At 38.6% G+C, this 129,815-nt stretch overlaps 1 protein-coding gene across 6 annotated transcripts; it reads right to left on the bottom strand.

Moving 5' to 3' along the window:
* Nucleotides 1-56,349: 56,349 nt before the first annotated feature.
* On the bottom strand, nucleotides 56,350-129,027 carry KLHL13 (kelch like family member 13). Of its 6 annotated transcripts, XM_084534393.1 has the most exons (9): nucleotides 128,933-129,005; nucleotides 119,587-119,651; nucleotides 111,905-111,963; nucleotides 75,395-75,536; nucleotides 72,482-72,614; nucleotides 72,054-72,250; nucleotides 66,409-67,204; nucleotides 59,180-59,293; nucleotides 56,350-57,889 (listed from the first exon to the last, which is right to left on the bottom strand). In XM_084534393.1, exons 3-9 carry the CDS (start codon nucleotides 111,922-111,924, stop codon nucleotides 57,402-57,404), a joined length of 1,890 nt encoding a protein of 629 aa, XP_084390519.1. In that variant the 5' UTR covers nucleotides 111,925-111,963; nucleotides 119,587-119,651; nucleotides 128,933-129,005; the 3' UTR covers nucleotides 56,350-57,401. The 6 variants fall into 6 exon arrangements, with proteins under 6 accessions (XP_084390519.1, XP_084390517.1, XP_084390520.1 ...); XM_084534391.1 differs by lacking the exon at nucleotides 111,905-111,963 and having other exon boundaries at nucleotides 128,933-129,027; XM_084534394.1 differs by lacking the exon at nucleotides 119,587-119,651 and having other exon boundaries at nucleotides 128,933-128,994.
* Between the last annotated feature and the right edge of the window lie 788 nt (nucleotides 129,028-129,815).

The raw sequence follows: 129,815 nt of genomic DNA, 5'->3' as shown, positions 1-129,815 counted from the left end.
TACTTTGTATTTGGAAAGTAGAGAACTATGACTGTTGATCATCTAATTAAATTTCAGGCTAAGTTTGCTGTAATTTGATTTACTGATGTGTTCTGAGTGAATCACAAACATTTTGAAATAAGAGGCTAGTATGACAACTGTGCACAATGATACAGAAAATAAAGGACTTCTCTATGCCAATTGGAAATAAATCCACAGTTATTTAAATAAAGGCATGAATTATTTATGGAACTTCTGTAGCACAAAGATGCTGATGCAAACACTATCATAACAGAGAATATAAAAGCAAAACTAAATATGTGACTTAACTGCCAATAATTCTGTAATGTGTCTAAAGGAATAGTACTTTGTTTACTACATAGAGCTGTTTCCCCCACACATACAGTGGACAAGGGTTTTCCTGTATTACATTCATGCAATCCACTAGACTACATTAATATCCTTGTACTAAATAATTTCTTCCTGGAGCTGAATCAATATTAGTGTTATTATACAGGGAATATATCTGTTGAAAACTTCCAGACAGCCTTGCCCTTTTCTACCATAAGATCCATTTATAACAGTTTTAATGTCTTCCACCAACAGTCCACATTTTGTAGGATTAAAAAAAAAAAAAAAAAAAAAAAGTTGAAAACAATTCAAAAACACAACTTTCAAAGCCTTTCAAAGCCATTTTCTATAGGAACAAATTCATCTGTAGTGAGGGTAATTGCTCCTTTTAAAGCACTTTTTCCACTGTTCTGTTGGGAATTATGCTTAAGTAGGGACTGAACTCATCATTTCCTCATTTAAACGTCTGTAAACAGTGTAAGTGCAGGACATTAGGTCTTGATCAGAAATCTCTGCAAAAATGTTCATTGATATTTTGTGCAAATTAAACCAAGTTCCATTTTGTGTAAAACAGCATTTGAACTCTTTGCTCCTCACAAATGACCTGGAACGGTAGACATTTCTGCTAAATGGTGGTGTTTTGGCTGCCTTGAGCTAGAGTTTAGGGATCATGGTTCATGCAAGGTGTAGTTAAATAATGGTTAAAATCAGTAAATAGGCCTTGGTAGATTCAAAACAGAATCCATGGAAAGGGGCATGAACCACACTATGCTGTCTCAGAGTCCCACTACTAGGATTGTATTATATCAATTATAAGCTGCCCTGCAGCTATCATTAAAAGAAATAAAATGATAGCCTAGAGGTGTTGCACTTGATGCATTTGTAGCATTAAGTGATGGTCTCAGCCCATTTGTAACAGGGCATAATTTAAACAATATCCTTATAAAACACAACTTGATTCTGCTTTTAAGAGAAAGAACCAGTCCCTCCAGTCCTCACACAAAGGCAAAGCTTCACAGGAGCACATCAGATAAACATAATTTCCAGAGGAGCTCTTAATTGACTGCACTTGTGAAAGATGCATCAAAATGTCCCCAAATGACACATTGTTGCTTTTTCAATTTGCTGACAGTTTGCCTGCAGGTAAACCTCCAGCACACTAATAGTTTTTCTTGGCCAACATAACCAATATAGATTTAGTATCTTTCTTTGCTAAATAAGAGGAACATTAACGATAGCTGCTGGCTAGAAAATTAACCAAGTGAACTCTTCAATTTCTCTGTCCTGTCTGTCTCTCTCATTAATTTTTTATGGAAATCAAAGACTAATTCTGTCTCTCTGCTTGTAATCACATTCAAAACATGCTCATGACTCAGTAATCTGCTTATGAGCATTGCCGTTCTCTGCAGTAACTCTGCAGACATTCACATTTGGGGCGGTCTGAATGCTCACACAGCTTGCAGTTGCCAACATGATTTTTTTTTCCTTGCTGTTTTTGTCATTTTAGACTCTCCCTCCATTATGAAAGCTAACAGCATGAACAGGAAACCCATCAAGCCAAAGTTAGAAGTCATAAGAAGCTATTCACCATGCTGCAAAACTCTGGTAAGCAATTTCTGATGGCTTTATTCAAAAAGTGAAATTGCTGCTGGTGCCTTAACAAAACGGAGCCCAGTCTGAAAGGCCAGATGTGAAATCCCACACTCATTATCTCAATGCAAGGGAAGTCTGATCCAAATTTGATATTTTGGCTTGAGAAAATGCAAATAGCAGAGTTGCTCTGCATACAGAACATACCGTGAATGAGGTTTTATTTTAAAATTAAACCTGATGCCAACATGTTAACTTTCTGAGCTGTGTTCAGCATCATAATTACCTGCTTCGATCAGTAATAGGTTGCCATCGTACAACAGAACTATCCAGTTTGTGGTAGCTCTGCCTGTTTTTATTATTCCTCATTCTGTCCAAACAAAGAGCCTCTGGGGAGAAACTGTGAGCAGATATCCATATGATCTTTTCACCAGCTACTAGAATAAAAAGTGAGCAAGGTGAATTCACATTTAACAGCAATAGAATGACTTGTGTGCTCCTCAGTAAGAAGAGAAAAAAGGCAATGACAAACAAAGGACAAGGAACTGCTCTACGGGATCACAAGGCACACAGATGGGCTTACCATGCTTATCCTTTCAGATACATTTTCATGGCTCAACAACCCAGCTAATTTTACCTAAGAGAGAAATGGTGAAGCAAAGAGATAATAATTCTCTATAAAGCAAATACACTTTTAGTTATAGCCAGATTTTATATCACAAAAATATAAGAGAACAGCACAGAACTTCTTTTCTATTTTTGCATATAATCCATATAAATAATTTTCCACATTCAAATTATGCACCAAAATCAACTCTTGCAGACGAAATGCATTTATTTATTTATTGTGAATCTGTAGAGAGCACAAAGACATTGCTAGCAGAGTTTGCAGTAAAAACAATTGGAATGTTTCTACTTAAACCTTTACTCTGTACACAATAAACATGCACATATGTATTGCACAGAGCTCTGGTAATGTATTCTAATATTCTCTCATGTTTCCTGCGATCACAGTTCCCAAAGCATAATATTTTGGAAGAAGCTAATTTGTTATATCATCTAAAGAAAACAAGCACAGCCTTCCTGCTCTGCTCACACAACACATAAAAGCAGAAAGGATTTCTCTATCCTAAAGAATGGTCTTTGAGTTGCCTAAAAATAAGCTTTGAGAAGCATGTGGAAATAAACACCACAAATATGAATGAGAGGGAATTCGAAATGAGACACTTATTAGATCCAGAAAGGAAAAAAAAAAAAAAGCAACATGTGCCTTCTCTTCAAAACTAGTTCTGTTTGATTTGACACGTTCATTTTTGTGTGTTTAGAGCTAGGCAGGGATTTGTTGGAAAGAGGTGGTCATGGGGACATGCAAGTGGGTCAGAATGACATGTTTCTGCAAGCTGAATCAAATAATTTTTTTAATAATTGCCTCATGGAGAATGTATAAGGACAAAAACACTCTGCTGCCAGCTAAGCAAAACTTCTCCTGAAAGTTCTTGTGCAGAATGTACTGTACTTTTGCTTATTTACCCCGTTTATTTGTTTTATTTTGCCAACTACAGTATTTCCATTTTAATCTAGAGCATCCTCATTTTAGGCTTTAAAACTGGGTCAACACACCCAGAAAATTCGCATCAAACTGCAGTTCCTGAACATAGATAGGCAGAGTTGTCAAAATATTCTCATCACTGAGTAAATTTGTGCTTAGAGCAAAACCAACAGCCTGGAAAACACAAGTGCCCTGCAAGCTATCAATTAGCCCTTACATCAGGATAAACTTGTGTCAAAAGAAAATTACTTCCATTTTACATGAAGAAATTCAACTCTGCTCTGATTTACAGAAATGGACAGGAAAAACTATTTGCATGAAGAAAGGCTTTGCCATTTGGTGAGCTCCTACAGGGAAGCTCCTATACCCTCAGTGGGTACAATTTTGGGCTGAAGATCTGAGATTTCAAAGATTTTCCATTTCTCATCAAGATCAAACAAAAGTACTTTCAGATGTTTTCACAAAAAACAAAGTCTCCACAGAGCAGCAATTTGGATGTTTGACCTTCCACTCAAACTCTTGGTGTAAGTCAAATGCAGCAGGGTGATAAAGCAGTTCTCCCAGACCCTGTGCAATTGCCTGACCAAGGCTATTTGCAATTCAGGGGAAAAATACTGTCTTTTAGAAAATGTGTATTTTACAAAGAAAGTGTGCCTCTGCAAATCCCCCAACATAATACTGCATAAGGTGCTAGCAACATCTTTAGATGAACCAGGAACAGTACCTCTTCCCAGTGTGTCTTTGTGGCAGCTGGGTGCAATGTCATGGTTGCTGGTTCAGGTTTTCTGAAAGTATAGAGGGGTTTCTGCTCATACTGCCTGTGCTGTACAGAAGCTTGCAGTTCCAGCAGGAAAATTTAATTTGCTATGTACTGTTAATCTTAGTAACCCTGCTTAAGCAACATGACCAGGGACTCATTTTTTTGTAACTGTGAATGACATATAGGAGACCAAAGAGCAGCCCTAAGAGAAGCTTCAGTATTGGATGTAGTGTGAAATCTGGCCCTTTTGGGGTTGTTCAGCTGAGACCACCCAGAAAAAAATGTTCAAGACCTCCAGCTCCCAGTTGTACATTTGCTCTTCACCCCAAAGCCCACTGATTTCAGCATGGGCCACCTCTCCAGAGACCCTGCACTCTTTACCAGGGAGAAATTACAAACCAAAAAGGGCTCTGCAATACTAGTGCAAACTATAGATTAACTTCCTTTTCAGAAACCAATTCTCCTGAATGTCAGAGAAACCCATGTTTCCACAAGTACTCTGGACAGATCTTGTTTTCTCTGGTGGGTCTCTCCTTGTTTACAACATTCCAGATCTATGAGCCCTTTGATTCAGAGTAACAAGATGAATAAAAAAATAGTGTGGTATAACATAATTGAAGTTGCATGAAGAATACAAAATTTTTTTCATTTGCAATGGCTCAAACTGGACTTTTGGTCTTTTTTGAGCTTCTCTTACTGCCTGTAATTAAAGAATTCATTTTATTTAGCTAACACATATAGAGACATATGACTTAAAACTGTACCTGCAACACAGTTTTTCATTAACTTTAACAAAATTGACATCTGGTTTTGTTTTGTTTTGTTGTTGTTGTTCTCATAGGCACTGAAAATTTGGAACAGATCTAAGATAACAAAATATTTGAAGCACTTTTATCCCAATTTATGCTTACCAATCATGCTTCCCAACTCTGTATCAAACAGAACCAGATGGTAGTAAACAACTGAGTTTTTCCCCTCAGTAGGTTTTCTTACAGGTCTATATAGGTGGTACTGTTACAGCCCATGAATGCAACATTCAGTTGGTTGTTCAGATGCAAAGATCAAACCTTTGAAGTGAAGGGATAGGCAGAAAAGAATTAAAGATTATTTCATTACCTCCACTTATGAGAGGAGTGGTACTAGTTTCTGCAAGTTATGCTTAGGTGAAAAAAGCATCTCGATTATGATTCAGAACATGACACCACAAGCTAAAAGAATAAATTTCCAGGCAGAAATGTTAACTCCACAGAAGTCCAAAGAAAAATTCACAGAAACCTGGGTGAAACCAAAGCTTCCTCCCAAACCACATCTCTGCCTTCCTGCACTGACATTTTCCTGCTCTAGTCTCACTGTTCACTCCTCTTTTACATGACTTCCTCCTAACATAACCCTTCCTCCATTTACAGTGACAACATCTTATTCCAATATGGCTCTATCTGCTTCTCTTCATTTTCTTTTGTTTTTGCATCTCTGCCTTTGGGGCCACCGGGGAAATAAATAAACAAATAAAATGGTAACCTTTACTGTGCAGAGTTTTCCCAGCCAAATGAGGCAAGAGAAATCAAAAAATACCACCCTTTTCCCAGCCAAGGACCTTTCAAGGGTTTCAGTCCTTTGAGGAGACTGAACTCACAGACCTGAAATTTGCTCAGATGTATTTTCCTACTCTGGCCCTAATTTAATGTTATTGACTCTTCATGGCTCCCAGGCCCCATTCCTGCTGTCCAGTCTCCAAATAACACTGCAACACATTTCTGGTGGAATGTCTTACAAGCTCTCCATCTTAGACTCCAGTGGGATTTAATGAACAGGAAAATAGGCATTTGAAGCATGGAATGGATCTCAGGCTACTGAATGTGATAAATGTAAATTGAATGCTCAAGACTAATTGATTTTTTTTTAAAAGTGTGATGGATAAACTAATTTTTACCAAGATACATTTTCAAATAAGACATATATTCCCCCTGCAGTTTCAGTACTGTCAATACAGTGCCACATCTATTGGTATGGCACACAGGATGTGTGGGTCAGAAGAGTTCAGTCTTAAATTTGTAGGAAAAATGAGGCTGTATGTATTTTCCAGTTCTCATCTGTGTTAAACTCTCCACCTTGAGGTATGCAACATTTACCAGCTTACACGTTTGACATTTCCCGCAGTCCTTGCTTTGACTGAATGCCCATTCTCCTTCTGCTTTGGACTATTTCAGAGCCTGTTAACAAGGAAAAATAGAACTGGCCAGGAAACTAAATTACTTTTTGAAAAAGATCACTGTAGTTCAGACATGTTTCTGAGTAACTGGGCTGAGGAAGGGGATAGCAATTGCAAACCACAGGCTCAGAAGTACCTAGACATAGTGACCATGCATTAGAAATTAGGCTTTATGTTTCTTCAAAGGCATCAATTTGTCTTGTGTTAATGGTTAATTCAAGTCACCTATTTAATGTTTAAAGGACCAGTATAACTTGTTTGCAAGAATACAACACTGATAAGCTATGGCAACATCACTGTACTCTCAGAAAAGCATATGCACCAAAGCTAGAAAACTGCTCACTAGGAATTCATTGGGAAGATTCAAAAACCTTCCTAACCCAGAGGCTGTACCCTGCCTTCAATTGCTATGCAACCCTTTCCATCAACATCAGTGAGAATTTCAGCTTTAAAATGCTCCTGAATCAGTCACTGCTAGAAATAATGAACCTTCTGCTGCTGATGCTGTGAAGACCAAGAGCAAGCCACAAAACTGAGCTCTGTGGTCACTGTGAAGAAGTAAATGCACTGGGGCTGAGGGCTGCCAAATACCCTCTGTTGATAGGTAAAGTGTTCAATACGGAGGTCTGTTTTTTAGAGAAATGTTGGCTGGGTAAGAGCAAACCTGACACTGGCATTATATCATAGTCTCCTTGTGGCTTTGTCAGAGCTTTGCAAAAGATAGGACCAGGACATGCTTACAAAATATCCCCTATTAAGAAGGGGCTTGCCCCATTCAAATGGATTGGGTCTTCTCAGCTCCACTGAAGAAAGCTTATGTGCTGCCTTCAAGTGTTTGAGGTTGTAGCTGCACATAGGCTTAATTAAAAAACAAAACTAATTTCTTAATTTTACACCGTTACCCCACAAAACAAGAATGCACTGTCCAAGAGAGTACTAATCTGATTTTAAGGAAACTTTCAGCAATTGCTCAAGTCACCCACCTGTCTCTTGTACTTGGCTCAGCAACAATAACAACAAAAATAGAGAGAAACTGCCTCTTGTTGAAGAAAAATTTGCAAGAAGGAAGAGATTAATGTGGAACAGCTGTGCTATGGAGTTTATGAATAATTTGCTGAAAATAAACCTTAATGGCAAATTAAGAACAGAGATTAGCTCTGCAGATCTGTGCTCTCAGTGGGTAACTAGGTTGCACAAAAGTGCACCACAGAACTCAGCATCAGGAGCAGCTCTGCTGGCAGCGTCTCCTCAGGAGCCAGGCAGCAGTGGCCAGTTAGCGGGCAGTGGGGGGGGGGGGGTGGGGAGCTGCTTTGCAACTATCTGCTTGGCTCCAGTCAGGCTTTTGCTTTTGGAAAACCTGACTGTGATGAGTCCATTCAGGAAGGAATAAAAAGGAGAAAACAGCCAAATGTAACAGCTCAGATATTTCCCCTCTGCATTGTTTCCAACAGGTAATAAAATTTTGGGGCAGATATTGAATGCTATCACTCATGTCAGGAAAGTTGTGGACTCTGCCCAGTTCAGCTCTCTAAGACAGATATAGTTTCCCCCATTGTATTCAGGATGGCATTAACCTGTTCAGAGCCCCAGACGAACCAATGGCAGGACTCTGAGGTCTCTTCAGTGACTTAGAGACCCACCCCAGGTGCCCCAGAGAGCTAACAGCTGGCTGGTAACATGCATCCCATGGGTCTATTTGAATGAATCTTCAGAGTTCACCAAGAACCCGAGATTGCATTTCCTAAATATTCAGCAGCACAAAACCCCTGCTTTGTTTCCTGCTTCCTGCTCCTATCCCATGTGAGGCTGTTCACATGCCATGCTCTGCCCTGCACGTGGCATCTCTGCTACCTCCAGTGATCTCCATGCTTAGGGCTGCACCTGGCTCTATTTGCAGAGCAAACCTCTTCCTGATGGTGCCCACCACTTTGGGTTCAGCTCCATGGATGTAGAGCATGTCAGCTCCCCTCCTGCTAACAGGGCCAGAGCCCACAAGGGGTGCAACCCCAAAGAGCTCAGGGGTGCTCAGGTCCCCGGCCTAGGGGTTTCTCTGCTGTGTGCCTGATCAAGCAGGATCTGTGAATTAAAACCTTTGGCTCCATGATCAGTTTCTCCCATAATGGCTGGGTACCAACAGGGAGAGAGATGAAAATACCAAGCTATTCCCTCTCTGAAAGGATAAAGGCCAATAAAAAATGGATGTTGGCAGTCTGACATGAATTACCACATGGGCTGGCATTCCGAAATGTCCCAGATTTGCCAACATGCCTGACTGCTTTGTGGACATTGAATAACATGACCCTAAACACAACAGGAACCACTTGTGCCTGCAGAAATGATTGCAATTCATTTTGTGGTTCATTCAGCCAGCTCTGATCACTGCTTTTGCTTCAGTTGAGAAAAGACATTAATCTGCCTAATTTTTCTCTCTGTAATTCAAATCAGACAATCTCCATTTGCTAAATGTGATTGATAAATTAATTGCACAACATTAATTCCTGACACTAGTTCAGAACATGTAAAGTAGAAATAAGTCACTAAGAACCTCTATATCTGGAAAATAAATTATGGGTGATTCAGGAAATGTTCAAGCTCAGTATCAGGATATTTTCAGTACCAGTGGAGGATTGAAAGTTCATTTAACCTAGTACAGTTCAATTCTTTCTCTTCTAACACCCTCAGCAATCGTAAGAGATCACTGGAGTTGGTTGCATGGCCAAACATGAAGGCCTATTTGGATGGACATACTGCATCTGGCAGAAGAAATTTCCCGTTTGCTTCTTGTTTTTCTGAATTGTAATGTCACTCCAAAAAAGAACAAAAGTATCTCTTCAGTATCAAATATTCATAGCTTTTTATGTTTGCTTGCTTGTTAGAAGAGAGAATTTGAAAAATTACACAGTATATAACAGAAGAAATCATCACTGGCAAAAGGCAATGGTGAAAGGCTGCTAGCCTGGCTGCCAGCAAACCCAGGCTCACAAGGAAATGGCATTTGCTCCTTTACTAAACCACACAGACACATGGGACAGGTTGCACTGAGATGCACCCTTATTAACGGAAAATTGTTCCTCAAAGCCAATGAATCACTCATTATGAAACATGAAGCACATCCAGTTCTTTCCAAACCAGAGGACATTTACTAGCTGCTCAATAAGCTTTATTACGGTATCTCCTACGAGTTTTATGCATGCAATCAAAGCATCTACATTGAGTTCTGCAAATTTTAAGCACCTCCATAAAGCAATGAAATGACCTTCACACACACACACACAAAAAGTTAATAAAGGCCAATAATAATCAAGTTTTACATCAGAGAGGCACAAATATTAACCATATGTAAATTGCACTGATAAATCTGAAAGGAGCAAGAAGCAGCCAATGCTTTGTATAATCACTGGATATACTGGGACCAGAAACAGCATCAAGAATTTGCTAGTCCTGCAAGATAAACCATGGGGTAGACACATACGAATGAGGAAATTAAAAGCAAATGTGTTCATAGGCCTCTGTAAAAATGAAAGGAGCAAAGCTGTAATTCAAATGCCACTTAATTTTTATGACTTTAACAGCCAAACAAATGCCCTTTCCCATGATTGGTTAAAACACCTCTAATGGCATACAATTAGGAAAGGTATTTAATAAATTAATGCCACCCCCTGCTTGCCTCAGGCTGACTGGCACCTCTGTGCAGGTCCTTGCAAGCCATCCTGCTGGGACATGGAGCTCTGGTCGGTCAGGGTATGCAGAAAGAATTGTCAGGGCAAGGAGAGCAGAGCAGCCACAGAAGCTTTCTGCAGCACTGCCTCTGCCTTACTGCACATTCCTGGTGAACAGCTGCTCTTGCCCAGAGCCCACACTATTGATCACTGGTAAGAAAGCCCAGTAATGTGCCCCCCCTCCTTTTTTTTTTTTCCCCCCTCCAAGCAATCATATCAAGATGTACAGCTAATCCCACTGTTCTTCTACCAAAACAGGGTTTGATGTATCACTGCATTCACTAGCTGTCTGCCACTACCTAGCAAAGGGCCTTTACTCTCTTGTTCTCATGCATTAAATACAGAGTGCATCAAACAACATTTCAGCTGGTTTTCTTTGCACTGCGCTACAAGCTTTACAAACAGAATAAGTAGACTTACTTCTTTTGTAAATACTGATAAACTGGAAAAAAAATAATACTGTGATTGCATTATTATGCCTTTCTTTGCCTGTCTCCTTCCCCCTCCCCCCCCAGCAGATCTTGCATGCAGGTTAGGGGGCTGTAGCAGCAACCCAGCAGCATCAAGCCTATAATTTAGATAACCCATTTCCCAGCCTGGCTCTGATTCTAGTCCTTGCTCCACTTCAGAGTCACAGACTGAAAATCAGTGCTTCCAGAGGCCACAACGCCTGCAAATGCAGTACACCCATGATTGATTTTCCTTAGGGGTATTCCATGCTGCTATTCTGGGCCTGTAATTACATCTCAAAAAAAAAGTTGTCTGTCAAGATGAAGTCTACTTTCCTGATGATGCTGATTTTCTCTTCCTTTCATATTGCAAAATAATACAAATAGGATGAGAGAGACTTTTTTCAGCTCTCTCTCTTTCTTTTTCTTTTTCTTTTTTCTTTTTTTTTTTTCTTTTTCCATCTAGGATGCATAATTTTAACCTCCAAACTAGGTCAGCTCAGAGAAGGAGCATTTAATTTAATCTGTTACACTGATTAACAAAGCTGTTGTATTGTTAAAGATTAAATGTGAAGTGTTTACAGAAATATTAGTCCTTTGGTATAAATAGTTGTTTGATGATGCTAAGAAAAAGCAGCCAGGATAGAGGAAGAATAAAGAAAAGAACCTGACAGAAGCCTGTCAGTCAGGAAGCTCTGACATTCTGGTCATTTCAGATCCTTGGGTCTGAGGATCTGAAATGATGTTATCCCATTCATTGGGAAATTCAGCACACTCACAGCACACATAATCCTGATGCACAACAAAGATAATAAGTCAAGGATAAGGAAAGCCTTATAGACTCCTAGATTATATACATTAGGTCTTATATCTTCTGTTGCTAACTTACAACTTTATAAAATTAATCATTAAATATATCATCAAGCCCTTTAATATAAATAAAATCGGAAACAAAACCCTCTTTTCCCTCCCTCTCTTCCTGATTGTCACATCTGAAGATACAGACCTGAGTGTGAGTGGTTTAGGGGTGTTTCTGATCAAATCTTTATGTTGGCTGTGAAGCTGTAAGCCTCAAGTAAAAGACCACTGGCTGCAGACGTTTAAGCAGACCCACTCACTGCTGCAGCCTGCTGTAATTTTGCTTTGACATCACTTCCTCTTGGTTTGGCAGTCCTTGCTCTATGGGTTTTTGTCCTTTTTAATTAACCCTTTTGTTATCCTTGTTAAGAGTCTCAGGAGCAGAATCGGGCATTCCTCTGAAAAGCCTCATTTCTGTGCCAAAAGCTTGTAGCATCAGACTTCAGTAAGTATACATCCATGCTACGTTCTCTGTGAGTGAGTTGCATACTTGCTGCCTTTTCTCACTTGCTCTTCTGGCTTTCCTCATTGCCTCAACATTTCCAAAATGCTGGAACAACTGTGCTGAGAAAAACCTGGAGCTCAGTCCACCTACCTGCAAAACACAAGCCTCCATCTATTTCAACAAGAGAAGGAGCTGACCTTTAAATTTTGTATTGCATTGGGCTTGGAATAACTCAGAACCCTTTTCATACAAACTTTAAATTATATATATCATATACAACAGTTCATAGAGTCTTTGTGTTAGTTCACTGCCTTCTTATTTCCCCCAGCTTCTCATAAATAATCTCCAACACATCTGTTCCTGTCTGGGGTACGGATGCACTTTCAGGCCTAGTGCTTATTTTTTAGCCATGTTTTACACCTTGCGATCAAGGATTTTGCTGCCTTTGTAGATTTGTTCTGAAAAATCCTTGGCTCCTTTTAGGACTAAAATTAAGCCTCCTTCATTGTGCATTTAATTAACTTTTATTTGCTTGACATTTCATTTTTATTATTTTTAAGCAATCTGAGGTTCTTGGCATTAAAAGCACATGTAAACTAATCCAACTGAAAGAATATCTTCATAAAGACTTTTTTTTTTTTTTTTTTATCATGCCACTAGGAATATTTTTCTGGGAAAAGAAGACGGCTGCAACAATTCACCTTGATTACCTCAGTACCTCAGTAGAACAGACACCATGCAAGGCAATAACAGGATGAGAGAAAGTATCTGCTGAGAACTTGCAGATGCTAAATCAGGTAACTTGTGCTTCTGGTTTAGCTCCTACAGGTACCAGTAAGAGAGTGGAGCAACTGCAGAATACTTATTTCACTGGAAATAATACATTTATTTCTTAAGTGTTTCAAAAGTTGATTTTGGCCTGGCTCCCTAAAGGATTGAAGAGAAAGTAGTGTGTGAACTCCTCAGCCTGGTTACTTCTATGTTTCTCCTCCCTTCCTTCCCATTTTGGCACATATGAGGAATGATCTGGTGCTCCTGAGATGTGGCCTGAGTGGAAATCAGTGGCCACACAGGAGCATGAGCCCATCCTCACTGTTAGCACTGTAGAAAGGGAGCAGCTGTGTTTCCCCAAAAATCCTCCATGCCACCCAGAGCTCACTGGATAGGGAATCTCTTGCTACAACAACTCCTCCCCATGCTCCCACCAGCTCCTAGCCAGAGCACAACTGACCCAGCAGAAATACATGTAAAACAAACAAACAAACAAAAAGAGTAATTAATCAACATATACAGCAATTCTTAGGTGAGCACAAAATGCCCTGCTTCCCACAGATAACTTGTTTTGATTATAACCAGCATATATATATATATATATATACACTTAATGCATCTGAGAAGTAGTGGGATAGTTTAGAAGAAATGTCGTGTATCACATAAAAATCAAATCAATTAATATTCCGTACGTTAATCAAAACAACAGCTCAATGAAGTGCCCTCATGAGAATCAAGAAACGTGACAGATCTTTTGCTTTACAGGTAATCTCAACCCACAGTGTTCCCCCTATCCATTTTAAAGAACTCATAATTCAGCAAAAAGGGGAAACCTGACACTTATTGAATGAGATATTTTTGTAATGGCATGGTTAGTGTATTGATTACATTACTCTTTTTAAATATTGTAACACAGTCTTTGGCTAATGGACTATTTAATTAAAGAAAAATAAACATTAGTTTTCAATTTATGGTAAGGAATGCCCTTATCAGGATGGGTTGCAGGATGTGATCCTCACTGTCTTTGCAGATTTATCACTTGTACCAGACACATAGGATATAAATAACATCAGCCTTAGACTGGTGGCACCCACTCAGTCTTCAGCACTTCATAATGTTCTGCTGAAAAATCAATGTTCTCTGAAAGCCTAGTCCTGAATAGCAGGCATCATTTTCTCAGCTGAAATTAAAAATGGTTGGGAGATGAGCAATGAGGTGCAGTTGTCATTATTTAGCCATATAGGCTACATAGTCTATTTGGATGATACTAAAACTGGCATGCTGTTTCCTGATAATAGAAATTAATGTTTAATAAACATTGGGTTTGCAAGCATCCATTTTATTCCTGACTTTTAAATTCATTTTTGCTTCCATTTCCTATAATCTGGTGGATTCAAAGTGACAAATTTAATTTGTAAATTCCACACCCTTACTGAAAATTGATATTCTAATCTGCATGGATGCAAGAAGGAATACAATAAAATTCATTGCTGTGGACACACTTGCCAAATAGGCTCTTTGAAGCCTCTGCTTCCCACACTCCCACTGAAACCAATCTAATAGGTTTGCCCAATCAATTTTTTGCCCAAAAAAATTGCCCAAAAAAATTGCCCAGCAATTTTTTTCTACACTAGCTTTAGACCTCACCAAATGCATAGCAGAGACCTCAGAGATCAGGGATGTCTCCTCCCCAACCCAGGGCATGTGGTGAAAAACAGAGCTGAGCTTTTCAGAGAAAAGAGAGGCTTCAAAGAGCATGTCTGGGTAAGAGAGAAAATTGAGGATAATAGGCCATAAAGGAACCATCCTGGTGACTAACAGGTACTTGAATGTAAGCAAATATTTACAGATGGTTTACACCATGTGACAAGGCTGACACAGGGAAGGGATCTCAGGGGCCTAAGGTAGCTCACTTATCCCCATGTGGACTGTAGGAAGGGGCGTGAGCCATTGCAGAGCTTCAGCCCTGCTTTTGCCATTGAGCCATTCCCATAAGTCAGCACCTCTGTGCCAGGGCTGGGCTGATCACTCTGGAAGATGGAGAAAGTGGAGAACTACATAAGGTCAAGCCAGAAGTTTTCACCTAACAGGCATAGGTGAGGTGGGGAGAAAAAATACAGCAGGAGCCTGCATAGGTTTTGCTAAGACTTTTTGACCTTTGACTGTGCATCTGGAAACACAGGGAAATGCCCCATTGCCCAACCTGCTACACTCAAGGGACAAATAACCATAGCCTTAAACACCCTCTGCAGCACTCCCTGGGAGGTGGCTTTCCCAAAGCAGTTTTGTGTATGGGTACCATGTGGGGACCAAGTGTCACCATCTGCTCCTGGGAAGCGAGAGAAGAGGAAGGGGTCCCCGCAAAAGTGTTTTCTTTGTGTCCTTCAAGGAGCACAATTTTGCTCTGCTCTGGTCCCCAAAACCAGCAGGTTGTACAGATTGTTCGCTCCGAGGTTTTTTGCCAAACAGTGGGAGCAGAAACCTCCCCTGAGGCACCCCCAAGCTTCAGGCATGATATTTGATGGTGTCATGGTAACATTTTGAGGACTGCCACCTGCCCCTTGACTCACACTATGACATTTCTACTTCTGCACTTTGTGCAGTGGTTTTCTTCCAGCTGCTGGTAGCATGGCTCAGGTGTCTGCAAATAATCTGGGGCTCTGTGTCTGCAATTCAAATTATTCCTCTCCTTGTGCAGCACCTTGCAATTGTCAACATTGATTTTCAAAGCTTGCAGCACAGCGTTAACCAGGAACTGCTCTTTCTAAGGGATTTCTGCTGGCTGTTTTTCTTCTCCATCTATTTTTCTCCCCTCTAACAGAACCACTGGGAGAGAGTGCCTCAGCACAGAAACACTTTGTTTGGGTGCCAAATCCTCATTGCAGTGGGGTGTAGCCAGGAGGCTCACATCCCTCTGCCAGGAAAACTCTTTGCTTTTCAGTAGCTCTCAACCCCCAGTATCCCTCTGGCAGCTGAAGGCAGGAAGGAGCGACCTGATTCCTGTCCCAAAGCTTTCCCCTCACTCCTCTGCAGGCTGCAAATCCACAAGACTCTTACCAGCTCAGAGATTTTACAGTGATCCAGGTCTCTCCCCACAGAATCTGCATACAACTTGCCTCCAACTTGCCACCTTGGCTCTGAGTATAGTATTTAAAATCAAAAAGAAAGCCAGCGCATGGAGGGAGAATGAACAACCCAGGCAGTGCAGCCAGCCTGCCTATTCCTCAGCACCATACCACAGAGGATGAGGGTCCCTCCATCCCTGCTAGCTTGCTGCACTCCTTCAGAGCAGATTATGTATCCAGAAACAGAAGAGACTTTTTATTTGCTACTTCTCTGGAGAGCTCTTGAGTTGCTCTCTGAGCAGCACTCATTAAAAAGCCATCCGTGGCAGCCATTCGATTTCATTTTAAGCAATCAGTAGTTGAGGCAATTTTAGAAAAGGGATGTAATTCTTGTAAGAGCAATTTCTGCCTGGACAAATGCTGCTGATGGGAGAGGCACAAAGAAAATTGGGAAAATAAACTGCCTGTGGGGAGGGGTGGGAAAAGCAGAGGCTGCACCTCTGCTGTGCCCCATGCCTTGCACTGTGCCCAAAATGGCAGCCATGCCTGAGGGGCCAGTGAGCAGCCCTGAGACATGAAGGAGACTTCTCATCCAGCAGACCCCATTGAATGTCCCATGGGTCAGTCCCCTCTCAGGAAGACATGTCTTCATTTACCTTTATTTCCTCCCTTTCTTTCATTGTCACTTTTTTCCTGCTTTTCTTTCCCCAGCAAGGGAGAAAGGCCATCACAGAAGCATGGCAACATCACAGCAGAATGAAGGGTTTTATCCCTTGCACAAGGGTTGATATTCAGTCATGCTGACTGCATGAATATCCTGGGAAATGGCTGGCCTGCAGAGTCCCTAGGTTCCCTCCAAAACACTCCTCTCAGAAACAAGAATTGCACAGGGTAATACAGCAGCATTTCTGCTCTCTAGTAGCACTTTCCCAATTTGAGTTAAACCTGTCATTCCCTGTTTCCCAACTCTCTCATTCATTTACAATGTGCAGTTGGCTTAGAGTCCAGCAGAACAGCTTGCTTGTGGAGAAGGTCTGGATGTAGAAAATCAACAGGATTTTAGATGATAAAATTATTGGGGTGCTGGAAGGGAATATACATGTATATAGTTATAGTAATCCAGCTTACTCATTCTTTTATATCATTTTAGAAGAACACCCATAGAATGTTGAAAGATCAGGAGAAGTAGGGAAAAAATGAAAACTGCAGGAAAAGATGCATACAGGACTCATGAAACAAGACAGAACCATACCACAGGGCACTGAGGAGAGACGAAGAGAAACAGAGTAGCACAAAGCCCTGCAAGCTCTTCCACTAGCCTCCCACAACCCCATGCACGAGCCGCCACAACAGCCACCACCTGCAGAGCCGGAGTCAGTACTGCAGCTTCTGGAGAGATGTTAATCAAACTGCTGCAGTTATTTTCTAGCAGAAACAATGCAAAGACATCTTTAATCAGCACATCTACCTGGGAAGGAACAGGGCAGGAAAGAAAAATTGCCCCTGCTTAATAGACATTGACGCCAAACCTGGGCCTAACCCTAGTGAAGCCACAGGCTGAAGCAGCCCAAGGGACTGGGCAGAGCCCAAGTGCTGCTCTTTCCAGCTGAGCCCAGCACAGCTGCCCTGGCTCTGGGGGTTGCTGCATCTTTCATCTTTCTCTGCCCATGCACACTGCCTGGCTTCAGCTCAGCGCAGGCTGATAGCTGCTCCCCTTCACCTCTTGGGGTCAGCAGAAGTCCTGGGGAAGCCCTGAGGGCATGGCCCTGGGGTCTGGCCAGACCCTTCTTACACTTTCTGGAGTTTCACTGCACAAGTAACCTGATGCTATTTTTCTTTGTTTGGTGGTTTGCGAAGCTAATGGAGGCACCAGCCTCATGCAGACTGCAGTGACCACTAGGTTCTGGCCCCTGCTTTGGCGTATTGGCTGGTTGTGGAGATCTTACGCCTGTGACACCTGTGACACCTGTGTTTAGCAGATATACTACTAAAACCACATTGGAGTTTGGACAGTGTTTCCTTTTCCAGGTGTCTGTGGAAATGCTTCCACAGGAAGTCTGAGGGGCTTTGCCTCTACTTAATGTTCTCATTACTTTTATCGGTCAGTCCAGGAAAGATCTGGTGTTTGCTTCAGTCCTTCCCTTAACACTCTGTGGTCCAGGAGAATTGGCTTCTTACGCCAGGTTTGAACTAGGCTCTGCCAAGCTCTACTAGTGATGGAATTTTTTAAAAACATACCTCTTTCTGCCACATGTCTCTGCTGGCAAAATACATGGCAGAGATGTGTAGTGCCAGCATAAATTGCATTTGCCAGTTGGGCTTATTTTGCTCACAGAAACAGCTTTGAAGCTGCATTTGTGTTTTGCTAGAGCAGCCAAATTTCTCAGCACAGACAAAGCTGACTTTCCAGCTCATAGCTCTGCTCTGGCAGAGGAGCTGATCTGACTCTGCAGACCCTGGGGCAGCCTGGGAAGCTGTCCAGGTCCTGCCTCCAGCACAGCTCCTCTGCTCCCCAGCTTCCCTACTCCTGCCAAAGATAGGAACTGACTTCCAGTGGGTCCAGCTGAGAAATGTTTTTTTCACACTATGTATTTCATCCTGCTGTTTGAATCAGCTAAAATTTGCCCTTTCATTCTTTCTCTTTTAAGAACAAAAATATTACACAGCAAATACAAACATGACTCTGTGTTAAGACGATCTAAAACACATTATCTTTTTACAGAAGGCTTCAAAGTAAAAAAGGATTTTAGTTATACCAGCAAGGAGATTTTTAATCAATGTTGAACAGTTCAGCTTCTCCTCTAGCCCTTGATTAATGAATATGAAATACCATTTACCTTATAACTACTCCAAAATATGTTAAGCATATAACCACACCTAAATACGCTGAACAGCTTTTTGATTCTCTCTTTCTTTTTGAGGATGCGTGAAGATTCAGCTGAATATAATTTGTGCCATCAGCAACTGGAGTTATTCCATAGTTGTCACTGTTAACATTACATTTCTCTTAACGATAATGAGGTGACACTGAATTATGGAAGTCTTTATACTGTTTTAATGCTGTGATCATTCAGGTGTTATGAGTCCGTAGGAATGTTAAGGTAGTTTAGCTATATATATATATATATATAACCCAGATTAAAAGGCAATATTATTTCCAGGGATTTTTTGACCAGGCAAATTTAATCAACAATTTAAGACACAAATAGCTCTCCTGCACCTCCCCTGCAAGTAGTCAGGGCTGTCTTCTGAGGCACTTGCTAAAACTTCTCAAATCAATCGCAGCTATCAGTGAGGGCATGAAGGACATCTGGAAGGGACGGGGACACAGGTGTAGTGAAGTCATTCTTTCAGAGAGTGGCTGATGTCACTTCTCTGACAAATTTAACCACTCTTTTAAGTGGTTTGTGGGGACAGGACAAGGGGCAATGGCCACAAAATGGAGCACAGGAAGTTCCCCACCAATATGAGAAAGAACTTCTTCGCAGTGAGGGTGATGAAGCACTGGAATGGGCTGCCCAGGGAGGCTGTGGAGTCTCCTTCTCTGGAGATATTCAAGGCCCATCTGGATGCCTACCTGGGCAACCTGCTCTAGGGAACCTGCTTTGGCAGGGGGGTTGGACCTGATGATCTTTCAAGGTCCCTTCCAACCCCTACAATTCTGTGAATCTATGAATTCTGTGAATCTGTGACAGATGTTCTCTGACAGCTGAGAGATGTAGACCTGTTCCAGGATTGAGTTAGACTGAACTAGTGGACAGGCAAGAGCATATGCGTCAACCTCCAGCAACAAGCACATCAAACACATTTGCACATGAATGGGGCCACTTTTAAACTTGATGCCAAGAAGGAATCTGAGCTGTCTTCTTATGTAGAGGGGGATGTAAATATTCATGATGAAGCATGACCGAAAAAAAGCTACTAAATATTTTAATCAACTCAGCCATCATGTGAAACAGAAGTAATTTTCCCCTCTTAGGGCCACATGGATGGGTGCACATGTGCTGCCTGATGTAGCAGAGATCATCTATTTAGGCTGCTTTAACTTAATAGCTAAAATTCAGCTCTTTGACTGCCTATGTTTAGGAAATAATTTGATATACAATTTTAAGGTCTTGAAATAGAAAGAAGCTAGTAATAGCTGTAAAGAGGGGGAAAAAATGCAGAGAAAAGCACAGCCTAGAATAATACAAAATTAGTTTAAGAGCATTCCCCCTTATCCTACCCATTTCTTTATCTCATTTTAAATCTCTCTTTGAAAATCCCAACAGTCCTTCCTAAGTCTTTATGTCATGTACAGGATGGTTTTGTTATTCCTTTCCAGATCATTAAAACAGGTGTTGAGCAGTGTAGTACCTAGGGCAGGAACTCAAGCTCCTGGCTGTCAACCTTTGCCATGAAGAAAACCAGCTATTTCACCTCAACTTTTGTTTGCAATTTCCTTCTGATTTCTTTCTGTGCCTCTTTCACCCTGTGGGCTCTTCATTTCTCCAAGCACTCCCTTGCAAGCAGAGCTAAACACCAACCTCTGCCATAGTCCTTGTCCAACAGCAAAGTGTGCACAAATTTTCATCATCTTGTTTTGCTAAGAATAGGAAAAAATAAAATGTGATGGGATATATTTGAGTTACATACAACCAGAGATCATGTATGTCTTACCATTATTAATAATTTAGATTTTCAGAATTATAATTTAAATTATAAGAGTCAATTTGACTGGTAAGTACTTCTGGGGTACTCTAGTCCAACCCCTCTTTAGGGCCAAACTCAGTGCTGGACTAGGTTTCTCTGAGTCGCACGCTCCTACAGAACATTTCAACTGAAAATCCTATTTTGGGCAGTATTTAGGCAACCATTTACAAATTTCAGATCTAGTAGATGTACTTCCAGTCCAAGCAGTTTTCCCACTTCACTACACTGTTCTTAGCTAGTTTTCATACAGACTGAATAACAGAGCAGGGAGAAATACATAACTTTAATCAACTGAGACAATTTTTGAAGAGAAAAGGGATATGAGAACTATGAGAATTACTTGAAATGTATCTTGCCAGAATTCCTTTGGAAAGAAGTCCAAAAGAAACTTAGGTACCATTGGGGGCCAGACTTAATACCCATCTCCATAAAGATAAGTGAACCTGAAGGTACAGGTAATTAATTTCCAGGCAAATGAGACATAACAGTAACAAATTTTGGCTCAATTTGTCTTCTGAAATCTGTCGGCACCTTGCCATTGGCTTCATTGGCAGCAGAACCCGGTTCACCATTCAACACAAAGCTCATTTTTGTTCCCCAAAATGGGCTGTGCCATGAGCTGGTGGCCTGGAACAGCCTCATGCACCTGGGCTCCAAAGCAGCACACCAGGCAGTCTCCCATAGGGACAGCGGATGGTTCCACATGTAAATGAACATCATAGATCACTGGCCCTTTGCCAGAGAAGCTCAGCATCATATGCAGTTCAGCCCCCTCCTTTCATGTGGTCTCCTTAGGGACTTAGAGAGCCTCATATGGGGGCCACAGGGCCCCTGCAATCCCCTGGCTGGGAGTACAATAGTTTTGGCACCTGCATTACAAATACCAAAATGTGCTAGTACACAAACCAAAGCAAAACAGTGTCTGATTTCAGAAGTGAATTTAGACCTTTAGAGTCTTATTGCAGGTCTCTGGCCAAAATCCTGCCATCCTTCAGACTGAAAATGAGGTATGTCAAAATAAATAAATAAATAAATAAATCACAAAATCACTTTTCCTGTATTTGTTTCCCATTTATTTTGTACTCTTCTTCTTTGCCAGTGTCTTGCCAATGTCTTTCCCTCTCAGGTTTTTTGGCAATCCCAGTTCCCTCTAACAGCAGCCAGACTGGCAGCCCACGAGGGAGGTGGAACTGAGCAAACTTTTCAGATAAATGTGGATCATTTTACTGAGATTTTGGGTTTGTTAGGATACAGAATTAATAAAGTTAATTAAATTAATTACATCACATTTCGGGCTGTTCCTAAAACTGGATGTTTCCCTGGCAACACACAGAACTTAGTCAATCTGATGAACAGCAGTGCGCACAGATTTCCTCACTGTAGTATCAGCCCATGGAGCTGCAGGAAAATGGCTGGGAACAGCAAGTCCTCCAGCTGCTGTGAGCCACCAAGCACCTCCAGCCCAGCATGGAGCACAGCTCACTGCTGTGAACTAAGCATCTTTTGGGGACACAGACAAAGCTTCCTACATTGCCTGTGTCCGGCACAAATGACAATGCAAAATACCTGTAATGCCCAGCAATGCCATAAAATAAAGAAACTGCAGCAGCAAAGTGCAGCTTTAATTCTTTTCCATTTAGGGGAGAAAAAAAAAAAAAAAGAAAAAAAAAAAAAAAGAGAGTAGTTTTACTCAGAGGACTTTGAAGTCACCAAGCTCCTTGGCTTTTAACAGAGCAATGCCTGTGAGAAACATAGACCCCAAAGCATTAAACTGTGCAAGTAGAAAACTCAAACATATCCTCTAGGTAATTTGCCTCAGTTCCCATAGTGCAGCTGAAAGGGGAACCAGTCTTCTGACCCAAGAAAACTTGCACAGATGACTTGACCTTGGTTAATGAGCCAAGGCTTCCCAAACCATACTGTCAGAAGCAGTGACAGTAAGTATTCAGAATCAGTGTTTGCAGGGAAGAACGCATGCAGTGCAACCAGATTAATTAGAAAACATAAAAACTGACATGATGTATAAGAAATGAACAAAAAGAAATCCAAAATCATCTCCTTTGCTTCTTCTTACTGAAAATGTTTTAGTGTATTGTTCTTCAATACAATTCATGTTATCAGCTGGTAGAACAATTATCTAAGTAAAAGATTTAACCATAATTGAAGACTAAACAATATTCTGAGAAAACACATAGTCTTGCTTGAACTGAATTTCAATTCCCCACATATTTGGTGGTTTATCTACAGATTTTCCAAATAACCAGTCTAGGAGGGTGCTAGGCAGCATTTCATAACCTCTCACACACAACTTACAATCCGTCAAGTCAATACCAGAAGGACCAGCACATTCATTGCATGAGTTTCTTTGGCCTGTCCCAGTCCATGCAATTAGCTCATACCATATTTTGGATTCTCAGCTGAATGAAGTTTATTTCTCTTCCAGCATAAAATCCAGGGAAGCCTAAAACCATGTCTGTATGTGCACAACACATCAACTGCAACAAAGCAGTAGGACACACTGGCTATTTCTCTTAGAGGTACTGCAAAATTCCCACCAACACCTTTGCAACAGGTGTCTTTGTCTTTTTAAAAATAAGTTAATATCACAGAAAATAGGGAGGCAGAAGAGGGTGGATGGGGGGAAGGTGCTTTTAGTTTGCTTTTAGTTTCTCACTGCTCTAGTCTGCTAGTGATGGGCAATTAATTATATTAATCTCCCTACGTTAAGTCTGTTTTGCCCATGACAGTAATTGGTGAGTGATCTTCCTGTCCTTAACTCAACCCTTGAGCACTTTTTCAACATATCTTCTCCCCCTCTTTCCTATGAGGTGGTGGAATGAGAGAGTGGTTGTGATGCAGTTTAGCTGCCCATCAGGGTGAAACCATCACAATAAGAAACAGCATTCTAATGACTGATAGCACAAGAAGATAAGAGACAGTGTTCTCCTTGCCACACACCAGCCTCTCCCAGTTAGGCAGCTGCAGCTGACCTTTCAGTGAACAACAGGCGACTGAACCCATCAACTTGTCCACAACAAATGATGAGTGCATTAAATTAAGAGTTTTACAGCAGTGAAATGTCAATATGCCAATGGTTCCTGATGGCTTTCTATATGACTAAGCAACAAATTCATATCCAGAAAATGTCAGCATCTTGTGGCAAGAGCTGACAGACGTTCAAAGCATGTTTGGCTTAGTGACCTATGCAGCCACACATCACCATTGTCAGCATTGCTTGCTGCCATGCGTGGTTCAGCCTAGAAAGACCCCAATAAAGGACAGGGATAATACACAGAAATGCAACCTGGAGTTACTGCAGTATTGAGCTAACTTCAAAGCACTTTAGAAAATGCTCAGGTGTACATACCAATCCAAGGTTGTGCCATGGTGTATCAGCTGAGAACAGAGGAGATTAAACTGACAGTCTATATTTTGATTTATCACATAAAAATGACAGGGTTTTTATTCATTTGGCTTGATAAACAGCTCTTCTACTTGACTTTTTAATTAAATTGTGAAGACTATTTATTATATAACCATAAATTGTTTGTGTAACTAGTTGTGTTATTGAGGGATCTGAGAGCAAAGGCCAAATAAAATAAAAACTAATAAAAATGTATGTTTTTCTCCAAAAAAAAATCAATAGTAATTTAAGCATGCTACAATTCTATTTGAGAAAGATTGATTATCTCACAGAAAGAATTTTTAAACATTTGGCTGGTTCCTTCCATTTTCCTAGAATTGCTTTCTTTTAGAAAACTGACAGCAAAATGTTAAGACACGTTGACTTTAAAATACCGGGCTTTGAAAATCACCTATGTTTGTGCATATCAGGTGAGTGATGGGGAATATATATTTTAATAAAACTGCCCGTAATCTTGATAAAAAAGTGAAACACAGCCTGACATAACGCTTATTCACATGCAGCAATAAAAGTAATCTGCAATAACTATTTCCCCACATATGAATTCAATGCCACATAATAACAATCAATATACAATAGAAGAGAAACTATAGGTACAATTACAGATCTGATATTTTTACCACTTATACAAAAAGTCTGTTAACATACAGTGATGTTGACGAGCTTTATGCTAGTTGGATGACAGAAAACTGCAAGGAAAACTACAGCTGAAGGAAACTAATTATGGAAAATCCTGCAGAACATAACACTAAATACAGAACTGAGTATAATAATTTCCACACTTTTCTCTTCTACATTACAGATGTACAGATTTGTTTAGGTAGATTTCTATACCTATACTTGCATTATATTGTACCTTTCTCCTCCTTACAAGCATAATAGTACCAATTAGGCTTAAAAAGCTGTGCAAGCTGGGTTGGTGAGGCTTGAAAATGCTTTGGTTGACTGGACTTGGAAAGATGCCTTGCATTTAACATATTTTCCTGGTCTATGTCCACAGAGGTGAAGGTGACTTCCACTTCACAGGATTTCCAATGGATCTCCGGATAAGTGGCCTGAACTCCTCAAGAAGATCACATTCAGAGCATAGCTTCCTTTCATCCAAGTAACAGTTTTACCTTCCTTACATATGCTAAGTCATTTTTGGCCATGAACAAATCCCCACTGAGGGATTTTTCATCACGTGATTTGCAGAATTTGCCCTTTACCACCTGCTACAGACATTTAAAAGGACATGTGCCAAGCCAGGAAGCAAGGAAGGCTTGTGTGCCTTGGTGAAAGTTCTGTGAAACATTTCATTTTCAGTGAATTAACATTTCTGGAGGAAGAAGTGCTGCATCAGAATATTGCCCTTTAGCTCCAACATGAAGGTACATAACAGTAGTTTGATTTGCAACAAATCCTTCAATAGAAAGAGCTGAGCTAGAATGGGCTGCTTGCCTGGAAGGTTGTATGAAAAATTTGTACAACCACCATCAAAGATGAAACGAAGCGTTAACTTCTGGATTATAACCAATCCCTCTGGAAATAATCACTTATTCAATCAACAAAATAAGACCAGTCACATTAACCTTGAAAGATCTACTAATAGCAACTCTTCAAGCTTCACATACACAAATGATGAGGTTTAGCACCAACAGTTCCTTGAATCTGTTTTCTCACTCTAGTTTTCACCATAAAACAGTAAAAAATATCCTCAGGCCTTTTTACTCTTTCACTTACATAAAATGTAATAATTCAGGAGCTAATTTTCTTCTCACATGACCATGTTTATTTCAGACCTTACTTCCCAAAGTTGCACTAATGCATGTAAACACAGCGAAAGCACACAGGGAGGTGCTTTCTCCATACAGCACTATGGAATTTTTTAACACCTAACTCAAAGTGCCTGTGGGAGTTGGGTCCTGACCTAAGACCATCCCAAACTCAGAACATCTCCAGTCGGACAACTGGCACAAGTTTTGAACTCTCTCTAAAAACCACCATGAGCTGGAATTACCTGGGATATGGTCACTGAAATTCGGGTCCATGGAAGGGTTTCTGTGCTGTACTCCATTTCAAGCATGGTACCAGGGGACATCACGATTCCCCAGGGTGGTTTCCACAACTGCCATAAGGTTACATAAGGAAGCTGCCAGTAAAGATGTGGAAGAAAAGGAGGTGTCTCCTCTTGGCCAAAACTTGTTCAGTTGCTACTGTAAATACTGAAAAATATTGTGTCTGCTGTCTGGCAGTGCCCCTGGAGATGGGCAGCAACTGAGCAGAGAGCTGAACTTCAGCACTGAAGTCCTACAAAACCCAAAAGCTCAGTTCTTGGGTGCTCAATCCAGCTCTGAATGCAGAAAGCTTATTCTAATGAACTAAGGAGCAAACTTTACTGGAACTTATATTTATAAAAAATATAGCTAATATTTCTGCAATATTCATTCTGGGAGCTCTTGGAGGACAGCAACTTCAGAAGAAAACAAACTTGAAAAGAGAAAAGAGTTTGAGTCAATAACAAAGTGTCTTTATCATTCATATATTTAACAACTGCATCTTTCTGTGCAGTTTTTAAAAGAAATCACCTTCATTTGCTAGCTGTGCATTTGTGAAACACCTTTAGCCTTCAATTCTCTGGAAAAAATAATTAAATTTAATAGAATCCACCCACGTTCTAAAGCTGAGATGGAAAGTACTTATATTTAATAGAATCTACAGCTTCTAAATGATTATAGCATTTAATTTGCATTCTCTTTGCTATTTTAACTGGAGCTTTATTAGAACTGCATTGCTGGTTGCTGTGTTTATCTTTTACTGCCATTGTCATGATAAAAAAAAATATACATGGAAAGCAGATAAAAAACAGAGAAAATATAAAAAGACAGCGCACAAGCAGAGTATGCTGAATATTTGTGTTTTGGGAAAAAACATCTCAGATTTCTAAAAAGCTCAAATCCCCATTTGCTCTCCTTGTGAGCTTCCAGGAAGAGGAAAGAAAATATAAGATGTTGCTGGCTCATTTCCATACCAATTAAACAGAGAGAGGCAGACTGTCAATGGGTGAATGTGCAGCACTCCAGAAAACTGTGCCCATTGACACTGGTGGAAGAGCCTTCTCACAGCCTGCTTTTTTCTCTCTGTTCTCTCCCTCTGAGGTCCAGCCAGGCATTGTGAGTTGGACCAGAAGCTCAAGTTTTGCCAGTTCAAATCCCCAGCTGAAGATTACGCATTTGCACTCAGATGTGAATCTCTGTTAATAAAATGATCACAAACATCAAGAAACAAGGTTGTAACACTGGGCCTAGTGTGCCCAGAACATTTGGCAGAGATGAATAAGGGTTGGGTGGGAACAGAGGTATCCAATGGAGTGGGTGAGCTGGGACCAGGTGGGTACCCAGAGCCCCACAGCCCTCCTGAGCCCACAGCCCTCCTGCTCCAGCCCCAACAGTCCCAGCCATGGAGGAGGGACAAGGTAAAGAGTCAGAAGGTAAATGGCAGAGGGGGGAAAGTAAACACAAAAGCCAATTTGGTGGATAATCATACAGGATGATAATGATGCTATACAGTCTGATCTGTAGTCACAGTATCCATGTTGTCCTCTGCTACTGGCTCAATAACATTGCCCAAATATTTTACAGAGAAGTCATAATGCCCAAGTAGCATGTTTCCACAGGGTCACAGTCTTGCCACACCACCCTGAGTTTCTGGTGGTGACTGACTGGTGGAGAAGGGACCAGGCTGAAGGATGCCTTGAGTTACCCATGTCCAAGAGGCAGCTGAGTAGATCTGCCAGCTCCCCTGCATGCTGCTCCTCCCTGTCTTGAGTGCAGGAGCACATCCATAGAACCAGACCTGTGCAATGCCTGAAGAGATGTTATGTGCTCAAGTGCATTGTCATGACTCTGTCTTGGCAGGAATTTCAAGACAAAAAGGTTACTGGATCATTTATGCAGAGACACATGAGCTTGCAACTATTAAACACAAACCTTGCAAAGTCCTTACTAGATGGGAAAATAGAGGTTCAAAGAGGAATTAGCCTATATTACCAATGATTTCTTCAGTGGTTTCTCTGTGCCCAAGCTAGAAGGTCTTCAGCCTTTCTTGAACCATATTCCATGTTATCTTGGGAGAAACATTGTAAAGGAAAAAGCCCATCAGTGCTTGCACTCTTTCTTGTGAAAGGCTGCTACCTCCTCCACCTCCCTTAGATCTGCAACACAGAGTGGATCTGCTGAGGAGTTTTGCAGAGGAAAAACTTCTTAAGATAATGATGCCAGACCATGGAGCACAGCGGGCGCACCCCCAGATTTCACTTCATAACAAGAGAAAGAAAACTGCCTTCAGCATTTGAAATCTTCTTTTAAGCAGGTCAGATCACCTGATTAGAAGTAGTCTGGCTACTTGGAAGAAGATTTCGTAGGAATTCATAATGGCAGAAAAATAAAATTTATATACCCCATTACAATTTAATGAATTAGTTTGTTATTATCCAGCCTAATTCATCAACAGTTGTGCCAGGATGAAACAGTATATACATCAGCACACCAGATTGGCACATGTGGCCTTAGGGTTGCCCACACTGGTCCCAGTCAGCACCAGGAGCTGAGCTGGAACCCAAACCAGTCAGAACACAAATGCTGGGGAAAAGCAAAGGGGTTCAAATCCTCATCTGGGCTTCTTCCCAACATGAAAAGTTTGAACATCACAAGATGTTCCCAAGGGGTATGAATAGGTCATGTCAGGTCCTCCAGCCCATCTCTGACCTCTGGAAATGAACCAAATTGCTCTGCAGGCCACTAGCACAGATGGACAAGGCAAGCCATAGGTCACTATATGTGAAGATGATGTCTGGAAATGGTGTTACAATGCAAAAAAAAACCAAACATGTCCTGTTGCACACTATTGCTTTAGAACCTCGCCAAGTCCTCAGATTGTGGCTGAATCTACCAGGCTCCAGCTGCACTTTGCTCCTTTCTAGCAGTGCTCAATAGTTTGTGTTCACTTCAAGGTGAGCTCTTCCTTCAATTTTAATTCAACTGTGTCGGCATGTTTTTGTGCTCACATTCAAGTGAAGCTAATTTTACATGGCAATATGCCAGTTCAGGAAACCAATACGCAAATTCATAATTATTCATGCATAATTCAGGAATTATTTGCATACAGTAAACAGGCCATCATCCTGATGAAGTGTCAAATGATATAAAGTGCTAATGAAAGAAAGGAGAATAGACAAGAAGATATCATGAGACCAAGGGAGAGAGAAAGTGGAAGTATATACGTATCCTCTAATGAACTTTTGAAAGTCTCTCCAGGCTCTTGTGCCTGAAAAATGCACTCCCAAGACACCTTTAAGCCCAGCTCCAGGAGCCATCCCCTCTCCCACATTTGTGTTCAGGACAGCACAAATAGTCCCAGGGAGCAAAGATACAATTTCAGTCTGGCCTAGGGGTTATCTGGGTATAAATCATATCTTTCAAATCAAACCAGAAATTAGTTCTTCCAAGACCTAGTAATTCAAAAGACCCATCGTTGTCAGAGGTGAAGTGTTTCATTATTAAAGGGCTCTTTGGCTGTCTCAGGAGGGTGCCTACACTTTCCTGGAACCCTGTTATGTATTATGTATGGTGAAATTATTTTAATCATTTCACTGCAAGAGCAAACATTTCCCAGACTCATTCAAGTCTCTCTTTTGTTCTTATCCTGGGGTTTGTGAGACAGAGTCCCCAGATCTGGCAACTGTGAAAATACTCTATATTGCTAAGAGTGCTCGTTAACAACATGGTATTCACTGAGGAAGAAAGGCAGAAGTGGATTTACACTGAGATTCTGGCATTGAATTAATTCACATTGTTTTACAGTGAGAGTTATATTCAGTGGAGCGACCTGACTCTTACAGAAAACATGTTATTCACAAGGAAAAAACAATCAAGTTTGCAGCCAACAGTAAATTCTTCCTTTTTAAAATTTGCAGATTTAAAGTTTCAAAGTTTAATATTTCAGAAAATGTCTTTTAGCTTTCAGAATTCAGAATAAACCTCTTATTTTTAATGTGATTTTATGTAGATATGTAGATAAATATTTCTACCAAACTGTAGACCCACGTTATTTCAATATTAATCTTAATAAAAGCCTCAGAGTAAAATGTTGATTTTTTTTTTTTATGAGAAAAATGCTTTTCAAAGTCATTTTAAAATGTTTTATTTTGAAAACTTCTTCTTTTTAATCATAGTTATTAATGAACAATTTGTCAGAGCAAGGAACAGTGGAAAAACGAATTAGAAAGCACAGTTTCTGTGCTGACTTATAATGTATGACCCTGTTGCTTTATGTATATTATACTTTGCATAAAATTAAATAGACGTGGTAATGGATTACACCTGGTACTAACTCCTGCTAGACTGGATGAAGCCCAACAAGGCTATTTTAGGTGTGCAGGGCTCACAGGGCCTATTGGAGCTTATAGTTCTTTTTTGTGTGCATGCATTATTGGTTGGTTTATCACTGATTAAGGTTCATAAAAGACCTGACTTTGATGGCTGCTTCTATTGAAGTGGAAATCGGTGATATCTACCCAGCCTTGCGATAGATTTATTATACCTGCACTGCAGTGAAAACATACCTATTATTAACGTAGGGGCAGTTGACATCATCACTAAATACAGGTACCAAAACATTCATTATCTCTAAGCATTTTGATTATATTACAGTTTGCTCGCTTATACTCTCATATCAAGAGCAGCAAGGCTGCATTCAGAGGACAAATGGAGAGACAGGCTTTCATTGTGTGCTTTTTTGTTTGTTTGCTCACTTTCTTTTTAAGAACATAGGTTTTGTGGAAAGGCAATATTATTTACAATCGGCACTTCAATTTTGCTTGCTGTTGGTTTGCTGTTTTGTTTTTTCCCCCCCCCCTTTTTTTTTTCTATGAATTGACTGCCAGGGGAAGCTGAGATTGGGAGATAAATACATGGGCTGCAGTAACTCTTGAGAAGAGCTGGTGATCTCTGTATCCTTCTGTTTCATGCTGTTGTATGCATGATAAAAATTATATTTTATGGGGAAGATGGGTTAGGAGAAAGCGTTCTAAGCACCATGCATGGCACAGAGAGAAAGAAGGAAACAAAGTCTGGAAAAGGCAGGAGCACTTTGTGCCATAAGAAAATATTTCAGCTTATCAGAATGAAAGACAGGCATTTTCAAAGTGCATAATTTCCACAGAATTACATGGATGTGGGTGGCTTCAAGGTTACAGCTTCTGCTCTGCCACAGATAGGTTTCAAGGCCAGAACATAATTTTATCCTGTGATATAACTGTCTGTATTATTAAGTTGCTGTGGCATGTCTGAATGCCTGTTGCCCAAAGCCATTAGCACCTCTGTTTCCTTGTTTCTCTGAAGCTGTGGACAGCGGGAGAACAGGGCAATTTGGTATCACTCTGTGACTTTTCTCACCTTGGCCTTGTGAAGTGTGTGGGTGACATAGTCACAGTCACAAACATTGCTTTGAGCAGCAGCACAGAAATCAGCAGTGGCTTTTAAGACATGGTGAAGGAGAAAGAAGGAAAGCAGAAACTCCTGCAGCAGACATGAGCTAGGGAAGATGATGGTTTTTTTGGTCATCCCAAAGAAAATTCAGCTTTAACCACTTCAGGGAAGGAAGCAGAAGTTCTAGAAAGGACAGTATTTTGTACTTGTGAATTCACAAAGGTTGACTTCACCTACTCTCAAATGAGTTTGGAATCACCCTTGGAGAGGCATTGGTTTGAAATTTGATTTCAAGCAAATTCCCCCAAAATAAAGCAAAGAAAACACAAATTACGTGCCAACAAGACAGACCTCGAGCAGGTTGACAAGGATGAATGCTTTTTGATGTCTTTTCCTGATACATGCTTGTAGGGTTTGGAGAGGACTGCATGGTTGTGACTTCCAGGAATTGCTCCGTCAGGGCTCCCAGGATGATCTCTCTGTCTAGGGCAGGCAAACGTCTTCACATCCATGGTTCCTGCCTTAGGGCAAGAACTAGGCAAAATGACCTCCTGCAGTCCTTGTCAGTCCTGCTAATAAAAGATGTCTTATTATCTATGAACTCCCCCTAATTTCTCTGTTGGCATCTGTGATGAATTCCAAAGAGACATAAGGAACCCTTGTGAAAGAAATTTTGGGAATATTTTTTGGTGTTCAGAAGGCTTTGCCTGATCCTCTGTAGTGTCTCATGAGATACATCATGCTATAGTTAACATGGTTTCTAACAATGCATTAATAAATACTACCAATTCCTTGAGAGATGCTGATCCTTCCAGCCCTCAGAATTAAAAACAAAACCAACAACAAACAAAAACAAACAAAACAAAACAAAACAAACAAACAAACAAAATTAAAACCAGCTTGATTCTGGGAGACTTTCTGGGCACCAGTGGAGAATCAACAAGGTGTTTGTCTTCACACAGATTATGAATAGACCAACTGAAAATAATTAATATTCACTCACATCAAAATATCTGCTATTAGCTAGGAGAGCTGTGTGGAGCAATCAGAAAAGGAAAAGAAAAGAAAATGAAAAAAAGTACTCCTCCCTTTGTTACTTTACTCATAAATAACAGACAGAGAAATGTGCCAAAATGTTAATAAATATGTTTTTTTCAACACAAAACCAAACCTACTTATCACAAGAGCCATGCAGGGCTGTGCAGCAAATGCTGACGGGTTGAATACACAGTTGCTGCCTGGGGCCACTGCAGAAAATTTCAGGTTTTGCTGTCACTGCTGTGTTCCAAGGACAGCTCAAAACAAGGTTAAATAGCAAGGTAAATACTGGGAAGGGGGGGGAGGGGGATCCTGGTGAAACACATGGCAGGATTTTCGTACCTTGCAAGCCCTTTCTCTCCTGTTTGCTAGCTTACCCATAGTACTATTAAAACAGCTTTCTGATGACAAGCTCAGAGTCGTATTTTCCCTGCCTACATAAGATCGCTGCCAATTCCACCCACCAAAAATATTGACCACTGCTTGGATGGGGTCATGCCTAGAGCAGCCAGGAAACAGAGAGCTGCACATTGTAAAACACAAATTAAGTCTCCACTGACAGTGGTGAGTGCTAGCACCAAGACAACTTCTCCTCCCAGCATAAGGCTTTGTAAGAGGTTGCAAGACTGAAAAGAAAAACAAGTGGGGAACATGACCTTCGGGCAAAGGAAGAGCCTAGGATTAAGCAGTTGCATCTGTTATGGCCTGAGGAGGTGCAGGAGGGTGCTGTGGCAGTGGCAATGTTGCTGAGGGCCACCTCTCACTTGTGCAGCATGGACAAGACAGATTAACTCATTTTTTTGTCCTAACTGAGCTGACACCAACCATCAGCCCTCTCAAGTTAGATACCCAGGGCCAGCACAAGCACTAAAACAGGTGGCAACCATAAACCATAAATTCCCTTCTGAAACTCTGCATTAAAGCAAAGATTACACCATCTTCACAACACAGCCTGTATTTATTTTGCCTTGTACCTTACCTTGTATTTAGCTTCATTAAAATCAGCTTATTCTACACCAGTGCAGAGCTGCGTATAAATTATGCTGCTGGTGATTATAAATTCATGTTGTTATTTTCAAAGTAGGAAACCTTCTCAAGGTGGGAGAATCTCTCCTATAATCCTTTTACTTTAATCAACCAAGCTTGTAAACTTATAAAGTAAACAATCAGAAAACTGGTATCAAATTTGTCTGACAAGGTTATCTTGCCCTCCTTTAATATTTTACTGGTTATGAAGTAGGATTTAAAATAAATGCCTTCAAGGTACCTTCAACCCTGGCAGATGGCATAAGTAGCAAAGCAAGAGCTGTAATTGAAAAATCAATAGCAAACTCATAATTTACTGCCTCCCACATCAGTGTTGTAAAGAAGGAGAGGGGTGTCTGTCTATGGATGCTGAGAGTGTCCTTTTTCTGGGCTGATAAAGCTGATGAACTCCAAATCCTGCCTGAGAGTTCTCTGGCTAAGATGGCCACATCCCCCTGCGGTGGTTTTAGAAATCTCCAGACTGCTCAGTTGTTTCCAGGACTGAAGCCAGGGGAAGATACACCACTTTGCCTGCTAACAAATCCCCAGTCAATTTTCTTTAATGACTGTGGAGCAGATTCATGGGAATTGGCAGGGGAAGAGCAATTAGGCTGGGACTGTGCCTTTCACATCCCCATGACAAGTGACCAGGCACAACCCTGAATTTCACCGACACCTGGCAAGAATATGCAGAAAACCTGTGCTCCAAGAAAAGCTCCATGTAGGTACGGATTAGGGCAGCTCTACTTACATGTTTGCATGGTATTTTTCCTGATTCCCAGTTTCACAGAGGACTGGCAGAAGGGCTGACTCATGATCCATGCATTTAGAAGGAGCTGTATTCATAAACCATAAAGATGAACCCTGCATTCTCCAGGCCTGCTTCCCAAAATATCAACATGGACAGCTAGGGAATGAGTAGTACATTGCCAAGGTTTTCAGCAAGGGCTGAAAATGACTGGCATGGCCTGAAAAAAAAATAAAATAAAATAAAAAATACCTGAAATATTGGCTGTGCTTTGGCTGCAATGCATTCAAATGTTCATGCATCTCTGCTTCTGTAACCAAGTCTTATATACTGGCAGGCCTCCAGCACATCACACAGCAGGCTGGAGTGGTAGGGAAGCAATCCCAGAAAAGAGATGCAGGCAAGTTACAGAGTGTCATGTGGTAAGTAACTGGGCAAGTGGTGCAAGGGAACAGGCAGCATTCAGGTGCGAGTAATTCTGGAAACATCCGCAGAGCAGGTAAATTCCAGGAAAGATCATTTTCCTTTACTGGCCCCTTCATTCTGCTCTTTATTGCACATTTCAGATGCAGTAAAAGAAAAAAAATAAAACTGGGGCAATAAAACAGCCACAAAGAAACAGCCAGGCATCTTCTGAAATACTCTGCAGGGCAGGACCCATACAGTTTTGGGAAGGAGCAGGATATTATTAATGAAGGAACAGAATTGATGAGCCAGTGCTGGACCAGCCCGAAGACATTCATCTGAATGAAAATCACACACTGTTTACCCTTTGTCACTTTCCCTTTTTCAGGACACTTGCCCACAGGCCCCCACAGTGGGGATCACAGTGATGCCTGGGGAAGTGGAGCTGGATGACAGATCCTTTGAGTGCCAGCTGTACGACAGCCCCGGAGCACTCCCGTGTGATTCAGGTGCCAGATGTGATGAGAGGAGATGGTACAGGACAGGGTCTGTGGCACCATGATGCTGCATCAGGAACCAAACCAAGAAAATTCCACCCCCATATCCCAGTCATGTCAGAGTAGCCCTAATTGTACTGCACCTCACTAGAGAAAATTTGGCCTCACATATTAAATACCCAGGAAAACTTTTTTTTTTTTCTCTTTCTTTTTAGAAACTATTAAAATATCAACAACTTAAATTGTGCAGGAATGCTACAGAGCCCAGCTAGGGAGTTAAGATGCTTGCCCCAAGCAGTACCTGAAGCAGAGCTGCAGGATGGGGGCATGTTGTAGCTTAGTGGGACAAAAAGTCTCAAAAAGGTTTCAGATGAGACTCTCAGTTTCAGAAAGAGCTTCACTGTGCACTCAGTAACTACTTGCAGCAACCTAATTTATGTGAAAAAAATGATAATTTCTCTGCCTATGCACATGGGACTTTGCTGCATGTAAGGCATACCTGTGAGCAGATACACCTTCTGCACAGATCATACACACTGCAGAGCTACAAAAAGCTTTTGATTTTGGAAAATTAAAGTTTGGCTCCACTGTGCTAATGAGCTGTCATTACTTGAAGATGCCAGCATCAAAGTCATGTGAGAGAGATTCTGAAGCAGAGTAAAAGGAGGAAGAGGTATTAGAAAGAAGCACAATCACCTTTCCTGCAGAAAGGCTCTCACCCAAAGATGCTGTGTTGTGTCCTGGAATGCATCTAAAATGAAAGAAGGTATCAGACAAGATAAAAACAAAGTGGCTGAGCTGGAGATGGAGCTGGTTTGGAGGCTCAGCTCTGCCTTAAGCACAGAAGATGCTCGCCAGCTCCAGGATGGCGTAGTGGCTGCAGACAGCTTGACTGAGCATTGGGATTTGATCAGGATGACCCTGCTGTCTGGAAAGTTTGATCCTCTTCTTCCTTTTAGCTGTACTTTCCCCTCATCTAGTCCACATAGGCTCCTGCTGCCAGATTTTCCGTTTCCAGCAGCACTTTCAACAGGCAAATATCTGTTGCCCAGACTTCCTTTTCCCTCCTACCATATATGCCAGGGGCTAGGGAAATAATGAGAAAATCCACCCACAACTAGCCAAAATGGAGCTAAAATCCCTGTTTAGAAGCATGGGCTCTGTACCATGTGCTCAGGTGGGATAGCTTCTGGCTCTTGCAGAGCAAAGCCGGCAAGGAAGGGAAGGCAGGAGAAGAGCCCTGGGGGCAGCAGGAGGGGTGGCAGAGTATGGAAGGGGCTGCACAGGGGTTGGGTACCTGCACTGGCAGTGGCCATGCAGAGGGCAGGTCACTCACTGGGGTTCTCTGGGAGAGCTCATCCACCTGGGTTATTCAATTCTACCTATTTTTGCAGCTAAAAGAGCTTAATAAATCCAATACAGGAGCAAGCAACATAATTAGTAAGCAAATTACACATCACAACATGATGAGGAGTGAATAGAGGAGAGGTAACTCATTGAAATGATCTATCTGCAAGTCTCCTGTTGGAGCAGGCTACATAAACAATTTCTGAGAAACTTATTACATCTGCATGAGTCAGAACTATTTTGAAAGCAGCAAAAAAGTAAAAGTTCAAAAAATTATAATTGGTAACAAATATTTGATCAACCCCAGAACTAGTATCTTAACATAGTGACATAAACAATGCTGACTTCCTATTAATTGTGTAGAAAGACATTAAATAACATCTACTGCCATTTCTAATTTAGTCAGATAGTGTAAAATAATGCCAGGAAAAAAGAAAAAAAAAAAAATCTCAAAATACTGATTTCCAATAACCAAGTGTCGGTAACTAAGGACATGAAAGAATTTAATAATAATATTTAGTGCAGGCACATATTTTGCTACTGTTTGTCCAGCCAGCAACACCTAATCGAACTAAAATTATTCACTCTGTATATGCAATTAGAAGGCACAATCTCAGGGCCATGATATTGTCAGTCACTTAATGTCAAGCTTTTATATGAGACACAGTTGATGACACTCACTTGTGCATGACACGGAGGAAATGCCAAGTGCTGGAATTGCAGTTTTCATTTCCAGCAGATATTACTGTTTATGATAGCCCTGATCTTTTGTCATAAATTTACAGATCCTACTGCTGTGCACAGATATCACACACTAAATCCATCAGAAAACATTATCCAGTATAGCTCTTGGCAACACCAATTCCACTACATCAACCAGCCAAAACAGGGCTCTAAATGAGGAGAACAACTTGGATCATATGTTTTACTAATTATGCACAAGAAGAAGATGTAAACAAGCTCCATTAAGATTATTACGCATGAGTTCATGTTTCCACACAATTCACAAATTACCTATAACTGTGTTTCTCAGATAAATAATGTTGGAACAATAAAGCTGACATTTTATCCCAAAGAATATGACTTCATTGTGGCTTTCAGGAAAATTACCCTTAGATTTACAGTCTTATTAACCTATGACCCTGAAAAATGTCTGATGAGACTTGTTTATCATCCTAGTCTGGTGGCTGAAAACAGTCTTTATCCTTAATCCAGATGACTCAGTGCAGAAGCACAATGGATCTGGACTGAATCCATGACAAGGTGGTCTGAAAAAAGCAGCTTCAACCCCTGTGGATGCCCTTGTTTTGCCTAGGAGAAAAGCTGTGTCAGGAGGAGGAACAAATAGGATATATTTCTTTTTCTGATTGAAGTAAATCCTATACAAAAACATTTAGGTGTGTTCAAAAAGACAAACTTTTTAGAAAGCATTTATCCAGCAGTGTCCCCGGATCACACCAAGCTTGTGATCATCCTGCAGAGTGATGGATATTGAGCTTGTGGAGTTGGGACAAAGACACAGGGCTCCTGCCACTAGCATCTCTATGTCTTAGACAAAAAGCTCCAAATGCATTAAACTATGGCCTCTTCTTCAGGCTCAGATCGCTCTGAGCATCTTGCTTTGCAATATTATCCCCTTTATAGAGTCCTCCAACTCCAGCATTTCTGGCCTCACTCCTAACTTTTGTTTGTGTGAGGCTTTCTGTTGAAAATGTTGTGAAGTGGCTGCACTCATTTTATTTTAACAGTGCACAATCACATCAGGGCAGACTTGTGACTTTTTATTAATCATATTATAATTTTGATACTATTCTCTTCTGGTCTGTTAGGTAACAGGAACAACTATCTAACCACTGTACTCTGCAAATTGCTCTAATTTGTTCCTACCAAGCACTGACCCACTGTCTAACACTGGGAAGGATAAATTTGACTTCAAGAGATTTTCTGTTTTCCTGTAGTATCTCCTGCCAGAGCTAGAAGAGAGAACCAACTTTCCTGGAATGAGAACAACAACACAGGACAGGTACGTGTTCTCAGGCACCACTGCAAACTGAACTACGCTTGCTTTGTGGGAGGACAGCAGCGCTCACTAGGCTTCTTCCCTCAGCTGGACTTGTACACATGGAACAAGCATTAACTAACATTTCTTAGATTTGTAAGTCCCTAAATGACCTTCTGGTATCTCTTTGTAATAGTTTTGAAGCATTGCAAAGTTCACCAACCTTGTGTCATTTCTAAAATGATACTGAGAACCTTTTCTTAAATTGGTAGTGGAGTAAAGAGTGGCTTGAGTAAAGAGTGGCTTGTCCCAGCTGCTCTCTTCACACCTGAAGGGCTTTAAAAAGATGACCTGAGGATTTCTGGAGAAACCTCATCCATCTTCCCAAGCTGGTTATCATAAGACATACAGCTGCTGTAATACTGAGTGCCCAGTGGACAGGAGGGCAGATGGACAAGTCCATCAGGCAAGTGTTCAGGCATTTATCTTTCAAATTTAGGCTGCTCAGGGGCTCCTGCTCTATGTAAAACTGTGCCCAGACCCTGAACATAACATTTGCAAGTGGCATCCATGTTCTCCTTGACCATGACATAGCTTTTAACTACAGGTATTTTAGAATTATATTAATGTCTCTATACTATGTAAGGTGGATTAGAGTTCTGTTCCATTTAGTCTTGCTCATCTATCATTTATTTAACTTTGCACATTGTCATTCAAAGCAAGTATGTTAAAATCAAGGCTCCATTAAACCTATTCAATTATCTGTTGTTATGGGTAACTGTTATCACTGGCTGCAATAACTTTTAATAACTGAAATAGAACACTATGAAAATAAAAATACAATTGTTAACCTTGGAGTATCCCTAGGCCCCCATTTTAAAGCAGCTCAGGCATTAATTCTGTAGCTTATAAATAAATGATTATTAAAAAAAGACTAGGAAAAGTTGAAGAAACAGACAACTAAGCAATGTCTTCAATCATTGATTTTGCTTTTTTAAGCAGGTAGGTCTTTTTTTCCATGCAGCACACAGAATGGCTTTGATGTTTTATGTAATGCTGTCACTCACTGAAAGGCAACTTGGAGTTCAGCATAAAATTCAGACTGCAGTCTAACCTCACAGCTTCTGCATTCCTATTTATGAAATATTTTACACTTGAGTATTAATATTGCTTGAAAACTGTGTTCAGAAGAGACACAATTGTGGTGACTCACTCTTAATCACTTTGTAATTAGATGTGGTTTTAGTAACTTCAAAGTGAGGGGAAATATTCGTCTATTTCCTTATTATTCTTACTCGAAGTCATGCTTGTAAAAACTTCAAAGTGTTTTAAAAACAGTCTGATTTCATACACAATTAGCTGTGGAACTGGTACTTCCAAACAGAAGCCTAAAACAATAGCAACCTACTTGCAACCATGTGTCAAGAAACAAAATGAGGCAGAGATGACAGCGAGAATTAGTTGATACCAGAAATCACCTCCCAGTTTCCTGACTGGGAATGCTTGGGATCAGACAAACTGCATGGCCATGCTTCTTTAGGCTTATCATTTGTGCCAGGAGGTTAGAGAAGAAATCTTATGGATTTAAGCACAGGAAAAGGTCACAAGATAAGTGGCTAGACACAAGAACATTTTAAACAGGGAGGTGCAGAAGAGAAACGAGCTCTATAGGAAAATGCACTTAGCCCAACTCCCAAGGGGCCAAGGGGACCTGGTACAGCATCATACAAAGTAGCTAATTACAAAACAAACTTGCAAGACTGACTCTGCAATTTCACAGTGCTTAGACACAATAGTTAGTTTTGCATGGGGAGCTATGCTAAAGTAGGACTCCTAGTTAGCTTTCTTTTTCCTCATCCTGGTCCATGCTACCTCACCCAAACAGCCCAGACTGCTCTTCCACAGCTGGCAGTGGTTTCACAGCATAGCCAACACTATCTCAGCAGCTCTCTGGTGTAAGAATCAATGCAAACTTCTGTTAAAGCATATTCTTCTGCTGTTTCTCCATCACAATGAAGAGGAAAAACAAACAAACAAACAAAAACTTTAAGAGATGTACATACGAGATTAGACAAATTACAGGCAATATGAGCAAGGGATGCTTTCAGGTATTGACTAACCTTCTTGCTCAAAGTAATTATTGCAGTCTGCAGCAAAGAAGCTGCAGTCCCCTAAATACCTTCAATCATATCTCATTGGCCTCCAGCCAGATCAGCCTGTAAGAATCTTTTCAATCACACAATCCTATAAAAAACAATTTGGTTTCACAATGGTGATGAATCTGTCCTCTGACTAACCTTATTATTTGCTTGGTCACCATGAGAATACCTGATTAGACAGCTTCAGATTTATCCATATGTTTTCAGTATTTGTTAATCACTGTATTGCTTTATTGATGTACCCATATTGGACAATTATCTTCATCCAAAGAACACTTTTTAATTGTCAATACCTGGGAGGCTGGGCATTTGTGATAAATCTAATTAGGGGTACAGCATCTCTGTTGATCTACCTGAACATAATAAGCATCTGCTATACAACAGGTTAAAACAAGTGGAAAATGGAATAAAATGTTTTTTCATCTGTAAGAAAACTACCTTGTTGGACCCAGGAAATACACTTGTCCTCATCTGTCCAGAGTGCAGCAGTCAGTGAAATCTCCCTGTGGGATTCAGTACTCTGAGGTGAAGCAGTTGGGAATTAACAGCAGGAACTACCTCTGTGGGGCTTGCTAGCTGGCTGTGCTGGCAGGGGACTTCTCAGAGCACAGACATTACAACTGGGGACAATCCAGTTCATGTTGTCTGTTAAGGGTCCACCAGTCCAAGAAGCAGTTGTGATGTTCAAGAAACACGTCAGACTCACATTCAAGGTAGTGGTTGTCTTACAGAGCAAGATGTAAGATTAAACCTGTGTAGAACTGCACTGTACAATTAGGACTTGCTTTTTTATTTTTAAATGTCAAAATGGTCAGCCTGAAAGCCAGGGAAAAGGTGGTGATATCAGAGGGACTAATAGCACTAAAGAGCAGAGCATACCGCAAGGAGACATGGCTCACCTCTGCCCTGCATTAGGCTGGTAATTACTGTTCCATACTCCTGGGAAGGGAAGCAATAAAAAAAAAATTCATCTCCTAAAGAATGGAGATCTGAAAAAATTGTAATCAACGATGCAATTTGCTTCTAATTCAGAAACTTTTGAGGTCTGCTGCTGTGAAATAGTTTATAATGAAGCAATTTCTACCACCATGCTGAAGAGGATAGACATTTGGGCCAGAAACAAATCAAAAGCCACTCCACCAATATCATCCCTCTTGAAGAGCCATCAGGATTGCTTCTGAAGTGCCTTCAAAGCACGTGACTTAGCATTTATTATCCACACTGATGCCATGCTAACCTGCCCAGCGCAGTTGGTGTATCACTGGCTTATCTCTGCTGCCTGTGCTGTGCTGAGCCTGGGGGCTCACATGGTATTTGAACTCCTCTGTGCAAGTAGATGTGCAGGACACGGAGCATGAGCTGCTCCCATTTGCCTCTGAGGAAAACTTCATGTCTAAATAATGAAGCAGTGGAGGAAAAACGTCATTTTATAACTCCAGCTGCTGCAGCTTGTGTCTGCAAGGGCTCTACTCCATAGCAAGTACCAGTAAAGACTCAGCTGGTGCAGAGCCAGCTGCAATGGTTGCAGGATTTTCTCAGCTCAGCCAGGACTAGTGAGGTGCAGGGGAGCATGAGTGGCAGGAGGGCTGGGTGCCAATACAGGCACCCCAGGGCTTAGTCTGCCAGCCCTGGGAACCAGCACTGGGAAGTCTTGGCCAGGGCAGCTTCCAGACCATGGCACTGCAGTGAGGCAAGCTGAGCACTTACCCTAACGAGATACCAATTACATCAACAAACTGCATTAATTTTAATGTTCTCCCATTTATGCCAGAGTCATTATGCCTTCACACTCCATTTACCTGATGGTGTCTGCTGAGACAAACAGCGGCTTATTAAGAGCTGGGACATCTCTGCTCCCCAGTAAGCTGTGGGTCAAGGACCAAATCTCAGGTGCAAACATGCTGGGGCAACTGGTACCACCAGCTCCTCCATGAGCAGGCAGAGCCACCTAGCCCCTCTCACTGATGCATCTGATAGAGGGGGCCTGCTAATGAGAAACTGCAGTTTACACAGAAAACAAACAAAGAAACAAAAAAAGAAAAGAAAAACAAACAAAAAAAAAACAAACAGGTGACATCTCCCACTCTCACATTGAACTTTTAAACTGAAGACAGCATGATCTTCAAAGAAGGCCAAAAGAAAAAAATATTAGAAGGCAGCACATAAACAGAAATTAATAGAAGTATTTCCAAAGGATTCTTAAGCACAAAGAAGGTTTTATAAATATCTATGGAAAAAATTACTGTTATTTTGGACCAGCTGTAGAGTCAGCATTGAGCAACAGACTTTGCTGAGCATCCAGTCTTCTAGAAACACTTCCCAGTATTGAAAGCAAAACTCCCTGATTTCTCAGGGCACAGAATTTGTTAACTTTGTCTGAGGAAATCTACCTGCCCAGCTAATTACTTTGAACTTCAGAGCAGTCCCAAGGGAGAGGCTTGGGGCAGCAGCAGGGACACAGGTCTGCCCCCAAAGCAGGGAACAGCACTGAGCTAGGGATGTCTTGAAAGAAAACCCAGCAGAGAACACAGGGAACAGAACCCTGGGAGAGGCTGGAACAAGTTGTATGGCTGTGGCTGCTGACTAACAAACAGCAACTTACTATTCAACTTAGCATCAATGCTAAGTTGATGCTAAGTTTATGCACGAGGACCTGGCCACTCCACAAGCCAGCAGCAGCAGCATCTCCCTTCAGAGCCTACAGCACCCAGATTCATGCAAATGGGGCTTTCTTTCTGGTAATTACCAGCAAAAACAGCAACCTCTCTGCATGCAGATATAATAATAATAATTTTAAATGGTGGAACTGTGATTGTGATTGGAACTGTGATTTCAACTAATGTGATTTGACCACACATTTAGGTTTTTCCCTTCCCCTGGATAAAGCCCTTATATTATAATTTATTTACTTGCATAAGTCCTTATTGTAATCAGGATTAACCTTGTGCCTTGCACAGCTGGGAACTGTACACACAGGGGATAGATGTGCAGCACAGGAGACCCATGACCAAAGGTCCCTATGGTTTTGTACAAGCAGGGAGGACTGGAAGAGTTACCAAAATGGCACTGGTGGTTGCTGGGAAGAAAGCAGCATCAGCAATGTCTGTTGCTGACACCAGAGAGGTGCCGGCAGCTGCGTCTTTGCCCAGGTTGTTGCAGCATCCTCTGGCTGAAGACAAGCGATGTTCCCCCAGGCAGGGCACGATGCACATCCATCATACAGAGCCGTCCTCCAGCATCTCCTCTGGGCTTGTCACCACCCATGCATTCTCCCATGTTTTCTGCCTGTACCATGATGACTAAGAACAACTGCACTGCTGAGGTGCATCACTGTGTCATCCAAATGCAAGTGTGAGTACAGGGATAAATGTGACTTCCAAAACCACTGCAGGTTTTGGGTGTAAAAACATTTTTTGATGATAGAGTAAATCATTATACAGAGAAAAATCTCCATACCTACTGATAAAGTTTTTTCGTGACAATCTGCAGTATAACAGAGCAACAATCAATCTTAGTAATTCCAGTTAAATCAATGGAAATGTTCAGGAAATAATTTAGTCCTAAGTGTTTGTTTTTTGAAAGTTAAGGTGAATGACAGCATGACTCTTCACTTCTTTTGTTGGTTTTTAACAAGTCTACTGTCTGGACATGAATAATAATCCACCACGTGGACTATTACGAGAGTATCAAAGCAATTTTGGTTCAACTCCAAATCTTCCTGAGACAAAAGGACTGCTTTCATTGACTCTGAAAGGTGTCAGGGCTCACCTCCTACTTCCTGAAGGCTGCATTGCCCCAGGCACAAGATACAGAGAATGAATATTGGTGGTCATCTACAGGCCTGACTGGACCAAAGCCGGCATCTGTTGGACTGATCTATCATTGCTCTGTAGAGTTGGGGCTGCATTAAGTAAATAAATACGTAAATATTATAGAAGATTTTTATTTTTAAAAAGGAAGGTCCCTTCACAGACCTCTCTTGGCCACACAGGTGGAATCCTGCTTCCACTGACCAGAATAAAAGGCTGTGAGATCAATGAGGTTGGATGGCATCTGAGTTTTACATGTGCCAAAATTAACTCAGTAAGCTGTCAATGCCACAGCAGAGCTTTTCAAGGCAGGCTATTTGTAAAGTTATTAAAAAAAAATGAATTGGGAAAGCGAGTAGATATTACGAACTCCAAATGAAAACTTTAAAGACAGTTCACTAACTAAAGAACACAAGGAAAACAAAACAAACAAACAAAAAGAATAAAGCTCGGAGGCCTTTAATACTATATTTATCAGATAATCTAAATATAATAACTATATCCATCTGACTAAAATATTGTCTTTAACAGACTTAAGTTTCAACAATTCATTTACTATTTTTAGTGACTACATGAAATCAGTCAGCACCTTGATTTTTTTAAAAACTAAGACAAATATTAAATTATTATCTGTTTAAAGAATCCCAAATCACAGTGGGTGAACATAGAGAAGGAAAACAATAGTAGAGAAAGATGTAAAACCTAATTAAAGACCTTTGGCTGCTGCAGCATAGAAAACCAATTAAAGATCTCCTTTTGCCTAGAAAATCCCAGAAGAAAATCCTAAATCTTAATTTGCTTCTGTCCTTATCTCCTTTGTGACAAGTCTCTGAAGTCTCCCTGCCAAGGCAGGAAGATAAGAGGAGTGAGTAGAGGCGCACAGGGCTGCCTTCCCCCTCTGCAGGCGGAGACGGCTGGACTGCGATCTTTAATTATGGAGCATGATCGGATGCTCCATTAGAGAAAGGCCTTTTAAAACTAGAGCTCTGTTTAAAATTTGATAGGCAAGCCTCAATACCTTGCTGCTAAGTTCCAACCTAGAAAATCTGTGATTCTGTGATTCTGTGTAAGTATAGCCTTTGTGGCTGAAGAAGGATGACATTAAGCCCAGGCCATGCCTGGAACCCACCTCCTTGTGCCAGCAGTTTCAGCTGTTCCTGGCTTGAGGCACACTGGGTAAAACAACTGCAGCACAAGCAAGAAGTCAAACTGAAATTTTCAACTTAATACAGAAAACAAAAACATTATAAAAATCAGCACAATTCTATTCTGCTGTGAGGGGATACTGCCTTAGCACTTTGCCAGACACCTGATAGCATTTTGTTTTATTACTGCAGAGAATTGTCAAGAAGAAAGGGTAAGGACATTCAGAAGGAGCCTTGTTACTGGATCGTATTTAATTTAAGAATCTAGTCTAATTCCTTAGTAGTTTTTGTTGTTGTTGTTGTTAAATTAACATTTAATTCTTTGCTTGCTATTTGAATGAATTCATATCTGTGGCCAGCCAGAGAAGACAAAATTGGAAATTACAGTTCTGGGGGTGCTATGCTGCATGTAAGTAATGACTAATCTTTATTTCTTACATGGATTTTGACATTTATTAATTTTATTTAATATCACTTTTTGTTCTGTATGACAATCTCATTATGACATGGATTTTGACAGTCACAACCACAGCAAATGCAAAGACCCAAAGGAACCAGGGAGCTCCACTCCCAGGTGTATACTGAGACCATAGCCTGTCCTCTGTGCCTCTGTGACTGAGTACAGCTGCCACCCTCAAAGCACTGCTGACATGACTATCAGCAACCCCACATCTTCAGCACCCTCTGAAACATGACCTGGGAGCTGGTGCTGTGCCAGACAGGGAGCATCCTGGGACAGAGGCAGTGTGCACCCGCAAACATGATGCTTAATTGAAGCAATACAAAAGTCCCTTCTCTCCCTGCACAACTTCACTTTCACTTTTTGCTCAGGGACCAGCTGTGACCCTGAGGTCTCACTCTTAGGTGTGGTTCTGGTGGTCATTTTGCTTCAGACGGGTGTGCTTGTCATTGCTTAGCATTTGTAAGCAGGCTGCAGGGATCATTTTCATGAACCAGGGTGATGAGACACCTGATCAGCATGCTTTCCCACACAAGTGAGTCTTGCTACTTCACTTGTTACAGGAAAAAGACTGCTTTTATTTGGGGACAGCAGTTTTAATCCTGCTAGAGGAGAAAAGCCATCAGGGGTTCATTTAGTGCAGTTTAGGGGAAGCTCTGAAGATCAGCTCTCAAGAGGTCAGGCAACTGAGAGGCAACTCCAATTGGGAATTAACCCATTTTGCAGTTAGTGCTAAACCTTGGGGTTTAATTATTTTAAATGAAGCATTTTAATTCCCATCAGTACTCTTTCTGAGACCTCGCAGCCTCAGAGCAGGTCCATTTCCACAAAGCAGCTTCACAACTTTCTCAAAAGTAGGTCAGATGCAGAGCTCAAGGGGCCCCATGCCATCAGACCTATCCAGCCACTCCAAGACCATCAGCCTCAAGGGCTCTTTTACACACAAAAAATAGGCTTCCATCCACCCCCACCCCCCTGTTGGTACAGCTAGAAGTAATTTTCTTTTATGCTAAGCCTTTATTCCTGCACAACAGACTGTCCTGAGAGAAGGATGGAGAGGGTCTTGTCTAGAGGTTTGTGTATTGTAAGGTCACAGCAGGCTTTTCCTTACATAAGTCACTAATAGCATGGCTAGACATACTAAATGACATAAAAGTCTAGAGTGGACAACTAAATACAATTTCAGTGATACTTATTCTACTTAGAAAGAGCACTGGTTTTACAATGTCTAACCTTTGCAAAACGTCTGTAAATTAATAGCAATATTTAATGTGACCATGTCTTCTGTTGGTGGTCTTGTTAGTTTATCCTCTTGCTAAAAATACTCTTGGTTTGTCTTCAGGAATGCAGTAATTCTCATTAGCAAACCATTGTTAGTCTTATCTAATGGAACAGCACAGACTGATATATGGGGAAAATACATAAAAGAAACTAAATGATGGCTTTATACCTTTCTGAATGGTAAAAATTGTGAAGTTGGTATGTTATTTTCTTTTGAAAATACCTAAACCTAAAATCCCCAACCCACTACATGAAAAAGCTAGCAATAATCTCATGCATGTATAAATTACACCATATACCTCATTGTGCTCAAAGCATGTCATACCCACAGCTGCATCCTTTCATTACTTGTGGCACCTCTTGGAGGTCCTTGACACAAGCCATACTGACCTGGCAGGGATACATGCCAGCTGGAAACAACACAAAGTGCTCCAGTTCCACACCAGGCTCATTTTGGCTTAAGTTGTAGCTTTCTAATGTTTCTCCATTACAAGAACTTGGCCTCTGATCTACAGGCAGTTATTGGTTGGATTTCCCCAAAGCAAGTCTTTCACATCATCCCTGCAGAAATACTGCAGTCTGTGGGAAGCAGCATAAGCACTGCAAAGTCCTTTCACTTTAGTCCTAATTTGCAAAAGGATACATTTTACAGAAATTTTAAAGCATCAAGTGGAAATTCCTAAGACTATACTGAGTACCTCCTATGAAGTATGCTGGTCAGGGCACCCCACTGTTACGTAATGGCTGGGGCTTGACTGTTGCATAAATCAATATCCGCCTTTCCCCTGTCTCTCAAGGTCTGTCCCCTCATATTTACCAGCAACAAAACCTATTTGTTTGTTCAGACGATGTATGGGCAAGCAAGAAAACAGCTAGTTACCACGAAAAATAACATCAGGAAGACAAAACCAATCACAGCCACAGGTTTATTTTTATTGTCATAACAGACTAGCCATCAGTGAAGAGATGTAATGATGCTTCTTGAAATGCATGGCGATGCTTTGGGGGTAAAAACCAAAAAAACCAACAACAACAAAACAAAACAACAACAGCAACAGAAAACAAAACAAAACAAAAACACACGCACACACACACAAAAAAAATAAAATAAATAAAAATAAAAAACAAACCACATAACAACAACAAGAACAACAAGAAGGCCAGACTTTCAGATTTTATCTGGCACTATGCCTCTCTGGGGATCTGGTTAGACAGCAAAAAACACTTTGCATGCAAGAGCTTGTTTGCCTTCTCTGCTTCATTTAGTTTCTGCATTGAGGAAATGAAGTGACCACAGTAATTTTCACAGTTCCCAAAGGGCAGCCAGTTTGGAGACCACCCATTCAAATAGCACAGCTGAGCAAGAAGCAGCAAGCAACAACTGAAGCAGGCCAATGCTGCCAGGTGGATCGATGCTGAATCCGGCCCCTCTAACAGACATGGAGGCTGTGAGAGACAATGCTAAGCACACCAGCAGCAAGCCATACTGCAAATAGGATGCTCCCTTTGCTGGAGAAGAGCTGAGCTATAGGAGTTGAAGCTATAGGGTACCGAGCCAATCTTGCAACATGGCAAGTACTGAGTGCTTCCACAGGTTTCACCCCTTTCTTTAAGCAGTAAAATTCTAGGAATCCATCAAATGGGATGAAGGATAAGCAATACTTTTACTGAAGTTGCTTTAAAATCACGGTAGTTTTCATAAAAACTCTCATTTTACCAGTAATTTTATCATATTGTTTTGGTTTAGAAAAAGAAAAGTTCCTTCACTGCTTAGCCACAAACAAAACTCATACTACCCTATGCCTGTAGTAGTGCAAGGAATATGCTCCAGATTTTTTTTTTCTGAGCCTTATATTACTTGAAACAGCTTTTCAAGAGATGTAGATCTTATTTATTATCCCCACAAAAAAAATCTCAAATTGTACCATACCATTCACTAGGGATGGAAGGAAAATGACCCTTGAAAGAACATACAACATTGCATCTGTATTATTGTATTAACACCTTTTTCAACTGAGGGAAAGGAGTTTCCTTGTTACATCCTTTATGTTTATCAAATTACTGAGATATGAGCACTTGATTACTGGTGACATATTCTAACAAGCAACCAAAGTTACTTTTATTGAGCAAGTAAACTGTAAAGCTTCTCCATGTGGTTAAAGAACATATTTGGCCTTACATTGTATGTGATTGCATTACTAGAGTCCTCCTATTATGCAGACCTGGTAAATGAAGCACAAAGGTGTCAGGCAGTTTGAAAGGTCTGAACAGCACAAACACTGCTGGTGAAATGGCTCATGTGCATGTACATTTTCTAAGAACAAGTTGTCGCGGTAAACTACTCTGCATTGTCTTGATGATGGAAAGCAAAGACGGGAGATTGCTTGGAAGTGGTAAAGCATTTCCTACAGGCAATGAGGAGGACCAGGACTGACATTGCCATACATTTGCCCGGTGTGGTGAATATTTTTACAACCACATGCTGAAGTAAAAGCCATCATCTATGATGGAACAAGCACTAAAAGCAGAAGAAAAAAAAACAACACACATTTAGTTGCTATTTAGTCACTCAATTTTTCTATTTAGCCATTCAAGGTGGTCTGATTTTTTGTCATACCCCCTCCCTTTTTTTTAAACAATTATCCTACTCCACCTTGACAGCTTGTTTACAATTTGTTTCTACCCACAGACAGCTGACAGATGTGATGCGATTAGCAAGACAAGCCAGCCTGAATACAGAGCAGACAGCACAGCAGAAGACACACAACAGGACAGCAAGCTACTTTGCACGCTTCAACATACTTACGAGTGTCAAAGTATTCTTCTGAAACTAGAGATGTACATTAACTCCTACAACTCCATACAAGGTGAGGTTTCAAAATCAACTGCATTTAGGAGGAAACCCAGTTGCTTATGAATAATAGAGAAGTAGACAGCTTTTTGAAGCTCGACTCTTTCAGTCAGAAACACTTTCAGTTCAATTCCACTATTGCTAGCAGAGTTACTAAAATAATTACTGCAGTTCAGCTTGTGTACTGATGACCTTCTCCTTGATGCCACATCTGCAATGCCATGGTAACAGGAACACACTGAGTGATTTTGTCTATAAACCCTCTAACGGTGATCTCCGCATGCAATCACTGCACCTAAAGTTCACCCTACATTTTGGGGAACTGAGATTCAAATAATTTATATGAACTATCAAAGATTAATAAATAAAATCTTTCTTTATTCCTGTTGGATGAAGAGGTTTGCAGGGCTTCCCCCTCTTCATAGGGGGCATAGTATGAGCCCTGCTCATCCCTGCTAAGAAAGCGCCACAGGCACAGCTGGCACTGTGGCATTCTACACTCCCAGTCCCTCCAGTGACCTCCAGTTTTTCAGGGCTGAGGCTGGAGTCTCACCTGAGGAAGAGGTGGCTGCACAATGGTCACTGACATTATGCAGCTGTTCCCACTGAGGAGAGCAGATCTGTCTTCAAGGCAGGTGCACAGGGCTGGGATTTAAGCCTTGCTGTCTCATTGCAGACAAGTGTGCATTGTTATTCCACCGCATATGACAAAAGCCACTGCTCTGGGAATAATGCAAAAATGTTTGATTTTTTACTTTCCCAGCTCTGTGTCACTGCAGGCCAAATGGAAACCTTGTGGGTTATTAAACAAGATAAATTTGACAGGATCGTAAATCATAAAATTGTCTCAAATTGCAGAGCTGCTGACAGCATATACTATAATCCAGTTGGCATCTGATGTTTCCTTCATTTCTGCTTGCCATAGGATGAAATATCCCTTCCTTAAAACTCTCCACAGCAAAACCAAAAAGCAGCAATGCCCCCCCCCCCAAAAAAAAAAAGAATGATGAACCAAGACCTGAACCAAGATCTGACCTTTCATCTTTCATGAACCTTTGAAAGGTTCAACTAAATACAATGTTAGAGTAGTAATAGAAATGGTCTTTAAAAATTGGTTACAAAAAATATGTATATCCCCTTATTTTCTATATAAGCTTAAAACATTATTCAAAATTGACTATAAAGAAAACTGGCTCACAGGGACTAGAGCTTCATCCATGTGATCACTGCAGAAAAGTGAGGCATTTGTTATACTTGAGCACTTGAGACATCACAAATACAGTTAAGTGTTAATAGTGTAGGACATCAACAGAAGCAATGTCTCTTACAGGGACAGACAGGGATTTACTTGTCTTTAGCTACAGCAGCAATCTTTTCATTGCTAATATCCTGAATATGTCTAAAGGAGAGCAACTCTCCCTTTTCTTTCTAGAACGATGGACTTTCAAATTCAGATGTTGACTTTTCTTTCTTAACTGCAATTAAGAAGCTGCTTTGATTTTCCTTCCAAGTTCAGTTTTCCTGTCCCTAATGCAGGTTCTTGTTTCTTTGAAGCTGGGAGAGCATCACTCTCAACAAGTCTTTGTGGGCAGAAAGGGAGCCTTACAGGCAGAGACTGAGTAAACCTCACAAGCTATTGCTCTACCCACTCATTAACAATTTATATACAGTATTTTTTTAAAAAAAGAGCTACGTAGGCATTATTTGCAGACTTATCTGAAAGGCTAAAATGCTCAAAACTGAAAAAAAGTTAGAAAGCACAAGCTACAATAATATGCATTTAAATGTCTGATCCAGGGTACATCTGTTCCCCACAGCAACTTTTTTTCAGATGTATTCTGTTGCTAAGAAACAGGAGAACTCATCTTTACCATATGTAATGACACAGCATGGGAACCTGCACCCATTAGCAGGAGTTGCATGTCTTTGTAATGATATGGAAAGCTGTCAAAAGCTGGTGGTGAAAAATTGCAATGGTTATGAGAAATCTGGAATTGTAGACTGACAAGCACTACATAAGAAACATGGGAAGTGGAGTCAAGTGATCAGTGGTGTTTATTTTTGTGGATAAAATACCTAAGGAAAATTATTTCCACACTTCTAAGAGGTTACAAGCAATGAAATGAAAATAGAAAGCTTTTTACTTTTTTTTTTTTTTTTTTAAGAGATGTTTAACAAGGGAAGAAAGACAAAGCTATTAATGTAACAAAGGCCAAGTATTTTGGAACAATAACTGGGAACACATTAACGTGGACTGGTTTTAAGTTTTTCCTTAACTCATTGACACTGTTCTGAGAGTTAGCATTTAAAGTCTGAAGTGTTCCTACAGTTTTTTGTTATCGTGTTGTGCAGACAGCTGAGTGTAAATAAGCTTGCTCTCCACTGAGGTCTGGAAAGAATGATGAAGTTCTGAACCTCCTGCCTAAAATTTTTATATGGGCATCAAAGAGAGAAAGGGCAGAAGCAATGGCCAAGAAAGTTCTTTGTTTTTGCCTGTAATCAACCAACAGTATGGAAGATGGGATAGGTTCTTTTACACTTACCGAGAAATCACAGATCCCAGCTAGTGCAGAATGCTGCAGTTAAGGGAGAACACCCACTGCCCACATAACGATATAGCCCAGTCAAGAGTGCAAGCAGGTATGAACAAGTGAGGTCTGGTTCATCTAAGCCAACTTAAAATTATTTAAAATAATTCCAGACAGCCTGAGAGAGTTCATTGTCCAAAATAAACCCCTGAACTATGCCAACTCAAAAAAAAAAAAAAAAAAAAAAAAGCTTTTCTCTGCCTACAATTAGAGTTTTACTCCTCAAACTAGCTTTGTGTGTTTCTAGTCCCTAACATTTTAATCCGAGATTTTTTCACATTGCAAACTGAATACTTCAAAATGGAGAAGAAACAGAGCCCTGAATAGAAAACTTTTTAACGAGTATGTGGATAGTCTGATGGCATGTAGCTTGTAAGGAATGGAACCTCTCTCTCCTGCTCCAAGTTCACAGAACCGTTACTCATTTAATGAATAAAGTGAAAAACACAAACAGCAGCAATAAATACTCCCAAAAGATGAAGAAAAAACATTTAGGATCATAAATAATACACACAGGAAGAGGAAATCCCCATTTCATATTATCCCTTCTGGAATGTCAACCATGTAGGGGTCCTACTTAGCACTACTCCCAGGTTATCTGGGCTTTCATCTACAAACTGCTTGGTCACTAAGCAACTCTGGAAAACTCCTGCCTATCCTACCATTATTGGAATTCCTGACAAAAACTTGCCATGTTGTTTTAATGGCTAAGACGTATTGTGGAACAAATCCCATTGTGTTTTACCTTGAACAGGCAAATAGCAAGCCCACCAGAGTTGGACAGCAAATGATAGACCCTACAGGCTGAGAAAAGTTCGGAGTTTAACACCAGAACCTATGAACCAACGCCAGTCAGTGAAGTCATCCCAGTCCCCTCGTTTGTTTTCAGAACTGTGATCACCTTTTCTCAGCTGTCAAAGATCCTGCAACAGTAATGGGACCAAAGACCTTCATTATTAAGCAAAGTATACATAACTCTGCTTTTTAAGACTTCTCTGACCTTATCTGCGTGCAAAGGAATAAACATTCACATTTTGGCTTACCTAAAATGCACACATAAAAATCTGAAAACTTACATATACCATGCAAGTAACACCTACACAGAGCATGGAAATCACAAAGTGCTATGTAAGAAAGCCTTACTCTTCAGATCTCTGGGTATCTATTACTACACACAGGCTAAAATGCCACAAGGTGCACGCAATTAGAAAATGGGAGAGGCATTCTCCTTCAACAAGTATGCACCTTTTTACTAGGTTAAACCTGCTTATATAACTGATTCCCAAGTACATACAAGCTAAATTATGATTACATTTATTGAAAAATACTACATGCCAGCAGACTATTTCTTGTGATGTGGTCCTTACACCAAGGGAGAAAAGCTACAGCTTTATCAATTCTGGTTAGGAGCAAGAGATGCCAGCTACAAAACAAAAATTAAAGAAAAATGGCAGTCAGCAGTCAGACACCAGTGCAAAGATGCAGTAATTATCAGCTGGAAATTAAGTAGTAGTAACAGTTAGAATAGAGTGAACTTTGCAAAGAAACTGCTCTGTAAGGTTTCCTTGGGTTTTCCGTTTTCTCTTGCTATCACTTGTCTTATTTCAATACATTACACGTGGGAAATGTTGTCTTGAATGTCTTGAGTTGTTCAAAGTACTATGTTTCATTGCAAGAATATCAACCAGATCTTTTGATGAGCTGTGGATGGAAGAGAGCACTTCTGGCATTTGCTGCTAATTGGGAACCAAAAAAAAGTCCAAATGAATTCCAAGATTGTAATGAGATTGTAATGTGGATCTGACATAATGAAGACAGGGTAGACAGCTCCAGTGGTTCTCCCCGCCAGCACATTGAGGCAGTTTTATTCACATTCACATCAAATAGCTACTAATTGCTTTTTACCCAGATGCTTTTTTAATTTAGATACTGTAACTACAAAATAGGAGTATTCAAGATCCATGAGAAAAGAAGGGGCTGTTTATTATCTGGGCACTGCTGGCACTAGATGCTACAGTGGGCTTACTCTTCATAAAAACAGCTTTACTGAATTTGGAGACAACATATGCTACAGCTATATGCACACCTGCAGTTCCAGACTCAGAAACAAAGGGTTTGTTATGGTATGGTTAAGAAAGATGTAATAGGCAAAGTAATTTCATACTGCATTACAGAAGAAAACAGTTTGCAGTCTCTGGCAAATCTTTGATGTTTGCTTTTCACACCTGGTGAGTATGTTAACTAATGTCATTTTGAACCCTTTAATCCAGAGGGAGATATAAAAATATTCAAAGATTAAAGATTTTATTGAAGCACTACATTTAATCTATGCTGTGTCCAACACTGATGACAAAATGATGTGCAAAAAAAAAAAATCCTCCACTTTAAGTAGAATAGATAATGCATCACTAAAAAAAATAAAAAATAAACCTCTACTTTGCGGCAATGTACCAGCTCCTGGGTTATTCTCAAAAAAACTTTGAAAAAACTTTGATGTCCTGACCTCTAGCCACCTCTTAATGGAGAGAAACCACCCAAAGCCTCTTCATAATGGAGAATATCAGTGAAGATACACAATTCTAAAGAGTGCATCTCCTCATCCCCAGCATACAGACAGCACGCTGTACGTTATCCAAGAGGAATCGCAACTACTTCAATTACTTTACTGTTTAATAAAATAGAATAAGTTGGAATAAGTATTTTAGAGGATTTAAAGTCAAGCAGTCTCTAAAATCCTGTATCTGACTTGGAAAAAATTCAGTAGCATGTAACACATACTTATATGACTTGCATACTTAAGTGACAGAGCAACATTTTCCTATCTAGCACTTTGCACATCTGAAGTATTCTTAAGGTGACAAGTCTGTTCATCTTGACTGGCTATTCTCCAGGAATATCCGTCCACTGATGTAACACTTCCACCTGCAACGGTCTTGCACAGCTACACAGAATTAAGATTTTTTTTTTTCTGAAGAGAAGGAATTGCTTTCAATTTTAACCAAAGTAATTATTAAACCTAGAGCTTATGCATACATTTTGGTAGTGATCATAACTGGTAAACTAGAAAAAGAATAAATATCAGGATTTCCAAAACTGACACCATAACAATACTGCTGCTTGATTCATCAAGCAGGGACAAAATACAAACAGCATGCTCCCAATAAGTCTATTAAGCTTTATGTGGTTATTGGTAATAGGTAGCACAATAAAATAAGCTGATTTAAACAATTTTCCTCATATGATTCCGCTATAACCATGTTTGTTAGGAAAAACACTTGTAACATGATGGGAAGTTTAGGACAGTCACGATGGTATTAGCCTTACATAAGCACACAGAGCTACAGTTTGTCAGCAGTGCACTATATTTTGTAGCAGATAAAAGATTTCTGTAAAATTTGCACTGCTGCATACATAGGCAGTAGCTCTCCATGAAAAGAATTAAGACAGTTTTTTGTGTTTTGTTTTTCTCTAGTCCTTAACAATAAAATGGACACATCAGACCAAAATAGTTTCTTAAAAGTAGGTCAACATACCCATTCACGATCGTTTCTGCAGTGGTTTCCTAGCAAATTAATCTACCCACACAGATATACGTAATGCGTATCCTGGATACAGTGAGGCAGAGAAAGAAAACCAAATACATTAATGAGGTAGCTTAGACTGAATAACTGCAGTTAAAAGTTTTATTGAACAAAAGAACGTAAAATGTGGTAGTCCAAGTTCACTGAGCAAAAGCAGCTCTCCTGCTGAAGCTGCACTTTGTGCTAAATAACCTTATTAACTGAGACTATACAGAGGACACATTATGCAAGTTATCTCAACAGCAAAGGAGAAAAAGATTAAATTTAAACTGATGGAAAATTTCGGTCAAATTCAGTGGCTTAAGTTAATGTTTCTAGCCCTTATCTAACTATATTCAGTACAGGTGTACAACAGAATATACAACTGCACTGAATTCCCATTTGATATAGTGTGTGCTCCCATGTTGGTGGAAGCCAATTCCTGAAAAGACATGAATTAAAAATACCCAAATATTTTAAATTTTGTGTTTGAAGCATCACTCAACTGACTCAGGAAAAACACTCATGTTATTAAAAAACTCTCAGCCTCTACAAGGTCCAATTCCTGTATAGTACTAATATTTTAAAATTAATTATTTCTCCCCTCTGCCTAAGAAACTTCGTATGCTCTGAACAAACCCACGTCAGGTTGGTAAACAGATATGTCAAAAATACTCTGTGAAAAGAGGGAGGTAGCTCAGGCCCCTTGGCAACCTTCTGTTATAACTAACATTGATGTAGTCTACCTCCCTTTGTAATCTGCAGTTAAAAAATGAAAGAAAATGGATTTTAATTATGAAATTTAGTGAAAGAATGAGTTCAATACAAAGTCTTCAAATGTGACTCACTGGGCTTCCAAATTAAGTTGTAAGGTACCTCACACCCAATACACAACATTAATAACGTACCTAATTCATACATTTTACAGACAATATCTTCCCATTTGTTAAACATTTGGCTCGTGTGAGTACATGTTTTTTGTTAACCACTTGACAAACATTCTAGGCCAGACAAACAGCACAAATAATGTCAAAGTCTTTTTTTCCAGTAATTGTACCAAATGCTGTAGGCTAAGCCTAACAGAAACTACTGAAGAAAAATAATAGACTCCATGATGCAGTGCAAAGGTGTTACTACAACATCGTAAGTCAAGGGATGTTTCTAAGGTGCTGAAAGAGGAGATTCTCTAGACGGTGACCCTGTATTGTCCTCTGGTGGGAAAACAGTAAGAGTGCAGGCTCGAATGCCACCAAGTGATTCTGGAAGGTCAAATACTTTATGCCACTCATCTTTTTCTGGATCATATTTCTGAACTATTTCCACCATACACCGGTTATTCCAAGAATATCCTCCAACAACATAGATTTTATTTTCAAAGACAGCAACCCCAACATCACTTTGCCCACGTAACATGGCAGCAATTGGTGTCCACTGGTCTAGAGTTGGTGAATAATATTCACAGCTTAGAACATCATCATAATCACTTGTTCCTCTAAAGTGATTTCCACCAATAACATAAAGCTTGTCTCCTACAGTACACATGCAATGCAGACCTCTGACGGTTGTCATCGGAGCTTTCTGAGTCCATTTGTCTGTGTCAGGGTCAAAACACATAAGTTCCTTTTGGAAAGTGTCATGTGTAATTCCACCTAAAGAAATAAGACACATTAGAATAGTCCTTACACTAGTAGCCAATAAACAGCAAAAGCATACACTTCAGTGAATGAATTGTCTTCCCTAGAAGTTCTTCACATTGCCTTAGATTAGTATCTGATACTTACTCCATTTCGAATTACATTTTTAATATACCTTGTTCTTTTAAATATGAAAAGAGAAAGGAGACGTGCTTCATTATACAACATATGTAACAGTGCTTAATTATATAAAATGCTACTGACAGATTAAAAGAACAAAAAATTGTTACCCATGCTTCATTTTGCAAAACGTTGTTGTTTGTTTTTTTTTTTTAAAAAAACAAAACACATTTGTTTGGTTTGCTGGTTATTTCATCATGAAAACAGGAATCCATTTCTTTCAATTTTTGATTCAATGTTACTACATTTTAAGTGGTCCTTACCACAGAGCTTTCTGAAGAAAAACTTAATGATAAAGAAACTAATGACAAAGAAACAACAAAGGATTGATCTTTACATTTACTTTCCTTAAAACTGCAGTAGAACATACACAGGGTTATATTCTCCTTTCACCTTCTCCACAATCACTGAAAGGACAACACCTGTGGATGACAGCAGATGCTAACCTAAAAGTAAGTATTTAGAACAATGAGCTGAAATCATAGGTGTGGGGTCTCATCTTTTCCATCACTGATAGGAAAATAAAGTTTGAATAGAGCTAGTAGAGATCACTGAGAGACTGAATCTTTAGAAAATGAGCAGATACCAGTCTTTCAGAAAACCTACTTCCCCAGCTTAGGTAAAAAACAGAATGAAGCTATAACCTGAATGATGCTTAAGACTATGAATACTATAGTGAAAGGCTAATGAAAATAGTCATCATTTGTAAACTGTGGTTAACATTACAACTCATCCCTTTGTCCTATCTGCCTTCGCAAAGGCAGATGCCTTTCTTCAAAGGATTAAAATATCCAGCGCTTTCAAAAATGCATCAACAAGGATGTGTTTAATGGCTACTGCCACATTAGTGTATGTGCTGTTGCTACCAAAAATGTATTCTGACAGCTAAAGTGAATAACCGCTTTGCAATTAAAAGCTGTTATTCATTATATAATGCATAACCTAATAAATATATATTTTTCAGACTCCTCAGTATATATGGTATTTGACTGGCTCCATGTGAAGTTGTGTCACTACTTAAATCACAGCAAACATACCGTGACCAGAGACTAATTCTTATCGTCTCCCATGAAATAGAAAAAATTAGGCAATTATTTGATAGAAATGGCATGATTAATTATTTACCTGAAATATACATTAAACCTCCATACACGGTTCCAGCATGACCATAGTGGGGTTCATTCATTTTTGCAACATAGCTCCATTCGTTCATTCTGGGATTATAGCATTCCACAGTGGCTGTTTAAAACAAATGAGAATATAGAAAAGTTGAATCTAGCACAAGAATTTGGCTTTCAGTATAGTAGTAGTGGCATTAATATATTCGTAAACAGAGGAAGTATCAATGGGAAACATTGTTTAGCTGAGAAAGTGTCAAAGGAATTACTGAATATTATGTATAGAAGCAATACAGAAAAAGCCTCAAGCTTTGTCCCAGAGGAACAAAAAGGAATAAAAAAATCTTGCTTTCTTGCCTTCCACTCATCTAATTCCCATTCTTACTTAACACGTAATCTGGCCAACTCCTGAACCCTACCAGAGGTACAGCCATGGGACACCAGAGAAAATGGTGATTAAGATGGATGCATTCAGCTTTTCTACCCCTTCTTTTTGTACAACTGACTCTGATGCCTGCTGTAGAGAGACACAGGGTAAACTTGAAACCTGTCTCAAAGAGACTCAATAGATCTGGCAGACAGAACTTTCCAGACCCATTTATTCAGTAACGTTCCACTCACACGGAAAATCAGGATTGATGTTCTTAACATTTCCACTTTGAAATGGTATTATGCCCTCAAAAGAGGGAAGCAACTGTTGACTAAAAATCTGTTGTCTTAGCAATGTTTTGTTAAGTATGTGTACAGCAACATACAGCACAACATATGCAGACCACTAATTCAAAGTTTACAACAGCCAGGCTTTAAAAAATACAAGATGAAACACCTGAAACACAACTGAAGCTGTGACAGGGGACAGTCAGGCTGGATATTTTCCTGGTCAGAAAAAGGTTCTTCACCAAGAGGGTGGTTGGATACTGAAATAGGCACCCCAGGGCAGTGGTCAGGGCACCAAGCCTGCCGGAGTTCAGGATGCATTTGGAAAATGCTCTGCTCTCAGACATGGGGTTTGTTTCTTGGGTGATCCTATTTGGAGCCAGGAGTTGTATTCCACGATGCTTGTGGGTCCTCACAGACTTGGGATTATTTTATGATTCTATGAATTCAGAAAGAAGAGGCACCTGTGTTGACACACAACTCTATTTGTGCAATATTCTTTGTGAATTGGAACATTAGAATGATCAAGAGATTTATCAAGTCAGAAATTGTGAAGGGTAAAAATAATTGTGAAGTTAAAAAGAAACCCAGAACCCAGGCATCCTTGCAGAAGACATAGTTTCAAAGGAGGAATCTTCTCCTGGAAGTGGGATGGAAAAGATGCAGAGTTCCAGCAAAATGTCTACACAATAAGCACAGAAAAATACTGAATAATGGATCTGAGCAAGCTATAGAGACTGACGGCTTGAATAGTACAATATGACCAGAGGGATAAGAGATCCTGAAAAAATACAGTGACCTTATGATGCACAAAGCAATTACCAATAATTGCGTTATCTTAGACATATTAAATCTCATTTTAAATAATTAAGAATCAGATTCTAATGCATGTTATATAATGCTTAATCTCTGAAGAGAGATATTTATGGACTATGCATGCAAAATGTAATCTGTCTGAAACTGGCATTTTACTTGCTCTAGAACAAGCTTTTATTCAATCAAGTGTAGAAAATTTGAGCCAGCTTTAAGGAATGGTGACTTACAGCCTAGGATTTCACATCAACAGATAAAAAAAACAGAATCTTGACATTTTAAAGGCAGAAATGAGTTACAATGGGTTCAGCATAATATAAGGTTTAAAAAAAGATGTTGCACAAGAAAACTGCTAAATTGTTACAGCACACTAGATTTTTTCACCTTGCCCCCCCCCCCAAAAAAACAGGAGCCGAAATATAAATTTATACGATGGGGAAAAAAAAAAAAAAAAAAAAAAGATTTAAAGCAACTGGAGTAAAATGTCTCTATACACTACTGCTGACATGATAAAATTGATTTAAAAGACCTCCCCAGAATGGGGAAGTTTCCATGTTTCCTCTAAGAGATCACTGAGCACTTTTCCTAAAATCTAGCCCTTTTATCATTGCAACGTCCTAACTCAGACATTTGAAATGAGTCTCAGGCTGCATTTTGCATTACACATACACATAAAAGTCTGCACAAGGAAAGGTAAGAAAAAGCATTCAAGCTTTCTTCTACAAACAGAAGTTAAAACATAAAAATCAAGCCTGACTTTAAAATCCCAAATCTCTCCTAAAATCCTTGGAATTTTTCCCATTTGACATCCTTCAGAATTTTTATATCCATCCCGGATATACATGTATACTGTCATAATGCCAGTGAATGCAGAAGACAGAACCTTGACCAATTAAGATACGTATACACTGAAATATGATTCCGCAAATTACACATGCATTTCGATCTGAGTTGTGTTTCTGAGATCTGGGATCCTGGCACCACATGCAGTATTTGTGCAATCCTCAAATGTATCTATGTTCTTTCTTGTGTAAATGTATTCACCCATTCCAGTATTATTTCCTAAAATTGAGAGGTCCTTTCTACTCTGCTCTATTTAGCAATCAGAAAAACAAAGATGTGCAGAAATTTCAAGAACAGAGAAAAACAGATCTGACGTGCAAGTAATTATAGCTGTCCCAGTTCTACCCTGACAGCAGACCCTTCCAACCTGCTGTTAGCTGCCATGGCACACCAAAATCGTTCGGTTTGCTTTCACAAAAACAAAAGCACCCTCTTTCCCACGCTACTTACATTCTGTACTGAGGTGAGGAACTTCGATTTCAAATACAGTATAAAGACAGGAAGAGCAGAGTATGTACAAAAATCACAAAGCCATCAATAACCACAAAACTGCAATGTAACATGACATTCAACACTAGACGACTGCTGATCTTGCTCTGCACTATGGACTCCGTTTGAGAGAATCCTTAGCCAAAATATCACTTTAGCAAGAGAAGGTAATACATGAAGAATTTGGTATATACTACTTTACTGACATCACTGTATCATCATGTTGTAAAGACATCAGTTGTTTGAGAAAAAATGCAACTGTGTCCCAAGATCCCTCATTTCTGCTGACGCTTCAAAAATTCTCTTGAACATCACCAATACAGATAAAGAACTGCTTGACACTATTTCAGATAAACCATCCAAACTCAAATCTTGTGTCTAGTGTGCTCTAAAATAAAGCTAATTACTTCTGAGCTGAAAAAACCCTACTGTTCTTTTTGGGTTATGTACATAGTTGTTTCCCTGCTAGGTCATTCCATTTCTCTCCTTTAACAAGATCTCCCAGTACACTGGAAGAAGAAAATATTTAAAATTGCAGTTATTACTTAAAGGTGCCCATTATTTTAACAGACATCAGAACGTTTTGTATATCATGCTTAGACTGAGTACAGTTGACAAAGCACTCAAAAGAACTATTTTATCGAACCCAACTGTATATTTTATATAGGATGAGAGATTAATCCATTTCTCAAAAGCATGAATTATTCCAATCAATTTTTACCTATGTTTTAACAGGGGAACTTCTGTTTGTTACCAATAATAAAGGAAAGACAGGCCACATTTTAATAGAATTAAGCAATCTCAAAAGGACACAAAGCTTTGGCAGTCCCAAGGGATGCTCAGCCTGCACTCACTTTATAGTGCCATCTGTGATGTTATTTGAGGAATATATAGATATTTCCCATTTCTATGTCAGTAGCTTGTATTGTGTCTTGAGGTTTATTACAGCAGTACTTAGCAACTGTGTGTGATGTCCAGAAACTTAGGATCTTCATTTTATTATATTTTCTACAACACAACATGCTTCTAAAGAACTCAAAGCTTACTTGGTTAAATTAAGCAAAGCCCCAAGTAATTTTGCCCCTAGCATAGTGAGGAGTCACTTCAGCTTATATACAGGGGTCCTTTAGCTCACACTTCAATATTTATAGTACTACACAGGCAATAGAGAGCCCAACAGGGTAGTACCGTAAATTTTTCTTCTTACCCAACATCTAAAATATGAATGAGAAGTAGTTGCTTTTTTTTTTTTTCTTTTAAATCTTTTAAATCAAAGAATTGCTTGATTTGAGAGTTAAACATCATCAGCATAGAGGCCTTGGGCCGTGATCTACTGGGTGGCATCCCCGCCCATAGCAGGGGATTTGGAACCAGAAGATCTTTAAAGTTTTCTAACTCAAGCCATTTTTATGATTCTATGACAGAGGCCACCTGATAATTAAATGCCTCTCCAGTTGTTGGACCAGGAGTCAAGAGAGCACATAGCTGTTCTTCCCTAAGCTATGAGTCATCTGCTTTTACTGCAGCCGTGAAGGTGGTACCAATGACAGCCCAACATACTCTAAAGTGCTTAGGAAAATCCCACATAGAAAATCTCAAGTAAGGAGTAAAATGAAGTATAACAAGTAAAACAACAGCAGAGCCTGAAACATCAGTACCTAACTGCGTAAGTTTCCTAATAAATAATAAAAGGCATGGCTTCTGCCAGCATCAGGCACCATAACTAAGCTCCTTGAGAAATAATAAAAATTTACTTTAAGATGGGAAAACAGTATCCTGTGCTCTGCGCAACTAGAAATTGTCTATGACACTGCTTCTTGAATATCTCTGTGAACCACATGTGTTTTTGCCTTTGTCTCCTTTTCCAATAAGTCTTTTTATGCACACCTGGTTTCTCCAAGCTAGTCTTGGAGTGATGTTCTCTCTGCCTTCTAGTAATACCTTTGGCAGGTGCCTGCTGTGACATTTAAAAAAAAAGAACAAACCAGAATTACGCTAAAACATCCTAGGACTGGTGCATACTTTGAAGTCTGAATTATAATTCCAGAATTCAGTATATTTCAGATACATTTCCCATACTTTGTTGCAGGTACCACATACTGTCAGTTTACTCGTCCTTACCAATGAACCGAATTTTTCTTGAAGTGTCATGCATTGTTAAACAGTAGCAGTTTATTACTGTGAAAGCACATACTGAGTTTACAAAGCGATATTTATAGTTCTCAGAAGATTAAACATTTTAAAACTGTTTTGGAAATACTTGATAAAGAACCTCAAAAAATATTTTTTATTCCAGTACTTCTCCAGGAGGAAAAAAATAAAAATCATTTTATTAACTTTAATCCTTTGACCCTTTTCCGTAAGAGCTGATCTTATGTGAAGCTGAATTCAGGTTTTTGTAATTTTTCCCTCTTACAACAGATTGAAATTAGTTTGAACTCAAGGGCAAGTTCTTTAATACCTGTCCAACACACCTGACGTTCTCTGGTATGAAAAGCTTGGAGTTTTCCTCATCTAAATAAAGTGGGAAGTTAAAGCTGGATTTCATCTTTCAGCTGTCAAGGTTTATGAAAGAAACATGAAAATGAAAAGTGACTTGCCTCACAATTAAGAAGAAAAGAAACAAGACCCAAATCAAAGCATGAGACAGCTATAACAGTTAACATTCATCGAGTGCTCTTCCCATAGAGTGATCCAATGAGGTTTTCCAGGCCTGTGTGGAAATCGCTGCAGCATTTTAATGATATCTTTACAGAAGAATCTTAGGTGATAAATTTTGTATTTTAATTAAAGTTGCAGAATGATATTGCTTGATCTAATAAAAACACTGCACTTAAAGCCTGTTTTATATGCAGGTTGCACTGGCTTGGTAACAACTTACCAACTTTTTCACTGGCATTCTTACAACCCTATTCTACTTAATTGGTACAATATTGGTACAATACAGAAGGTTAATCTGATCATCTGCTATTAATTCACATCAGTAGAAAATAGCTCAACAAAGGTCAGGTTTTCTGACACTCAAGATAACAATAAATACATATTAGTTTCAACTTTTTAGAATTATTTTCAGGTATACAAAGTGACGTGCAAGAAAACCTATGAAAATCTCTGTACTTACATCAGAAATTGGCTAAAGAAAACGAATTTTTGCAAAACTGTTTCCAATGTTTTCTGAAACCAGAAACATTTTTAAGGTCTAATTTCATCAGAGAGATCAGATTTTAAACTGTGAACAAAACTAGCCCAGCTCTGTCTAGTACTAGCAGAATACAGCATATTTCTTAAGAAATTTTGCAATACTATCATTAAAGTGTTTATCTGAAAAGCAGATATGCATTAATTAAAAAATTAAGCTGTTGCCGCACAAATTAGATTTATTATTGTTTCAAGTAAACGTTTCTCAGTATTCTGTATCACTGTATTTGTAAAAAGCAAATCTTTGCAACAAGAGAAACCACCACAAAGAAGTGATGAGACACAGCTGAGTATTGGGATGAAAGCAGCAAAGAAAATAATGAAATGTTACATCTGTACTAGATATTTTAGCATGCTAAAATGCTACACACAATCACATTTCAATTTCAAAGCACTTAGACAAATTTACAGTTGATTTGGGTGCAAACACTATCAACTTTGGAAAACATGGACCAACATGGACCATCCTCTTTCTTAAATTAAAAGATACCAAGTCTCTCTTCTTTGTTTCCAACCACCTTTATTTCTCTGATTGTGTGGGGGTAGCAGTGGAGGCAGAGGTGAATAAAATGAATAATCATTTGGCAAGGAGAGGAGGGGGGGAAAAAAAAGAGGCATCAAGTCATTTATATTAATGGTACATTACCTCGTAAGATCATAGGCAAAATAGAGTATTTTTAGTAGTTAAAAATCACAGAATGTCAGAACATCTAAATCTCATTAGCTCACCTTTAAAAAAAAGGTAACTAAAATTTAAAACTGACTGTTCCAGAAAGTTTGGATCTTACAAAATGCAAACTTCCTGTAATAGTCTTTCATTTAAAAGGCTCTCTCTCCCCTACGAGAGGAAAGAGTAGTTTTGGTTTCCCGGCTTAATTATATATTTGTTACATCATAACTGTATATATATATATATACACACACACACACACACATACATGTACACAGTTACACATGCAGACACACTCACTGATGACAAAGTTGAAGAGACTGGATATTTTGCATTGGTAGATAAGATATGTATTTTAATTTTTTTTTTTTTTTTTTGTGGAAGCCCTTCTAAAATGAGTTGCTAATGGTATCCAGACAAATTTCTCTAAGCATTTTTGGGATTTCCAGAAAGAAACTGAATGGCAACAACTTCAATTTCTTTTCTCTCCACCCATTCAAAGGGCAGCACAGCATTTCAAGGCCTAAGAAGAAAGGCAAGAAGTCACACTTAAGACAAATGCTTACCTAGCTCGCCCGCTGCGTTTCGACCACCAACCGCATACAAATGTCCTTTGAGGGCACTTAGGTGGAAGAAGGTACGCTTCTCATTTAAAGATGCGACTTGCATCCACTTGTTATAGCGAGGATCAAATCTGAAGACCGTGTCAACTGCTGTCTTTCCTTTTGTGTCGTAATTGCTCTGTCCACCAACTACATAAAGAAAGTTTCCAATCACAGCAATGCCATGCTGGTACCTTGGTGCATCCATGGGAGCTAGTGATTTCCATTCGTGGGCCTTTTCATCATACATCCGTAATTCTTTGCTCACAACCAGTTGCTGCCTCAGCACTCCCCCCAACGTTACCAAGTGAGTACTGTCTGATCGAATGGCAGTTCTTTCTGACTGCATAACTGGTTGCATGTATGGCATCATTTGGTAATTGCTGGCTTCCAAAAGCAAGTTTACACAGGTGTTGTCAGTTCTCATGAAGTCCACTGTTTGAACATAGTTAATAAGATCCTGGGGTGTCATCAAGGGAAATCTGATGTTCTTCATTAGCTTTGCAGCATACTCCATCCGAGGCTCCTCATACCGCAGCCAGCGACAAGCCGCCTTGAAGAGTTCAAGTTCAGTGCAGTGCTTAAGGCTATTACTTGAAAGCACAAAGGCAAGACGTTCAAAGGGGAGTTTCACAAATTCACCAGTACTTAATAATGCAGGAAAGTTCTTCAGGATGAAATTATTAACATATTTATCCACTTCTGTGAGATTGTATGTGTTGGCAATTCGCCCAACCTCAACACAGTTCTCCAATGAAACCTGTTAAGTAAATGGAAAGAGGGATCAAAACACTTTCTTAATTTGGTTTCTAAATGATAATGTAGAATTTAATGAATACTATAGAATCAGCAACATTTTCAACACTTGACATGCTCAAGGTGGTTTATATATGAGCAAATAAATATTCAATGTGATGTATATATTCATGACCACAAGGGGAGAGCCAAGGTATTCCTTATTTTGAACAAAGAAATGAGACAAGTAACAAGCAGATGGCATATATTATGTCAGATACATTATACAATGATGATACATAGCAAATATAAAGCACTCTGACTTTGAAATATTCTGCAAATGTCTTCGTAAGAAACATTGAAAATACAGTTAAAGGAATGGCGATTAGCTCAAAGTTACGTAGAATGATGAAAAAGTAGGGCTTTCCATTAGACATTTACAACATTATTAAAGCTTTTATTATTATAACCTGTTTTCCAAAGGAAGGTAGGACCTGGTTATCTTTGTAGGTCCCTTCTAACCTGGGCTGTTCTATGATTCTATAATGCTGTCAAAGAGAATGACACAGCTACCTCTCCAATTCTACCTATTTTGGACAACTTATTCCTTAGAAATGAATAAAATTGCATTTATGCATCTTTGGTAAATTAAGATGGTACTCTTACAGAATATGTTCAAAATTACATACATAGCATAGTCAAAAATAACAAAGCTAGCAATTTAAGATAATGAACATATTAGGATTTCCCTTAAAAATACACAGCACGAGATAATCTTTATTAGCGTGGATCATACCAATTCAATACTTGAATGACCGTATGTTGGTAACCATACCTTTTACGGTGCTGCTGCATCTACCCTTATAACATTTTAGACTCCTTACATTTCTAGGGCCACTCAGCATCCAAGGCCAGGGGAGAAAGACAGATGGGAGGGACGGGACATAACTTAAGTGGGACTTCAGTGAACCCAGTCACTTCACTTCTGCAGGCTCTATGGTACATATGCACAGCAAGTCAATTTTCAGACTCATGTTGAGAATTGCAGCTTTTTTGCATTCAATATTCTGGCCCAAGCTTCATTTGCACATGCTTTGAAGTCTCCTTACAGATCGAGCCAACAGCATGTCAGTCCTACTCAATGCTGGCAATTTCCACAACTTTTTTTTGTGATTCTCCTATTTTTAATGCCAAAAAAAAAAATTTAAGCTGCCACATCTTTGAATTATTTTCATGTGTGCATGTATATGTATATATAAATACACACATGTAAGAGTGAGAACTATGACCTGACTGCAGCCTAAGAATACAGAAACATTCAGTTTTCTGGCCATGACAGAGTACTGTATAACTTCAGTCTGATCACATTGCCCTTTAATAATGGGCAATTCCAAAAGTTAGTAAGTATAGGAATAGCAGATTTTTTTTATTCACTAGAAACTGATCTCATTTTTCTAGAATTAAGATCTGCAGTCAACAAAACCTTCATTCACAAGTCTTGAATCACCTTCTTAAAAATCAGAGGATCTGGATCTGATTCTTTATCTTGTCTATAAGAAACGCAGACTGACAGGATCTTTATTATAAAATATCTACACCACACATACACAGAAATTATTTTTATATTAGAAAACAGACCACATTGTTTACACTAAAATATACTCATATCATCTAGCAATGCTTATAAAACATTCTCTGATGCTCAAGAAACATTTTGATCCCTCTTCCACCTGTTTTTAAGAGACGGTATCAAACTTATTTCTGTGTATTTCCTTTTAGGCTTTGTAACTTATATTAAGTGAATATTAGAAGTAACAGTACTGTAAATTAAGGAAGTGAAACTGTACATTCCTCTGAAATTTCTATCAAGCTGAATAATAAAGGAATGAAAAGATAAAGGAATGAAAAATCACCTGTTAGCAAACAGATGACATATTACAATGCAACTTTTAACAGGGGCAAAAGAAGTTATGGCATTTAAAAAACTTACTTTTGAATACATCTACTGGTATCCAATTATAGAGATGCAGCATTTTCTCCATGTCAAGATAAGTAGAAATGTATTATTGCATATAGAAAAGGCATGCTTGAAATCAAAAGATCAAGCAAAAAAGGTACAGATTACATACCATCGGTACTTGGATTCTGGTTGCAATGAACTATTTACATATATTGTGGAATGCATGCCAATTATCAGGTGCCCAGCACAAAAGGCTACTCTAAGCTTCTCCCAGTGCTTGCATCCAGTTGATGTATTAGCATAATTAAGTTATACTGTACAACTATCCAATCGAATATATTCCTAGAATGTCTGCACTTGAGTAATGTGTCAAATTTCTCATCGTTAGTGACAGATGACCATCACATTGACAGTTTCCAGTGCCCTCCAACTTCTCATAGAATTTCCCTATAACGCTTTAATTAACCTAATGGAATTGCATTGTACTCTGATTATTTTATTATTATTACTATCATTACAATCACATGTACTACCCATTAGGCTCACAAAATCATGCCCTTTTTGGCTTACTAACAAGTCTACCACTTGCCTCAAAACAGGATACCATATTAAATATTTTCTTAAAGTTTACTTCCCTCACCAGAAGTGCTATTATCAATATCACTGTGGTCTAAGACAATGCATCATGCTAAATTATGTTGCCAAAAAAAGTTGTCAAAAATATACACTAGAGATTCTGAAGTCCTGAACCAAAAAAAAACAACCCTTCAACAGAAGGGAATGCTATAGTCCCTTCCACTTAAACATTCAAAATTAGACAGGGTTAAGTTACTAGAATGGTATTTAAACTATTTTTGTTACAGCAAATTAACAAATTATTCTCCAATACATTTGAGTTACGTTATGGTACTTATGAGAGGTGTGGAAACTGTTCTGTAAGGAAGTCAGTCAATCAGGAGTTCATCAACAAACAGAAGGAACTGCTACTTCTGGAAATCCTACTGAAGTGAATGGGAGGAATGGAAATATCAGACAAATATATAACTTTATACAACAAATCCAGTAGCTAGTGAAGATATTCATGCAAAACAGCTAAAAGCCATCGGGACAAACACCTAAGCAACATCCTAAGAAGTTACAAACTTTAGATAAGACTTATTTAACTTGAGCATTGACTACTGTGCAGAGCAGCTGCTCATTCACATTACTCATTGCGATTACTTATTACAAAGCAGAAGTAAAAATTCCAGAAAATAAGAAGCTTTTCAAAATGCTGAACACAACTATATTACTACAGCCAGAAAAAAAAATGCAAGAGTACTTCCCCCTTAAAAAGCAGTTGAACTAATTCTTTGAAATTGTGAAACAATCACTTCAAGCTCTGTTAAAAACTTAGTTGACTATAGAATACTACAAAACTGGATACAGAGCAAAATCACAGTGAATACAAACACCCTGGAGAATAACTCATGTGATATTGCACAGAACATCAATATTCAGGCATCTAACTTTTTGTTTCAATGACTGTCAGACTATGGAGCATTTAACGTGGCATTTCAAAGAGTTTAAGATTAAACAAACTTACATTCCCCTGAAATAACTATTTGTTTTGTGAGCTTCCATATACAGAAGTCCAGAAATAAGTGTAGGCATTTGACCAGTTCAGAAAACTGAGTTGATCAAACTCCTACTTTAGAAAATGTGGATTTCTATAGCAGCTGGGAGCACCAGCCCCAGAGTTAGATCCCACTCTACCACAAAACTGAAACCATCTTGCTCCCATTCTCAATTAACCAAGACAGACTTCCAAATACTGAGACCTCAATATTTGAGGATTCTCTAGTTTAATACTCTATTAATACTCTATTTTAGTACAGAGAAAACTGCAGAAGTGTTCTAACATTCAACTTGAATGGAGCTTCTCTAAAGCACAGACTCACAACAAAAGAAGACATGAGTACTCAAAGAGAAAGGGAAGGAAGAGGAAAAAAAAAAGGTTAAAGCATTTCCCCACAGACGGGGCTCACGACCTGAGATTTTAATCTCAATAACAAAAATTAGCAGTGCAACACTAAACTGTAAATAGACTGCTTTGCAAGTACAGTATACTAGTTTGCAGGGCAAAGTTTTTATTTGTTCTAACTGCGTACAATCATACGTGCTACAAGCTCCATAAATATTCTTCTTTTAAACAAAGAGTAATAGTGACTGAGGAAAGCTACTCTGGGGGCTGTTCTCCACGTATAAAAGTGCTTCATTTAGTCACTGTGAAAAGACATTTCCCAGTAAGCATTCAAAGCCATACTTTGTTCTAGCAAAATATGGAAATCAACAACATTCTCATAGCTACCGTTCTAATATAACAATGTTTCTGTATCATCTTTTTTTTTTTTTTTTTTTTTAAGTATACTATGTCCTCTAAAGAAATTACTAAAAGGGCTGACACCAAGTTCACTGGTTTACAATGATGATGATGTAAAGATCTCTGTGATAGTCACAATTATGAGCACTCTACAAAACACAGAGGTTGACTGTTAATACATTTCTTGGAAACAGCAGACAGATCTACCATTTTTTTCCACTTAAACTCTGCAAGTCCCATTCTTACGGCAGGATATAGAATGTGAGGGCATGAGCTAAGATACCAAGTAATGAATCAGATCTATAATCACTATGCCATCACTGCAACACACTTGAGGATTAGAAGAATTTTAATGTGGTATAATATTGATATCAAACTTATACTAAACATAATGGTCAGAAGAAAAAATTTCAAAATTAAAATTCTGTGAATCCAAAATACAAACAATGTCAAGACAGACTTAATTTTGACTTCTGTATAGTTTATGTTTTTGTGATTAGAACAATGACAAGTCTTTATTATTGTAAATGTGGAACAAGAATTAAGTCTTACCCCAGAGATAAGAAACACTTTACAGAAGTCCAAAACAGGTAAAATCTGCAAAAAGCTAGCAGCTTCCAAAGTGTCTTGAAGATTGTCCATGTTAAGGGAAAGTTTTGCGGTATAAATGAAATCAATGATCTTCTTTAGGCCTATTTTGTTCACACCATGAAGCTTAATGCACATTAAGTCCTGTTCCTTCATTCCTCCTGGGAAAGACGCATAGGTAAGTTTATATAATCATTTTGATTGGATTGAAATAATTTCATAAATTTGTACAAAACTAAAAAACAATTTTAAAGTTTAATTCACATTTAACAGTAGGTAGACTCTTATAGCTCACAACCTTGGACTTATTCTCCCACAACTCTGAACATGTGTTTGCGTGGCCACATGACGATTTAGAGATAGCCATATGCATTACTAACAAAAAACACCACCTGTGAACATAGCCTTGAAGTAATCACTTGCAGAAGCCATCATTGCTCTGTGAACAGGAAACACTTCATCACCATCTCCTGGAACAAGCGTCACATCACAAAGCAAACCTTCCACTCGCAGTTGGTCAAAACCCTGCAGGGAAAGCATAATGCAAAGCATCCATTTGATTTGAGAGCAGTGTAGAAATCTGTTTCATCTTCCTCGTCTACATACTTATTTACTTACATAAGTACTGTAGCTCGAAGAAGTCAAAAGGCATCAGTTGTCTCTTACAATCATAACATTCAATGATAGTTATCCTTTGGAAAACTTAAGCAGAACAATTATTTTCTATAAATGAAAAAGGAATACGAAGTACCCTGTGCCTTAGAAAGTAGCTTTACTCAACAAATAAATGTATTATCAGGAAGGAGTTTGTTTTGAAAGCCTGAACTCCAGCAACTGTTTAAAGATAGGCACTGCTGGTTTTTTTTTGTCCTACCCGTTCTGGACACAAATGCATTCTAGATACATTTCTGTTCCATGCTAGTCAATGATACCCAAATTAAGAATTTGCAAAATACTGGGGCATGAAAGGAAAAATGCCACCTGGTTCAATGGCTATCAAATTTATTACCAAAGCCTATGCGGCAATATTATAAAATAAGCTGATCTTCTCTGAATTATTCATGATGTCTAACTTTAATTTTAAAAAAAGGAAGCAATCTGAAGCCACAACTCAAATAAGATTTACCTCAAAATGTATTGACTGGGTACACTGGAAAATGCGTGGAATACTTGCTTTCTTTGTGCACTACAGAACAGAAGCTCAAACAATATTTCCTTCGACCATGCATGTCATCTGACATTTTTTCAGTACTAACAGAAACATAAATATTGCCTTTATAGATTTAACATGTGCAAAAGTCATGGCATCAGCTCCCGTAATTTTAAATTTAACATATATAGCCTTTAAGATGTTTTAAAATTACAAAGGTATGTAAAAACATTAATATTTGTATGACAAAAAAGAACAGTGCAAATGAGGAAATGAGTGATTAGCTCCAATAGATACCAGAAGCTAAACACAGCATGTGATATTTATCGCCAACCTTTCATACCAGTGAAAGAGCATAACTCATGACAGAATTCCGCTGAACTGCCACAGATCTTAAGTAAATAGGCTGTAATTATTATACCAAACTTGCATGACAAAGAACTTCTACAAAACCTAAAGGGACATGGAGAACATTTACAATTTAACTTGTTCCAAAATTTACAGACATGGGAGACGTATGCACAGATGTCCAAGCTTCAGAAACTAAACCAAAACAATCACTAGCTTCTCTGAATAAAACAAAACCAAAACAAACAAAAACTCACAACTCATTACTGTCCCAAAAGTTAGGCAATCTGTTTAAATTGGCAGCAAATTGAAAATTAAAAGAGTGTTCTCCAAGGAATTATGCCATACAGAAAAATCTGCACTCCTGAGAAGACTGCACTGGAAAGTAGCAAGAATTATGTAAGCTGTAGGCTCAACTCTGTATGCTGTGTAAAAGTACCAGCAAAAATGAATAGATAAAGAGACTTTACATTTAAACTCTTAAAGCTTCCAAGTGGGCAACATTTTTATTCATTAGAAAGATATTCTACCATTGAGATGGTCTCCTCCGTTCCTAGACAGATTGTGACTACACAGACTCAAAAGTAGACTATGTCTAGGGAACCACGTTTTTTAAAATTGCAGCTTAAGATAATCATACACACACACACAATCTTCCAACCAGAATGTTCCTTCATATAGAAGTTAGCCTGGTTTCAATAACATGCACACATTTCAGACAAGCAGAACCATAAATCAACAGAACATCCAATGTTAGGAAAAAAGTTTCATAGAATTTGGTTAATACCATTTTGTATATATGAATATATTTTTGTTCGATTTCAGAGCAAAACCAATTACATGAAGCTGGTTTTCTTCCCTTTTGTAAGATCAATAGCACCTTCACCACGTTTGATTTTTAACTTTTTTTTTGTTGTTGTTAATATAGAACTTCTGAAGATTTTCTGAAGATTTAACTTGATTGAATAGACCAGTAAAACTGTTAGATTTATTGGCAGAAAGTATTTTGTCCCTTGAGAGAAAAAGATATTCATTTGTGACTAATACAAATTAATAAATTCACAGGCTATCTGCCACATAACACCAAATCTCCAATATACACGAACTGCAAGAACATGAAATGCATTGATTTAATAGCAGTTAATATCTCGTTTGCCTAGCTCAATGTCAGTCTGCTTAACAAGCCTGTTTGTGGCATATACCTATAAAGACTAAGAAAACAGAGTAGAATGCAATTCAGCAGAGAAAAGAAGTTTCCCAGCAGTAACTTGTGTGCAGGCTCCTTTTCTGCTATGCAGAAGTTGCAGGTGCCAGCCTTCCCAAGTGCATTCCCAGGACACTGTTAGACACAGCACAAGGCATCACACCAAACCTGGCAGGGCTTTGTCATCTTAAGGTCATGAAAAAGGAAGAACTCTCCTCGTTACATCTTTAAGGCTGCTTTCACACAGAAGATAGCACAAGTGTTTGTCTTACCATTATATGATTATATTCATATACTGATTATATTCAGCTGAGTTTCTTTGATACCACTGTTACCTGATAGTTTAAGCCGTATTACCTCTTAGAAGCAAAAAGACTCCCCTTCTTACCCCCCAAAAGCTATTGCTAAAATGTGAACCTTTAACTGTTAGGAAAAGGAGTTACAGGCCATGCTTGCTTGTGGGCATTGCCAGCACAGCACACAAACATTTTTGAGACTCAGGAATGACAAGTATGGTAAATTTTTTTTTTTAAGTACAGGCATTCTTTACTGTATCCAAAATTCTCAGTACATATCAATATTGACACAAAAGTATTCAATTACCTGTAATACCACAGAACTGTGAGTATTGCTGGTGAAAAATCTTGTGGTCCCTGTCTTCGAAGACTGTAGATGGGCAGACACGCCCATATCGCTGCTACCAAGAGACACTTTCATATGAGGATCCTCCTCTTCCACCAGAGATCTAAGAAGATGAGAACAAAGAAACTTTAAGACCAAGCCCATTTCCATTAAGTGCTCTTGTATAATAAAACCACAGTCTTCTGGGGATGAAGAGTGACAGCATAGAGGCTATAGGTCAAGAAAACTAGTAGGCAACAGAATCAACCCTTCTTGGTCCCATTCAACTAAGCTAAGAAGGTAAAGTGTTACACTGTCTAAACCGTGCAAATTCACAAACTTAATTTGCAGCTAATAAATCCAGGCCCCTCCCCCCAGATTAAGATACTTTCACATTATTTTATCGCTAAGTATGCTTCTAGTATTTCAGGATACTTGGAGGGGTCTCATCAAGTTCTCAAAATCAACTATTGCATTAGATCACCAAGGAACGCTAAAAGATTGAAACATTAAATGCAATTTTAAAGTTCAGTGATTTCATTGTTATGGCTTGCATTATCTTGCTCACACAGGATATAATAGCAAATATAACTAGTAGAGTCTCAAACAGTAACTTTAAGCTACTTTTAGAAATAAAATTAGAATAATTCTTTTAGGACATGATATCCAGAATTTTGCTACTGCCAGCAACCACTTCATAATTTTAAGATTTGTTAGTGTGAAGTCAGTACATGTGTTTTTGATTCCAAGCAATTACTGTCTAAATCCAGGTAGAAAGGGCTAATTTTAGGAATAACTGTTAAAGAATTATAGCACTATTATTATCCTACCACTTTAATCTTGAGATGTAAATTAGATTTACATGAAGAGATATGCATATGAGATTCTAACTACCCTAGCCTGCAATTATTATAAAATGTAAATAAATTTCATCTCCAGAAATATTACTAGTTCCTGTAATTTCTGTGATCTAATGTACTACCTATTAGCATGAATACCGGTATAATGCATATATCCACAAAATTAATTAGCAAACATAAGCCACTAATCCATAGATAATGATATTAGTTATTAATCTCAAAATATAACCATGGCAATTTGAAATAAATGCTGCAAATATCAGATACAGACTTTTCCAAATTTTAAACATGCAGGTAAAAACATCAGCCTCCAAGCCAGTTTCAGAAATTAATTTAAGTAACAAGAACACAAATTATTTTTTCTTTTTCACTATTTTGACTGAGATCACTATAAGGATAACATGGGAATGCACAGTTGAAAAATAGTTTTTTTCTTCAAAAATTGCTTGATTTCTTTTTCAGAAAAGATTTTTTCCCCCTCCTTTTAGTACATTACCTATATAGAGCAGTTTCTGAAACTTCTGAATTATTCCGATTGCACTGATGTGCTTTGTTCAAACTCATGGTTACATAAGGTCAGCTATGAAAACATTCAAAACAAATTCACCATTCAACAGTGCACATTGGTTTCAAACAGTGAGATTTTATGCACACAGACATAACAAATTGTAGGAACAAGGGTACATCTAAATAGCTTTGACTTCTAATGTAGCAATCCAACACTCAGACATCTGAGAAAATTAATCAATGTGGATATACTGCAGCATGCAAGAATTTAGTCATTTTTGAAACTGAACTCTCTCATAAAACAAATCATGATTTTTACAATACAAGGTAGATTTCAACCCTGTGTGCTTTTCAAATTCTTTGCTGTACAGTAAATGCATACAACAATGTAACGCCGCAGCAAAGCAGTTGCTACCTGATGACCTACAATATTTTTGTTCACTTCGTTCTACGCTTTTTTTCCTTTCTTTTTTTTAGTTTGAATACAATCACATCAAGGAAAGAGTCTAACAATTTCCAAGGACATCTTGTCTTTAAATTTTACATATCTTTCAAAGAGAAGAAATATACGATAATGTTGGGAGACTTATGAGTGTGGGTGGAAAGGAACTGCAGATTCAACTTCCAGAAAGACCTTCCAGAAGTGTCAGATTAGATAGCTACTACATGAAGGGGCTTTTTAAAGATTTCTTCTAAACTCAGAAGAAAACAGAAGATGTACACATCAGTTAAGATCATTAGGGAAAAAACACATGTAAAATATTTGCTTGCCTGTTTCGAACAGGCTTTTTCTTCTGACACAGGCTTCTTCCAACAACTAAGAATACTTGATAAGGTTTGCAAACAAGGCAAAGACCTTGGCCATGATTCATTTATCCAACAAGGCAGTAACAATGGAAGCATTTTGCTGGATAGGCCACTACAGAGCATCAACATTTCTGTTGATGTTACATGGCTCCCTTCCAGCAGCTTCAACAACCTAGAAGTAACACAGCACCGCTATCTGTGCATGTACCTCCTCACTCAGAATGTGCCAACACTAGGCTGCTAATACAAGTTGCGGCGAAGTACTGGAAAAAAAAAATGAAAAAATCAGCATGCACCTGAAGTTCTAGGAGGAAGACGCTAATAAATCCTAGAAAGAGCATGCAGTGTGCAACTTCTACACACTGCCGAATAAAACGTGGCCTATTTGACAGTTCTGTAGTAGTGGATCTGGCACTAACATCTTGAAGTGTTTGCTAATTTTTAGTACAAGATTTATTTTACATGTGTCAGTGAAGGTAAATTACATTGAATTTTCGCACCTTTATCCTAAGAGGACCTCCGTAGCACGTGAAGCCTTGTTCCTAGTACACACCCAATAGAGAGGATACAATATATTTTAAAATAATTGCAATACTTAAAACTATATATTCCACATGACAGAGGTGTGGCTGTAAGCAGTTATTTCCCCTGCCTAATTTTCAGAACTTAACGGGTCTAATATCTATATCCTTCAATAAGCGCAGCAGCTCACAACTCAATGCTATTCTGCATAAGAGATTTTCACAATTTCCCTTCTATAATTGCTATTCTATAGGTACAAGAATTTGCGCACGCTAATTGGACATTAAAAAACCGAACTCCTACACTATAAAAATCAAACAATATAAACATTACAGTTCTATTCTCAAATATTAGTGTGGCTGCAATCGACTCTATGTGAATACATATAATACATATAAAGACAACCAGATTGTATTATTCTTACAATAGCTTTTGCTCTATGCTAAATAATGATAAGGCCTACATCATGTTTGATCACCTACTCCTTGCATCACCTGACAAAGTGTCCAACTGAATAGAAGAACATGCTGTCATAAAGATTTACTGTTTTATAAAGATTTACTGTTTTACTGAAATTAACTATCTACTCTAGCTGTATGCTGCTCAACATTTTTTTGATTTTGGCTTTTTTCCTCTGTGCAAGGTTACTAAAACTACAGAATAAATCTATGAATAATTTTTTTTTTTTTTTTTTTTTTAAAAAACACTTTCTCTCAATCCTATCCAAATAAAAACAAGGGGTGTTGTTGTTTTGCTTTTGCTGTGTTTTTTTTGTTTGTTTGTTGTAGTTGTTGTTTGGTTGTTCTCTCCCCCCCCCCCCTTTTTTTTTTTTTTTTTTATGTTTAAGTACACACCATTTTTATCTACAGTTTCTCTAACAGTTTAGGAATGCCCAGCACTCCCCAGAAAGTGACATTTGGAAGCTTGCTTTGGTAAAAGTTACAATTTAAATCAGCAATTATTCTGGCAACAATGCACTTATCCCCTGAATTCTAGTCTCGTGACATTCACTGAGAGAAAGAGCACTCCTAGAGTGACCAGAAATTATGTGTTTGTTATTGGCATTGTACCAGTTTTAACATTTATCTTGACATAAGAACAGAAATCCATTTTTGTAAGACCAAGTAAAAATGCAACAGCTCTTGAATACAATTTTGATACCAATGCACAAAGAAACAAAGACAAGTACCATATCATATCAGATTTATTTAAAGTTGCCTTGCAACAAAATTTCAAATTATTCAGAACACAACTTCTATTTTGTGGCCTGTAAAGTGGACCTTCAGAAATAACTCCACCATTCATACCCAGAACAAATGGATAACATGTTTTATATCTAACAGAATTCCCCAAAAAGCCTGGTAAGTACATCTGCCACATTTGGATGCTGTTACCAAAGGTATTCTTTATATTCGTTAACATAGGTTTCCTATGTGCTATAATTAATTAGATAATAATGAATGTAAATGTATTGATTGGTACTTTATTGTAAGTACAGTATATCATGATAAAGCATACTACCAAATGATAAAGCTAATTCACTTTCTAATTAATTCTATTGTTCTGATCAATAGAAGTCATTAAAGAAGTGCAGCAGTAGTGTTTTTAATCAGGGTTAAAAAAAAAAAAAAGTTGGAGGACACAGCTATGACTGCAATATATATTGATAATTCACAAGTGGCTCTAAATGTGGATATTAACACCACTTTCAAAGTATACAATTGCTCTGGATGGGCTTTTCCATTTTAAGTAATAAGACCAAGGCAACACTGCAATTTAAAATAGAATGAATATTAACATTGCAGTAGCAAAGCAGAGGAGCTTCCTGACTTTCTGCAACCTCTCAAAAGTACTCTGCAGTTCAGGGAAAGCCACAGGAGGTTAATTAGTTGCTATCACAGAATAAGCTGTCATTCAGAAGTTTCTTTCTAACCTCATGCTTATTCTTTGAAGTACAGAATATTTTTTTCCTAGCTAGTGTAACCAAGTGTGCTTTCTCATGACTCAAAGTTAATCCCCCAAGTAATTCCAAGTGATACTTTTGTAGCAATGAAATATGCATAATAGTGAGCATTATATGGACATTGATTATATATCCTAATTTCATAGCTCCTGTCAGTATGAAAGAAGATAGCTTTGCTTTTTATCATATAAAAAAAGTAACAAGTTTTGTTTGTCTAGATAATTGTCCACTAGATTCTGTTTCATTTATTCTCTCTGAAGGTGTTATTTTTAATTTTGTTCATCTACTAAAACACATCTCAACACCCTCCTTGACAGTTTGTGCAATTAGCAATTACTTTAGAACTAGAAAGAGGACTAAGACAAATGCTGGGCTATGAGAAGAGTACAGCAACAGTTCAAGAGTCTTACCAAACAAGAATCTGCACTGCCTTTTTTATAGTGCAGAGGAAAAGCATACTGCAGTATCACAGCTAATCACCATATCAGTGGGGAAAGTTCAAAACGGAAAAACCCAGTAGTGCTCTTTCATGTTTATCTCATTTGAAAGATACACATTCGGTGGCTTTTAAATACTAGTGAGACAGGTATATAATTCATAAAATCTTGTTACAGCATATGACAAAACAGAGGGGCAACAACAAAAAGTTAACTTATATTAACAAAAATAAGCCTGTAAGGTGAAAATCGTATTAATGGCTCTTTATGAGTTTTTGTTTGTTTGTTTCACTGATAGCACCTGCACATTGAGAAGTGGCCTGAATACGGTGCATAGACCGAATAGGTTAGTATTTCAGGAGAATACTAAATACGCAATTCAAAAATAGACTAATCAAAATATTTACATAGATCTGTTACAGCTCCCAATTCTCTATATAATCTCTCATGATTGTTTGCAGTGAATCACTGCAAACTGTGTGAACTGACCTCTAAAGAAGAAACAGAAGTATGTATACAGCAGAAGAGCCAGCAACCTAGTGACCAGGACAGGACATGAGAGCCTGTAGCCAGACCCAGAATTTGAACTTCACTCACTCACCCCTTAACTGAAGGCTTGCTGACAGACGCAGCTTTCTGCATCTCTAGCGTAATCACAATTTGTACCTTCCTTCAAAATATGCTTCAAGTACTGGAAATTTCCAGCAAATACTGACAAATATTTCTGAACAGGCTTGAGTTACAGGATGATTCAGAGGCTACAGGCAAATTGCTTTCTAAAGCACTTCACAAATATTAACCTGTTAAAACAGTTCATAATCATCCAAGTGACTTACAAGAAGCAGAAATCTGTGGAAGTTATGACAAGTTTTACTTTTGACTTCAATATTCCCATAGAGTTGCCACTTGTTATAGTGCTTAGAAACAGGAATAAAACAAAACTATTGTTTTGTGAAATTTTCTTAAGAAGAAATCAAACTCATTCTGATGTGACAGAAACAAGGCAGGCAACTATGAACGTTATTGGGATTTTTTTCACTTACATCTGCAAATCACCAATTTGTTTGGAACAGGCAAAGTATAGCGCACAGTCTTTGAAAACAAAATATGAAGATAAGCCTACAGCTACAGGTATCTTATAGTGCAAATTCACAGTCTTGACATAACTTAGTAAAAGTTTACCAAACCAGTATTGGCCAGGGTGCTTTCTTAATACGGTGAAACTCAGTAGCTTGTTTTTGAAAGGATTATAACCTCATTTTCTCTGACAAATTACAATCCAATGAACCATGACTTCAAGCATTGCGGTCACTGGTAAATGGCATCTTCAAAAATCACACTTGGCATGTGCCAGTACTCTGGTATTTATCAGCAAACAGAATTCCATTTCAATTTTATATTAAGACATTCCTATCACAATATAGATCTTTACTATTCAATTGTCTATCACAAATATGGCATATTACGGGCTATCCTATCCTGCCTGCATCTGTGCATGTATTTTGCTAATGAACCTATGAGAATCTCAATGAAATACAATGAAACTTTCATTTATTATTAGACTTATAGTAATTACTTACTTTGTGTGCATAGTCTGCCAAAAAACAGTTTAAGTATTGCCTATCTTACTATCTTTCCATCATGAACAGATGTTCCAGCTTCCTAAGTAATGAATTTAGGAATTCCCCAGCAAATTACTTGGCCACCTAGTAACTCAATAAGCATAACTGATATGGCAGCATTAAAAAAAAAGTTCATCATGTTTCTATTAAGAAATTCAAATAACATAACATAGGTGAACAAATTACACAATCACGGTATTTCACATTTCTTCTGTTCTATATCTTCTACTAACACAATTTCAGGAAATCCTTTATATCAGCAAATACATTACATTTTTGCACTTGTCCCCTCCTAAAATAACACCACATTTTTACAGTTTTTTTTTTTTTTTTAAAACAGGAGTTCCTAACTTCATCCCTTCATGGTATCAGTAACCAGTTTTATCATTTGTTAATGGTTTCTTATTACAAAAACAATCACAACATTTTGTATTAGAAACACAAGCTTACATTTAGCAATACATGCACAACTTCAGCCAGAACAGAAAACAAAGACAAATGGTATTTTTGGTTTGGTTGTTCTTTTTCCTGACTGGTTGACAGACCAAAAAGTGTTCACCTCTGTTGCTGTTTTGGGGGCACGTAAGGACTGACATAGGGCAATTGGTGTCATATTCTGTATCTTGTGCTGCTGCTAAACATCTGAAACTTGGACGAACACAGGAACAGCACTGGAAGGGGCACTATCTAAATGATCTGTCATACATAAAAGCATTATGAGCAGGAATCATTTTTTTATTATTATTATTTTATTTTTAACTGACTGTAAGTCCCATGCTATCAGCTTCCAATGTCATTGTTTAAAAGCCATATTTTTAATAGATGAACTAGAGGCTGGTAATACAACACTTTGGCCTTACCAGGTTACTGCAATTTCTTAGAATTCCATTTTAATGCTGTTCATCTGAAAGGGGCCACCAAAATCAGAAGTTTGCAAGCCTTTACCTCAAATGAATTAACACTGCATTGTCACTACTGCGGTTGCCATTTTCAAAATAGTTAAGTCAGCTAGTTCAGAGTAGTACTCACCTGGGGTGTTTATATTTGAATATCTCAGTTTTTACACTTGACCTGGTTTATAGATTAGAAGGGTAGTAACAGCAGAAGATGAAAGCATTTGTTTGGTACCACAACACTGAACTCTAGACCTCCACTCCAGAAGAAAAGTTATTGAAATAAAGCTTACTGTTAAATTAAAAAAACTGATGTTCCAGTTTGTCATTTATCCACATTTCCTTTAAACTAAGGCTGTTCTTTAAGCATTACAAAATGAGGACAGAAAGCCAGTCTTTATGTAGCAAGTTGTACATTACTTTCACATTGCTCTAGCCATGAGCAGCAGCAGCAGAAAAGGTATAAGGTTTTCCACAGGGCAGTAAGCAAAGGTAGGTGAGTTGCCAAGTTCAATTTCTGTTTGGACACAGTTACGGCATAAGATATTCATTGCAGTGATCAGCCTCTGATCTTGACCCAGCTTCATATCAAGAAAAAATGGATTAAACCTGAAATGATCATTGCTCCTTGTTGCTGCAGCCCTCTTCTACACATTAACACTGAACAAAGAACAAAAGCTGTGGGGATAACTGCCTGAGAAAACAAGCTGCAACAGGAACTGTAGGAAATGCATATGCAGAAGAAGTCAAGCCTACGACAAGGGGAACAGTTAATCAGTCCTACAGAAAGAGAAAGACAAGTAAAGCGTTACATTTTTAGAAAAAGGAAATTCTGACTAGGAGATGTGCACTATCTACTATTTATAGTACCATTTCAGCATTTTCACCACAGCTTTAAACCGTGTCTAAGGCAGAAATTAAGTACTGAAGCAAAGCAGTCTGCACAGCTTTGCAAGTACAATCACCATAGGTATCTAAGCTAATAGGGGAACTATAACACATGCAAACCAACTGGAATGGATCAGACAACCTCATTGTCATCAGTCAGACTCAAGGGAACCTATTTGAGCTATTCTAGAAATAAAGTTCTGGAGAGTAGTACATAAAGTAAAGCCATTCCCAACTTTTTCTTTTTTTTTTTTTCTTAAGAAAAAAAAGCCAGTACCATTTGAACTTCAACACTTGATTATCACCTTTGGCAAAAGAGTTTCTGCCCAAGCATACAAGCCAATAACAAAAACAGAAATAAATGAAATTCTGGAAACACTCAGGTGATTAAAGCAGCAATTACTGTTCCCAAATGCCAATGAACCTTGGTGGAAAGCGGGACACAGAACTAAGGATATTCCTAACACCACTTGAATGTTTTTATATTACTTGATATAAGCACACTTTGTGACCAAAGCCAGCAGAAAAGGACTGAGCAACATCAACTGTTTAGGTATGACTTCCCAAGACACGTACATGGAAAATATTCTCCTTAAAATTCTTTCTTAAACAACTAAACTATCAGAAGTCTCAAGCTGTTTGCTGCATAATTACAGCCCACTAGTTAAATCAAATATGTTTTCCACAGAAACAAAGCAATATTTGGCTCAGTCATTGCTATAAAGCTTTTGTTCCTAACTGTATTTAGTCTCTCTGGGAGCCTCAGTATCACATCCACATTTATCTGTTTGACAAAGGGTTTACATTCATTTAGCCATTTATAGCTTAAATTTGCAGACTCAGATTGTTTAATGATGCTAAATTAGAAATGGTTCTCTAATGACATTTTGCCAAAGTGGGTGTTAGTGTATTGCTTCCTACCATTAAAAACAAAAAGAAAAGCATATGCACATGCTTTAGAGCTTTTCTGAAGAAGCAGAACTAATTTATTTCCTTGAAGTCTGAAACTGTAGAATACAAGTCACTCAGAGGCTTAACATTTTAGGCTTTACTGACTCTGCACATCCTATCCTCTGACCTTCATGTTGGTCTTAGATGTTCAAAAAGCAGGTCCTAATTTTATTTAGACAGCCTAACACTTCCTGTGCACTACAAAACACAAAAACATTTTGCATGCACTAGGAGCTTACAGTTCTACCTAATGGCTTTAAGTTTAGTTTTCATATATACACAAAAATCATTAAATTAGCAGAACAGTTCCTCAGAATGAAAACAAAATTAATGGGCTAAAATCCATATATGCTTATGGTGGTACCCATACTTTCAAGACTTGGTGATAGAGTATATATTCCACTGTATCCCTGCAACAACTCCTCTCCCTGCTTGATCTTTCTGTCCCAAAACAGTAACGTGTAACACTGTAAAAGCCAGCAAATATAAAGTGATTGCACAACAAGGGTTTTCTACAATAAATTATGGCAAAAAAATGGCCAACTGGCAGATGTGGCATTCTGGTAGAATAGGCTGAGCAATACACTCAACATATTTCAATAAAAGTAATTTAGTATGTCACAGCATAAAGTCAATATTGCAACACTATGCTGTGTGAGGACAAGGTGATTCTGAGAACCTATAAGCCATAGGTAGAATCACCTATGAAGGTCTGTCTAGAAAAATCAGTAGCACTGGGAAAGTTCATGACAAGTTTCTTTTGTTTTGGCAGTTTATTACCACAATGAAATTTCACATTTCAAATTTAGAATAACCTATTGAAATACCTATTATTAAAAAAGGAAAAAAAAATAAGACAAGCAGGCATAAATGAGATGTTTGTGTACAAAATGTCTTCAATTTACAAAACAAGCCATTTCAATTTCCTACCTGTCCTATTCAGCTGCTGGCATGCATTGACAAATTATTAAAAAAAAAAAAACAAAACACCGTGGTGACTATACATTGACTTTCAACATGTTGAAATTTGAAATATCCAGGAAGTAACTGTTTAGAACAGAAAACTTGCCAAAGACAGGTAAGTTTTTGTATTGGTGTGAATGGTCTGTCTAATGCTCAAGAGCCCAACAAATGCATTTACTAAAAATGAGCAATGAAGACAATAGACACACGGGATGGTCGTATAAAAGAAAACTGCCCAATACAGATGGTCTGTGATGAATTATGTATACACACCTTTCCCTGCTTATAATCGTATAGCATAAATTCAAAGAGCTCATTGTAGAGCAAATTAAAGACTTGAAAAAACACAGAAGCATTAACCTACATAAGCAGCTAAAACCAACACTGATTACTCCAGAGTATTACGAATTTATTCTACTTTTCTGCACAGTAACTGATTTCTATTACTGCACAGCATCTCCGATTGGACATATTACAAAACAGATCACTCAAGATAGATATACTGTGTTGCAAACCCTTTGATAGCTATGTATTTGGAACAATGCATTTATTTGTCCCACAACTAGTCACTTATGAAAATAAATTCAAAAGATAATTTCCCTTTTAAAATATCAAAACATCATTAAATGTAAAAGGATAGCAGTCATTAAGTTTACAGACATGATACTACGCTTGTATTTTTTCATTGTACTTATTTTTAAACACTTTTTTACTGAAAACATGTTCACATGAAATAGGATTAGAGGCTCTCCTCATCATTGTTTCTACTACTGATTTTTTTTTACTGTTTTGTACTGTTGAAATATTACTATTGATTTATTTGTAGATGTGTGCCACAATAGTTTAATCTCCAGACTTTCCACAAACATTTCTTCCATTCATGTCAATGCAAGATATGCGCAGCTTTGAAAAACAATAATAAACGATATTGCTACTGTGAATAAAAAAGAATTCTCCATTAAATTCCTTATATAGAAGTTGATATTAGTTGATGGCATTGTGAATAATCAATAATTAGTGTGTGTTTTCTATTACACCTTGAAACTGCTCTGCTGTACATAACCAAATTGAGCTGCTGCTCACCCTCGAAGTAGAGCTTCAATTATTAACTTGTACTTACATCAATCTGTGCGGGCTGTTTGTTTTTAAAATGAGGTTATCAATGAATACTTGCAATTCTAAGAAATCACACATTTCCAATTTGTAATTATTCACTTCATCCTCCGCTCCAATTCACTTGCTGAAACTGCTCACCTGCACCCACTAACAAAGTCACCTAGGTCTGTCCCCATGTAGTCAACACAACCTCATATATGAATATAATGACACCAGTGGAGCTTGCACTTGCTGTATGAGCTTTTGCACTAATTTCAACAAAAGGAATTTATGTTCTAAAAACCCCATGAAAGAGAATGTAAAATGGCTTGATGAAAGCACACATCTGCACGTTCATAACTTGTGCACTAAGTCAGACTGCATTATACCTATACATATTGGTCACTCCAATTAAAATATCTCTTTATCTATGAAATGTCATCAGATCTCTTGATTGACTTGAGGGAAAGCTCGAGCTATTTTGGACCAGCACCACCAGAAGTCAGAGGAAGTCTGCATTTCTCTGCAGAGGGACACTTCATGCTCCATATAATGTGAGGGCTTTCTGGAAGTGTCCCTGAAACTGCAGCTGTACCTGTAACTGTGGGAAACAGTATCACCAGCCTAGAGGCAGTGATTCATTGCTTCTCCTTTCCATTGCCAAGAAAGCAGTACCAGACCCAGCGAAAATGACAGACTTCCCAGTAACAGCCATGTACTTGCCTACAAATCCATTAGCTCAACTTCATCGTGTCCCTTATTTTATATACTACCTGGATACAAGTTTCCTGCAGCAGAGGACTCTCTCACGTAAGCTCTTTATACTCATTCTGCACCTTTGGAACCACTGCAAACTTTTAAAGCAGAAACAGCAGTTAAACTGATTCAACTGCACAGCTCACCGGCCAATTAACCATTTTACAGTGGTACTTTGTACATAGATGCCTGCTTCATCCCAGCAGCCAACCATGCTCATAACCACGAGTCTTGGCATTCCAGTAAAGGGAAACTAAGGCAGAGTTCAGGTATCAAGTACACAAACCAAATAAAACACTAATAAAATCTGTGTGACCTTACCTTCAGTTTAAGATAAGTTACTTATAAATCATAAGTAGGATGAATCTTTTAACATTACGGTCACCTTATGGAAAAATTGGAATTTCATTGCAAGTCCAAAAAAACATACCTTTAAGATCTTCCTACTCTATGTTACAAATTGGACGACAACCCTAAGAGATTAAGGCATCAAGTATTACAGGGATTAAGACTTTAATTATACATTTGTATACTCTATATCCAAATTATCAAGTATAAAAGTGCTCATTTGTAAATTCAGTAGTTCTATTTGTTTTACATCAATAGGTGTTCCATTTTACGTGTCACTCTTAAGTCTTTTGCTTGATACATAAGCCTTTTGCCAGCAAGCAGAATATTAATTGTGAAAGACAACTTACAAATGCAAATGTGAAAAATGTATCAGGTAAAGCATTTAGCAAATTTAGCATAATCTCCACAAAGAAGATTAAATATTCTATCATGTATTTTACTGGTCAACCTAAATTACAAGGCTGTTTTTATCAGTTGATATATAGTCATTATGAAATAGATGCCATTTTATAATGTTTCTCATTTTTTGTTAAAGAGTGTGAGAATAATTTTGTTAGATTTAAGAGTCCTGCTAACATCAGGACTGTATGCCACTGAATACGTGTCTCCATAAACATTGGGACACACTGAATCATTATAAGATGATGATTAAGGCTGCTAATCACATATTTCTCATGCTCCAGATAAGCTCAGCATCATATAGTTAAGCATGATCACTAAACCTGCTCACATACTTTCAACACATTGAGATAATCGGCTATATGATCCCTATCATAAAAGCTGAAGCATACGGAGCTAGATTAAATATTTAAAGGTGACAAACAAAAGAAATTTTCAGCAGCACATTAGGCTATTTCTGATTTTGCTTGCATTTAGCAAATACTGTAGTTTAAAAAACAAAAACATAGACAACACTAAAGATATTATTTCCACAAAATATGTTCAAAAGCCTCACCACTCTTGTAATATGACTAAATACAAAGTATTAAAAAAAACTCATAGTAAGTAACAATTTACTGGAAATAGCTTATTTTCTGATAGCCTTAAGCATATTTGATGATGCATCCAATGAGAGAAAAAGCTTAAGCTCTTCCTTGAAAATTAATCTTAAAACAGGAGCATACACGGCACAGGTTCTATACAATCAGGTTTGCTCCTTAAACCTTAGACTTTCTGAGAACAATAGTGACCAGGCATAGATTGTGCTTCTTGTATTGCTTTGGCTCCACTGTTTATCAATACAATTCTCAGCATCAACCAAAAAAAGACATTTAAAGAACCTGAAAATACCTATTTTTATTGCTTGTTTTATATAGCATGTTCAACAACAGTTGAAGCAAAAGCCTACCTGCAAAAAAAATAATAAACTTTAAAAGGACTAATACTGTAGCTATTAAGCTGGAATACTATTGGAAAGTAACAGCAATATTTTTTCAGATACAGAAGTCATGTACACAATCACTTGTGCATTTAAAAGCAACTCTCTCTCATTTTGAAAGAGCTGCTTCTTTAAAGGCAGAAGCAATTTAGTACCCTATGTTTAGTTTTATTTCACAGAAGGAAAAAAGCCACCTGTATATGCTAACACAGAACTCCAGCAACAGAAGGTGAACAAAAGCTCCACCACTATTTGGCAAGACAAAGGCATACTGTTTTCATGTGTATTAAAATACTCACTTATGTAAAACTACATTACATGGACAAACTGAGTAACTACGTAAGTATTCAGATAGGAATGATTTATATGCATCTTTTAAGCTTTCAATTTAACTCTTAAAAATCACAAAGACATTCGATTTATATTAATGCTAAGACTTTCAAGGATAAATCAAGACAAAAGCAAGATGATTTCTTTTATATAAGAACCAACACAAACAAAAGTGCACTACAATAGAGCAGGTGATTCCACATTCAATTTCCAAGTGTAATAATCAAGAGGAGGAAATGTTAGCATATATACTACAAATAAAGCCTGCCTCAAACTTCCCAATTCAAGATCAGCTCTACAAATTAACATCAACATGAACTTTTCAAATGAACATTTACAATATTATGAATATGGCTTAATCTGCACAATTTCTCTACATTTCAACAAAGAGGGAAAGACTCGACACAACATCCATCATGAAACATCCAGGATAAAATCTAAGGGTCTACATATAAAACGAGGTAAGATTCTGGGTGCCAATGTCATTTAATATATAACAGGGTATTTTGCCACAGGGTAGTCTCATGAAAGAAATCCCACCTTATTATCCTCATTTCTCTCACTTACATGTATGCTGGAGAAAGTGGCGATGACCTGGATGTTTTAAGCACAGGAACTGGGAATTTCCAGATAGCAGGAGAGCTCGTTTTCCATTTCAATGGCATGTTGTCACCACGGTACTACAATAACAGTAAACAGCGTTTCCATAACAGACTACCAACTAGGACTTCCATTCCACACACTACTGACACAGCAGTGGCTGCTGCTAAGAACAAGGAAATGATTCTGCCAATGCCCTTAAACCGATGCTTCCAATCTGTAAAACAGGGCTGCAAGGCATCTCCTTTTAAATCCTGCTGTCCCCTAAAGCAATATGATGATTCTATCGTTCTAACTCAACAATAGTGCCACCTCGTTAGGGAAGCGCTGACTGCAGTATATGTTTAAAAAAAAAGACTGCACTGTGCACACCAGCACAATGCAGCTTTATTTAATAAAAGCAGCTAATTTTTAAAGAACTATTTCTGATGCTATTGTTCTACCTTAACAGGGACACTGCAGCACTGTACTATATTCTCTTCCTATTAGCCTCGTTTCTGACCAATGAAAGCAGAAAAATGGGTTTCATATAAAAATGAAACAACATACCTACTCAGAATACACTTGTCATCCTCTGAACATTCTTCTTTTGAGCTGCAACAATACAAATGGGATATAAATCTCAGCATAGCCTTAGGCCACGGCTAATAGAGATCAGTGACTAAATTCAGCAGCCTGTTTTCCTCCTGTGCAAGCTCTGACCAAACAATACAAGAATGCCATTATGGAAAAAGCCCATTGCAAAAATCAGTCCTTCTAATCCATAGCTAGGAAGACAAAATAAAGCATAAATCGCTGCAGGTTTCTGCATGCTCTTCTAATAGCTTCTTGTTCAGGATGCTCTCATTTTCCTATTCTCATTTCCAAGGAGGATGAGCAAAATCTCATGCATTTTACAACATGCTATGGGAACACAAACATCACTCTGTCTTCTGCAGTAGAGAAGCAGAGAGTAGCATGCTGTTAATAGCAGTCCTTGTAGGGACGCTATCAACAATCTAATCCCCCACACCCCCCCCACCCCAGCAGCTCACAAATTGCCTGAAGAACTGACGAAGCAGACGGTCACGCAGGTGTCCATCAGGGACCACTCTGCAACTCTGCGCTCAGTTTGGTGACCTCCCAGGGCTAATGACAGAGGGGAGTTTTAGAAGGCAAGAGATTAAAAATGGAATGGAGGATTTAATACCACATTGTGCATAAACGGATCAGGTTTCTAGGAAAAATATGAAAGCTTCAACTATATTAACTCCCTCGTATTAAAAAAAAAAATCACATTGCCACTGTAGACAGAATCAATACCGTTCAAGATATTTATTCTGAAATCTGTAGAATAAGTCTTTGTATATCATGACATTTTTTCTGTTCATCAGGACAGCTTAATCCTATAACAAAAAAGCCAACACCCTGTTACACTACTTGGCAATAAAGAATGGAACAAAGAGCAGGGGTTTTATATTTATTTTAAAGCATTTTAAGAATATTTAGTAACACAGTGATAGATTTTTCATAAGTAAACCCTACATTAAGTTTATTTTGGGGATGAAATCACTGTGCAATAATTGCTGCTTCTGATCATTATTATTGAAGATGTTTCCCCAAAATAGTTTTGTGCATTTAAAGCTGTTACCATAACCACAGGCAACGAACTAAAATAATCCAGGAAGATCATAACCCAGGACTAATTCAAAACCAGGTCTCCCAGGTCTTTACAGAAGTTCTTAATTGCATATTAACAGCATTAATACTAGCAAAAATTTCAGTGAAACCGTTACTCAAAGAATGATGAACAGACATTTGCTGTATAGGACAAGTATGTATATGCTATAAATATTAAGTAACGCTAGCCCTGCAAAGAGCAAGTATACATTTTTATCATTCAGGAATCTACTTTTGGTAGAATTTATGTATTTACATGCCAACAGCCATGCTTGTCTGCATGCATTATAAATAATGTGTGCAGTCTCATACACATACGTAATACCAGACTACTAGATCATGCTTTCTTTGCATTGAAGGTCTAAAAATTAATTGGAAAGACGTTAAATAGCAGGTCTTACAACCACACGAAAAAATCTCAATTTTGAATTCATAAAATTTTGCTTTTGCATTTACCACCACACATAAACTATCTTATACCTAATCATTATAACAATTAAAATATTATAATTATAAATAATTATAACTGTCTTATAACGAAGGAAATGCTGTTACTCCCCTTCTTCATACTGAGTGGACAGCCAGCACCACCAACTACTAAACATTTTTAAAAGTCTGCATCTGCCTGCTCTACCAAGTCCAAGGATTTGATTGCATATTTTAATTATATATTAGTAATGCTGCTGTTATAAGAAAATGCCAAGGACAATCAATACATCACCTTTGCAAAAGTAACTCTTCATATAACATCTGTACCTGTCATTTATTGGGTAAACCGCCAGCTTAAGCGATATAGTCATTCCCACACATTGACTAGCATTTAAATCAACCAATGGACATCCAGAAAGCAGCTACTTCTCCATTCTGACACCAACAAGATTATTTGGGATACAAGGCAATGTTAGTGCTCAAATACCTACTCTCTTTTGTGTACTTCTGGTCCTGTTAAGTTTTCCATTTAGTTTACAAGCAATTTAATTAAAACCTCTAAATGAAAACCAGTAACAGTAAACTGAACATTTCTAAAACTGTATGAACCCAAGTACCACCCAACTTAATCATCTCCTACCATTCAGCATGCTACTTATCAAACAGTCAATGTAAAAAAAAAAAAAAATCAGATTTAGAAGTACCTATCAGTGCTAGGTACTCTAAAAATAGGCAAATGCTTTTCACTTACAAAGGAACCACAGGAGAAATGAGTCACCTATCCGCAAATAAGTAGAAAATACAAACAAACCACCTTCTTCCTGATGGTCACAAAACAGGTAGACATTCCCTAGGAAAAGATTACCTGAATAGGAAGTAACTGACAAGGTATCAAGTACTTCTGCAGAAAAATCCTCCATAAAGTAACTAAACAGGTGGCATAAAAAGAACAAAAACCAAAGGCAAGATCCCAAGCTGACAGTTCACAGACCTGAGCTGTTAAGAAGGCCAGAAACTATTGACTGAGGCTGTATAGCAATGCAGCTCTGAACCCACAAAAAGAACGTACATACACAGTGCTCAACAGAGCAAGACATTCCTTATCCCTTATCCTACACCCTCTGCCCTAAATCCTTCATTATTGAACAAGAAGCACGATTTGTCCCCAGATGAGAGGAGCAGACTGGGAGCACCATATCCATAACCGTATGAACAAGCCACACACAGAAGCACTCGCAAGTATGCTAATCACAGGTTAACAGCATCTTCTGCAAAGCTTTCCCAGACCTTCAAGGTAGGAATGTAGTTAAAAATGTTTCCCTGGTGATTCTCTTCCTTTTTCTTGCAATATCCTCCTCTTTCCTTTGTGCAACTTTAACACGAGGCTCCTATCACATTGTTTCACGCATACACCTTTGCTGCCTTTTACAAAAAAGCACTTCATTACAAAATACAATTTCTCCTCTTACAGCACAGCAATGCTTACGTTTCTGGGGCATGTGCATTTCTAATAAAACTTTGAATCACCTCTAAATTTCCCATAAGACTTCCCTTTGTGTTTTTTCAGAGAAGAAAATGTCACAGACAGAAAGATACATCTGAACACAGCAGCAACGTAAGAATACACTAGTCAGAAAATATTTATTCTTAGCCTTGGAACGCCACCTGAATATGAGAACTAAGCAGGGTCAGTTAGCTTCTAGACATGCCACTGGATTTTCATCACTTTCAAGATTAACTTATTTTTCAGTCTTTAAACTGTAAAAAGAAGAGCCAAAAATCAGTCAAGCGATTTGCTGTGGTTAAGAGATTTGCTGTTCTGCTCTAACAAGCTGCTGACATCCCTGCTTTTATTCATCTACTGAGCATCTGATGAACTTAAAGCACTAGGTGAAAATAGGGTTATCCTATATGGAAACTTTTTCAGTCTGGGAAACCCTTTCTAGTGGGACCTGAAAAATCTTCAACCCTTTCAGAACCCTGGACTCATTTTAGCCTTACATGAAGTAAGGCGTTCAAAATTACAGTGACTGGGTGATTTAGAGCTCCCATTTTCATTTAGAAATGTAGACAAAGGTCTAAATACTGAATTTTACCATAAATATGTTTTCTAACTTCAGACTTCCTACTAATAGTGTTTAAGAAAAGATGCCAAACTCAATGGCAGGCAAAAATAGTTCCTCTTCTCTTCAGGATCTCAAAAAAAAAAAATTTATACCAACACTTGAATCATCTTCCCTATTCAGCTCTTCCCCTTCACATCTATACTTGACATGCCTTTACCTTTGCCTTTATTTCAACCTATTAAGCTGCAACTGTTCCAATTACTCGAAGAGAACAACTAAAAGATGGAGTTGACAGTACTGCCCAGTATATGTGAGTCAGTTAATTATTACTGTCACCATACATCATAGAAAACATGGGTAATAAAACTTATATGAAGGTAAAGGAAATCTCTACTTAAAAAGCTGAGCGAAACCAGCACAGCTGTACCTGCAGTCTCCTCACAGCCATACTATGTCATTCTCCAAATACTAAAGTACAAGAAAAAAAAGGCAGCGTGCATCTGAAAATACTTTTCTTGAAACTACAGCTTTTCTAGAATCCTCAGAGATCTATCCTAATTAAAAACTATTTCACTGTAATTTTTTTAAGACAGTAAGAAATAACCTCTAAAATAGCTGAAGATAGCCCTGAGAGCTACACATGTACTTCAACTCACTATCCACTATGTTATATCAAAGACATTTGGATTTGTTTTGTGTTTTTTTTGTTTGTTTGTTTTGTTTGGTTTGGTAGTGGTTTTTTTTGTTTTTTTGTTTTTTTCCCCCTACAGGTAAGGGGGAAAAAATCTCAGATAACAGCTATAAATTACAGTATCATTCAGAAGCAAATGCACTGTAGAAATCAAGATGTGCACAGCTTCATAAATGGAACACTTATTTTGATAGTATTTCGTAAGCATTTAATTTCGTTTTCTAATATTTTATTCTTGAGCTGACTGCTCAAGAATAATCATAAATTCTAAAGCACTTAATAAAAAGAGTGTGAAACTATCTTTGTAGCCAACCCCTCCTTCTGTCAAAATGCTACAAGCAATACAGCCTCCTGTCTGCTATAGCAATGTATGATGAGCTATTTCTAACACAGAATAAAAACCTAAATCTTAAACATTAAGTTAAGCAGTTACAATTTTATTTAGGGCACATATCACATGTTTAACAAAAAATACTTCAGTTTGCCATCTATCCACTCAGTGTTTTTTCCTACATGAGGAAAATACTGCAGTAACATTATGACAAATTTCAGATAAAATTATATGCATAAATACACATATACATACTGTGTGTGCATGTGTGTGTATATATATATATATGGCGTGTATATATTCTTTCAGTTTCAAGTATACTCTATGTATGCAGTCACAGAAATATATGAATACATTCCAAAGTGTGCATTTCTGGCCATGAAACTAATTTGTATTTTACTCTACTTAAGGACATCCTGCATTTTCTTGTGTATATTTTCAAAAAGTGTTTTGCTCTAAAACTGAGACAAAATTTCTATCAGGAAGTCACTTCCAAGAGTCTAGATGCAATGTTAACTTGATGTCAAGCTACAGCTAATACTGCAAAAACAATCTCAGCTTTGTTTCCGCAACCTACCTCTTACATAAAAAGCATTAGGAAAAATACATTCTTAAAACACTTAGTAGTAAGTAAAACCAAACTGAGTTAATGAAGGTTTGTAACTTTTGATTTAAGCCCATGTACTCTGTTGACAACATAATGCTAAGAAGAAAGAGTTCTGAATTAACACCAATTTATACAGAGAATTGTGCTCGTCTTCCCCAGGTGATTATATTTAATCACCACAGATGTGAAGGCCAAGTCACAGCCAGGCTGACCCTACTGAAAACAATTAGTCCAAAGTAACAGATATTTTTATTAGGTCAATCTATTAAATACAAAGCATTTACTTCTAAACAAATTCTGCACAGCTGTTATGGTTTGTTGACTGCAAAAATTATTTTTAAGTATGCCTAAACACATTTACACATTGTACTGTACAATGCAAATATATTAAACAGTTGTGCAATTAAAAGGAAGATAGGATAGAGGACCCGTCAGTAATAACTTAAGTACGTCCTGCACCACAGACAGCAAGCTGAAAATAACATTAGTAATGTGTCTATTAAGAATATTTTAAAAATACTTCTAAGTGTGTATGCTTTATTCTTTCTTCACATGGAAAACAGTCTTTTAGCATTCCCTAGGCCTTACTGTCTTTAACCAGAGAAGTATTTTTCTGGTCCTGCACACATATGCAAAATCAAAAGGGCAGGCATGGGGAGGCAAGAATAAAGCACATTGAGTCATCATAGAAACACATAATAGGAACAATTTCTTTAAAAGACAAAAAGATTAACTTTTGCTGAGCACAGGAAATCTCACTGTGTTGTCACTACTGGTGGATCCAGTCTGCTAACCCACAATCGCCCCCCAACTTCCAACGTGGGCATCTGAATTCCTTTTTTGAAGGCCAAAGTCCCTCAGGGAAGAGTGAGGCAGCAAAAGAATTAAAAGGTTTAGAGAAACAAGCTGATGCCTCCAGTCCAGGTCATTAGAAATCACTGCGTGCAACCTGGGGGCCAACAAACAGTGGGAACATTTGTTCTAGGACAAGACTTAAAGCCACTATACCATATCAGTTATTTTAATGCTACTTGCTATCCTACTTTAAATATTATTTCTTTTGTGACTCCCTGAAGAGATTCAGTCAATTTAATCATATGCTTAAGAGTAGGTGATGGCAAAAGTTTGATACAAATTTTAATGAAATAGCAACCTGAATTTAAAAGTTCATGCACTTTTGTACAAAGACAAGCTGAAAGGCTTACAAAGCAAAGAGTTCAGTTTCAAATTTCACATTAACATTAGTATTTCCCCGCTCAGTATGAAAAGAAAATTGTACTGTTTCTCCAAGCTAGAAAAGGAACTTCAATTCTATCTAAATGCACTGAGGAACAAGTGGAACTAGTACAGAAGCTGGAACAGCTGAATATGCTCGATGAGTCAAAGCAGTATTACACTAAAACCCCATGACTGAAAATCTCTCCTCTCCAACTCCCCCGCCCCTGCTTTTTTTTTTCCTGTAAAATGTAGGTGATCAGGAATCAACCCCTCCCATTTGTCAAAGGTAGGTGTAGTTCAAAGACTCCTTCCCAACAGACAAGGTGGGGGTTCCTCCCTAGTTTATTTGTTCAGGATCCTCCCTTCCTCAGCAAGTTATGTTACTGATAATCGCTACACTATCTTTTTCTGAAAAGGAAAATAAAACTGAGAAACCTTGTTTCTACTTGTTTTGATGCTCTTCTGTTCAGGAGTAGCACAATCTCAGTGGTTATAAAAACACACAAGACTTAAAATGTATAACTTGGCATACAAAGATTTTTCCAAGATAGAAGAATGATCACAAAAATCACTGTGTCATGGTAAATTTGCATGTCTGAAATACTCTGATATTATAAATTTATCATCAAATGTCAAAATTCCTGCTTTATAATTATAGAAAAAGTACAAACTGCTATTTTCCTTAGCATCTAAGAATATAAATGTAAAGAGATACTTTTCCTAGGCAAAGTTTCAAAAGATTCAAGTTATTTCATTCAAGTTTGTTATAGTAGGAAAACGTACAAACTATGACTGCATTTCCAGAAGCAGATTTAAAGTTACAGTTTTAGGATATTCACTTAGCAGACCAGAACAACTTTGCAGTTATAATATCAATGTTTTATGAGAACATAACTATCTAGATAATTTAGGATCAAGATAGGGCATACTGCATAAAAAAGTGTACACAGCAAAACCTATCTAAGCACCAGCTGTTTTTACAAAGATTCATGGAATGCTAGCCTTATTTGGATTTTTAAAGACTATGAAGTAATCAAACCAGTAGTTTAAAGTCTCCTGATTATAAATCTTTATTTCATAACATATTCAGGAGTGTTTTGTATCACAGAAGACTTCCACAATGAACTTCAGATGTGCAACAACATCTAACCCCTAATAAAATTAAAGCTCAGTGCTTCCAGAAACTGCATGGAGGAGAGTGTAAGGATGCAGCCCAGATGACAGCTAGTAACAGCAACCCTGTGCACCTCTTCCCTTCTGCCTGCTGTTATGGAAGCTGTCAGGGGAAAAAAAGCTAACAATTCTGTAAAGAACACTAGACTTCTATGCCAAAACCACATCTCTTATTTGTGCTGCTCTAGAGAATCACAGCATGCTCAGGAGAGATCACGTTAGAGAAAAAAATCAATACATAAGCACAGTATATACAGGTCCTTGAGGTGAAATGGCATTGCACAGCCATGATGCACAGAAAAGATAGTACAAAAGTCAGCTGTTGCTAAATGACAAATATTTGCATTTCAGCACCTTCTGCAGCTGCAGTCATCTGCATTCTCACAGCTGAAATTCTTTTGATGTATACATACACAACACCAAACAACTGCAATAACTTTGAGCTAAGAGTAGCCTTTCTCTGAAATACACTCGAAGCAGTTGTAATTCAGGTGTTTGTCTGCCAGAGGGAGCTGGAGCAAAGAAAAAACACCTCGAATGTCAATACTTCAAAAGTTTTGTGTTAGGTTGGTACTACACCAGTTCATTTAACTATTCAGATGAACCAGGTTCTGCTGCGAACACACCGCCACTTGTGTTTGGCACAGAGCAGTCACTGCCTCATCCCAGACAGGGCACCCATGTACCTGCACCACCAAAACCTTGCCAATTATATCCAATACACTCATTCCGTCAACAGGTTCGCCTAGATCTTTGAATGGAAACAATACCTTACTTTAAGATATATTTCACTAGTTTTGATCTACACCACAGCTGCTCCAGAGATGGGCTTCTCTTACTAGTAGTGAGAGCATCATCTATCTAATGCCTTCATTTAGTAATGCACAGTAACGCCGTGCAAATATGAAGTTTCAAGTTGGACAGAACAAAATATGTACTAAGCTGAAAACAGACTTACATTCAAATATTTACTGGTCTTTTTTAAACATACACTTTCCATTTACTGCTTCTAAAACCTAACATTGGCATACATATAAATCTGCACATAGTTAAGAGTTAATATTGCATAAAGCTGTAAGTTACCTCATTGCTGATTTATTCTTGCATAACATTAGTTAACCTGAAAAGCTTAAAACAGGCAGGAATCGATCTTTTCTTGCAAATTGGTGAAGATGCTTAAATAATTTGTTCGTAAGAAAGCAGGATTCTACAGAACAGATTAGGAAAAAAATCACTATATATAATGGACAACTCCTTTCCATCCTATACTTTAGTTTAACTATTTTAACTACTTTAACTTCAAAAACATTAGCTATAAAAGCCAGCACAAATCCCACCACAGTTTTCACGTTTTAAGAAAGAACAAAATGCGTATAGTTTTAAAGTTCCCCTAAACTTTAAGTGCTAAAGTGATCCAACCCTCCTTAGCTCAAAATTTAACAAACAGCTTTAAAATGAGCTTAGTAGCATCCTATATACTGTGTATTTCTCACAATTAAAACAGCTTTAAGAAAATCAGTTATGCCACCTTCTGGCATTCTTAAGAACTGCTCTATAAGACAAATACTCATTTTTTTATAATCTTTTTTTTTTATTTTTATTTATTTATTTATTTATTTATTTTTTTAATAAATTCCCATCTCTTGGATAGGGAAAAAAAAAAAGAATACTCAGAAAATTCACTTCAGGTAAGATGCAGAATGTGACTTTTTTTAAAGCTTTGATTTATTCATACATCACCGTTAGCTTGGACCAGCTTGTGCCCTACCTCAGAATCCCTCACCTGTACCACCTTCCTTTCTAGTCATTCACCCACAATACCTCATTTGAGGTACAAGCTATTCTGCTCTTTGTCCCCATCTCAATAGATACAGCAGAGGTACTGGAAAAGGCAGAATAAAAAGGACAAGCAAATAGGTGAAGAGGTTTCTGTGCAAGATACACCATGTAGACTGGACTTAACAGCATGGAAGACAGATGAGAAGATACAGTAACAGTATGAAGTGTCAAAAACATGACAAAGGTGAACACAGTAATTATTCACCAACTCTGTAGCACAAAATAGGAAGCTCATATGAAACTAGCAGATGTCTGGTGAAAAAAAAAAAAAAAAAAAGAAAAAAAAAAAAAAAAACAAAAAACAGAGGAAACGCTTCTTCACACAACACATGCTTCAGCTACCAAGCTCTCAGCTTTTCAGTAACCATTTCTTCTCACTATGCAAAGATTCAAAGAGAAGCAACTGTGAAAAGTAATAGAAAAAAACAGAACTATAGAACATTTACTTCTGATCTGGAAGGTCCCTGAGCATAAATTATGTAATTATCATTTTGACCACACAAAGCAAGATATACACAGCATGAGAAGTAGGAAACATTAATCACAAACACCACTGGAAGTCAGGCTGCAACAACAGTTTACCCAAAGGATCTTGCAAGAACCACAGAAATAATACACCAAGACTGCAGAATAAATCCTCAAAAGAATCAACATGGGTAACTGTGGCCAGGCATAATGTGACTGCAGCCCCCTGAACAAAGTATTGCTGCATATATGCTGAAGTATTATCTACAAAATGCAGTGCTATGATCCCACATGAAGTGCTAAAATATTTTTCAAAAAGCAAGCACTGATAGCAGTCATGCCTGAATTATTCCTCCCTGCCCATGTGTTTACAGACATTTATAACTAATACTAACTAGATGCATTTTTCTAGTTTAGCAAAGCACTTTTTCACTCACTTGGAATTCTAAATTTCAAACCTCACACTGAAAGCAGTGCTGGTGCCTAATAATTCAAAGGCAATTTCAAATGAACTCAGTACTTTTATGACTTAAAATCCCTGAAAGACGAAGCTTTTAAGGCCTTTGAATAGCATATACTAGAAGCATGAAAAGAAGGCAAGATTAATTCTGGAGACACCTGGGAAATCTCTGCTGAGCCAGCCATGCACTACTACAAATCCAAAAGCACAGGATATAGCAGTCCAATTAGGAAGGAAGGAAGGAAGACAGGGCAATAAGTCAGATTTTATTCAATAGGGTTAGTACTGAGCTTGAAGTAAAACGCATCTAGTAGCTCAAGATAAGATGAACATTTGCTATAAAAGTCTTTGTAAACAGCAAATTAGAAACTGCCCATTAAATAATAAGCCTATATGGGGAAACCAAGAGTTACAGCAATTACTGGACACCACACATTTTACACAAACACCATTACTGAACAGTATCTTTTCTTCAGTGCTTCACATCAAATTTCTGCAAATGTGTGTTCTGGCTCATACCCTGAATCAAGCAACAACATGCATAAACATACCTTTTTCTGTTTGATTCCTTAACTGAAGCAGAAACATAAGCAGACTACCAACATTTTGCTGCAGAAAAATCATCTTCTGGGAAAAAAGATACACCATCCAAAGGGCACGTATTCCATTTGGAAAAAGTAAAATTAGGTACAATTATTGAGCCCTGCCTTTCAGCTGTCAAACATATAATAAATTCTTTGTAATAGCAAATTCCAATAATATGATTCAGTTCATTCACCCTCCTTCTCCCTCCCTTTGCCCCCAGGTTCTGCACTGTAAGTTGTCTTATAACCCAATACTTTTAACTGTCCAGAGAACAAGGCCATTCCTATTCTCAAACAGCACTCCTCATTAATCCAAAACCATGTGTTTTGGATTAATTTGTAGAGGTGGCTAGACTAACTTCAGATAAAACCAGTATGCATCATACAAGTACTCCATGTTGGCCAGTATCTTTGCCACACCCCACTAAAGAGCAGCAATGAAAAGGTTATTCACTTCTACAATGACAGACTGGTGATGTCCTGGCAAAGCCCGTGAGCAAAATCCAAGTAAGACTTCTATATATTTTACTACATGGGCCCAGCTTTAATTATCTAAAATCAGAAGTGAACATAATTGTATTGTCTGTCTAATCACCGGGGAAACTGAGCAAGAAGGAAGAAAACATCACTGAGAAAGCTAAGAGGAACCCAGACAACAGCCAACAATGCTGTGGAGAAAACAGCTTTACAAACTCCTCTGCTTTTAGTTCTTATGTTCTGCTTTACTCCCACATTGCTTTGACTCACTCAAATCATGTCAATTTACGTTTAAGCAACTGCAAACACAGCTTCGCTATCCTTGTCCAGATGGGGTATTGAGGAACTTGCTGACTTGTTGATACACGACCTCCGTACTCTGAGACAACATGAGTAGACTGAGAGCATCTGAAGATTTAACACAACTATTTCATATGAAGTTTCTTTACAGATCCTTGGCTGATACACTTCCACCTACCTGGTTGTCAGGTATGACTCAATTAGTCTGAGCAAGTAAAGCAAAACACAGAAATGAAATTAAATCTGGAATTTGGAAAAGGACAGCTACATGCTGAAAACATTTGGAATGCAAAACGATGGAAAACTTGGGAAGACAAAGACTTGCAAGATACTAGAAGTATCATGAAGTGTCATTTCAGTAGTGTCATGTAAGTCAGGTATAAAAATATGTACAATATTGTAATGAGGCAGAACTGTAGTGGCTATAGCTGAAAGTTTTCTGTGACAGATGTACTTCTGCACTTCAACAGTGCAACAGTTTCAGCTGTTAAGACTTGTTACCTGCTGAAATTATACTGATATCTGGACTTCAGATTTCACTGTGTCTATTTATGGAACTGGTAGTCACCAAGCTATAGAAGAATACTGTCTGAGAAACTGAGTTGTTTCCCTCAACAGCCTTCATTAATTCTGCAGTATGCTTTTCAAATGTAGTTGTTCCTTTATTATGGACTGTATTTCAAAATGGAAGACATTAAAGGAAGCTTGCTGGAATTTCTTCCAGGAAAAGATAAGCATCTCAAATCCTTACCTTAAAACTTTCTTTCTAAATAAGAACAAGCATGAAAAGAATAAATTGCAAGTGTAATGAAAAAAGACAGAATGGCTCAAGTCAGTATATTTTAAGACAGAAATCTCTTTTCAGTCATATCAGAAATGTTTTTAGCATACTCTGACAGTTTTCACAAATAAGTTTTTCCCTACTTATTGTAAAACCGGCCTTTAAAAATCTAAAAGGTGATGCAATGGCAGCTGGATCAACTAAATCGGAAAAATCCATGGAAGTCGTGAATTAGAGAAATGTTGAAAGTAAGACTTTTTTTCCCCTATATTGTTTAAAAATTATGTAGTCCATTATTAGACGAACAAATTAAGTCCTAAGTCCTTTTGCTTCTAAAGTCACTTGATACCTAGTTCTTCCAGACTTCCTCAATTTTTCAGGTAAGGAAAAAGTTCTCAGGCTGCCACTCTGAGAAAAACAATGTTGACGTCTCTCCAGGAACTTAGCCACTTGCCACATACCTGTCATGAAGCACTGCTGACACCTCGCCTCTGAGCACAGAATGATCCATGCTGCTGAGGTTAGTAACTGCCCTGTTGACCAAAGGAGATAAAATGCTACATGTAATCTTAGATGAGAGCAGACATCCTAAAGTGTGCCTCATATGGTAGAAGAAACAAAGTTTGCAGCCAATACTGCCCAAGTTCTGTGGAGTCCATCTATTTTTTTGATGAGAAAATGAGCCTTTTTCTTTGAAGAAAAATAAATTACAGAAAACCACAAAGCAGACGAGACGTTCTGAAATTTATTGAGGCACAACAGCATCTGTGTGCAGTCCCCCACAATACTCTTTCAAAAGAGTATTTTTGAAGAAATGTAAAGACCATCAAAACCAACAACAGAAAAAAAAAAACAACTTAGTTGCTTCAGATTCTTCAGTTAAAGTTTAAAGGACAAAAGCCGTAACAACATAAAAAGGTCCATAGACCTAGCACATACAGATTATTTCTGTGTGAATATACTGCTCAACTATGATGCCTGCATTTCTACTACTCCTTTAACTACCACAAACTTCGGTTAGTCCTCTTCTGCTTGCAAAGACAGGATGTAACCCAGGCTGCTAATTTCTGATTGAAGTGTCTTCTGTTCGCTGGTACCTTATGAACACAAGGAGAACATTTAGCAGCTAATATAGCATTCAGTTTTAATGCAAGGACCAAAGCTTCACTGCACCAAAATCTTGCTGCTCCTTAGCTTTTAAAGTATGAACAGAAACATTATCAGACTTGGGCCTAATTTTGAGTCTCAAGAATGGAAGGCTCAGGGGATCTAATCCCAGACTTCCTTAAAGATATTTAAGGGAGAAAGAGGAACTTAGAACAACTTAGGATGCACAGTGACAGCACAACAGGCAATGTGCACAAGATAAAAAAATTCTTCACACTAAGAGCAAATAAACTTTGGAATAGGTTTACTAGAGAAACTGCATACTCCCTCACTGAAAATATTTGAGACTTGGCTCCATGGGGCCCTGGATAACTATCTGAGTCCCTGCTTTCTGGAGAAAGTTGGACCAGATGATCTCCTGAGGTTCTTTCCAAGGTAGACTTCTCAGTAATCCTATAATCTCTAATTTGAAGCACAGAGTAAATGAAATGACAGAATGGAATTGTTCACTTATTTGCTGATCTTTGTCCAACTGGGGGGGGGGTGGTCTCGATGTGACCTAATCACAGGCTTCCAATATCTAAAATGCAGTCATAAAAAAGATGGATGTACTCCCTTCACAAGCATGCTTTTATTTTTCCTCCTTTATTTCAATAAAATATTTCTTGAAAAGATGTTAAGGACTGAATAAATTACTTCCCAATGAAAATCAACATTGCCACTTTTGCCACCACAAAGCATTCCAGAAAAGGAAAATATTCTGTATAAAAATCACTGAATTTTATTAGTAGTTCTCTTTGCCAAAAAAAGCATCAAGAATGAAAATTAAATTCAAAGTTGAACTCAATCCTCAGACACTAATATTATAAATCCATGAGTGAATGTGACAATACTTATTAAAATAATCTTTCTTCTCTACTTATATATCACTTTTAGTCTTTGGATAGTCTACATTAATCCTTTTCATCTTGCCTGAAGTACTAGGCAAGGAACTGAAGGTATAAGAAACATGAAGGGTCATGTTTCTCTAAAGAACTTATGCATACTACCAAAAGCCTCAAATGCCGTTACTGCTGTAAATGACATTGATTTACACTACCAAATCAAAATAAACTGAACAAGCCATCTCCTATTAGTGCATGCTGTCTGTATAAAGAATTGCTGTCAAATATATACTATTTTTTTCAGAATTATTTGTACAATATTTTCAACATTCTCCCTCATTACTTACACAGGTAAAATTCATCTTTCACAAAGATATTTCTCATTTCAGGCAAACTCCAGTTTTCTTAAGCCTTTGAAACTACTGAAATGTCTTCCTGCCTTGTCCCTTCAGCCATGTTATTATAGTGCATCCATCCAATACACCTACCTCTCTCACCACATTAAGCATGAAAAGCTGCTTTTTAATGCCCTTAAGGGCTAAGCCTTGCTGTATTCGCAACATTTGTTCCCCTTAATTCAATCAACCTTTGGCAAACTGTGCAACGAGCACCTCTGTTTTCTTTCACGTGACTCCTTATACACAAAGGTGCCTTAAAATAAAGCAGCGATGATTCCTCCAAAATAGGCACAACAGTAATGCATAATAGCACTGAACATTGGTCAGAGTGATGATATATTGCAACTATTTGACTCACTTGATTTTCGACAGATCTCCACCTGCACGTGATCTTATTTTGTACTTGAGTTATATGAACTTTCCATGAAAGATGTTCTGATTTACATTCGTATACTAGTAATGCTGGTCAGATGAATAAGCAAACAATTATTACCTAAAGACTGTTTCTGCAAATTAATTATTGAACTGTACTTTCCATAGCATCTTCAAAAAATTAAATAAAAGCACAGAATCATTAAACTCAAATGAATAAAAGATCTGTATTTGTCACAGAGGGAGTCATTCACCTGGCTAAATTTTAAAAATGAGAAATATGCTTCAAGAAAAGTTTGTTTCTTCAGTCTTTTTAAATATGACAGTAGGTAAACTGACCGCCAAGCACTCTGGTAGCACAGTGACAGCACTGACCCAAGCTTTTCTGAGGCCGTTCTGATCCAGCTACGTATTCCCAGCTGCAGCACCTGTTGATTCACGGATGCTGATGAGCAAGCACTAAGAGGGTACAAGATACACCTTCAGAAAACATTCCCCATGGATTTCCCTTTAATTGCAATGATGCTACAACAGTGTTTGTCACTACATTTTTTTTTTTTTTTTAAAAGATCAATGTATTCTTTCCAAAGCTATTAAATTTTGTCTCCTTGAGGCAAAAGCAAAAGATCATTATTAAAAAAAATAAAAATGTGTGAAACTGTCTAAGGCCTACAACATAAGGAAGCTTCTGTTATTGAAAAAATAACCCATTTCACGTCACACCTGGTAGTTCATTAGAATTCAGACATTATCATATTCTGGATCAATTCAGACTTCCTGAAATATCATTTACAAACAGCAGTTTCAGGTAAGCTACATATAATAAGAAGGAAGTGAGACTGTTTAATAGGACAGGATCCACTACACTGAACTCCATATTACAAAGTCATATTTAAAATCAGTGTGAGTAATTCTTGTTTTTATGTAAACCATTCTACTGTAAAACCTGCTTGTATAACAGACAAGCATTATTAAAGCCATGTAAACATTTAGCTTGTAAAAAAAAAAAAAAACACACTCCAACATGCAGGATGCAAGCAAAATGGAAACATTACCAGCATGCATATTATAAAGTTTGAAAATCTTAAAATGTGTCCCAAAATTGTCCAGAAGGATGTCTGCACACAAGCAATTTCACTGCATAGCTACAGCAACCTTTAACATGACACTGTAAAGACAGCGAAATAAGCCTCTAGAGCTGTTACATGGGAAAAGAACAACCTTTATACAGTCTTAATGCTATCAAACCTATAATCACAAAACCATTCAGCAACTTCAATCCCTGCATAACATTTGCAGGAGCACAATCATGCTTCTGTACTCCTGAGCTAAAACAGGATTATTTCATTGCCTAAGCAGACCGGCATCTGTGCCCTAACGGATCTTGGCGCTGAAGTCAATCCATGTCTGGCAGTTACAGGCTTCATAATTTGAAGTCCAAGAGCAACAAGTCTGACAACAGCAAAGTCATCATTAAATTTCAAGACAAACACGGAGTGGCATTTTACAGAAAGATCTATGCAACTAATATTTAAAAACAGACCTGTCAGCTTATACATTCAAGTGACTTGTAGGACAATAGCTGGACTTCCAAAAAATAAAAAGGCTCGGAGCACACACTTTTACCCAAACTCCAGTTCACTAGAATCATAGAACCGATTGTGTCAGCCACATATCATCAGACATCCCCCTTCTCTTCATACATTCATTTCAGGTAAACTCTAGAAATAATCAGCTACTCTTTCCACACTCATGACTTTGAAGACACTTCCACAGACTTAAACCCCTGCATTTAAACTAACGCCTCAGGCCTGTCTCCTACAGCAGTGCTGCTGATGGCCTCATCAAGAGAAAAGACCAAGAGCTCTTCCCCAATATTTCACATCCAGTAGCCACCACAGGAATGTCTCTCCAGACTGTAGTGGAAGTCTAGAGATACTGTGTCTTTCAACATCTACCATTTCAGGCTGTATTTCAGGTTTTGGAAAGGAAGCTGTGAAGAACCAAGCTGGTGACTGCCTAGTCCATATTCACCTAACAAGCCCCAAAGCAGGCAGAAGGGCTTCTTCATGCCCTCTTCCCTCCCATTCTTCAATGTCCTTATTTTACTGCCAAAATCAGCTTTTACCTGAAGATTACCAAGGGTGAAAAAAGCCACCTAGTAACACAGCATCACGTCTTTCATGTAAATGGGAGCAGGAGCCTGAAACTCTCCTGTTTCTAGAAGTGGCTACGTGTAACACCAGATCAGGGCACTGTGGAAGGACAGTCTCAACTCACTGCACTGAAACTGAAGTAGCAGAAAGCAGTATTTTTGCAAGTGAGTTGTATGTCAAAGTATTGCTTTAAATAAGGTATTATTTTGAATTGTAAGTTAGCTGAACTATTGCTTCATGCCCGGATGCGCATAATGAACCAAATTCTATCTCACATTTATAGCAACATGACTCAAAATATTAACAAGCTGCCCCCAAAATACTAAATTGATTTAAAAGCATTATTAAAATGTTTTAGCCCCTACAGAGTTACCATATTTTAAGTGTTCTGTAGAGGACTTGTATCTCACCTTTCTCCAGTACAAGTCACCTATGATCATGACTTCAGCATATTAAAGCTCATTCATCAACATCTACACTTAATAAATCCATGTTGGTGAAGATTCCCACAACAAAAGTTTGATTAGATGAACGCTGCATTAAAAAAAAAAAAAAAAAAAAAGCACAGAGAAGTAACCCAGCAAATATTATACAAGTAGAAGAAAAACCTGTATTATGACCAGTAAGACAACAGAACTAACAACTCTCTCTCACTAGCAGTGAAAAAAATAATCACGGTAACAAACCATCTGCTGACTGTCAGTTATTTTGAGAGCATAAAGGTTTGCGTGGTTACTAAGATCAGGGAAGGCCAATGGAACATACTAGTCCATTCACTAGGAAACTGAATAGCTTAGATACAGCATGTCCCTTCAGCACCCAGCTTGTCACATACACCCCTAATCTACTGATTACCAAGGGCACAGCTCAAGTACCTATTACTATTGTACAAATTAGACTTACTCTGACATGGACAGATGTCAAATAGAACAAGGCACCCTCATTCAGCCTGTCAGGCTCAAGGAGTAAAATCAGCGTAGGAAAGGAGTAGACATCTCTGTATTTTGCTCAAAGACACTTTCTACAATTTCAATATTATCCAATATACTTATGAATTAGTATTTTTGAAGTTCATGAATGTAGAAGTCAATACCACTAAATGAAAAATCTTATTGTACATTCTCGATTGTCAAAGACATTTTAACTCAAGTTGCAGTATGCATTTTAAGCCCTTTAAAGCTTGCTGCTTGAGCATTCAAAGGTAAAACATTTTTTCACTGTTAACCAAAAATCCTGCACACTGAAAACTGCAGAGTAATATTCACAACAACAATAAAAAGTAAATAACAATTTGCATTATACATCCCACAAACTTTGTACAAGTAAGTATCAATCACAGAAAGAGATACTGCTGCACAGAGGTTAAAGCCAAGGTTATGATCATGCAGAACTGGAAAAAGAACTCAGTTCCTGCACCTCCACCCTGCAACAAGGATTAAACTCTATTCAATTCACAAGCTATCCCATTACATCTTACCAAATTCACCCTTGCAACAATCCCATAAGAATTAAAGAAACTAGCCAGTTATTTATTACCTGTTATTGAAGCTACTAATGCTGACACAGAGGAGTCTTAATGTAGGCAAATCCAGAAACACTATTCACGGTGGGTGTCATTGGCTGTAAGCCTTATCCGCTCTCTTAAATATCAGAGCACAACCTGACCCAACCATATGCTGAAGACAGTGAAAAGCTGACTGCTATGCAGCTAAAAGGTCCTTAACTGCAACCATCTGTACAAATTAAATGCTAGCCCCACAAGATAACTGCCGTGTATTTTTCCACAGATCCTTTTCTGAAAAATACGACACTGAAATAGTCAATATCTGTTCAAAAAATAAATTTGGTATTCCATCAGTAACTACGGCATCGCTAAGAAAACATTAATTTAAGGTATGAAGACTGATATTTGGAACACTTACACCGCAGCTATATTTCTTGTTAGAAGTGTGAGCAATTCAGTTCCAATTTTACTAACATGATAATAATTAAAATAACTCATAATGAATTACTATTATTAAAAACAATAAATTTCTCAACTGCAGATTTTCAAAGCTCTATACAGTGCTATCCAGTTGGAGAACAAATAAAACTGTACCTGTGTAAAACACTTCAATTAAACTTATTCAGGCCTGTACAGACCTGACAGCCACACGACTTCTACCTCCCTCATTCACCTTTAAACATGCTAGAAAGGTGAACTTGTTTTTTAAAAGGGCAAAGACTTATAGTTATGGAAAATCTCTTTTGTCCTAAGGAAGAAACCTAGAAAGTTGAATGTAGAGAGCATGTACCAAATTGAGTCTTTAGTTGCATCCCTTCGTTCTCATTATCAACAGCAGGAGTATCTGTTGTTAGGTTTGGAAAATTTAAACATAGGCAATCTTAAGAACAGTATCATCCACTGAATGATCACACAAGCCTAATGAAGCAACAGACTGCTGAGCAATTGCTACCTGATTTACCAGATCAGAGGTTGGACTGCCAAATCATCACCGAGGCAGAACTGAACAGTTCAAAGAGCAGCAGTAAGAAGCTCTGCCCATGATATCTGCCCAAGGGACTCTGCTTGAGCCCTGATCAGAATGCGAAAACAATGAGAACATGCGCCATGGCTGATGAATCAGGTAATCCACTACATTGACTACCTGCAAAAGGCATCACAGTAACAGTTTATTAAAGTATTTATTACTGTTAGAAGTAATTTTATCAGATAATATTCCACATTATCACTACTTATAGCCAACAGTGGCAACATCTTTATGTACTTTGGCCAAAAGAGTGGTCTAAAGGTCACAAAAATTCAATCAGCACTGTCTCTCTTTTATAAGCCAGGTGGATCAGCAGAAGGATTTCTCCTGCTGCTTCATGAAGAATGCAGCACCTTGCCAGGACATTGTTAAGCAAGAAATACTCCAGCATCCTTCTGAACTGGCAAGTGCAGAAGTGCTGGAAGAAGTCAAGGTGAAGATGACTAGAAGCCATGGTTATCCTGAAGCAAAATTTCCTCTTGACTCAAAACATGACAGAATACTACCCACTATTTGCATAAGATGAATCTCACATCCCAAAATGAGGAAATAAAGCACCAATTCCCACACACACACACTTATTTTTTTGTTAGTTACTAAACTACAAAATCACAAAACTGTATCTATGAAAATCCAAATTAGACAAAGACAATAGTATTGATAGCCCCTCTGTAAGCATTATAGAACTTAAGTACCTAGTTAACCCTACTTGAAGGTTACCCACAGACCAAACATCACAAGTTCTTACTGATGTCTAGAATGCATTCAGTGGTCAACAGTAAAGGTCTTTGGTAGACTTTCTGTAGAAAAGTTGGGCATTGTGGTTAATCATTTATGAAACTATTCATATTCTACTGCTCAGTCCTCCAGCTCTTTGTTTCAACATTCAACTTTGATCCATGAAGGGATCTGTATTCACAGTTTTTCAGGAACAAAAGAAAAATTTAATCAAATGTCAGTTATTCTATATAAGGGGGGGCAGGGGTGAAATTATTCCTACATTATTATTTTGGACTTCTTAGGAAACACACAGTTACTCACAAAGAGTCTCTCCACATCATCTCTGATAAGCGGAAATATCTTCTCTGTTCTTCATGCACCTGTAGTCAAACAGAAAAGAATTGACGCAGAGTCACAGACAGGCATCCATAAATAGCATTGTGTCACTCAGATCCTACAGATTTTCACAAAACAAATCAATATTTGTTCTTAACATTCAAAATATGACTTTTTTCCCATTTTACTAACTTTCTACAGTAGAATTACAGAGAGAAAGGAACATAAAAGAAAGAAAATTGCTTCTTGTTTGCACGTATAACACTGCTTTTCACATTAGAAACAAGGATGAATTATGAAAACTAATCAAGTGAACTGAGAGAGCACATGACCTAGATTTTTCAAATAATCTCTTGGTTTAACCCAGTTGTTCCTGAGCCTGCCTATCCTATGAACATTTTACTAAGATGGAAGCTGTGACTCATTAAAGCCACCTTTTATTTTAAGAGAGAGAGAAACAGCTCAAATTATTTCTGTGCAAAACAATCACATTAATTTGCACAGAGCAGGCCAAAATTTTAATGAGTTCCATTTTTAAGATCTAATATAGCTGATCAAAAAGTGACAGTCTTGTTAAGATTATTTTTTTTTAACGTCTCAAGGGTATGGTATCTTACATCTATTAATCAGAATGAAAGACTACAGCCTATCTTCCAGTTTGAAACCACGCTTATACTTGAAGATAGAGTGGCAAAGCTGTAACATTTACATTTTCTGACTTTGTTTAGCAGCAAGCACTGGAAAACATAACTGTGCAACACTCCTGAGAAAAGCCACATTTTTATTTTTGTTTTTCTGAATATTTTGCATTGTTAGGCATAAGTGAACATAAAGAAAAGTAGTAGCAGAGGGAATTATGGATTTCTTTAGATTTACTATTCCTTCACGGCCCCAAGCAGAACTTCCTGTGCTGGAATTAATATTTTTAATACAGATGTCAATGAGTATTGTTATATACAGTCCCAAAATTGTAAACCTGATTTGAAACAGATCAGTTTACTTATCATGAAAAACAAACTTCTGCAAATCATCCTCTCCCACACAAGTGTTCTGTACCATTATAAATAACATTTTGACTTCAGGGAGAAAAATCACATGCAATGCTAACTTTGGATTTAGTCAAAAAATTGATTTTCTTAAAGCAGACTAGATATTTAGTGGAAGGAATCCACACATAGCATTTGTAGGCATAAACCTACATTGTGTGCAAACCTACAGTGTGTGCTTTGCAACACTTTAAATGTACTATAACAGCATCAAAGTGAATTATTTAATGGTATCTAACTCACTGCTCCCTCCCACTGATGCTATAGCAGCTGGTAGAATAATGTGGTTCTTAACCTCTGCTGTTACTGCACTTTAGGGCATCCACTTCTTTCAAATAAACCCCAGGCTTTTCTCCTAGTTAAATAAAAAGCCATCGGTGTGACATCAAAAATGAAATTCCCTTATATATATGCACATTAACTCCCCACACCTAGAAATTTCATTGGAGCAAGATTTTAAACAGCTTGTATGTTATCCACTCAAAGAATGCTGAGCCAGTTACATCGTAGGGTGAAAGCTGATTTTTTATTTTTGAATTTGCGGCCTTTTTTAAAACCACTGCTGAAATGAAAAAAAACACTATATTCCTTCATCTGTGTCTGTCTTGCAATAGAAAAGGTTACATGTATTGTCTTCCTGTACACAGGAAGAAACTAAAGATTTTAAAAGAGAATAATACAGGATGGGTAAGTTGACACACACGAGTTCTCAAACTGAGAACTGAAATTTTACTCTATTCAAGTAAAAACTCAGAAAGTGTAGAAACAATATTTGCCATATCTCGTTACCACAGAAACTCAAGTAGTTCAAAATACGTTAATTTTTTTTTTTTAAAGATTTTATTTAGCTTTCAACTTTAATGACAGAGCTATCACCATTCACATCCTCACCTTTGATTTTCCATGCCCAACACAAGAGAAATTCACATCTCTGCTTACAACCTTACAGCTACTCACTATGTCCACAGAAAGGAAAAATGTGATCACCAGCTCCCCTCCTCCCCCTCCCAACAGAAGCTGGGCACTGAATTTCTCCTTGCCATGCAAGTTCATCAGTTCTCTTTGGTTTGTGTTGTTTGCCATTGCTGCTGCTCATTTTGATGCTGCTTTATAATTTTTAAATAAGTGTTCCTTCCGGAGCCAAGCAAGAACTATGAATTTTGCCGTAATTCTTCCAGATATGCAACAGCAAGTGCATATATTTATGAATAACGATTTATTTCCTACATAACCCACTACATTTCTTTTAATGACCTTCAGTATGAATTTAGGAATACAATTTAAAATTAGTGTGGTTAAGACCCGTGTAAAATTGATTAGCCTTTCACAGACAAGTTAAACTACTTCTAATACTGATTGCATAATATAAATAAAAAGACTCCATATGCTGGTCATATGCCAGTGCACAGAACTCATATGGCACCCTGTGAAGTTTATTTTTTTATGTATATATCTCATTATCTGTTAGAAGGCTTTAAAATTTTCAAGTTCCATAGATGATAGGGCTTCTGTAGGTTACTTATCGAAAGAACTGATTAGTGATTCAACAGCGAATTAGTGAGACAAGACACATCAAAGAGTGCAAAACAAAGGGCACAGTCTAAGAAGCCATTGAATGAACAAACCCATGCATTCCTAGTGGATAAATGCATGAGGATGTACAGCATGGAGTGTCAATACAGTCCTCAGGCCAGAGGACAGACTTTATCAAACTTGTCATTTTTATAGAAGGTAACGTGTTTGCAAATGATGCTCAGAAATTATAAATCAAGAAGATGCTGTGATTTAGCCTGAGATAGCGTAATTGCAGGCCATACAAGCTTCCTCTAGCACAGTATAGAATGAAGATTAAACCCATAACGAAACAGAACTGCTGAAAAACACAAGACAAATGTGGAACAAGTGGCTAAACTCTAGCCTGGGAACATTAATTAAGAGTGCAGTTCCACGTTACACTTAGTCTGACCTAACTAGTAGTCACCTAACTTGTGCCCAATTTAACAAGCCAACTAGCTGCACAATTCAACAGAAAACCACTCTCCATTACAAATAACGGTTTCCTATGAGATAAGCAAGATAATCCCACTCACCTGGTGCCAGTTGCACCTTCTCAGGCATGCTGAGCAGTTGTATAAGGAGCAGATGAAGAAAGCAGTATTGTCCCTTTTGGCAGCTGCTGACTCAATTTGACATTGAACTATACCCTTACACATAGAACGGTTTTAATCTCTGTATAAGAGATGATATGTAAGAGACTCTCATTCTAAATATAGAGAGATCTATGTCTATAAAGGTATTTTTATCTTACGGTAAGACGTAGAATAGTTTCATGGAGGTAGTTTTCATGATAATTTTTTTTTTTTTTAAACAACAGGTACCATAGCTCCATTACCTGGAAGTGGCATTATCATTATAAAACACCCCCTGATAATCAATAATTAACAAGGAGAATCATCACTATTTTCCATCTACAAACTGGAATTATACACAAATATTTTCAAAGAAAAAAATAAGTCTATACACAAAAGAAACCGCTGTTCTTACCCTACAGAACATACAACAGAAGTTACCAATTTGTTGCAGTCAATCAAGGTACTGCATTTTGAAAAACCATGTGTCAGAAAGGAAGCAATTAGTTGTCAACTGATGAAATACAACACTAGGTAACAGAACAGGTATTATACTAACAGAAATTTACTAATTGCACTCAGTGAAAAAGTTTTACCCACGAAAAGTGATGCTATCATGCTCGTTAACTTCAATTACATAATGTCCTTTGTCAGCATACTTTAAAAATGTTTTACAAAATTATTATTCAACATATTTCAACACCATATAACAAAAATCAAGCTTCAGCATGCTTACACAAGCTTAGAAGTCTTCAGTGCTATTTATATAAAAAACAAGCTTTATTAGCATAGCTGTTCATGCATGTAACAAGAAAAAATAGTTCTCTGAAGAATACAGAATCATTAATACACTGCTTATAAATTGCATTCAAGTAAAACATCTGCAGTTTAAAACAGCACCAAAGAGGCAGCAGGCTGCCTATAAGTACTATGGCATATTAGAAGCTATATCAGGAGCACATCAGGAGCTTCAGCAATTAGAGTAATCCAACACCGGGGAATCAACTTCTCTCCTGTTAGGTTGAGCTGTAAGAAGGCAGCTCTGTATGCAGCAATCCCCAACCAGGACCAAAGGAAAAGGGGACAGGGAAGAGGCTGCAGGTGACACACAGCAGTGACAAGGAATTGTGCCAGCACAAGGAGGGGGCAAGGAGACAGCTGGCACCAGTGTCCAAAAACACACGAAAGCACTGCCGAAAACATGCCAGCTCCATGCCAGAGCTGACAGGTTAATAACCCCTGGGCTCACATGGACTTTGTCAATTCAGCAGCAGCACTGCTCGCTCTCTCCTGCCCGTGGCCCAAACACCTTCACCCAGAGCAGCAGCTCCGAGCATCATTTGGCATTACACACAGTGCCTGGATGCTGAGGCAATGACACCTGCCTAAAAGGCTGTTCTCCTCCTACTGCTGTCACTACAGGCACAACTGGGAGCAGGTCCCTATTGCTGATAATGTCCACATCCATGTTTGTGGATGTCCAGACTACACAAAAAGCATCTTCCATGTCACCCCTCTAGTAGAGGGGGTGCAGGCTACTGCCCCCATGATTACAATCATTGTTAAAAACCTACCTCTAGTTCTCTCTCAAAAGGCCTGAAAGCGTGGAGTTAGTGCCTCTTAGCCTACCAGGACTGCTTCCATTTCTCAGGAGCTCTATTCTGGAGAGCGTATGCCACAGACTCACAGTTACCAATTAAATACTGTTCTGGAAGGGTAAATCAAAAGGCTAGTTTTACAGTAGACTGAAACCAAGCGATTATAACAGGAGTTCAAATTCTGGGAAGCTTCCTAGTAAAATAATGCACACTTCAGTGGTCTGCAGTCTTCCAGTCCTCAAAAAAAATGGCTTTCAAGTAGCCAGTATAAATTAGCTGACAGTAAAAACAAAAAAGCTCAGAACATTAAAACTTGCTTTCCCCTTTTCTGCTGGAAAACATTTCAGTACTCCTCTGTTACATTATACACAAGAGTATCAGAGCCACCTGCTTCACTGAGAAATTAAGTCCTTGGTATTTCCTTAAGCTAGCACTCAAGTACCCATGTGATGAGCCACCTTGGAATCACTCTCCACTAAACTGAGCCTTCCCACCTGTTGTTACTTTATTCAGCCACATCCTTTACCTGCAGGCTTCATCTAAACCACATCCTTGAAAAAATTATCTACATATGCAAATAAAGGCCTGGGAAAAAACACTTTTGGCCATGTTAGTCAGCATGATTTCAAACACCAATCACCATCAGGAAGCTTATTAATTCTGGAGTGCTGTTAATGGGTAAAGCTGGAAGCTAAGAGAACACCAGGCTGCAGATCAACTTAAAGACATTGCTTTTCCTTTGCTTTTAACAGCTGTCTTAAGCGTACCTCAAAAAGACAACACAGCCATTGAACTGATACAATTCAGGAAACACTAGGTCATAAGGCTATCTAGAACACAATATAGCACACCCATCACTCACTGGCTTATCATAAACCAAACAAATGACATGAGAATTGAATAAGATGCACTTCACATAACAGTAATTTAGCTTAGCAGCAGAGTTATTTCTCTAACATTACAGAATTAATGTCAGAAATGAGGTTTGGTTTTCAAAGGTACTTGTCTTTGAAACAGACTTTAAGAATCTCCCAAACACAAGGACCTTGAACACTAGTACAACAGCCAAGATTTTGACACCAATAAACACCTCAAAAGAAGAGCCAGAGAACACAGCCAAGACTATTTGAGATATCCTAGCTAAGAGAATCATTTCCATCCTTAAAATTCCTCTTAACTATAAGCAGGGTTATTCTAACACAAATTTGTTCATAACTCCACAGGTAACAATGAGGTTCTGATCACAGAAAATGTCAGTGAACGTCGTGCACATATTTACCTTTTAAATAGTGAGGCTTGCTAAGTAGAAGAGTTAAAAGTAAGTGAATGTTTTATCTCAGAGCAGCATAACTTTAACTCAGTCTGTGACTACAAAAACTAAAGCTTTCGCCACATTCTAGTAAGCTTTCAAACCTATCTTCTATTTCATAAATCTAAAAATGCATACATATATCCTTTTCAGCTAAGCTGAAAAAAATTATGAAAAAAGCTGACGGCCATCAGTTTTAACAATACCTCCTTGTTTTGCACACACAACTTCGCACATACACTAAACAGCTTCCTCCGTCATTATCAATTGTTCTGATAAATGACCTAATGCTACATAATTTGATCCATGATTATAATTTAACAATTACAGCATTCTTATTGAGGGAGATTTCCGAGATTTAAGGTATTAACATTGCATAACGCTGCAAATATATTCACCAGCTTTTGAAAGCCTTATGTAAAAACTGCTCTCGTGAAAGGATTAAACATGGCATGGTCAGAGAGTTCTACAAATGAAAACATATTTTGCTTTGAACATTTGGATGTTAAGCATTTAAACTGCTATGAAGAGTTTAGATACAAGAGCTGTTCATTTCCAATTGATTATATCTATTCAATTCATTATATTCAACAATACAAAAGCCTTCTAATTCCTGTCCCAGTAAAGGCTGACACATAGTGTCAACAGCACCAAGCTCAGTTGAAATTTACACTTCACAAGCATGCTACTCACCCACACAGTCTCTCATAAATCATCTATTTTGTGCCAGGGAAAACTCAGCAGAATAATTTTTCAATGCATCAGTTTAAGGATGCCTATTACAACATCTGGAAAAGACTACTTAAAGAATACAGATACATAAATATTTACCTACATAACCTTCACACTGGAAAGTTTCAGACTACCAACACTACAAAAATATCTGAATATTTTCATCAACACTCAAGATTATCTCTAAAGGTGCTTACTTTCTTGGACACATAAGCTATTTAATCAACATCTAACAAACACTTCATATAAGGAAAATGCCACACAGAAATCAGGTATGAAAGGTCAGACCAAAGACCTGTTTAAACAAGTTTCCTGTCCAGCAGTGGACAACTCATGAGCAGCAAAAGTAACAACATGACTGCATTCTAACAGCTTTCATCAGCCAGTGGTTTAGGGCCTTTAACACACAAACCACATCCAGAAAATAGTTTTTAAGCACTCCACAATTCACTATTTTCTTCCACTAATTTGTCTAGTCACATTTCAAGCTGCTGTGTGTCCAAGATATCATGCCACAATGGAGTCTCAAGATAATTATATACTAGATTAAAATGGAGTCTCACAACACAGTTAATTATTACAGGAAAGCATCCTTCAGCTACCAACTCTAACTTCATGGCGCTCCTGCTGGCTGCAGAGACTTTCCTAGCACTTATTCCCAGAGTCCTCCCCTAACAAGCCATACCTCTGATTTACTGTGCTACCTCTTCACTACATGAAAAGCTGGGAGCACACCCACCCTAATGTAACTAGACAACACATTGTATAGTTTAATTGAACAGGAACAGTTTCACTGGGGGTTAGCCACTTAAATAAGATTAGTTGCATACACAAAGCATCTCAATTTTCTTACTGTTCATGGCAGGATCCCAGGGCTACGTTTCGCCATTCCCAAGTAGTCCAGGTTAATTTTGACATCTAGAACAAGGTTCAGGAAGAGAAAAAAGAATGTCACACACCTTTGCACACTATTATTCATTGTAGATGTTATTTGAAAGAACTACAGGGTACATTATCTCCCACAGAGTTAACTATTGGTTTATGCAGCTCTTTGAGCTCTATCTCCACTGTGAGTGGAAAATTGGATAACCCTACTTCTTGCCTGCAGGGAAAGTTCATAAAACTCACTACTGTCATGTCCTGCTCTTCTTCCATGTATACAGACTATTTCATACACAATTCTGCAAGACCACAGCTGCAAATAAAAATCAATTTCAAGAGTAGTGTTGAAGAAAAAGGTGTCAGAGACAGTTTTTGCTTCTAAATTGGTCAGTTTTTCTGTGCATCTCAGAAGAACCACCATTTTACATAAATCATTAAATGCACATAAGCCCCAGAAGACCTAGGAGAAGTAATACCTTGCAACATGTCACTAAACCAGGCATGCTTTTTATACTTTCAACTCATGGTTGCTATTACAGCAGGAAACTATCTGTCTGGGCTTTCAAAAAAAAAATATAGGTTACAACAGAGCTGTAACAGTACAAAGTTACAGCAAGAAGTTTCACAGCCATTTGAAAGTCATTTTTCTGTATGGAATGACCAACTGGAGAACAGAAGCTGAGAGGAGATGCTGCTTTTTTTTTGTAACGCGGAAGAGATAGTATACTCAATTGAAAAACAGCCAGTCACGCCAAAATGCAAAGAACAGTTGGCAGTATTGTCATTTGCAATGGCAGCAATTTTATTTTTCTGTTCATTCTAATGCAGAGTGAGGAAACACTGGTAACATTGCTGCCTGCTTTTGCTTTCTCTGATTCTTCTCTTTGAAGACCAAAATAATTAAAGCATTACATTTGGCATCTCATATTCTCATATTCAGCTAGAATCAATAAGTTGAGTCACACCTACAATGCAATGAAAGCATAAAAACATTTTTTCAATTACAAGTCCTTCTCAACCTGAAGCAAAGCTACTCATCTAGTTAAAACAATACTAACAACAAAATCACATAGAAAGCTACTCATTAAACAGCAGTAACAGAAAAGAAACAAAACAGTTAAGACTGAATGTCCTGTACTAAAACAAAAGAGTTACCTGAAGATTAGATAAACCACTGCAGTCTTGTTTCATGACACTTGCTTCCTTTTGGTATCCCTCCTTAAACGCATTAGTTTGCTTTTCACAGATACACATTTATGCATGGCAGCCATCAGAAAGACCCACGTTCCAGAACTGAAGGAATATTAATGTGCCAGGGATGACACACAATTCATCACAAAGCACTACACAGTTTGTTTTGGTGAAGGAAAGCAGAAAGATAAGAAATTAGAAAGTCGTTTCTGCTGGCAAGAAGCCCCCTAAGAACAGGGCGTAAGAACCAGGCTTCCCACCATCCTGTCTGAGCATTTCACATAAACCTGCATCTATGCAAAGTGGTGTCAGGCTACTCCAGTGACACATACACTCATTACAGTGGAGGTCTTTATGAAGGGCCTTCAGTAAAGAAAAACTAGAACAACGTCAGACTTGTTAGACACATCTGGGATGGCACTGAAACAATAAAGTCAATACAAAGACAGCATTTTTCCTCCAGCCCACTCATTTTTTCCTCCTCCTATTTCTTTTTCCACCATTATTTATTCCTGACTCCATGTGCAGGAGCATAGTGTTGCCATGCAACCTCTTCTTTTGCAGTCTCATTTTCTGGGCCAACTCCCTCCTACCATTAATTGTACTAATGAATAAACAATCTAAACTACTAAAGGCAGCTGATTATGACCATAGTATGGACTCTTTTGTGTGCACATGGGGAAGACAGGACGTGGCTGCACAGCAACCCTGCACCATGTCCCACAGCACCCACGAGCCTGGCAGCACAGTAAGAGGCATGCTAGCACTATAGCCTGTTTAAGTTTGTACACCACACCAGCAGACCATTATAGCCTAACCTGATGCTCCCTACAAGGACTCCGAAGGGGTTTGTAGGATTATTTGCAGTGGAAAAGCCACATTTATGCCTGCTGAGCATCCTTTTAGCTTGTGAACCTCTGCCCTGGATTTGGATCTCCTCCTTGATACAGCTGTGCCCTAGAAGAGCTCATCACCCTCAGCTGCTGGTCACTGCTGTCTGCCAGAAGGCTACCAGCTGAGCTTCTCTTAAGTACTTTCTAACCTATTTACTTAGGATCAAGAGATAAAAGACTGATTATTTGGGCTGTTCAAACCACCCCAGCTTATTTTGGCTGTCATTCTGCAGAAGAGCTCACAACTGTCTCAACTACCAGAGGTAAGGTTAATAGCCCCCTAAATGAAACATGTAACTCTTCTAAACCTGGAAATGTCTAAACCCAGAGAAGGTATCTCTACCCACATCCCAAAAGAAACTAGGTCTCTTGGCTCACTTATCATCATCCAAAGAATTCATCTTAAAAGAAGGGCAAGTCTTGCTTATACATTTGCTCAGCCCTTTCCAGGGAAACAATTTCACCTAGCTCCCAGAGAAGCTAACTTGCAGAGCTCCACATGCAGGGACAGACATGTGAGCTGCATATTAACACTGCACATAAGCTTCTATCCCTGAAAGAAGATGAGATGCTGCTAAGGCCCATCAAGTCGAGTTCAGCCTACAAGTTTTAAAGCACAAAAATGACACCACAATATTCTAAAGTTAGACTGCATGCTTAGCAAGATATTGCCTACGATGCTAACTGCTTTGTTATTCCCCTGTGTCCACCCCACCCACAAACCTCACAAAAATAACAGGTGAAAGAAAGACATAAGTAAGCATAATAAGATTTAGGAACAGAAACTGCCTTTTTGTTCTGCATATGTGAAGCACAGAATTCAAGGTCCTGAACCATCACTGTGGCTCTTAATCAGTAACATTTTTACAATAAAAAAAATTAGAGGATAGTAATACCCTAAGTTAGATGTACTCATAAAAAAAAAAAAAAAGTTTTTCATTACTGATCAAAATATTTGTAGAAAAAGGCAAGTATTAAAGCCTTTAAATTTAGCATCAACCAAAAATAGCAAGCTTCCTAGAAGTCCATACAATTAAACACATAGGTCAACAAGAGAATTTTATTAATAAAAAAGCAAGGAATTATGATGAAAAAAAAAAAAAAACTTCAGGGCCACTGTCTTCTTGTAAAAAGGAGACACTAGGGAAGTTTTATCACAGTTAGTTTAGAGACTCACTGCAAACTCCTCCATGTGTTCAGCCCTACATTAAGAAAAGTTAATCCATTCCTGACAAAATAAATTAGTGTACTTGCAAAGATTTGAGGCAGAGTTTCTCATAGAAAGCGATATCACCAACATCAGTAAGATCACTGGTTGAATTGATGACACTTTTCCACCACCTCCAAGATATCAGCTATCACAATTATGTCATTACTGCTCTCCTTTAAATAATAAAACTCCTAGTTTGGACATGAAAGACAAAATTTTCAGAGACAAGGGAAAATACAGTACCAAGCACCACCTGAACTACGTAACACCCAATACTAACCCTTCTGTCATTAGAGGTGCCAGTGCTTTATACTGCCCATATCTAATTAAAAAGAGTAAGTGAACACTTCACTTTACCTTTACTTCTCCATGACAAGTGTGACTAGCCACAAGAGATTGGTCTGATTTGCATAGCCACTGAGAAAGCAAATGTAAGACTACTTGAGCAGTCTAGTAAATCGAATTCAATATTGCTTAGTTGTCTAGATTTAGCCTTCAGTTCTTTTGTGGCTGAAGTATTTAATCCAAAATTCATTGTATGAAGGCATAAACTTGCAAGTCTTAGTTTATACGAAATCTCTCTCATGGGGCACATGCCTTGATAGAAATATTTCAGTTCCATTTAGTGCCATATAAAAACAAGTTCAGAATATTGGACACAAAAGTCCAGCTTGAAATTCTAGATTTAACATCATTTTAGATTTTTCATGACTGGTTAATTACAAGTTCAACAGCAAAGAGAGCAAAACTGGTTAAATGTTGTTCTTGTTAAAAGCTTTCAATATAAACAGGTAATAGCACTAGTAGAAAGCAACAGCAATAGGACTACGTATCTATTTTGTAACTTCTAGTTGCTACCACATAAAAAGTTATTAACAAGTAACGAGCTGAAAGATGACTGGGGTGGAGACAAGGGGGAAATAAACTATTAATATGTCTTCTACAACTCTGGCACCCACGGTAGATAATCAACTTCTAAAAAAAACACAGAATATGTGCCAAAGCGCGTAGGATTCTAGCACCACTCGTGGCTTTCTTTAAATAACGGATGTGCTACTCACTTCCTCTCTTCTATTCAAAATCTGTGGGCAGCCATAAACTTGCCCAGAACCATGCCTGTTTCGTAATAGTGAAGGTATTTGAAAGCCAGGTGCTGAAAAGTCAGAGTTGACAAGGCATACGAGCAACGCATCTCCTCCTCACGAGCAGGGCGCAGGCCAGCGCTCTGATTCCTCACAGACAACAGCTTTCCCTCTCCCGTCTTCCAGTGAATTCATGCTCTCATGTCAACTCAGGCCTCCAGTAAAATATTTACACGGCTCATTCAGCTCCTATGCAAGTAGAAAGCTAGCTAGCTAGCTTCAGAAGAGCAGCTCGAGGAACACCTCTTCAAAGGCACCTGCAGATGTGACCAGTTGGAGGTGTGAGCACTGCCTCGGTCCCGCCAGGCTGCCTGCTGCTGCATCCCTCCAGCCCCAGCACGCGCTGGGAGCAGTCCTGCCTCCCTTCCACTCACCTCCAGCCACATCATTCCTGCTCTACTTGTGGGAGCGATATCAAGGTGTAGCCACAGGGTGAATTAAGCTGATAAAAAACTTACTGAGTTAGCTTCCCATGAGATAAGCAGCATGAAAGTAATCATCCCACAAACACGCAAGCGTTAGCTCTGCAAGGAGGTGCAGCAACAGTTTGCAGCATAGGCCAGGGGCGGGATCACACAAAGTAGCGTCTGGTAAGGTACCTGCAGCACCAAACTGTCTCCGAAGTATCTAGCACCAGATTTAGCTCTTGAGCATGTATCTTCTGGTAATTTTTCAATCCTTAACACATTCATGAATAAGTCTTAAAATTTCAAATTAACAAAAGAAGTGAAAATGTGGTGTTTGTGTCTTACAGAATTATGTAAGTATATAGAATACGTTACTACATAAAACAAATAGAGCTTCAACTTTAGAGAGCTAGATTTTGTGCTGATACAGTAAAAACCTGCTGGATATTTCAGATAATTTTTAACATACGGCTGGATATTTTAAATTAGTATTACTAGATAAGGTCACTTCTTCAAAAGAATCAAGGTTTCCATGATGCTAATGAAATGCACATGAAACTCACTCAACTTGGAAACAGAACAGACCACTTACACGAAGATCCTAGAGAATAATCAGGAAAATTGAACTGGATTGAAATGCATGTGAGACTGATACTCTTTAATATGGAAATGGAAAAGTTATTAACTATCCACAAACTTTAAGCAACTACTAGATGGGGCTAAATCTGAGAATTTCTTCGACATCAAAACTTCTGCTTATTATCTATTTTCATTTCTACTTTCACCTGTACATAAGCATTCTCACACTATAAATATTTCCTATTAAAACAACCAAGCAAAAAAGCTTTAGAAATGGGCAATGAAGTAATTGGCACTGCCAACAAATCTCACATTTTTCACATCTATAGAATACATCAGCAAGCAGCTGCATCAATCACAAAGAAAAACTTACAACAAAAGCCCCAAGAAATCATATGACCAGCATCATTTGTATTTACAACAAATCACTGTTTCCACAAAATGAAACAAAAAGAATTATTTCCTGCAGCAAGTTTAAAGCAAAAACATTAACTAACACCAAAAATCCATAGCTATTGCATTCTCCAGGAAAAATTAATACATCGTATTCACTTAAAAATAGCTTCTCAAAATAGGCATCAAGTTCTTTATAGTACACTGACTATGGGAAAATTTACAAGTTTTTTTTTTTGGATTAATCTTTGGAAACACATAAGCCAATTAAAGGAGTTGTATGCAAATTTTGTCCCAGTTTGCAAGCTCTTCTTGGGTTCACACAGATCCCTTCCTACCTCACAATCCAGAAGGTATCTTCAAGAATCCACTTCTGAAACATTCCTGTCACCAATATCAAGTCACACATGAAAAATCCCTCTATCTCACATCTCAAGGCACCCACAGCTTAGTTCACTTGTCATTCCCTTCTGACACAGGATACAGGCAATCTTCATTATGCAGCATAAGCGTGCTTTCACCCTGAAACAGCTACTACTGTGTAGAACCCTTGGAGACAAAACACAAATATGCTTTATGTAAATAATTCAGATGAAAACAACAAGCCTACAAAGCAGCTCTTATCCTGAGTATCCATTGAAAGGATGCCTTTTCCTTCCAGAAACTATTATCTAACCTTTCTTTATTACCCCCTAGCTTTTTGAAGAGCCTTTGCTTAAAGATGGTAAATATACTATTCATAATTTCTTACATACTAACTTTCTGAAGATTTCCATGCAGTGCTAATCTCTCAATTTTAAGAATTCTACTACATCACAAACAGTTGAAAGAAAACCACACATGTTTTCATGCGGTATTCTGACAGCGGAATACAGCTGTGAGAATCTTTAAAAAGTTCAGAGCAGACAACCTTGAAAGAGAAGCAGAACATATGTTGCCCCATCCATTTAAGCTCTTACCTACCTCCCACTCACACTGACACCCATAAACACCGTGCCAGATTTGTGATAAAGACATCTACCCATGTGAACCTAGCCTGGGGCCATCTAAGTCAACTTTCACAAGCTATTAAGAGTCATTAGAAAAATTTTCTACTATTGATACAGTGCAAGGTCAAACACTGAAACCCTTCTCTCTGAGGCAGCTAGCATTTAACAAATAGTTCCATTTGTTGAATCTTGCCACACTACAGTTTCTCAGAAAGTTTTGCCAGCACAGATATATCAAGTAAAAGACTAACAACAAAAAAAAAATGTAAATGTATTTAGCATCACAGCTACTTCAGCACTATAACAATGAAAAAGAACATTTTTGACAACTTCATTTATAGTGTTCATGGAGGTGATATAGTAACACTAGTAGAAACTTCTAGAAGAACACACTGCAAATTCAGATGGAGTCTCTACCAACATGTTTCTTTGTAGTGTAAACTAGTTACCCCTTTCTAATAGCTGGACCATAGAAAGAACACACAGCCCCTGAAAACAGAGGTTATGCCTTTACATCCAGGCATCCTGGGCTTGATCTCCACTGTCAAAGAACTATATACAAGTATATTGACATACACTGAAAGTGAGACAGTTTGGTATAGGTTTTTTGTTTCTTTTTAAAGGAATGCCAGCATTTTTACCAGCTTGATGCAAAATAGAAGGAAAAAAGATATTTAAGGTTACTACAACTCAGAGGAAAGAAGCAAGATTTTACTGTGTGCCCAATCCCACCATGCATCTAGCCAGTTCACACACCAGTAAAAGAGCCCTCTCTGCAGCAGCTACATTTCACTTCCCCTCTGAGTCCCCTTAGAGCTTAAAGAAGGATTCATCATCAGTCTCTTACGCACTGCCTTCTATAGCGGTATCAGCTGAACATCCTCCCTCCCTGCTTCGCCCCACTCAGCCCTGTGTTAAGTAAGCCTCACAGGCTGTTTGAGATAAGCCCAGTGCTCATCATCTCCCCAAGGCCACGCCGTCCCATCATTTGCGGGACCGCAAACTGAATCAGAGAGTTTTGTTTGTTACAAGCCTTGTTTTCTAGCCAGATAAGTTTGCTGATCTGCTTCATGTCTGGGAATCACCAAAAGCTGTGCTGGTGTGACCACAAGCAGCAAAATTCCTCAAGACACCATTACTGCTACAGACCAGGTACAGCTGAACCATGACCTCAGATGACTTGGAGCTTAGTGAACCTTTTGCAGAACTGCAGAAGAAACACAAAAATAATAAAAAAAAATATTGGCTTGGGCAAAGTCACTCTAATTCATTTTTGACACCTGGTGTTGAGCCAATGCTCACAAGAAACAGTCTTGCTTCTTTGAAGCAGAGCAGCATGCTAATTTGTGCTGGCAGCGCACTGCAATTTTCTGAACTTCAGAAGTGAAGGAAAATGTTTAGAAGCACAATTTTGAAAATCACAGAATCAAAGAGATCATAAGAAGTGCATTCCAGATATCATTTAGTCCTAGTTACCATCCAAACTTTTCACTATCACCACTCTGCAGTGCATTAAGTGGGACTGCAGAACAGGCTTTACCGTGAAATCAGAGAAGTGGGGAGAGCGCCCTGAAGGTTCTTCATTAGCATTATCTCTGTGTGTAGCTCACTGGGGAAAGAATAAGGAAGACTCCTCCGTGGCATCCTATTCAAATTCATGAGCCATATTTAAATGGGTGAGGGAGATATTGCTGATGAGCACTTCACAGCAAGTCCAAGTCACCATCAGTTTCATTAACACTCAGAACAGTCAAGCTCGAGAGACCCTCGCCATACAAAAACTGATGCGCACCTAGCATCTCCTGAATTACACAAAGAGCCCAAGGCTCTCAAGTTAATATCGCTCTTTTCTCATGAGGATAGAAAGTCCTGAACAGGACCTAATAAAAACAGTTCTCGGCCTAAATTTTACGTGAGTAGGGTAAAGAGAAGACCAGCAAGTTGATTACAACCTACAGTTAGCTACATCCCCATCCCCAATGCCTGAACCTTAGAAACAACCCCTAACACTCCTTCCCGCACCCAGAGCTCAGCAGCCCTATTCAGAGCCCACAGCACCCCCGATGAGCTGGAGAACCCCGGGGGGGGGGGAAGCAACGACCCCCGGGGCCGCAGAACAGCGCCGGGAAAGGCGAATCGAAGACGCTTTGAGCCCTCGGAGGCGCACGGAGCGCCCGAGCCCCGTCCCGGCGCTAAGGGCAGCTCCAGCGGGGGCAGCCCCGCTCTGCCCCCTCCGCGCACCCCCCAACCCCAGCCCTCCCCCCCCGGTACCTCACAGGGTCTCCCGATAGCCGAGGGGGCGCCCCCCTTTCCCTCCTGAGCACCCCAGCAGCCCCCCCCCCAGGGCACACGAGCGACCCCCGCCGCAAACCGAGCGCCCTCCCCGCAACCCGCGGCTGCGAGCGGCGCTCCCCTCCCCGCGTCCTCGCAGCGCAGCGGGCAAAGCCCTCCCCACCGCCACCCTGAGCCCCGCGGGACAAGCGGGGAGCGCCCCCCACGTTCCCCTCCCTCACCTGCGAGCCGCGGCCGCCCACCCGGCCCCGGCCGCGGGCCCCGCTCCGCAGCGCTCCCAAAGTCCCGAGCGCGGCCCGGGAGCGCGGCCCCGCTCCCCGCGCCCGCCCGCCGCCGCCTGGCCCCGCCTCCCGGCACCGCACGTCACGGCCCGCGCCAACACGGCGGGACACGGCGCAGGCGCCTACGGCAGCGGTGCCGGGAGGTGGGGAAGGAGAGGCAGGAGGAGCTACGAGGGGAGGGGAGGGGCGGTGGAGGGGGCGGGGTCATGGAGGCTGTGTGGTGACAGGAGGTGGCAGCAGGGGTAGGGGGCTCTGTGGTGGTGCCACACGGCTGTGTGTTCTCCTGGAGCGTGCCCGTGTGAAAGTTACCCCGAATCAGTTAAAAATCCTATTTAATAAGAGCTACTGTGCCTCCACGCTGCGAAGCTCAGCTAATATGAGCGATGGGTGTCCAAAAATAGCTTCCAATGGGGATTAATTTGGGATCAGCTTTATTAGCGAGTGAGAGGACAGTCCCAAGCTGCTCTCTGGGCTGTAGCATGTAGTGCTGGAAAGCTCAGAATTGCTTCACCCGCTCTTGTAGCGCTGCAGTATGGTGAAGTCTCCTCACAGCACAATTCTCTCTTTCATGTGGCCCTCATCTGGGGACTGCTGTTCTGCCTGTATTGTTTCCTGTAAACACAGCTTCAATTACTAAACCCCCAACACTCAGCAAATTTTTGACTCTAGGTAATCCTACAGTAATAACACCCTAGTTAAACCCAGTCAACCCTAATGAAGATACAGGAATTTCAGCAATGCAATTGAGGGCAGAACTTGATGCAAAATTAATTATGAAGCTGTAGCATGGCTCCTCATGGCAGCTCTGTAACTTCAGCTTGGT

This window comes from Aythya ferina (genome assembly GCF_964211825.1).
Source record: "Aythya ferina genome assembly, chromosome: 13".
Classification (NCBI taxonomy): Eukaryota; Metazoa; Chordata; class Aves; order Anseriformes; family Anatidae; genus Aythya; species Aythya ferina.
The sequence above is the reverse complement of the archived record's forward strand: the minus strand, read 5'-3'. Positions and strand labels throughout refer to the sequence as shown.

Coding starts and splice junctions, on each gene's coding strand:
- KLHL13 (XM_084534389.1), bottom strand. CDS start 90,400: ATGCCATTGAAATGGAAAACGAGCTCTCCTGCTATCTGGAAATTCCCA. Junction 72,615..75,394: donor ACAGTTCTGTGGTATTACAG/GTAATTGAATAC, acceptor CTTTCCCTGCAG/GGTTTTGACCAACTGCGAGT. Junction 57,890..59,179: donor AGGTTTAATGTATATTTCAG/GTAAATAATTAA, acceptor TTATTTCTTTAG/GTGGAATTACACATGACACT.